We start from the raw sequence: 142565 nt of genomic DNA, 5'->3' as shown, positions 1-142565 counted from the left end.
CCTTCCTCCGGAGGAGAAGCGTTCCTTTGAACTGGATTTCCGAGTCCTTGGTGTGCTTCCCCAGTTCTGGGTGTTTAAGGCTTACTTTAACTCATCCACGCAGTCTGGTGTTCACACCTTCTCTCAGAGGTAGAACATCCACACAGTCATCATCAACCAGCCGGCGCCTAAGAAAAACTGGCAGGATAAGTGGCTATGGGTCAACACCAACCTCCGAGTGACCACCTTTTCTGATCGGGCACCATAACTGTGGGGTGTCAGTCTTACTGTGGCACAGGTGCTGAGAGGTATCTGCATCGTCGGTGAAGATTGAGAGAATTACATCTGGCGACGGTGGGAATGAGCGTCGCCTGGCGAGCCCGGGGGAAGATGCCTCAGTTCTTTGTGGAGCGGGATGTTGGGTACTCTTTTCCTTCCCCCTCCCCCCATTTTTCTTTTTTTGCAATATGAGAAAGCGTTGCAAACCCGTTTGTTGTTTGTATTAGCAGGTATTGAGAAGGTGTTATCATTGATATGGTTCTGCGAGGCAACTACAAAGGCGATCTACAATACCATTAGGTACAACTGGTGGAGATCCTTCCTCCGCCCGATAGTGTCGATCGAGCACCGGCGCTCTCTGCTCCTTCTGCCGTCAGGGGCGAGGGATCCGTCACTCAGTCCGACCCTGGTTTGGTGGATGTACCCGTTGGTGGTATTCCCCATGATAATACTCCGCCTCAAAACTTTGTCGATGAAACAACAAAGCAGGCGTTGATCGGCGGCGGTCGTATAACCACCAAGCGACGGATAACCTGAACGGATACCCGTCTTGCGGAGGATGCTGGTGCCAATATTATTGGCAGACGCCTTCGCAAGAAGCGTAACATTGACTTTTTGCTATGGGGGTCCAACACAGTAATCGATATCTTCAATGATGATACTTCTCACTAGTCAGAGGTAATGGATAAAAAGGAAACTGAATCGCCTCAGAAACCAAAGAAAATAATGGAGGATGCCACCGATATTGGTGGTGGCTAGTTTAGGAAAAATCTGGAGGTTGACCTCCAAACTGCTCCTGGCTCTACTTCGTCTCTGGTGGGAGACAACACTGTTTCTAGCGCTCCCCTACGTCACTGGTGGCTCCCGGAGTTTATCTACCAGACTGGAATCTTACTCATGGGTCCCTACTCACGCAACATGTTGTTGCATATGAGTGGAGTCGTCATGTGTTCCCTCCGGCTACGATAAAAGCATTAGATCTCCTCTCCAACTCCCATATGTCAAACAACCTTCAATATGCGACTGCCCAGGTTGCCCCTACTTGGTGGCTGCAGTTGGGCGCTTACGTCATGTGGGCTCTAACTTGGCGTAATTGACCACCGTCAAAGTTGAGCGCAATGAATTGAGGGATAAGGTGTTGGGCCTTGAGGAGGAGAAGAGAAAATTTGAAGAACGCTACAACATGTTGGACGGGAAGAAGGCTTCGGTGGAGGACCAAGTGACAATCTTGGACGGAGAAGTAGAGCGTCTGTCTCGGCAAGTGGAGACCTTAACGACGGAGAAGGAAGCGTTGGAGGGGAAAGTGAAGCAATTGGGTGAGCAGCTGGTGACCTAGGAGTCAAGGATGAAGATTTTGGAGGAGGGCGTCGCTTGGGTCCTCCAGAAGGGTGTTGTTCGTGTGGTGGATCGGGTCATCGAGAGCCCTGAGTTCTTATTGGGGGTTCGATAGATGAAGGCATCGTGTATGGCTGTCGGTGTGGAGGGTGGCAGGCACGCAGTTTGAGAGCAAGTGGTTGCCGGGAAATTTAACCTAGGGGAGGAAAGTGAAATAGTGGAGCAGACACAAGCAATGCATGCCTCCGTGAAGGCCTTTATGGAGACAGATTTTGCTCCATATCTCCATTTTGGCGAGCTGGATTTGGCAGGACTCCGTCAACTGTGACGTGATTCCGACCCTAAGGAGAACCGATTGGAAAGTAGCTTTCAAAATGTTGGACCCTCCTCTAATCTACCAGGTAACTGATATCTCCATTTTCTCTTGGTTTGAGCTTTTGATGGTTGCATTTTTAGAAACAATATTTTGACAAAGTTTGACTTGGTTGGTGACCATGCATGGTCTTTTTTAAGTTCGGGATATGTCCGACAGACAATATACTTGAACTTGTTGTGTGATGGATTGACATGTTTTAAGGAAAGGTTATGACCCTTTAAAGCCTATGGTTGCATCCTTACATCGATTTCGCTCAACTGACGTGGATTATCAGTCCTTGTTATCACTTGGTAAATGTGCACAACCTCTTATTGAGATGATATCAAGCTTGAATAATAATAAACATCTAATTTTTTTTTTCAAAAATAACCAACCTTCGTCATTCTATTGATAATGTTATTAAAATATCAACATTGCTTGATGATGACAAAAATGACTAAACTTTGACACGAAAAATGGGCCTAGCACTAAAGCTAATTGTTGGAGTGTGATTATCCAATAAGAGTTAGATCACATTGCCCTCGCCCTTGATGTGTCTTTTCTTGTCCTTTCTCCCTGCTCTAGGAGTAAAAGTGCCGCAAATTGTGCATGTTCCAAGTCCGGGGGATGGGCGTCCCGTCTTGTGATTCCAAGACATAAGCTCCGTTCTAGTGGGTATTCACTATCTTTTATGGGTCTTCCTAGGTGAAACATAGCTTTCACTGAGGTTGGGCATGACTACATTTATTTTTTCTCAGTACCCATTCTCCTACTTTGAAGTTCTTCATTCGCACACGCCGATTGTAGTAATTCTCCATGTAACATCCTGTTTAATTAATAAATAAATAGATAAAATTGATGAACTAATAGTCGCCCTAAATCCGTATTATTTAATGGGGAGTGGGTTTTAGGAAGCCAAATGTTATAAATCAGATCATTCGGGGGTTAAAAAGTAATTTTGGAATTTATTTTGAAAATATTTTGGAGGCCAAGGGACTATTTGGTAAGTATTAGACTTAAATTGTAAAGGATTTCAGGAGGCTGGGTTAAAAAGGTAAATTTCGGACTTAAAATGAAAGGAATTGGGGGAGCGGGGTTATAAAGAGTAAATTTTGGGCCTTGGTTGCAAAAGTGTTTATAGGGAGGGACCAATTCTGCCATTATGGCAATTTGTTTGTGTGTTGGGTATATAAACATTACGAAACCCTAAACCTAAGGGTGATTGGCTGCCGTTCTCCCGTTTGCGGCCGCAAGCCTCCCGACCCCCACCACCAGTTGTGTTCCCTCACCTGTTGAAGCCAGAGTGCAAGTCACCAGCCACCGGGAAGCACCGGATCATCCGGCGTTGTTGTTGATTCAACTTACCGACGAAGAAAGACGCCAAGGAAGCGTCCCGACTGTCGCGGCGGTCGTTTGCAGTCGTGTACCCTCACTGCCTCCCCGCCGTAATCAACCTCTCCTTCCTTTTTTGTGCGTCTTCAGCCACACCACCGGTACCGCCAATTGAGATGCCGCCTCCGAGGCGAACCGCCGTCTTGCGCTGCTGCTGTGATTATTATTTTCGGGTGGATTGCCACCGTTCTCCCACCGTAAACGCCCCTCTATTCCCGTTCACGGCTGGACTCGTTCACAGCCAGAAGTGATTGTGGTGGTTATGTCTGATCGTGGTGTAAGTATGAGGCTGCTAGATTGACGCTTGGGCGGAAACCTGAATGAAAGACCCCACTGCCACCACTCGCCACCGCCGACCACCACCAGGTGGTTATATGTGTGTGTGTCATTTTGGGACTAAAGCCTTGTAAAATGTAATAGAAAATGGAATAAAGAAAGAAAGGAACCCTAACCACCACCGTGAGGTGGTGGCTGCCGCCACCGGCCGCCGTGTCGGGTGGCAGTGTGCTTGCATGATTGTGTTTGATTCGTTTGGATGCTGAAACCCTAATGGGCTTAAGGATTTGGCTTTGGGCCTATTGGGTTAAGATGGGTTGGAAACCCTAATTAGGTTTGGAAAACCCTAATGTCATGAAACCCTAATTTGGGACTTATCTGGACCGCATCGAGATTATTTAATGAATTTAAAATATTAATTAATAATCATTGGTAAATGAACTTAAGGCAATAATGGACTTAATGGATTAAGTCCTTAATGGGTTAAGTAGGAACACTTAACCCTAATCGATATTTTATGTGAGAAACCCTAAATTGGATTTGGGTTCTTATTGGGCCAATTGGGAACATGTTATGGACTAAAGAAATCATTGGGCCTTAGGATAGGACGCATTAGAGAGGCTTGGGCCCAATTTGGAAAGTTGGGCCATAAGTGGGCCATAATTGGGCCTTGAGGACTATTAGCTTTTGGACCAGCAGAATGCCAATCATTTGGACTGGAATAAGTGGTTGGGCCTTAAAAAAGCCTATATAGAGGTTTGGGCCCAATTTGGAAAATTGGGCCATGTGTTGGGCTTTGGTCCACGGTTTGGCTTTTGGGCTTTGAATTGGGTCTTGAATTGAATAAAGCTGAGTTAGGGTAAAGTAGTCTTTTAGCCAAAGTATAGAGTTGTGGTTATGTGTTGGAACCCAATTATTAATTGGGTATTGTTTGATGTTGACAGTTCGAGAATCTGTCAACCAGCAAGGGGAGTTTTATCTGCGGGGCTTCAGCAGTGCCAGGTGAGTCTTCTCACCATACCAATGGGTCTAAGGCACCAAGGCCGGCCCATGTTATGTTATGTGGTACACTAGCTGTAGTAGGGATATGTGGTATGATAGATAACTTTATGCTAAATGGTATGATATTGATTATATGCTATGTGATATGCTAATTGTCTTTGTGATACTTGCATGGAAGACCCCGGGGGGAGCCCGTGGCAATTGGATGTAAGACCATGTGGGGTAGCCCATGGAATTACTAGGTAAAGACCATGTGGGGTAGCCCATGGCACTATGGTATAAGACCTTGGGGGGAGCCCACGACATCCTTACATGTTTATGTTTGTATTATGTGTAGATATTTCTGTGATATATGACATGTTATGTGATTATGTGTGTTTTTGCATGGAAGACCCCGGGGGGAGCCCATGGCAATTGGATGTAAGACCATGTGGGGTAGCCCATGGCATTCCTAGGTAAAGACCATGTGGGGCAGCCCATGACACGTTGGATGTAAGACCATGTGGGGTAGCCCATGGCATTCCTAGGTTTACGTATGCATGGCTTATGTGATATAGGTAGCTTTTATAGCTAACATGATATGTGATATGTGGATTGTGTGTGTGGTATGCTCTGGCAAACTCACTAAGCTTCGTGCTTACAGGTTTTGTTTATGGTTTCATGTATCATCGTTTTGGAAAGGAAGGGCTCGGATTGATCGCAGTGCACACACCTATGATTTCCGCAATGATTAATTTTGGGATGAACTCTGATAAATGTTTTACTTAATGATGACTTGAGGTGTTTGAAATAAATGGTATCAATGTTTTAGCTATATCAAAAATAAAATTTTTACCTTGATTTTTGGGTCGTTACAAGTTGGTATCAGAGCCTTGGTTTGAGGGATTCGTACATATTTTCGGGTATGTATGAACTCAAACTGAGGATATGTAAAGTTTTCAAAAAGAAAAATGTTTTCAAGGAAGGAACTTTCTAAAATAAGAGAAAGGTGTGGTGCATGCAATCAGCCGAGCTCGAGTAAGCTTCCCCAGAATACCCACATTTGTTACGTGTTATGATTGGATTATGAATCTGTGAATCGCATGCTAGCTAGGGATAGGAGAGATGCCTTTATATGTTATATGTGATGGGTTTTAGGTAAAACAAATAAACTAGAAAATAATTCCTAAGTTCACATGCAACCTACTTTGGATCTATGTTTTAACTATTGAACATATAACTTTGAATTGCAAACAAGAACCCTAGAGGAGAGAGGCTATTTTCAAAAATAACTAACTAGGGTTTAAGAGTTACATACCTTTCAATTGTTATAGTAAACAATTGATAATCCTCTTGAACTTGATCTTCTTGGAAGCCTAGCACCACAAATGTAATGCCTCTAATGGAATCACACCCAAGAACTAGCAAGAAGGAAACTTGAAGGAGAGAGGATAGGGTATGCAAAAATCGGCCTAGGGTTTCTTCCAAGGTAGGAGTGGCCGAATTTAGGAGCTGGGAGGCTCCTTATATAGCTGAGGGATCTAGGGTTTAGGGAAAACCCTAATACTCCTTTGCTTGGGGCCTAAGCTAATCCAAAGGCCTTATCCAAAGCCCCTTGGACGAAATCCTTAGGGTTTCCCCTATAGATTTCGTCCACCTCCTTCCAAGGAGGTTCTGGTGCCTTCCACTCAACTATTAGATAATTGCAAACTAGTCCCTGTACTTTATAATTAATACTTTTAACCCCAAAATTAATGCTGATTAATTTCTGGCTAACTATTAATTAAACATAATGATTTCTAATTAATATATTAATCTTTTAACATATTAATAAATCATTTATATTAATTTATTAATCTTATAAATTAATATCTCTCCTTTCATAATTTCCTTGTCCAGTTGCTAGGTTTGAGGGCAACCCAAAAGGACTGTGCTGCTATCAATTCAAGTACATACCAATTATAGTTATGGGCTTAGACACCTAATCCAACAGTCTCCCACTTGGATAAGTCTATAACTATAATTGCTAGTATGCCTTCTAAATTTGACCAGCAAATTGTAGCTTCTAAAAGTTGCTGCTGAACTCTGACCCAGTCAGTTACGTGTCCTTAGATAAGTGATCATATAACCCTTCGTTCTGCAAGATATCCCCAAACATAAGACATGGAACGTAACCAATCTCTTTGTCCAGAATCTATGTTTCCCGATTTCTGATTTGTGATGATGTAGGACTTCTAATTGAACACATCAATTTAGTCCTGGCTGGGCCCAGCACATAAGTCAACACCAAATCATCGAGGGGCCCACAGATATCGCTTTTCCGGTTAGGGAAAAAGGAACGAATAAACGTTGACTCATATGCTTGTATCTTTTACTCATCAAATTATACATGACAATACGTTTTATAACACCAAGTTACTGACGCGTTTTCGTATCACCAATGTATAACCGACTTTGTAAATTACAACTCATATATCTTCGTTTCAAGATTATAAGATATTATCGTCTCAGTATTACTCGTGATGAATTCCATGAAGTGATACTCTGAGCGAGGGTTTATCCAATACTCAAATCTCAATTTCTGAGTACTCATGAACATTGCAGCAATTTTATTGCCATGTCTATCCTCAGACAATCTGCAATCCAATTCACGACAGTCTTAATTCACTACTTACTTCCAAAAGTACGAGCGACTGTGGAGTTTGAATAATCTTATTATTCGGGAAGTAAAACATGCAAAAATATGAAACACAATAATAAACAATCGACAAAAGGCAGTAACCAAACTTATAAATAATACTTTATTATTTAATCACCAAAAGTCAATTACATTTACTTTGTTACAAGTTTCAGAACAAAGCTAATCTAACTACTAAAACTAATATCATCTTTCAGTCCTATGCTCCGAGCATGCTGAATATGCTTAGCCCTACTCATACCCTTTGTGAGGGGGTCTGCTGGGTTATCTTCAGATGACACCCTCTTTACTAGAAGATGGCCTTCTTCGACTCTATGTCTGATAAAATGGTACTTTCTGTCGATATGTCTGGTTTAACCATGATCTCTCGGTTCCTTTGTTAAGGCAACCGCTCCCTCATTATCGCAGAACAGTTCCATAGGCTCCTGGATGGTTGGAACAACTCCGAGATCTCTGATGAAGTTCCTTAACCAAGCTGCTTCTTTCGACGCTTCACTCGCTGCTATGTACTCTGATTCACAAGTAGAATCAGCCACCGTATCTTGCTTGGAACTTTTCCAAGTAACCGCTCCTCCATTCAGTAAAAATACACAGCCAGATTGAGAACAGAAGTTATCTCTATCCGTTTGAAAACTGGCATCACTGTAACCATCTACTCTCAAAGTATCATTGCCACCAAGCACAAGGACCCAGTCCTTTTTCCTTCGCAAATACTTGAGTATATTCTTAACCGCTATCCAATGAGCTATACTCGGGTTTCCCTGATAGCGAATGACCATGCTCAAAGCAAATGCCACATCAGGGCGAGTACATGTCATAGCGTACATGATCGATCCGACAGCGGAAGCATTATGTACACGACTCATGTCTGCTATTTCCTCATCTGTACTCGGACATTGAGTCTTACTCAATTTGGTATTGCTTTGGATAGGTAGCTCTCCCTTCTTGGAATTTTCCATACTAAACCTCTTTAGTACCTTATCCAAGTATATGCTCTGACTAAGTCCAATTAGTCTCTTCTTTCTATCTCTTAATATTCTAATCCCAAGAATATAGGCAGCTTCTCCAAGGTCTTTCATGGAAAAACACTTTCCAAGCCAAGACTTAACATCTTTCAAGGTTGGAACGTCGTTACCAATGACTAATATGTCATCGACATATAACACCAGAAAAGTTACTATACTCCCACTAGCCTTGATATACACACAAAAGTCATCTTCACTTCTAGAGAAACCAAACTCTTTGACTTTCTCATGGAAGCAAAGATTCCAGCTGCGAGATGCTTGTTTCAATCCATAAATGGATTTCTCAAGCTTGCACACTCTATTGGGAAACTTTTCATCAACAAAACCCTCTGGCTGATTCATGTAAACATCCTCAGCCAACTTCCCATTAAGGAAAGCAGTCTTGACATCCATCTGCCAGATTTCATAGTCATGAAAGGCAGCTATGGCGAGCAATATCCTAATAGATTAACCTTAGCTACTGGCGAGAAGGTCTCATCATAGTCAACCCCTGGGGTTTGAGTGAAACCTTTTGCAACCAGTCGAGGCTTGAATGTGTGCACATTTCCATCCATGTCTGTCTTCTTCTTGAAGATCCATTTGCACCCAACTGTCTTACGACCTGGTGCACTATCAACCAAATTCCAAACTTGGTTGTCATACATGGACTTAATCTCGCTGTCCATTGCCTCTTTCCACTTGGAAGCCTCTAGGCCTGCCATTGCTTCCTTATAAGTGATTGGTTCATCTAAATTTACCAGTGTCCTATCACTTATGAATGTGTCACCGTCTGAAGTAATATGAAAACCATACAACTCAGGTGGCACACTCACCCTAGTGGATCTTCGAAGAGGTAATGAGTTATCAACTGGTTCAACAGGAACTGTTTCCTCTGGTTGAGTGCTAGGGTCATCTAAGGTTCCTTCATTGGCTAACTCTTGAATTTCTTCAAGGTCAATGGTGCTCCCACTGTCCTCTTTGAATATGAGCTCTCTTTCTAGAAAGACTCCTCTTCGTGCTACAAAGACCACGTTTTCGCTAGGTCTGTAGAACAAATATCCAAAAGACTGCTTTGGTTAACCAATGAAAACACATTTCTCACTTCTAGCTGCTAGCTTGTCGTGAGTCTTTCGTCTTACGAAAGCTTCACAACCCCAGACTTTAATATGTGCTAACGAGGGAACTTTCCCCGTCCACATTTCGTGAGGTGTTTTGGCAACCTTCTTTGTAGGGACAAGATTGAGGATGTGGGCGGCTGTCTCTAAGGCATACCCCCAGAAGTGAATAGGAAGCGAAGCACGACTCATCATAGAACGAACCATGTCTAACAAGGTTTGATTACGCCTCTCAGCTACACCATTTAACTGTGGTGTCCTAGGAGGAGTTAATTGTGAGACTACCCCACATTCTTTCAGATAGTCGTTGAACTCGATACTAAGATACTCCCCGCCTCTATCGGATCTAAGTACCTTTATCTTCCTGCCCAATTGATTTTCGACCTCATGCTTAAACTCTTTGAACTTTTCAAAGGTTTCTGACTTATGTTTGATTAAGTAGATATAGCCATATCTGCTATAATCATCAGTGAAAGTCACATAGAATCGATTAGCATCCCTTGTAGTTGATCTGAAGGGCCCACACACATCTATATGTATGAGATCCAACAGACCTTCACCTCTTTCACAAGACCCTGTGAATGGTGATTTTGTCATCTTTCCCAAAAGACAAGATTCACACGTATCATCTGATTTTAGGTCAAATGATTCCAACACTCCATCCTTTTGGAGTTGGGCTATGCGTTTCTTGGTAATGTGTCCAAGACGACAATGCCACAAGCATTCCTTGTCTACACTATTAGACAAGTCAATATTAAATACATTATTTCCTAAGCTATCAACACAAGTCACTGTTTCATACACACCATCACAAGGCAAAGCTTCAAACACAAAAACACCATTCTTATAAACATAAATTGAACCATTCAAATCATTAAAAGAATATTTAAAACCTTGTCTGAACAATGCATGAAATGAAATAATGTTTCTCGTCATCTCAGACGAATAACAATAATTTAATAAATCTAATCTAACATCATTACTAAGCAAAAGTTGATAAACTTCGATCTTGGTCACTGGTGAAGACTTCTTGTTTCCCATGATCAAGTTTATCCTTCCTCGCTCTATCTCCTCACTTTCTTTTAGCCCCTGTAAATCAGAACAGATGTGAAAACCACATCCTGTATCAAGGACCCATGAACGAGAAGATAATGAGTTATTAGAAGAAATAGTGTAAATACCTGCTGAAGATGGCTTCACTTTGCCATCTTTGATATCCTGCAGATATTTTGGGCAGCTTTTCTTCCAGTGCCCTTTGTCATTGCAATAAAAGCAATCTGCATCTTTTGGATCAGAAACATGGGGAATGGTAGCATTGGGCCATTACTAGATGACCCAGCTTGAGCCATGTTCTTCCAGTTTTGCTTAGGAGGACCTTTCCTCTTTTTCCCTTTTCCCTGTCCAATAGCTAAGACAGGGGCACTTGCAGGAGTGGAGGCTATACTTTTACCCTTCATCCCTGCTTCAGCTGTCTGCAACAAGTTGTGCAATTGGGCCAATGTCTGCTCAGTGTTGTTCAAATGGTAAGTTAGAATAAACTGACCATAACAATCAGGTAATGATTTCAAGACCATGTCAATGGCCAATTCCTCATCAAAGTGAATGTTGAGCTTGATCAAACTCTCTATGTAGAGTTGCATTCTTTGCACATGAGACACAACCGACTCCCCTTCTTTCATCTTGCAAGCCATGAGTGACTTGACTACTTCAAACTTTTCTTGACGAGCTCGCTTATGGTACTTTTCCATAAGGTCCTTGTTCATCTCAAAGGGCCAGTAGTCCTCATAGTACCTCTGTAGTTTTGGGGACATGGTTGCGACCATGATGCATGCCACTTTGGTAGCATCATCATAATGTTTCTTGTAGGCAGCATATTCTTCAGGGGTAACTTTAGACTCATCAAGCTCTTTGAGCTCCTTTTCAAGGACATATTCTTTGTCCTCAAATCGAAGCGCCATCTTGATGTTACGCATCCAATCGTTATAGTTAGAGCCATCCATAACGACTTTGGAGCAAATGTTGAGCAAAGAGAAGTTGTGGTTGGAGGATGATGAAGCAGAAGTGTTTCCAGGAGTAGACATCTGAAAGGAAAGAAAGTTTTAGTTAGATTTCAAGATACCTCAATATAATAACCCAAAGATATAATATTAAGGTTAGGAACCCAAAGATCCAACTATGAAGATTCACAACTTAGAAATGGGATGCCGAGATCCAAGTGTAAATTTCATAAAGGTAGGTGAATAACGATTCACCAATTCCACCATTAGACGAAATAAACGAAGTGAAATTCCTAATTCTTTTGAGATACATTGAAACTATTCAATGACATGTTTTAATCTCAGATTATGCTCTTCTATTTGTGACTGGGATACCGAGGATCACAAACAAGATGTGAATAACCATGCAAATGTGCTTGGTAACCTTATTGTCTTTATCATTAACTATTGATGTGCTGGTAAACCACACACGCTCCATCAAAATGACAATTATGAGATACCCATTACTACTCTTTATTAGTGCCTTTTAGTGTGCTGGTTAACCACACACGCTCCACTAACGACCAATAAAGCATAATGTGCAATTTCATGGATTAGCATACTTTTCACATTTTTCCTAAAGTAACTAGAGTTGGGATTTTGTAAAATAATGTTCTAGTACTTTCTTTAATAACATTATACTTTTAATGAGATGTAGTTGTCCTATCAAACCCGTTCTACTAACGACCCTCCACTAATCAAGGAAGCGGTGGGTGAGAGTGGACACCCATTCAACTACCATTTTATAGGCAGTTTCCTTATACCCCCCCCTAATAGACTAGCTTCGTGAATGAGGCATACTAGCGATTTGACTGACCACATTCTTATACATATATAATATTTAACTTTTAATTATAATATATATATAAGGTGTGTTTTAAACTTTTTAAAACTTTAAGGTTTATATATAAATTTCGAAAATTAAGCCATTAATTTTAAATTTAAAATAAACCAAATAAATAGACTTAATATTTATCTATTAATTAACTTTTAATTAATTTATGAAATCTTGTAAGGATTATCTAATTAAATTAAACAATTAATTTAATCCTAATCCATATCCCTTATAGATTTCGAAAATATGGGGATAAGATAATTTCCTTATTTTTCTCAATTATCCAATAAGGCAGCTATTATCCAAAACAAAGAAACCCTAAAAAGACTAGCATATTTCGAAAATCAAGGGAGGAGGCTAGGGTTTCCAAAACCCTAACCCTAATTTCTATTAGGGTTTATGGAGGCTAGGGTTTTTCGAAAACCCTTTGAACCAAAACCCTAAAAATCGAAAATTTTGGCCTTTAGGGTTTAATGGCTATAAACCCTAATTTGCAATTCAACTATTATAGCAATTCAATTTAAAACAAACAATGGCTCTGATACCACTGATGGGTTTTAGGTAAAACAAATAAACTAGAAAACAATTCCTAAGTTCACATGCAACTTACTTGGATTTATGTTTTACCTATTGAACATATAACTTTGAATTGCAAACAAGAACCCTAGTGGAGAGTGGCTATTTTCGAAAATAACTAACTAGGGTTTAAGAGTTACATACCTTTCAATTGTTATTGTAAACAATTGATAATCCTCTTGAACTTGATCTTCTTGGAAGCCTAGCACCACAAATGTAATGCCTCTAATGGAATCACACCCAAGAACTAGCAAGAAGGAAACTTGAAGGAGAGAGGGTAGGGTATGCAAAAATCAGCCTAGGGTTTCTTCCAAGGTAGGAGTGGCCGAATTTAGGAGCTGGGAGGCTCCTTATATAGCTGAGGGATCTAGGTTTTAGGGAAAACCCTAATACTCCTTTGCTTGGGGCCTAAGCTAATCCAAAGGCCTTATCCAAAGCCCCTTGGACGAAATCCTTAGGGTTTCCCCTATAGATTTCGTCCACCTCCTTCCAAGGAGGTTCTGGAGCCTTCCACTCAACTATTAGATAATTGCAAACTAGTCCTTGCACTTTATAATTAATACTTTTAACCCCAAAATTAATTCTGATTAATTTCTGGCTAACTATTAATTAAACATAATGATTTCTAATTAATATATTACTCTTTTAACATATTAATAAATCATTTATATTAATTTATTAATCTTATAAGTTAATATCTCTCCTTTTATAATTTCCTTGTCCATTTGCTAGGTTTGAGGGCAACCCAAAAGGACTGTGCTGCTATCAATTCAAGTACATACCAATTATAGTTATGGGCTTAGACACCTAATCCAACAATATGAGATGGTAGACTTGCATGCTAGTGCTGAGTAGTCAACAATAGATTTGGCCTGATATGTGATGCTTGTAGCCTTGGAAATATTTGATGCCATGCTAGAATGAGAATGGTTATAGGTATTAGTAACTGCTACGTATATTCTTTCAAAATTGTATATGGTTAGGATCTTATAGCCCTAGAATAATTGATTCGACCTTATTTCTATGTTCCTTGTCTGGTTGTGGTCCTAGGGTAGAGTCTATTATTCGACAGTCTATTATATCCTGTTCAGTGTATAATTTGCATGCATAAGGCAGCCGACAGTGAGGACGGATGGATGTGGATAGCGCGAGTTACGATATGTGGGCTGAATGTTTTATGGCAGTCCTTTGGGTCGGAGTGCATCTGCACGAATACTGCTTGCTTTGTGCTTTGTGGAACTCTTAAGTGATGGGAGTCAGCTACTAAGTGGATGTGACGATATCCAGGAGGTAGATAACTGGCATCGTGGGGAGTTCTTCAGCAGCTGATGGCAGAGGGAGTTTGAGAACCTAGGAAAGCCTATGATATGCTCCAGCGAGTTAGTGGGGCGGTTCAATGAGGTTGGAAGCTTAGGGGACCCTAGTAGGTGCTTCGGTGGATATTGTGTTGCCATTTGGCGGATATTTGGTATATCAGTGAGATAGGTGACTTAGAGGATTCAGGAGGATTGTTGAGGAAAGTATGGATAGGTGTGGAAGGTAGTATGGGCCCGTACTACTGAAAGCACAGGATCCATACTCGAATCAGTGAGAGTCTTGGGAGAATCTAAGAAGCCGATCGGAAGGGGAATTCTTGGTTATGTTTGATAATGGGGATAACTGCTTTGCCAAATGAGGATGAACAAATGAGGGAGGACCAGGGTTTGGTCCCGGCTCAGGTGGTGAGCCAGATAGCGGAAGGACTGTCAGGATTTTGAAATCGTCGTGGATCTCTCGTATCGGACGTCACAGGTTGATTTTGCATTCTATTGCACTTTTGGGATTGGAGACTATGTCGTGGGGGTAGTTGGTAGCCCGGTTTAGGGCAGAGATTGCTTCAACAGCAGTTCGGCCGTAGACGAATGAACTGGTGAGTGGGCCATGGTGTGAGACCCTGAATGATATGATCTCTAGAGCGCAAGAGCAGGGATTGATAGGAGCACGTTGAGAAGAGGGGAACATATCAAGTGCCTATATTGGAGGGTCTCGGGAAGAGACCAAGAGTTCAGGCCAGCTTTTGAGGGGCCAGCAGGGGAGGATTCAGTGCAGTTCTCGTGGGAAACTGCACGAGGGTTTACATTTCAAGGGTTTTAGCAAGTGTATATCGGGGTTTTTTTCCCCGCTTGTGTTTGGGGTATACCTTCAAACATTGTCTTATGTTGTTTGCATACCGTAAGTTATGGGGTGGTTAGTGAACAATCGTTTCCTTTTCTGATGGGTTGGAGCGTCCAACGTTGTTTCGGTTGGTAGTCGGGATCGGTTCAGAGACGTGATGCGGAAGGCCTACGGACAGGATTAGTAACTCGGTCATTATGCTCGGGTCAGCTTTTGGAAGCGCGAGGAAAAGGGGGTTACTGTTGAGGCTTGGTCGGAACATCGGTTAGTTGAACGTCGAGATATAGGTGAGACATCATTTCAAGGCATCTGAGATTATTAGTCTCGTTGGGATTCGGGAAGTGTTTGTCAGATCTTTAGGAGTTGTGTGGCCTTTGGGGTTTGGGTCGGTAATAAAACACTCGCACGGACAGGAAATAGGTTGTTAGCAGTTGGTTATTAAAGAGTAAGTAGGATTGGGAATCCTTCAGACCCCATGTATGGTGAAGACTTAGTCGAATGTAAGCGGGGGAGAATCGTGCAGGTATTCATGATAGGGACAGGTATGAGACCAGGATGAACTTTTCGTCCTCGTCGAGGTAAAATGCCGGCCCAAGTGGCTATTGGGTTTGAGAGTTGTGCGAGTTTGGAGTTCAGTAAAACTCACCAACGTATGAACCACGTCTTCTTGGGGGGTTTGATAAGCAGGATTGGGAAGCAGGTTGGGACTCCAGTCATGAATCAAGTTCAGTTCGGGTGATCAGTCGAGTATGTGATTGACTCCGCATGCGTTTGAATCGATGGATTAGGGGTCAAGTATTGGACTACGGTTGTGTTAGGACAAAAGTGTTGTAAGACTAGCATTCACTGATGGTCATTGGTATGGAAGTGTTGTAAGACTACGGGGGAGCCGTAGCATTCACTGATGGTCAGTTGGTATGGAAGTGTTGTAAGACTACGAGGGAGCCGTAGCATTCACTCATGGTCAGTAGGGTGAAAGTGTTGTAAGACTACGGGGGAGTTGTAGCATTCACTAGTAGTCAGATAGTGTGAAAAGTGTTGTAAGACTACGGGGGTAGCTGTAGCATTCACTAGCGATTAGATAGTGATAGAGTGTCGTGAGACTACGGATATAGTCGTAGCTTTCACTAGGATGGTTGATGGCATGAGCGTGTTGTTGGAATGTGGGAGGAACAGTAGCACCCAACAGTTCGGGTGTAGCAGTGAGGATATGGAAATCCACGGATTAGGTTTTGAAATTACCCAGATGGATTAGATCTGGTTGAGACAGTGATAAGCCTGTGGGATCTCCCATACAGTTATGAGATCAGGGAAGTAATGGACTGTGTAAGGTCATTTGGTACACTAGGCTACCATTGGTCGGGTAGCAATCACTTTTAGCCTTGGATTCGGTAATGTCAGGATTCGATGCATGGACCCGATCGGTTGGATCAGAAAGTTGATAGAGTAGCAGTGGCATGATAACTAGTGGCAACTAGTTCCAGAGAAGGATTTCGTTCAGAAGTCGTGTGAGGCGACTAAGTAGGGAGTCCTTTGGCTCCGCAGCCGGGCCGAAACCCGGTATTTCAGATGATTGGTGAACGAATTTAGACCAGGGAGGTCTTGATAGATTTTGGCAAGCAGCCATGTGGCAGCATAATGCTTTAGGCAGTTCAATGTTCGGACAGTTTCAACGTTTGGACAGTGTTAGTAATTGGGTTTTAGGTTGCACATATGCACGGAATGTCTAGATGATTTGGGGAGTGACAAGTCACTCACAGTGGGAGTATCCGAGCCTTGGCCAAGTAAGAGGGATCTACAAGGATAATTGGGTCTGTGACCCTGTTTTATAGTGAAAACCTCGAGTCATCAGAAGTTGAGTACACAGTTGAGGGGTAAACAGACTGGATTCAATGATAATGATTCGGTATGAGTGGTCTGTCAGGGAATCATATTATCTCAAGACAACAGATTTTAGATGGAGTTGATGTGATCCTGTTGTAGGGAAATTCGTTCATCTTCAGGTTTTAGAACCATGCTAGAGTGGGTTATGGTTGCCTTGAAAAGGCTGGTCACAGTTACCCTGGGAAGGCTAGGGTGTGCCTAGGATTGTAACCATGTCGCCCAAGTTGTCGGGCGCGTAAGGGATGGTAAGGAATGATTTCGAGGATGAAATCTAATTTAAGTAGGGGAGAGTTGTAACATCCTGTTTAATTAATAAATAAATAGATAAAATTGATGAACGAATAGTCGCCCTAAATCCGTATTATTTAATGGGGAGTGGGTTTTAGGAAGCCAAATGTTATAAATCGGATCATTCTGGGGTTAAAAAGTAATTTTGGAATTTATTTTGAAAATATTTTGGAGGCCAAGGGACTATTTGGTAAGTATTAGACTTAAATTGTAAAGGATTTCAGGAGGCTGGGTTAAAAAGGTAAATTTCGGACTTAAAATGAAAGGAATTGGGGGAGCGGGGGTATAAAGAGTAAATTTTGGGCCTTGGTTGCAAAAGTGTTTATGGGGAGGGACCAATTCTGCCATTATGGAAATTTGTTTGTGTGCTGGGTATATAAACATTACGAAACCCTAAACCTAAGGGTGATTGGCTGTCGTTCTCCCGTTTGCGGCCGCAAGCCTCCCGACCCCCACCACCAGTTGTGTTCCCTCGCCTGTTGGAAATTGTCCAACAATATCTATGCCCAATTGGTGGAAAGGCCATGGACTTTTGATGCTCGTTAACGTCATTTCGGGTTGGTTTTGGAAAGGAGCAAAAGCTTGGCACTCCGGGCATTTTTTGGTGAGCTTGTTCGCATCCTTGTAGATGTCTGGCCAATATACTCCTAGGCGGAGTATCTTCCCGGTGAGTGCCTGTGCACCTTCATGCGCTCCTGCTTCTCCTGCGTGACTTTCCTCTAAAAGTGATTTCCCTTCTGATTGGGTAATGCACGTTAGCCATGACGCCAAGTATCCTCTTTTGTATAACTGTGTATCAGTGGGCATACACATACAAATCATATCAGTAATAGTCACATAATCACATACATCCTACACATACAAATCAGTGGGCCGACATTGGTGCCTTCGACCCACTAGTGTGGTGAGAAGACCCACCTCAACTGAAGATATCCGAAACACACACTCGAGCTGCTGCTACTAAGGCTCTTCACACTGATCATAACCCAAAATCAATTCTAATTAATAATCGGGATTTTAACCCCATAAACGAAGGTCCAAATCAAACTTTAACTTACTAAGGGTAGAAGACCATTTTGCCCTTCCCATACATGACCCAACTAGACAAGGCCCAAAACCCATAATGGCCCCAAGACCAAAGATAACCCAAAATGTTTTATGAGAGTACGCCTGGTGTACCCCTAACTACACCCCACATACAACTCAATCTTGAAAGGGTTACGGGGCCACAACCCATTACGCTCAACGTACTCAGGAGTACGCCCCGCGTAATCCCCTGAAGTCCAAACTCTCTTTTAATGGCTTAATGGTTTAAGAATTAATGTCCAAACTTCATATCTAGTCCTGATAAATGTCTAAAATCATAAAGTCACAACCTTTATGCCTTTTCGTGGCTACAAGGAGCCCAAAACCAAAACCCTAACTCATATAACCATTTAAAACTCCATAACTCTTTCATGGATGAACACCAAGGACCAAACTTGCATTTTTATGACACTAAACACTCTAAAATGCTTGAAAAGACAGCTCAAATGGTATGGAGTAGACAATACTCAAGATACCAAGGTTTTTGGGACAAAACGGTCATAACTTGCAACCTAACAAGATCTAGCAAAGAAAGCATCAAGATTTGAACTTTATACCTCCTGAAGACGCACAAGGATGAGAAGAATATGGATCCAAAATCTTGAGAGCAATACCACAAATTCAAAGGTTTTCCTTCACCACCAAGAACACCAAAATATCACTAAAAAGCTTCAAAACTTGCACACAAGAATTAGGGTTTTGAGATGAGAGCTAATAAGGATGGAGGCTGGAGGTAAGGAAAGTTTTAAGGCCATAAAGGTCTTTAAATAGGGTACAAACCCTAAAAATTAGGGGTTAGAATCTTCGTGAGTACACCTTGCGTACTCTTACGTATGCCCACACAAAAGAAATCCCGCCACCCATTAATGAACTACGCTTGGCGTACCAGGAGGTACGTCCCGAGTAAGGGTTGATTTTTCAAAGATTTTATACTTAGAGCTAAAAACTAAAGGTACCTGGAACACGGGTGTTACAACTCTCCCCCACTTAAATCAGACTCCATCCTTGAAATCCGTTGTTGCAAACAAGTCTGGGTAGTGCTCCCTCATCTCATCCTCTGGCTCCCACATCCACTCAGAGCCCTTCCGGTGCTTCCATTGCACCTTCACCAGGTTCACCACTTTGTTGCGTAGAGCCTTGGTCTTCCTGTCAAGAATCGCAATCAGCATCTCTACATAGTTAGGCGCTCATTGACCTGAATGTCATCCAAGGGAATCACCACAGAATCATCAGCCACACACTTATGCAACTAAGAGACATGGAAAGTGTTGTGGATATGAATGAGCTCATTAAGGAAATCTAGTCGGTATGTAATCTTGCCCACCCGGTGATCATGAAGGGATTTATGGGGCCCCATTTGGGTGTCCTTGGGTCTTCTACCGAGAATGTGATGTTGAGTACATTTCTTGATAATACCTCAATGTCGTCCTCTGTTTCATGAGGTTCACTTCTCTTGCGGGGCATGGTGATGGTGAAGATGTCACCCTTTTTGTCTTGGTGCTTGCCAACATCTTTTTGAGCTCAGGCGTTCTTCTGGTTAGCATCGAACTTGGACCTCAAGTATTTTGCAATATCAGAGAGGTTGCCCTTTAGTTGCTTTTCTTCCATTTCCTTCTTCAAAACCGTGCATTCGCCAACATTGTGGGTTTTACTTTTATGATACTCATAGTACTTGCCCTTTTCTTTTTCCACCTTTGGTGGCATTTTCTCGATGACATGTATTTCAGTTCGATGATTTCGGTGTTTGTCTTTGATAAATGGACGATACCTCCGGGACGAATGTCGGTTGTGCTTGTCATGGCCCACGTACTGGCACTCTCGATAGCCAATATTGGGGTAAAAGACTGCTTCTTCTTGTTTTATGTATGCATTAGCGACGACCTTTAGGTTGGCTTCTTTTATCTCTTCACCTTCGATTTACCTGAGGTATTTCTCAACTCTGTACTTGAGTTCGTCCCTTGATTGAGGTATCGACCCTTGCATCTTCTTCGATAGAGGGCCGGGAAGTAAAACTTGGGCAAAGGCACCGGTGACAAGGAATTCCTCGTGGTCCGGGACGTTTAGCATTGCAAGCGTGAACCTATCGTAATACGCTCTTATTGACTCTCCTTACTATTCTTTGCACGCCATGATTGTGTAACATCCCAAAGTATAGTCCCAAAAATTTCATTTTCAAAATAGATAAAATAGTATTTCCAAATATCATCCATACATCTCAAATAACCAATGTATCAAATATCATATAAAATCAGAGTAAAACATCATAAGCGGAATCCCAATGGTGTGTGTGATGCAGTCAACCCGAGCTCTTCCATTTGCAACCAGAAGTACCCGAAACATAAACTGAAAACCGTAAGCACAAAGCTTAGTGAGTTTCCTAACATACCCCATACCACACATAATAAATCACATACTGGGCCCCCACCCGACCTCGGGCCTCGCCCGACATCAGGCCCGCCCGGTATCGAACCTCACTCGGTATATAGATCTGTTATTCTCAGGCCTCGCCTGTCATTGGGACTCTCCCGCTATACACATACAATAAATATCACATAATCATACTAATACACATAATGATCATAAACTCTAGCATATGTTCCATTCTTCAGGCCTCGCCTGACATCAAGCCCCGCCCGGTATACATAGCAACACATAACACATGCAAGGGTCACGCATACTCCTAGCATCCTAACATAACCAATAAGGGTCGGCATTGGTGCCTTAGACCCGCTATAGCCCAGTGAGGAAACTCACCTCGAATGTTGAACGATAGCTGAATAGATTCCGGCTCCGAATATCAGATCCACCCAACCCCCTAAACATAAACAATTCCTTAGATACAACTCAAAATGCCCCAATACCCCTTATAGGTCAAACTTGGTCAAAGACAAAAGTCAAAATTCAAGGTCAACGGTCCGAGTTGACCCAACACGTCGTGTCGTCCTTCAACACGCCGTGTTTCTCCAACAACTACAAGGTCGGGAAAAACCAAGCCAACACGCCGTGTTTACCAATAAACAGGCCGTGTTCGCCATAAATCCAACAACTTAGTACATTAAGTTGCCTTCATCGAATCTAAGAGCTCTAAAGCTCAGATCTCAACTAAAATGATATCTAAAAGGGTAAAGTTTCCAACTTTACCCCTAGGAACCACCAAAATGGGTCTAAAACCCAAACCCTAGGCTTAAAAGAGTGAGGGCTTAAACAATAAGCACTTAATCTTCAAAGTCATTGGTCCAAAATGCAGATCTGACACCTTAGAGTTGAAAGACCACGTAAAGTTGCCAACTTTACGTTCATTCATGCCAAAGAGAAGCTTTAAAGCTCAAGAATGGCTTAATAAAAGACTTAATACATGCATGAGACGTAGAACCTTATAAAGCTTGCACCTTTAAGCCAAAGGAGGCCATAAAATGCTTAGATCTAACAAGACAACCCATGAAATGACTTAACTCTTTAGACCACCCAACAATGAGCCAAAAATCATAGCAAAACCCCATAAGAGAAGATCTAATCAACCACAAAGCAAGGTATGAACTTGATACCTCAAGGAGACTGCAACAAGAGGAGAGATTCTGGATCTATGGCCTTCCTTCCAAGCTAGGCACCTTCAAACTCCAAAGCTCCTTCAAATGAGCACAAAATCCACAAAATCCACTCAAAACTTCAAGATCACCACAAAGGAAAGATCAAGACTCGATTTAGGGTTTTAGATAACAAGGGAGGCAGGTAAGGAGGCCGGTCAAGGGGACTTAAGGCCTTTAAATAAGGTACAACACCCTAAAAATAGGATTTCCTTCCCAGCCGCCAACACGCCGTATTGAGGCACCTCAACACGCCATGTCCCAAAAGAAAACATAAATAACTTGGAATTAAAATCATACTAGGAAATCAAGTGTTACAATTGAGTTTGCATCTCCCGTACCCTTCCTTAACTGCATGAAATTGTTGAGGAAAATATATCTCAGCTGCTCAAAGCTCGAGATGCTACCAGGTCCTAGTGCCTTGAACCATTTTCATGTATTCCTCGATAGTGTAAATGGGAAGTATGTGCAGGTGAACCATTTATCCATTCTCAATGACGTCATCGTCCACTCGTAAGTGTCGATGTGTTCGTCTGGATTGGTGGTGCCATCATAGTTTGGGATATTCGCTATCATCTTTGAGTGTGGGATCTCGTACTGTAAGAGTTCCTGGCAGAAAACAAAACTGGTACTCCTTATCGGTTTTTCCAAGTGTGGGTATGGGAATCCACAGTACATCATGAATTTTCCAGCATGATACGGGTTGTCGTACGTCTGATTGTACATTGCCGCCTGCGATATGTACGGTTGCTATTGTGAGCTCGTTTGTGTGCTTTGCTGTAACTGTGAGCTCGATGCCGACTGCCGGAGCATGTACAGATTCATCCCTTATGACTGTTGTGCATGGGATTGAGTTGTTGTGCTGATGACGAGTGAGAATTAGACTCCTACGTCGATATTATGTGAGGGTTGGACCCCTGCAATGGTGACACTTGGGGAATGGATCCCTGCAGCTGTTAGATGTAGGGATTAAACACTGGTGGTTGTTGTGCGAAGAGTGGAATGTGTGACATGCCAACTATAGGAGGGAATTGGTAATTCAATATTGGGTGTTGCAAAGAGGACAATATGGTTCATAAGGACCAAGCGTTCGTCCCCGCTTGCTGCAACAACGATTGTGATTGAGAAGCCAGTGGTTGTAACTGTTGAGTTGGTGGTTGAGATTGTTGAGTCACTGTTATATGAGGAGTTATGGTCGTGGTTGTGACCATATGCTCTCTTGTGACGGGTGGCGATCGCCATAAGGCGGCTATTGACGCCGCTGCGGTGTCCGTCGTGGAGCATGGTGCTTGTGCAGCTGGCATTTTGGTGGAGGCTTGTCCTTCTGATGCATATATTTGTGTGACGTCGAGCGATGACATGGATCTAAGTGGACTTATCTCTCCTCCTTCGGGTGCCACAGGTCCCTTTCCCGTCATTGACAACGCTTAGTGTCGTATCAAGGTTGTGTAACTCTGAGTACATGCCCGGATGACGCCAAATGTTGTGATATTTGTCCTGGACTTAACGCTGTCTCGTGGTGGTTCCGCCTGGGTCAAGCCTTATAATCACAATAATGAAGAAGGAACGTTAGTCGACGTCAGGGAGGTAGTCCCGGGACGAGGCTCTCACGGTCTAGTTAGTATAAGTGTGTATGGGTTTACGGAGATTAGGGTTTTGGATGGAAGGAGGTGATCCTTTCCTCTGGAGGAGAAGGGTTCCTTTTATACCTGTTATCCTCTGAGCATGATCCCAACAATGTCCTTTGTGCCGTCTGGGCCGACAGGATGTGGAGGAGTCCTATTGGTGGATCGTGCACTACTAGAGGCCGCCTGTTATCGGTGCATAAGAGACAGTGGATAACGCTTTGAGCGGTACACTTGTCGCTCTGGGAGGTGACCAACTGTGTTTTGGCTTATCATAGACCGAAGATTGTTGTCTGGAATTGGACCTGGGCGCGAGAGAGCCAAGTACCAAGATCCTAGTGCGAGACCACGAGGGCAAGGGCCCGGGTCAGGTGCTAGGTCGGGTAGCGACCATTAACTAGGTCGTCCTAAAGATATCAACTCTGTTATCTTTAATGTATACCTAGAGGGATACGTTAATAACACCCATCTAATGAGTTCCTCCTAGATTTTTTTGATACTTATTTTTCATGTTCATAGCACACACAACATAAGGTCTAGTACAATTCATAGCATACATGATGGATTCAACTGTCGAAGCATATGAAACATCTTTCATCTTGTCTAGCTCAGTCTTTGTGCTAGGACATTGAGATGAACTTAGTATTGTGCCATGTTTTATTGGTACATATCCTCTCTTAGAGTTATCCATCTTGAATCGCTTCAAGATTTTGTCAATGTATGTACTTTGGCTTAACCCTAATAATCGTTTATATCTATCTTTATAGGTTTAATACCAAGAATGTATGTTGTCTCACCTAGATCCTTCATTGAAAAGCACTTTACAAGCCAAGACTTCACATCTTGTAAAGCCGGAATGTGATTTCCAATGATAAGTATGTCATCCACATATAGGAACAGGAAGGTCATCGAGCTCCCACTAGTTTTCATGTAAACGCAAGATTCATCTTCGTTTATGATAAAACCATACTTTGTGATTTCATCATCGAAACGTTGATTCCAGTTTCGAGATGATTTTTTTTAACCCATAAATACATATCTTGAGCTTACACACTTTATTAGGATGCTTTATATCAACAAAAACCTTCGGGTTAAACCATATAAACATCTTCTTCCAAGTGTCCATTTAGAAAAGAGGTTTTAACATCCATTTGCAATATCTCATAGTCATAATATGCGACTATGACAAATAGTATCGTAATAGATTTAATCATAGCGACTGCTGAAAAAGTTTCATCATAATCAACTCCTTGAGTTTGAGTGAATCCTTTTGCAACAAGTCTTGCTTTGAATGTGTGTAAATTGTCATTAATGTCAATCTTCTTCTTGAAGACCCACTTACTCCTAACACTCTTACAATGGGGATGAAGCTCAACCAAATCTCAAACTTGGTTTTCTCTCATGGATTGCATCTCTGCGTTCATGGCTTCAATCCATTTTTCAGATTTAGGATCTGCCATTGCATATCGATGGCTGATGGGCTCATCAACATTCATTATCATGAATCACTCATCAATGAGAAATCCATATCTCTTAGGTTCCTGACGAGTCCTATCGGATCTGCGAACGCCTTGTGTTTGTGTAGGTTGAAGAACAATGATTTCTTCATCCATTAGAAACTTGTTTTCTATGAATTCAAATTTTCATGAAATAAAGATCTTATTCTCACTAAGGATGTAGAAGTCATATCCTAAACAATCTTTGGGGTATCCTACAAAGATGCATTTGGTATATCTACGTTCGAGTCTGCTTGAAGTTTCCTGTCTAACATAAGCTTCACAACCCCAAACCTTCAAATAAGATAAGGGTGGAGCTTTTCCATACCAAATCTCATATGGTGTTTTGTCTACCTTCTTAGATGGTGCCATATTCAAGATACGAGTTGTGATGAGTACGACATAACTCCAAAATGATAAAGTAAGAGTACTTATGCTCATCATAGATCGAACCATATCAAGTAAGCCTGATTTCTCCTCTCAGACACACCATTAAGTTGTGGTGTTTTGGGTGGAGTAAGCTGTGAGATTATCCTGCGACTTCTAAGATGATACTGGAACTCTTGGTTCAAGTACTCGCCACTTCTATCCGAACGAAAGATTTTGATTGCCGTATTGAGTTATTTTTTTTATCGTGTTTATATTTTTGTATGATGAGTTAAATAAACTATATGTTTATTTTATATTTTTCGTGTTTATCATGTTGATCGTTTTTATCGTGTTCATGAAGCAAAACACAACGTTGTATCGTGTCATCTTCGTGTTATATAAAAAAATATTGTGCCGTGTCTAATAAAAACACGACAAGACTGCCCGAAATTAGAATATTTAGCTATTAAAAAATATTGAAGAAGTTATATGTTTGACCAAAATTATAAAGTATAAACACGTTAAAAGCAACTACAACAAAAGTTTTTGTGATTTTTCCGAACCAAAAATCTCTTGAAATTTGAAAAAATTATTGTATTTGTTTTTTCAAACCATAAATTTTTCAAAAATATCTATGTTAATTACTAAGTTCTTATCATGAGTTTTAGTTGAGTTCACATATTTTTTCAATAAACTGTATATAATTTTTTTTATAAAACAATCTATAAAAAAATAAATTGCAAAAACTCTCACAAGTTTATTCATTTTAAACAATCTATATAACAAGTTTTTTCATTTTAAGTTTTTCTCATGAAAAACTCCACCAAAAAAGAAGGCCAAAAAAGACTTTACTCAATGTGTGGGGAGTCCATGTGACAATTTTACATACTTGAGGGTCTAAAGTAAATATATTCGTCCGCGTTTGGGAAGTAGGCTATGGGGAAATATACCCAATTACACAAATGAAGAAACACCATAGAGTTCGCTAATGGAGTAAATGCTCTAAAATTCAGCCCAGTCCAGGTCATCTCTCTTCCGCCATTGCTAATCACTGAAGCTCAAACTTTCACTTCTTCATTCTCTTCCTTAACTCTCCTTCCGAGACTTCAAGCGGAGATTTCAATTTTAAAGAGGCTTAAATCTGAAAGCAGCAAAAACAAGAAGGTTATTGGGGATTTAGAAGAAGATCTGCACATAAAACTTACGTTTCGGCGCATGCTATATGCGGATTTAGGTAAAATTCGTGATACTTTACAGTTCATATAACATGAGTTGGTTTTATTATATGTAACAATACAGTAGAAATCGGAAAAAACTCACTGGAAGTTACATCTAACTAGGCTACAATGCGACGTTTGAAATTGAGTATTTTTTTTTTCAAAAATTCTGTTTAGTTACTCCCAAGGTTCCTAAAAAGGAGCCGCGCTTCGTTTTCGATGGCAGACCTAGTAATTTGAAATGCAAATTTGATCGAGATTCGATCCGAACTTTTAATCTATCTGTCATAATCATCAACGCACTGAGTTTTTTTTCTTCGTTTTGAAGTTGAGAAGCAAGTGTGACATTCGAAAACGAAGTGTAGCGTTGATTTTTTTGAAAGGAATTTGTAGTTGAGCCGCGTGTTGACACTTGCTGAAACTTGCATTTGAGTTTGAACAGGTCTTGATGAAGTACACGAATTGCGGAATATTGTTTTGTCAAGTTATGTTCGTTTTCTTTCTTCTCTGATCTTTTTGGCTGTAATATTAGGGTTTTTTTTTTGCTTGTCTATTACAGTTCTGACATGGCAGACTCAAGCTCAGTGAACGTCATACTTGAATTTCTGCGAAGTAATAAGTTTGCTAAAGCTGAGGCTGCATTGCGCTCTGAGATAGGTAACCAGACTGATTTAAATGGGTTTATGCAAGGTCTTAAGCTTGAAGGGAAGGACATAGGAGGGAAGTTAGTAGATGAAGAAAGTATGTCAAAACCTGGTGTGAGTGATGAAGTATCAAAAGAGGAGCTTGTTGTGAAGGAAATAACAAGGAATGGATCAGATAGTAAATGGAAAAATGTTGCCTTTGTTGAAGAGCAAAGTAAAGCGGGAGAGTCAATAGGAACAAGGGATAAAAATTATATGTTATCTAATAATTCAGAAGAAACTGTGATTGATTTATATTCAAGAAAGTTTAATTCCAGTAATGGATCAGTTGATCTTTACCAAACTGATGCTGCTTCCATTAGAGCAAATGATGCAAAAGAGTATCCGGTTTCTTCTCAATCAAAGATTCATCCATCTGAATTAGCTGATAAAGATAGACTTATGGACAACCCTTGGTCAAGAACAGATGAAATTAAATACAGTTCATCAGATGTATGGAAAGATTGTTCTGTTAAAACAGTGTTTCCATTCCCCAAGGGAGCTGCATCAACTAGTTATGATGCTAATTCAGGTATAGGAGATAAAGAAGATAGAAAACGGGGTGTTGACAACAACATTAGGGCAGCAATCAAAGAGCAAGTGGATGAGGTTGGAAAATCTTTGTATTTTTCAACAACTCAAGGGAATAATGAATCAAAAGCTTTTGGTGGGTTGGGTTTTCCAGTTATCTCAGAGAAACACAAGGAAGAATTACCTAGGTTGCCACCTGTCAAACTCAAGTCAGATGAGAAAGCATCAAATATAACTTGGGAGGAGAAGTATCAACGTGATGGGCCTTGTTCAAAGACTATTAATGCTGATACTAGTTTTCTTATAGGCTCATTTCTTGATGTTCCTATTGGCCAAGAAATAAGCTCTTCAGGTCAGTACTCACTAATATATGTATGATTTTTATTTTTGTTAAAAGCTATGTTGTTCATGATGTAACTAGGGATGTTATTTGATCTTACCTTCTACTCCTTTAATGATTTAGGTGGAAAAAGGCCTCCAGGTGGCAATTGGTTTTCTGTAAGCCAGGGAATCACTGAGGACACTTCTGATTTAGTATCTGGTTTTGCAACAATTGGTGATGGAATGAGTGAATCCATTGATTACCCAAATGACTATTGGGATTCAGATGAATATGATGATGATGATGATGTTGGCTACATGAGACAACCAATTGAAGATGAAACCTGGTTTCTAGCTCACGAAATTGACTACCCAAGTGACAATGAAAAGAAAACAGATCATGAAAATAATCGGGACCCACAAGAAATATCTCCAGAAAAAAACGAAGATGACAATCAGTCGTTTGCTGACGAGGATTCATATTTATCAGGTGACCAATTTTTTCATTCAAAAAGTATGGATCCAGTTATTGCTCAGTATGATGGGGAGCTCATGGATGAAGAGGAGTTGAATTTGATGCGTGCAGAGCCTGTGTGGAAAGGGTTCGTGACACAAACAAACGAGCTTATCATGTTAAGCGAAGGGCAAGTCTTGGAAAAGACTAAAATGCCCCTGTTGGATGATCTTTGTGTAGATGAAGAACAACATGGTTCTGTGAGATCAATTGGTGTTGGAATCAACAGCGATGTTGCAGATTTTGGTAGTGATAATGATGTTGGTATTTCATCACATGATTCTGAGAAGAAATATATTGACAAATCCACGAAAGACAAAAGGGTAAAACCGTCATTTCATCATGATAAACCTGTAATTTTAACAAAAAACACGACAAACAGTGGATTTTCTTTTCCACCACCTAGAGACGGGCAGCCAGTGGCTGCTTCTAATAAAGCTTTCTGGATAAACAAAAGTGAGGAAACTGATAATCGATTGCATACTTTAATGGGAAATGACGATTTCGCCCCTCCATGGAGACGAAAAAGTAGTAGTTCATCACCTGTTAAGAGTTCAAGGGAAGAAGAAGAAGAAGATGATCAAGATGCTGTAGGTTCAGCGAATTCGAGCCCTTCCACTTTCTCAAATTACGGTTATGCCGAAAATGCCCATGTTGCTAAGAAAGAAACCAATTCTAAGGAAGACGATCCAGGGGCATTATTGGAAGATGAAGAAGCAGCTGCTGTCCAAGAGCAAGTGAACCAGATAAAAGCTCAAGAGGAAGACTACGAAATCTTCAACCTCAAAATTGTTCACAGAAAAAACAGGTATGTCTTATTGTCTTATTTAATATTTATCGTCTTCTATTGCATCTAAAATTACCATTTTACCCTTGATTTTTGTTTTTTCTCAGAACTGGATTTGAAGAGGACAAGAATTTCCATGTTGTTTTAAATTCTGTGATAGCTGGTAGATATCATGTTACAGAATATCTTGGTTCTGCTGCATTTAGTAAAGCTATTCAAGCACATGATCTTCACACAGGCATGGATGTGTGTGTAAAAATAATAAAAAACAACAAAGACTTTTTTGACCAGAGTCTTGATGAGATAAAGCTTCTAAAATATATCAACAAAAATGATCCCGGTGACAAATACCACCTTCTCAGACTTTATGATTACTTTTACTACCGAGTAAGTCAAATTCATAACTTTTTTTTATATAAATTTGATTTTTCCTTTTTGTATTATTAACTTGTTTATAATAAATTCTTTCAGGAGCATTTATTAATCGTTTGTGAACTTCTCAAGGCAAACTTATACGAATTCCATAAATTCAATAGAGAATCCGGAGGAGAGGTTTACTTCACAATGCCAAGATTGCAGGTTTTGTTTTGTTTCCATTTCACCCCTTTTTCTTTTTATGATAAAAAACTAAAAAAATAACATTTTTTTTATGCAGTCGATAACGATCCAGTGTTTAGAGGCGCTTCAGTTTTTACATGGACTTGGGCTAATACATTGTGATTTAAAGCCCGAGAATATTTTAGTGAAAAGCTACAGTAGATGTGAAGTGAAGGTGATTGATCTTGGAAGCAGCTGTTTTGAAACAGATCATCTTTGTTCTTATGTTCAATCCAGGTCATATCGTGCACCCGAGGTTATTTTGGGGCTTTCATATGATAAAAAGATTGATATTTGGTCCCTTGGATGCATCTTAGCTGAACTTTGTACTGGAAATGTGAGTTTTTAACTTTTTAGTTATTCTTTTTATAATTTATAAAGTATGCAAATTGCCAAAGTGAAATAATATATATATATATATATATATATATATATATATATATATATATATATTTTTTGTAGGTTCTATTCCAGAATGATTCCCCTGCTACTTTGCTTGCTAGAGTGATTGGAATTATTAATCCCATTGACCAAGACATGTTGGTCAAAGGACGTGATACGTATAAATATTTTTCAAAAAATCACATGCTTTATGACCGAAACCAGGTACACCTTGAAATATATAATTCTAATAGTCTATGTATACATGATGCTTTATGCTTTATACTTTATGTTTGTATTCAGGATACAAACAGATTGGAATATCTGATTCCAAAGAAGACATCATTAAGGCATAGGTTACCAATGGGTGATCAAGGGTTTATAGATTTCGTGTCTCATTTGCTTGAAATTAATCCAAAGAAACGGCCTTCAGCAACAGAAGCTTTGAAACACCCGTGGTTATCATACCCATATGAACCAATTTCATCTTGAAACTTGAAACAAAATGAAAAAGAGTTGGATCAAATGGCAAATGGTGTCTCATGTATTTATTTATTTATTTATGTGTTTGGGTTAATAGCGTAATTGTGATATGTTGAAACTTGAAAGGAGTTGGTTTGGTTTGTATGGTTAGGGAAATGTTGAAGGAGGTTGGTGTACATATCATGATGCTACCAAGTACTGATACTATATCATGTGTTTAGGGGTCATTTTGGTAGTGGTTAGTGAAATAGTGTTTTAATCAAATTTTGGGTTGGTTTTGGTGTTTTTCATGTGTTTAAAGCCAAAATGGAATGGTGTTTCAGTGTTTCTTGAAATTGTTTTTGTTTTAGTTTTTGGATTGGAGTGAGTATTTAAGAGCATCTACAATAGAAATAGAAAAGCTTTTCTGCTAAGCTGTTTTATGATATTATTGTCACCTCAACAAACCAAAAACCTTAATATACCTTGATTATGGTAAAATGTTTTCGTTTAGCTTGTTTGTGGGTGTCATTAACAAAGTGTTAATTTTTATGAAACCCTTTGAAAAAAATATATCTATATATGTTGGAATTATTTATGATTTAGCCATACATTTTTAACATATTACAACATGAAAACGGGTAATTTATTCAATTTTGGGTTATTACCTAGTTACCGTGAATTACCCAATCCTATAACTGATGTGCCTATACAAACGCTTACATGGATTATGAGTAATTTTCTAGGGTTTTTTAAGGGGTTAGACCATCCGGTATGGTGGCCACGAACCACAACCGTGCACACCACCCTGGTGATTCGTGGTGGGTCGTGGTCGTGGCCCTTCGTGCTCCAGACAATGATTCCAAACGACCAATGAATTCATTTCTTGCATTAAGTCTCGTTTGACCTTTTCTTCCTCCTTCCTAACGGCTATTTTTCAATTCCTTCAATATTTACCTATAAATACTAACCCTCATCTTCTTATTTTTCTCACATTTCTTCTCTCTGTAGTCATCAAACATTTTTGTTGTTTGATACTTTTAAAAATCATGCCTCCCAAAAATAAGAAATGGTCTGAAGAGGAAGAAAAGAAATTAGCACAAGCATGGGTGATGGTTTCGGCAGAAGACGTTGGTCAAACTTCCGGTTCTTTTTGGAGAAATGTTGAAAGTGTTTTTCATGGTTTAATGGGTTGTGTAATTCGAAATGTTGATGAAATATGCTTGAAGTGGCACGATATGAGGGCCAAATGTTCTGAGTTCAATGAAATTTACAACTTTGTTATAAACAACGTACACGAAGCCGATATCGATCCGGTTAATATGACCATAGAGCAATATGAAAACACAAATCATCAACGTTTTAGACATGTCAAAGCTTGGCAAAAGTTGAAGAATTCCCCAAAATGAAATAACCTTGCTTAAACACACAAATTAGAAGTTTGGTATTTTTAGCTTTTTAATGCTTAATGTTATTTTTATTTTAATTAATGTAATTTTTTATTTTTAACGTTATTTTTATTTTATTTTATTTTAATTAATGTAGTTTTTAATTAATGTAATTTGGTATTTTAAATTAATGAAAATTAGTATTTAAAAAAAAATTATATGATTTTTATGTATTTTTTATTTAAATTTAATTAAAAAAATGAGGTGGAGTTGTGTGTTTAGTGGTAGGTATCACATAGTTAGTGTTAGGAAATGTGATGTTGATGTGGCACCCACCACTATAGTGGTTAGTGGCGGGTATAACGGATGACCTTAGAGCTTCACATTTCTTCATCTTTTTCACCATTAACATTTGTTGATGTTTGATTTTTTTTATTATTATTTTTTTTAATGGTGTCATCATCAAAACCTAGCAGAACGTATTTTCTTCACGTTGAGTACGAGGATGATGTATTATAAGATGTGGTAATAGACTTTGAAGAAGTTGATGATTTCAAAACAAAAGCCAACAATAGGTGCAAATATGATTCTTCAACACAAAATGTGCTGTAGACTTTGATTTTTTTTTTTACTTGAGATGACCAAATCTCAAGTGGAAATTAGTTTTGAAGACGATAAAGATGATAACAAAGAGATAGCCGTGAGACTGACTAGGAAGATATGGTTGGGTAAAATACAATATCTACGATTCAACAATGAAGTAGAATAAGATGAGATCAATTGTTGGAGAAAGGTATAAGTATAACTCATCACATCAACTAACATATTGTTTAACTATGTTATAAGCAGTAGTTACTGGCTTCGGGTTCCAAAAATATAATAATGTTCGTTTAGTTGTTAGATGTGGGGAACACTGACAAACTTCTATATCCCTGTTGACTTCGGGCATAATGAATGAATAAAGAGAGGACTTTCCAAGTTTAAAAAAAAATATATGAACACAAATGTGTTAACGATTCCAACAATGCTTCCCTTTTGAATCCAATGTGGATTGCAAGAAAAGTTATGAAGGATTTGATACGGGAACCCAACATGAAATGTAAAGAGATGCAATCCATAATTCAAATGAAATTTCCATTATGTGATTTCCTCGTCAAAAGTGTTAAGGTTTATGTGTAGCATAATATCTCTAATTGAAGAAAAAATGACATACTGATATGCAAGAGTTTGGGATTATGCACACAAGTTTATGTGTTCCAATCCCGATAATATTGTTAAAGTGGGTATGACTATAGACCCACATGATACCACATGCTTCCTGTAACGTCCCTAAAATATTATGTAAAAATTTTACTTTTAAAACTATCAAAGCCATTATTCATTCATTCCAAAATCCATCCAAAATGTAATAATGTATAAAATAGTCATCAGAGTACAAATCATATCAAAAAATGCGAAATACTGGTGGATGCGGTGCGATCATGTTGGGACTTTCCCTTTCAAACCGGAAGTACCTGAAACCATAAACATAAAATGTAAGCACAAATCTTAGTGAGTTTCCTCAAAATACCCCATGCAAAACATACATAACAGCCAAAAACTAAGTTGATTTTACTTCACCCCTGTAGCGCCCGCAAATTCAGGCTAGTCAATTTAGAGACGATAAGCATCAAAAATGACTTTTTGATAGAAGATTATTTATAATAAATAATCTTAACTAAGTTTTATTATATGTCACAAGGTTTCTGTACATATAAAGAATGCTGAAATCCGAGTTATAACGAAAAAGTTATGACATGTCGAAGTTTCGTGACAAAACCGGCACGACACCGGAAATCGTAAAAAGTGAGTTTATGATAAACTGCTTTTTAGCCTTAGGGGTCTAAATGAAAGTTTTAGAGTACGTCTCCACCTACGCGTGCATATAAAGAACGTAAAAAACGAAGGTCGTATGCAAAAGTTATGACCTTCCGAAGATGCAGCTGTGTCAGAAACCCTAATATGACCGGACTCACGACGTGAGCCTCTTTTCTCACGATGTGAGGAGTCAAAACGCCACTTTTCAAGGCTAGAATGTAGATGGCAAGTCTACGGAACGGGCTCACGATGTGAGCATCAATTCTCACGACGTGAGGAGTCAAGCAGACACCGTGCAAGCCTAGAACGCAGGTGGCGAAGCTACGAGGTGATCAGGCACGGCTCACGACGTGAGAAATGAATTCTCACGACGTTTGCTGAAGCCGTTTCCCTTCCTTAAGCTTTCTTACACCTAACTTTCTTTCTCTCTCTCGTTTGCTGAAGCCGTTTCCCTTCCCGAGCCGGACAACGACGAGCCGCTGACTATTTCTAGTTAGATTCTATCAAAGCACGCTACAAGTGAGTGCATATTACTTTCATCTTACACATAAATATGAAATATTTTATATAAAATTACATGTTATGTGTGCATATTATCTGAGTACTTGTTGTCTATGCTGGATGATCGATTTTATATACGTTTTAAATGATTTAAACTGTATATGTATTTTATATCTACAAATATGTTGGGGTAAAACATGGGTAGATAAAATAGTTGGTGTGTGATAAAAAAAATAAGTTGGAAGATGAGATGAAAGGCGATATAGATCATGAGATGAGGGTGAGAGGTGAAAAGTGAGAAAAGCCTTTACCCAAACGTTGGCCCCGTCATCTAGCAGAGTATGGATGACAACAATGGACTATTCTAGACGGTCCGTGGAACACTAGCAGGCTCGCAACCTGTAGATGTTGTGAACGGCGTGTTCACCCGGTGTAATCTAAAAACCCATTGACATGTATTTCCGGTGGATTGCCGAAAATAATACTGTCGATAAATGAGCTATGGACTTAGCACCCGTTGGATGAACCCTGGAAACTATAGATTTAGTGCCTATTGTATAAACCCTGGCGACGATGTACTTCGTGCGTATTCCTTAGGAAAATTCATTAGGAATGAGTGGTAGATAATTCTTAGGGTAGATCCTTAAGAGTAAAAGAAGATAATGGGGATGAGTAATTAGGTTGATTGTTTGATGATTAAATATAATAATTATATTATTGTGGGTTGAAAACCCTATGTGCTCACCAGGTTTCCCAACCTGACCCACTCAGTTTATTTGTATCACAGGTGTCGATACGAAGCCACTTTACACTGAGAGATTTAAAGGAGATGTAGATCACTAGTGTAAATAAATGTAAGGTCTGTTTATGATTATGTTTCAGTATTGACGATGACATCCCAACGTTTTAATATGAACAAACTACATTTATTCGGAAATGCTTTGATAATATATTTATCATGTTTTTCTGAGAACAAATTTCGCAATATATTTCTTTAAAAATATACTCTGATTTTTAAAATAAAGCATAAACAAATCGGTCTTTTCTGGCCTTAAAAATGGGGATGTCACAACCCCTGAGTCTGTTTCAACTGCTTTGATATCTTTCAAACGGTATTGGGTCTATTTCACCACCTGAGTCTATTTCAATTCTTGGTATCTTTCAACTGGTATTGGGTCTATTTCATCCCTTGAGTCTATTTCAACTCCTTCAGTATCTTTCAACCAGTACTGGGTCTATTTCACCCCTACAACTAAGCATACAATAACATCAACAAAAGTCACAAAGACAACAAACACATACATGCATATCAGCAAGTGTCACAAAGACAACTATCATCCTATAAACATAATCCAATGGGCCAACATTCCTGCCTTTGAACCATGACTACAGTGAAGAGACTCACATCTCAGTTGATACTCAACTGCTACCCTCTCTCTCTCTCTTCCAGAATGTAGGTGCTATACTCCACCTAGACAATCATACAAGACTCCCCCTCAATCCATTTCCTAAAAACTACGAACTGGCCAAAAGTCAACTCAGGTCAAAAGTCAAAGGTCAAAGATAGAGTCCATGTCATCAACACTCCTCCATACCGTGGCTCTCCTTGACCATGCCGTGGGCACAAAACGACAAGACAGTCGACTGGCCTCTGGTCGCCACACTTAGATCTGACAATGGGTCGACCTGGGTTGGGTTCGGGTTCAACCCATTTATTAATTGGGTTGAAGTTTTCAACCCAAACCAACATGTTTATTTAAATGGGTTGATATTTTTCAACCCAACCCAACCTTTTACATAAATGAGTTGTCACCGGGTTGACCTGTTTATGTAGTTCCCGACTCAACCTACCACATAAATTGGTTAAACCTAGGTTAACCCATTTAAATAAATAAATTAAAAAAAGATTACACCACTTAAATTAGTTCCAAACGTAAATAAAGTTTCAAAGTATGACAAAAGCACAATCCTAATGCACAAATACATATAAATTGTTCAAATAGCATTAAAAATGTTTAATTTCAAAGTGATTTTGGAGAGTAGTTAGTATTGTTGGTGTTAAGAAAAAAAGATGAGAATTAGGTTTGCATTTTTTTAAACATAAATAATAATACAACATTATAATTTATCCCATTTGTTTGATTATATTGTTGGATCCAAGGTTATAAATAACATTAGACGTGACTTGGTGGCAATGTCAAGCCTCAAGTTTTTACTAGTCGTGATGAACCACATCATTTGTAAAGCGTGACTTAAGGTGACAACTTTGTATATAAATAATATATATATATATATATATATATATATATATATATATATATATACTATTATTTATTTTTTATACATATATGACTTAAAACGACATTTTGTTAAAGCGTGACGTCAAGTACAAACCTTGGAGCTATGACGCGCCATGATAAGCTTTTTAAAACATTATTGGATCTTTCTTGATATTATTTAGCTACCACTCTTAGCCTCTTTTGAATTAGAGCTTAACTTTGAATATATGGGTTATAAACAATTTGACTTTAACTTGAGGGTTGATAAACACTTTGAATTTAGATTACATGTTACTAAACCCTTTTGACTTTGCCTTTGGGTCTATAACACCCTTTATTTGAAATTACTAAATCAATGAGAACTTTGTTGATTTTAAATTGATTTTGAAAGTTTGATTTAAGTATAATGACATCCATCATTATTATTTTGAACAAGTCAACCTTAAGTATACTTATCAGGCAATCCGTGATTTGTGTGGTTGAACTTAAACTTTGTTATGATATTATATTGATACAACCTCGCTATCTTTTTAACTAAAACTTTTGTTTGGTATTTGAGACCAGTATTTTTGCAATTTTACCTCTGAAACTCTTTTGAACTAAAATAAGAGGATTTTATAAATGTTTATAACTACCCTACCGAAGGGTATTTCAAGTGATGACAATGACGAAGAACAATGAAATCTCATCAATCTCCCTCTCTCTCTCATGCTTTTCTTCATGTTTTCCTTAACATCTCCACGCCATGACGATAATGAAGAGAGAGTGTTGGAGGTGAGATGACGATGGTGAATAAAGGTGATGCTAGTGGTGGTTTGAAGGGGATGATTAAGATGATGATCTTGTGTAGAGATTTGTCAAATATATAAGCTTCTAGGTTTCATTTTGGAAGTTGGGATGAATATGACAATTTTTTTAGGTTTTAAATTAGTTTTTAAATTGATGAGAGAGAGAGAGAGATTTCACAAAAAATTTCGACGACCTTCAAACTTAAGGCCATCCATACAACAAATTTCTCATAAGGACCATCTATGGTACTTTTTGTAAACCATTGGGACATTTTTGAAAAATTGTCTAATTATTGGAAAGGGAATCGAGCTTTTGTCCAAACTCCAATCTTTTATCGTAAATCCAGAGATCCATCCCTGAGAGCAAAAATCGTTCTGCGGCTTCTTCCTCATACTCTTCTGTACTCGAGGTAGCTTCTTCATTTCCATCTCTGCCTTTTTCTTCTTTATGCTAACCCTAATTCCTCCATCTTCGATGCCGACCGCCATTGTTAAACGGATTTGGTGATTGAGTACGGTTGTTGATTTCGGAAATTGGTTGATTGGAGTAACCAAGTTCCGCCATTGTTACTCTAGTTGAGAGACTAGATTGGTAGAATCCGAATGTTTTATCGATCAGTTTCTCATCTTCAGTCTAGTTACTGCTTTTCTTATTACTGGTTTTCTCTTTTAGATCAACTTCTGCTATTAGTATTTTTGAAAATTACACAAACTTTTTGCTGTTACAATGTGTTGCGATGATTAACTTATGCACGTGATTTCAAATATTTTTCCTTCATTTTGCTTCGAATTTGTTATCTGTAATTTGCAACATGTAGTTCGTTTCATGTCGGCATTTGCAATTGGATATTTTAGTTCTAGGTCGGTTGTATTTGAGAAAAAAACTTGAAAGTATAAAATTACAACGAGAAATGCAAGAGGATTGGGGCCATGATGGAGAACTGATTAAGAAGTGCTAAATAACTGGACGCCTTTAATCCTATGCTCCGGTCCATCTTCTTCACTTTTTTAAATTCCTTACTTGCAGATCAACATCATCCACCACGTTTTTCTCATCATTCAGCCAGGTTGGTGTTTGTTTTGTAAGTAAACTCATTGTGTGTAAAACAGATATACCACCTTTATCCTTGTATGACTGTGCTTTATGCTATCAATGTGTAACATATGAATGATGCTCTAACTCTAAAAACTCAGTTTCCTCTCTTCTAATGGGAGACTTGCTTAAGCTACACATCAATAATTGATTTTTGGTGCATATGCACATTGATTTCAGGTGATTGTGAAGTTGAGGATGAATTACTTACTTTGGCAGTTGCTAATTGTTAATATGGCTTAGCTGAATCATATCAGCTTTTAGATTTGGGTACAAAGTCATTTGCATGTTTCATGTGCCAAATAAGACATTAAGAAACCTGATGTCAATTGTCAAGTTAATTGAGTTCTGATTAAACTTTCTACTGCATATAAGCACCATCATGAACTTAATGGTGTTATTTGATTGCCTGAGTCTTACATATGCATTTTGTATGATGCAAAATGCAGTTAATATGACTAAAAATAAGAGGCAAGGTTGTAATTTGAAGTTTATACATTGTATGTGTGTTTTCCATAATTGGCAGGTTGTAAAAGCTAAGTTGCAGTATATCCAATGGGATATATAGGTGTTCATGGCATAAATGCACTTCACAAATACAAGTACAGTGGAATTGATCACTCTTATCTTGCAAAATATGTCCTACAACCATTTTGGAGTCGATTTGTTACTTTCTTCCCTCTTTGGATGCCGTAAGTGATGTTCACCTTTTTCTCTTCATACAACATACATACTCATTGGTGATTCTTCTTTATGTATGTAACTAATTATTTTGTCTTCTTGCTGCATGTCATGGATGCTTTAGACCCAATATGGTAAAATGCCTTTTCAACTATCTTATCTTGCATTGCTATATAACTTAAACTTTTTTTTCCCTTGTTTTGTTTTCTTACAGAGGTTTCTTCTCTTTTCAGATAACACTAACAGGATTCATGTTCTTGCTCATCTCTGCATCACTTGGCTATGTGAGTTTGCTTTCATCTTTGTACATAAACAAACATTTAAACTATTACTTTTTGCTTTTTTTCTAACTTGTATTTATGTTTGGGCTTGTTTTAGATATATTCACCTCAATTAGATTCTCCACCACCAAGATGGGTTCACTTTGCTCATGGATTACTCCTCTTCTTGTACCAGGTTTTGTTCACCTTTATGAAATTATGTCTTTATTCCTCTGATATACTTAAGTATCTATATTTCATTAGTTAAAGTGGAATAGAATTGTCTAGGTGTTCATTTGGGTGTTATTTCTTCATTACCAATGTTCAAAATTCCTGTATGTTGATTCTAGACTTTTGATGCTGTTGATGGAAAGCAAGCTAGAAGGACAAACTCATCTAGTCCATTGGGAGAGCTTTTTGATCATGGTGATTATTACTTATAAATAATGTTTCATATTGTTTGCTAATAATGAAAACTTATGCCTTTTTTTTTTTTTTTTTTTTTTTTCTTTTTTTTTTGTAATTTCTGCAGGATGTGATGCACTTGCATGTGCAGTATGCCTTCTTTGTTTCTCAAGTCTATATTCAACAGCTGTCATTGTTGTCCAATTGTATTTTATTAATATATAAATTATGATTCAGTTGGAGGCATTGGCGTTTGGAAGCACTGCTATGTGTGGAAGATACACATTTTGGTTTTGGGTGATTTCAGCTGTTCCCTTTTATGGAGCAACATGGGAACAGTAAGTAACAAAAGTTTTTTTATTTTTTTATTTTTTTAGAATTAATAATTATAAGTATGCTGAAGTTAGTTTTCATGTTGCAGTTACTTTACAAACACATTAATCCTTCCAGCAGTAAATGGACCTACAGAGGGTCTCATGCTGATCTACGTGGCACATTTCTTCACTGCTATAGTTGGTATGCAACTCTTAGGCTTCTAGAATCTTCTATTCACTCCTTTTGTAACATTATTTAATTGTTTATTTATTCACATGATCATTTTAATTACAGGTGCTGAGTGGTGGGCACAAGATGTTGGGAAGTCTATTCCCCTTTTGGGTTGGGTTCCTTTTATAGATGGTCTCTCTCTCTCTCTCTCTCTCTCTCTCTCTCTCACACACACACACACACACACAAACACACACAAACACATACACACATTTTTTGCTTAATCTTTTTATATTATTGAATTCAGGAATCCCTACATATGGAGCAGTTTTGTTTTGTATGATAGTTTTTGCAGTTATACCAACACTCACCTTCAAGTAAGTATATATCTTTTTCTAAATTAATTTTACTCTTCTTTTATATCATTTTGCTTTGATTTTTATTTATTTATTTATTTATGGTTTTAGTGTGCAGAATGTTTATAAGGTTGTATGCATGAGACATGGAAGCATGCTAAAGGCCTTGGCCATGGTAATAAGTAATGGCGATTTTTTTCTTAATCATATGGCTCATGTCTTGATTGTTAAAAGACTTATTTGCCCCTCTTTATCTTTCCATGACAGCTTGTCCCATTTGGTGTACTCTTGGCAGTAGTTCTTCTGTGGTATGTGCCTTTTTCTATTTTTCTTACTCCATATGTCCCAAAAATTTAAACACTTATTTTTAGAAAGATTTGAGGATTTGTCATTCTGAGGCATTATATATGTATAGGGATTTTATGTCTCCATATGATTTGATCGGGAGTTACCCACATATGGTTGTTATGGGAGTTGGACTAGCATTTGGGTTCCTTGTGGTAAGATTTCATTCTATGTGGAATATAAAACTCAAATTACAAATTATAAACTGAAAATTAAATTTATAGTTTTTTGGCTTCTTTTAGAAATGTGGGAGACTGACTAATCACTAATGACTATTCATGTATTTGCAGGGAAGGATGATATTGGCTCACTTGTGTGATGAGCCTAAGGGATTAAAAACTAGTATGTCCATGGTAAGTTTTAATTAAAATATTTACTAATCACATCTTTTAAATAGTCAATGATATGATTTACTAATCCATTTTATTTTCCTTTTTAGTCCTTGTTCTATCTCCCGCTTGCCATTGCAAATGCACTCACTGCCTGGTTGAATGAGGGGTATGTGGTCTTCTAACCTATAAATATAATCCCACTTTTTTCATCTTCTAATGCTAGAAATAGCAACATATTTCTCACTCATTTGTTTATTATAGCAATCTACTTTTAGTTCTTTCAATCACACAATCTGATGCTATAATAATAATAATTAGGAAACAAAAAATAAAATAAAAAGTACATTGCTGTTTGTTGCATTTGATTGGCTAAAAATGGTTATTGAAATATGTGGCAGAATTCCCCTAATTGATGAGAAATGGGTTCTGCTAGGTTTCTGTCTATACACAGGTATCTAAAAATCAACATTATTACTTAAAATTTTTGATGAAATTGTAATTGAATATATTCTTTTGTCATGAATATCTCTCAGGTGCACTGTATCTACACTTTGCTACATCAGTGATTCACGAAATCACAACAGCACTTGGAATCTATTGTTTCAGGTATAAACCATTTTTTTTTCTTTTTTCTTGATTATATATGGTTGCTAACTAAGTGGTAAAAATAACAGGATCACAAGAAAAGAGGCTTGAGAAATGTGATTGCAGAAAATTCATGTGTATCCTTACTGTGTTTTTGGTGCGACTTTTGCTACACACTTGATGTTTTTTTTTGGTAGGAAAAATTTACAGTTTATTCGTTTAGTCTGCTTTTGCATTTTTTTTTTTACTATAAGCTGTAAGGTTACTTTTTATGATGTGGTGCTTTTGGGTCGGCTTTAGTGATGGTAAATGGTAATGTCTGTGGGAATAGAATCACACTTTCCCCCAATTGGATTCTTCTCCAAAATGATTGTGCAATTTCAAATAGGTAAATATGAAGGATATGGAATTTAAGCGCGTGATGATTGGTATTGGATGTATTATTGGCAGGTGTCTAGTCAAATCAGGTGTCTTTTTGTAGAAAAAAAGATCCCTTACTAATAGTGGCTAGTGCCTAGGGATAATCGAAACATTTTTGTTGGGATCCACTCAGAAGGTAAATTACAAAAGGGTGGATCAATAAGTTGGTCCATTAAAAGTTACAATTTTTGATTTGTTTGCTTGTGGATGCGTTGATTTTAAATAAGTTTTTTCAGTGCTTGTCTTAATTTGTCCGACCTATTTAATATTTATTTTGCTGTTATAGAAAAAAGTTAATAGGAAATAACAAAGCATTTTTTTACCAATCCAGATGATATATTTTAGAGAAAACTACAAATTTGGTCTTTGTGTTTAGCAAAATTTTGGGTTCAAGTCCCTAAAGTATACCATTTGCATAGAATGCTCTCACTTAAAGGTTATAGCCATTTGGTTTAGGGGTGGGAATCAGTTTGGTTTCCTCTGTTTGATTTTTTTTGGGTCCAAACTGAAAAGCAAACCAAATTTAAGACAACCAAAACCAAATTACAGTTTGGTTTGGTTCAGTTGAAATCCTGAGTGAAACCAAAATTTTAAGGTTACAAATAAAATCCAAAGTTTCAAATATAAATATCTAAAGTTTCAAACATCAAACATAAAGTTCCAAATGAAATATAAATACAAGTTCCAGACATCAAACATCAAGTTCCAAACAAAACAAAAATAAATGGTTTAAAATAGATAGAGCAATTTACAGTAGAAATTAATTAGAGAGAAATATAATCAGACTTCCAATAGTTTTAACGACGACAGAGTGAGGAGATAGTAGGCAAATGTGTGTCAGTGTTCTAGATGCTTAAACAAAACGAAAGCATGAAGAATGGACTAAACGAGGGGACTTATGAGATATTGAAATTGAGAAATCGATGTCCGCAAAATATGGAACATCACATTTTTATTTTTTATTTTTTTTATAAAGTATAAAGAGTTATAATATGTAAATTAATACATGAAATTCAGTAGTCTGCGAAATATGGAATATCACAATATTTTTTGCATTTGCTTATTTAATTTATACAGTATAAAGAAATATAATATGTAAATTAATACATGAAATTCGGTAGTTCGGTTTGGTTCAGTTCGAATTCCACTGGACCATAACTCAAATCCATAATTCAGTTTTCAAAACCAAACTAAATACCGTATTTGAAATCTAGTTTGGTTAGAATTCGGTTTTGGTTTTCGATTCCAAATCAAATAATACCCCCTCGTAATTGCTGTCTCTCTAAATTGAAATGACTATTGTATCTTTCTAAAATACTTTTTACATTTTTTTTTATTTCAAACAATTGGACACATCCTCTCTCTCTCTCTCTCTCTCTCTCTCTCTCTCTCTCTCTCTCTCTCCACAATTTGCATTTTTTTTTCTAAAATTGATCTGTTACCTCTAAGAGGAGTGGGACGACAAGGAGCTAGTCACCTCCGACATAGATCTTGGCATGTCATGGGCTCAGTGCATGTCTTCTTTTCTCGGTAAGAGGCAAGTGTTTGGTTGATATGGGCATGAGGTTGTGCTGCCCATATAGCCATATTTTTATGGGCAAATTTTTATAAAATCATGTAGTTTGTCAATTTTTTGGCTTAAGTTTAACCATTCCTAGATGTTTGTTATGATTTAACTTCTATCAAATCAAAACTAATAATATAATACTTCGAATTATATATAAACCTGACTTGAATTATTCTTATGATTTTACAACACCATTTTTTTTATTATTATTTTTTTAATTTTTATTTTCTCTATATAAATCCACTTTAACCGAGTATAAAGGGTCCGATTATATTAATGACGTGTCAAATTTTTTTTCTATAAGACATTACTTGTATGGACTTTAATAAAATGATGTGAAACATAAACCTCCCCCCTTCACGGGGAACATCCTTATCATCAACAACCACAACTATTGGTCAAATGATTAGGGTGACGACTTTCCTCTTCATGATGTGGGACATAAAATCAACTTTTTCTCCTAAGTAATGGTGTTTTTTTTACCCATTGTCCCATATGCCATATGAAGATAACTAGATTCATTTCATCTATGTCAGTGGTAGAGCTAATAGGGGGAATATGGATGTTGAGCCCTCTGCAATCTATCTCTTTTATCTTGACTAGAAGTCAACAGCAAACTAAAACTAACTAAATCTTGTTCATTTAAGCCTCGTTAATTCTAAAATTAATACCTCCGTCTCAAAATAATTGTCTACAGACAAAAAACACACAAATTAAGAAAACATTAATTACCATTAACTTTATTAAATGAAATGACAGTCTTATCCTTTTTGTTGCATTTAATTCCATGATAGTTGCATTTAATTTTATAGTAAATTAACTAATAATGAGGGGTATTATCGTAAAAGATATATTTATTTTTAAAAGTAGACTATTATTTTGGGACAAACCAAAAAGTATACATGAACTATTAATATGTAACGGAGGGAGTATCTTTTAAGCCCTCATTATTCAAAACTTTTATATTCAAATTAAAAAAAACCCTCAGATGGTTAAATTAGATAAAATACAGAGCTACAATAAGTCTTATATAAAGTTTCCTTTTCTTAAGCTAATATATTTACATTATTTTACTTAACTTCTAAAGTATAATAAAGTATAAACCAAGAGTCAAAAATTGTTTTTGGACTTATTTTTGGATAACAAGACGAATATTTTAGTACAGAGAGGTGCAGTTTGACGTGGCCTGGGTCCCACGTGGGGTCCATAAACGCCTTTAATATTCGAACTCTGAATTATGTATCACTCCTCCCTCACGTCACTCCGTCTCCATTACAAACAACTCCCATTGCCGGAAAACTCAAAACACTTGATAATCCATGGCCACTGCCGCCGCCGGTCCCGCCTTTGCCTTCTCCGCCGTCACTATCCGTGGTAATTCTTCTGCCAGACTTTCCGGTTTCGATTTTTCATATTCAACGATTCCTCAGCTTTCTCCGTTCAAGTCGTCTTCACCTCACCTCGCTTTCTCTCCCCGTGGATCATCTCATTTTGTTAGAAAGTAAGTTTAATATCTGGAAAAAATTGGTAAATAAGGTCTGTTGCTGTTTGATAGTCAGAGATTTTGATGGAAATGATGTTTTGATCTCTACGAATGAATGAAAAATCGTGTTTAATCATGTAGTATATGTGGGTTAACTGACTGATAATTAGCTTCGATTGTTTACCTGTCAATCTGTTTTTTCGTTTGTTCTATAAAGTACGAGGGTTTTGCGAGAAATTCCGTATGGTTTTTGTACTTCAGACAAAGTCAAAGTGGAAGAGGTGAAAATGATATAAACGAATTGACCTAATCAGGATCACTATTCCTGACAATACGTTTTCTGTCAATACTTTTGTTGCTAAGCAGACATTTTCTTCATAGAAGGTCAAAAACGTTGTTAATAGTAGCGGATCGATAGATATGTTCTGATTTGTGCTAATTTGGGTTGATAATCCGGTCAGATTGAACTGGTTACTGTTTGTTCACCTTTCACACAGTTTGAACAAAAATGCAGCAAGTTTTGTAAGTTAGATGTCTTAATCAAACTGTGTTCAGTACTAATTGAACTGTTATGCAGGAACATTTTTCAAGCTTCCATTGATGGTGTCGACTCACTGGGTGTAAGCTCTTTGGTCAGTTTCTTATACTTTATCTGCTATATAATCCAAGTTCTTTTTCTTCTTCTTGACATTAACATTGTATCTCTGTTACATATTCTTAAACAGGATGCTGATAATATTCCTACTCCAATTGTTTTAATTGATCAAGGTTCAGATCCATCTGCAACTATTGTACATGTTAGCTTTGGTGATCGTCTTGGTGCCCTCATTGATACGGTAAATGACAAGTATTACTTACTTTTTTGACCATAATACCCTTGTTGTTCTGAACAAACAACAAAATTTCTGTAAATTATAGCTAATAAGCTTGCATATGTGATGCAGATGAAGGCGTTGAAGGATCTAGGCTTAGATGTAGCAAAAGGAACTGTTACAACTGAAGGATCAGTCATTGAAACAAAATTCTTTATTACTCGATTGTGAGTGTGCTTCATAGTAATTAGGTGTCACTTTCTTTTTTATATAATGGTTTTTATTTTTATAGATCAACCGGACGAAAAGTTGAAGATCCTGATCTCTTGGAGAGAATCAGATTGACCATCATAAACAATCTGTTGAAGTATCATCCGGTATTTATACCTACCTGATGACCTAATTTATGAATAATCACTTCATATTTATCTGTTAATTCAGTTATTATGATCTATGAACATATATTTGGTTTGATGCTTTCTTGTTATTTATAAATTTAAGGAGTCTAGTGCACGACTTGCAATGGGGGAGGCTTTTGGCATACAAGCTCCAGTCAAGAAGGTAATTTTCTTTAACAAATATATTGTAGAGATCACTTCAAGGGGCATTTTGGACTTTTGATTACTTATCTTTGTCATATATAAATTTTATAGAGATTAATAAACTCCTTCCCTATAAATTTTATATCATTCAAATAAAAGTTTGTATCTTGATGGCAGTTTGATAGAGATATAGAGACTCATATACACGTCAAGGATGCTGGGCCTAAAAGAAGGTTAGCAACTATGCAATTTACAGTAATTTTTCAAATACCAAAATAAAAAAATAATAAACTTTTTCACATTTTCAGCATTTGAAATTTACCACCTGTAATGTGTATTTTGTTTTTAGCTTGCTGTGTGTAGAGACAGAAGATAGACCTGGATTGCTTCTAGAAATTGTCAAGATAATGGCTGATGTCAATGTTACTATGGAATCAGCAGAAATTGATACTGAAGTATGTTATTTTTTTAAAAAATATGTAGAAAATACAAGGGCATTTCAGTCATTTTCTCCCTCTTTTTTATGGTACAGGGGTTGATTGCAAAAGATAAATTTCACGTTAGCTACAGAGGGGCATCTTTAAACGATTCTTTGTCTCAGGTAACCAAAATGGTCTCGTTCTTTTTCAGAGAAAAAAAGTGAAATTACTATTATACCCTTTTGTAAACTGTTTAAATGGGCAGGTGTTGACGAATTGCCTACGCTATTACCTTCGAAAGTCAGAAACCGATGAAGACAGCTACTAACTAGGGGAGCACACGTGTGTCTTCCATGCATTATGCATGCTATCTGTAAAATTACACAAAACTCCCTGTGCTTGTTTTTGTACACATATTTCAGAATCATGAATGTGTTCAAGAAGATATCCATTCCATTAAAAATCATCATATTGTGACACTAGTTTATAACTATATCTGGATTATAAAAGTAAAATATCAAATAATATGGTTCAGGAAGACAGTTTGCATATAAAAATAAACTATCATATTATGATTCATTCTTGATTCTTATACCCTTAACATGTATGTTCAATCCATCAGCCCCTTTTATACTTTCAATTCATAAAATTGCATAGTATGTAATTGGGAAAATTAAGTTTGATACTATAGTTTATTTATGCCAATGAAGATCAATGTTATTGAGATTGTGAATCAGTGTCTTTGAATATAAAATAAATTAATCGGATGGTGTTTATATTCAAAACTTATAAAAATGATGTAATTAGTAGAAAAAATGTCACAAAAACAGGGTATGAGATAATAAAAATCATGGGTATTTGACGGATTGTGTTACACTTTCTTTAAGGAATGTTCATATTTGAGAAAACCAAAGCCCCAAAACGAACGGATATTTCTTTAAGGGATAATCACAAAAGGAACCTGGAATGGGGGGCTTTAAGTTTCTAACCCACATTTTTAACATTTTCAAAAATGACCACAACAAAATTCTTTATTACTCGATTGTGAGTGTCCATATTTCTATTCTTTTTTCTCTAAGATGTCGGTACTGAGATGTTTTCTTTATAAATAATATTTCCTTAATCCTTTCCTCTAAATCTTATATCTCTCCTCTCATCTGAACCTAGCCTCAGACCACATTATTCTCTTCTTCCGATCACCTTCTCTCTCGGCTTCTTCCTCATGGCTTCTCCTAGCAATACAGAAAAACACTATCTGATTACAAACATCAAACTTTACATCATGCTAATTCGGGATCCTGAGCGTTTTAACTAGGACACTTGGAGCCATCTCCCTTTCTCTACTTCAGGTGATCCTAAAATTAAAGAATGCAACTGCTCGACAGGTTGGGCAAAACCTAGAGACCTTGTTTCGCGATAACAAAGATTCGAAGGCTATATATTCAACTCTACAACCAGCTTCACAACATCACAAATGGTGGTTGCTTTATATCCGAATAATACTTCCTCTTGTAAATTGCTTAAACGGGCAGGTCTTCAAGAACTTCCTTCGCTATTACCTTCTAAAGTCAGAAACGATGAGGACAGTTACTAGAGAAGCACTTCCAATTCGACGTATATCTTCCACACATGGTATCTGTAAAATTACACGTAACTCGCTGTGCTTGTTTTTGTACACATTTCAGAATCATGAATGTATTCAAGAAGATAACCATTCCATTAAAAATAATCATATTGTGACTAGTTTATAAACTATGTCCTGTTTATAAAAGTAAAATATCAAATAATATGGTTTAGGAAGGCAATTCACATATAAAAATAAACTATCATATTATGACTCATTCTTGATTCTTATACCCTTAACATGTATGTTAGATCTATGTTCAATCCATCAGCCCCTTTTATAGTTTCAATTCATAAAATTGCATAGTATATAATTGGGAAAATTAAGTTGATAATCGGTTGTCATCCGCATATAGTTCATTTATGCCAATGAAGGATCAATGTTATCGACATGTTGAATCCTATGTCTATGACCGGAAAATAAGCTAACGGGGTATGAAATAATAAAAAACTTGGGTTATCGGATGGATTGTGTCAACCTTTCTTTATGGTATTATGGACTGCGAGTTAAGGTGTATACATATTAGAGAAAACCAAAGCCTCGAAACGAAGGAATTTGATGTGTATATATAGCCGTATTTACTCCAAAATGAATAAATATCACAAATGTTATGAGATTTTTTTTAGGTTGTTGTCGACAGTTGCGAATGTTCAAGATAAACAGCAATATCGGTCGTTCTTGAAACAATCACCGGATCCCATTGTTGAACTACCAACTCAAAGAACCCTAATATACTAATAAATTACAACTTTTTGTAAACCGACACGTGAATCTTCAACCTACTGGCAACTTTCCTTATCGTACTTGTAAAACCATTTCGTTGACTAATGCATGACTCGAGCACTTGGAATATAAATTACATACGAAAAGCATAAACACGTTAACAAGATAAATAAACAAAACCGATATACATAACTAAAGTATTGAATAATATTTTTGAGATGTAAATTATAACACAAAGTAATAAACGTTTGCAACAAATAAATAAGAAAATGAGGTACCCATAAACATTGAAATTCACAAGCAAGGTGTATAAGATTGTTTAAACAACTTAGTTAGTTAATTGAAAATATGCTTGATATCTTTCTTATACGTAGTATGGTGGAGACTTGTAGATGTAAGGAGGAGGTGGTGAAGGTGAAGGTGGCGGCGGGGATTTGTAAATGTACGGAGGAGGAGGCGATGGTGATGGTGGGGGAGGAGATTTGTATACATAAGGCGGGGGAGGCGAGGGTGAAGGTTGTGGCGGCGACTTGTAGATGTAAGGAGGAGGCGGTGATGGCGACGGTGGCGGAGGTGAGTTGTAAACATAAGGTGGGGGAGGTGAGGGTGAAGGTGGCGGTGGCGATTTGTAAATGTATGGAGGAGGAGGTGATGGTGATGGTGGAGGAGGAGATTTGTATACATAAGGCGGGGGAGGTGAGGGTGAAGGTGGTGGTGGGGATTTATAGATGTATGGAGGAGGGGGCGATGGTGATGGTGGAGGAGGAGATTTGTATACATAAAGTGGGGGAGGTGAAGGTGAAGGTGGTGGTGGAGACTTGTAGATGTAAGGAGGAGGCGGTGAAGGTGATGGTGGTGGAGGTGACTTGTAAACATAAGGCGGGGGAGGTGAGGGTAAAGGTGGCGGTGGCGACTTGTAAAAGTAAGGTGGAGGCGGTGATGGTGACGGTGGGGGAGGTGACTAGTAAACATAAGGAGGAGGTGGTGAAGGTGAAGGTGGCGGTGGGGATTTGTGAATGTATGGAGGAGGAGGCGATGGTGATGGTGGGGGAGGAGATTTGTATACATAAGGCGGGGGAGGCGAGGGTGAAGGTGGTGGCGGCGACTTGTAGATGTAAGGAGGAGGCGGTGATGGCAACAGTGGCGGAGGTGAGTTGTAAACATAAGGTGGGGGAGGTGAGGGTGAAGGTGGCGGTGACGATTTGTAAATGTATGGAGAAGGAGGCGATGGTGATGGTGGAGGAGGAGATTTATATACATAAGGTGGGGGAGGTGAGGGTGAAGGTGGTGGTGGGGATTTATAGATGTACGGAGGAGGAGGTGATGGTGATGGTGGAGGAGGAGATTTGTATACATAAGGCGGGGGAGGTGAGGGTGAAGGTGGTGGTGGGGATTTACAGATGTACGGAGGAGGAGGTGTCACACCCCGAAACCGATGGCGGAAACGTTCCGGGGTGGAGGACGTCATGCGTAGTATCACAACAATTGTATCATAGCAAACATAGTAAACACAACCAGACATTTAATACATATATGAAAGAGGTTTACATTGTTTTAATACATAGTTTTGTTCATATCAAAAGCAAAATAGAAAGACGCGACTCTAACACTTCGACTTCTCCGAGCTCCTGAAAGTACATGTTTACTAATTCCCTGAGAATACAAGCAGTTTTGATAGAGTATCCGCATAAGGTTGGTGAGTTCATAAGCATTTTGGTTTTGGTGGAAAATGTTCTTTGAATCCTTTTGAAAAGTGTTCCTCAAGAAAATCCTATATTTTCTTATGAAAAACGGTTTTGAAAGAGTGTCCATTAGTAGAAAATAAACCATCAGTTTTAGAAATGCCGGTGTTATCTTGGGAAAATCCTATATTTTCCCTAAAAACAGGTTATCCGTACTAGAGGTAGAGATGTAAGTTTTGAAAACCCATGATTACTATCGGTATATACATGAAAGTAGTTTTATTAATCAAAATAAAACAAGTGAAGAGTAGAGTCCGTAAACAAGGTAAGTTTATACTTATTTGCGAGTCGTATAACCATACTTGATATGACCGAGAGACCTTTATAACGTTCTTCAGGCGTTAAGCTAAATGACATTTGTTCACCACAGGCGTGCCCGCCTAACTGTAGCTAGCAGTTCTGGTGTGGGATTGTCAGTCCCGAATAGATCTATTCACAAATCTCACGCTCTCCCTCCAGGAGACTATGGTTATACTAAAAGGATTTATCACTATACACCTAAGGGTACAATATTGAAGTAGCGCCTCACAATTTTGTATAATCTAGTTTACTAGCGAGAAATCAGTATAAAACAGTAAGTATCCTTGAATAAATGTACTTTATACTCCTGAGAAAGCATATAACATAAACTAAATCTGCCATAGTTTATATATATTCATTTATGAAATCTGATTAAGTAGAGACTGCCTAGAGGGTTATCCCAAACTATACCCATTATAGTTTATTAGAGTTGATATGGAAAATGCTTTGTAAAAACCTTTCTGAAGACTATGAAGTTGGATTTCCAAAATAGAAGTTTTCCCTTATGCTCAACATATTACAAAAAGAGATAAAATATCCGAATATGTTTTAAACGTGGAAATCGTTGGACTACATTAATAAGTTTATAACTTAACAAAATACTTTGAGTTTGGCTTGTATTCCCCCTGAAAACATTAAAAACACGGAAAATGTAGGGGTATGAACTCACCGTTTGACGTAGGATCTGGGTGTATGATCGGTTACGAATGCTGAGTGTCAACCGATGTTTCGTACGCAAGTGGATCCTATTAACATGTGATAACACATATGTGTGTTAGAATTAGGGTGTTTCATGGCCAAACATGACGGGAAACCACCGTAAAGACTTGGAAATGCTTGTCGGGACCCTATATGATCAAACAAAGGAGGTGTACGGCCAAAAGGGTGTGTGTGCGGCCAGGGTGTGCGGTCAGCATGTGTCTGCTGTCGCACACAGGAGTGTGCGGCCGTACACAGGAGTGTGCGGCCGTACACTCCTCATTTGTGCCCGAAATGTTGATTTTGAGGTGTTCTTATGCTAATACCAAGTCCTACTAGTGAATGAAGGCCAAACTCTTCACTTTGGAGAGCTTTAAGGTGTGTACGGCCACCTTATGAAGGTGTGCGGCCGCACACCTTCATGTGATGAAGAACATGATGAACTTTGATGGTTAAGGGCTTTGATCAATGGGTCCTTCATGTATGATAAGCTAGGTGATGGAAAACTCACGTTTTTGAGGCCTTGAGAGCGTTCTTGGATGAAGTTTTTAGAGAGAGAAAGTAGAGAGAGAAAGTAGAGTGCAGCCAAATGAAAGGAATGAGTGAAGGGGTCGCCCTATATAAATAGGGATGAGTGTGCGGCTGGAGGATGGGTGTGCGGCCACACACTCGTGTGTGCGGCCATACACTCGGGTGTGCGGCCACACACTCATGTGTGCGGCCATACACTCGGGTGTGCGGCCACACACTCATGTGTGCGGCCATACACTCGGGTGTGCGGCCACACACTCATGTGTGCGGCCATACACTCGGGTGTACGGCCACACACTCATGTGTGCGGCCATACACTCGGGTGTGCGGCCACACACTCATGTGTGCGGCCACACACTCATGTGTGCGGCCACACACTCTTTTTGATGGAGTGTTTGGCCTATTTGCAACCCTAAATCTTAAACCAACCCATCCCTAATTCAAACTTTGGTTGTACTCAAGGCTTTAAATGCTTAAATGAGCCCTTAATCAGTGCTAGGAGTTAACAGAAATGAGTTTAACTTAGATTAACTGACTAGATGTACCGGGTAGAAGTTTTCAGGTTGTCACATCATCCCCCCGTTAGAGGGAATTTCGTCCCGAAATTCAAGAACAGAGGTATAACTCATAGACTTGGAAAAGATGGAGGTACTTAAGGTTCATGGGACTCTCGTGCTCCCAAGTGAATCCAAGTTCCTGTTTGACATTCCAGCGGACCTTCATTATCGGGATGTGACGTTATTTCGTTCACTTGAATCCTCGATCCGTGAGCTCGGATGATTCTCTCATAAAGTGTAGACTCTCGTCTAACTCGAGGCTGTCGAGGGGAAATCGTAGGCATCTCATCGGACGGACACTCATTTTTGGTTCGACACGAGGAAGAAGGAATGGACTTTGTTGAGTTCTCGGGGTAACTAGAGTTTGTATGCTTATGGGACCAATCCCAGCAAGGATCTTGGACCGTCCCACGTATCCTGATTTTAGCTTTCAACGCCTTCTGAAGAGTATCAAGCCTTTTCCAGGGCGAGACCTGCAAAAGACACGTCCACCAATCTGGAACTCCAATGGTTTTTATCTCTCATCGGCGTAGCCCTTTCGTACGATCCTTTCAGTCGTCCTACATATGGTTTTAGGACTCGTGCGAGTGTTGTCGGGGACTTGACTCTTCACTACTTGCGTGTCGCCCACCTTAGCCCAGCACAAAAGGGGATCTGTACTTACGACCATAGAGGGCTTCGAACGGTGCAACCTCGATACTGGGAAGGTCACCGTCGTTTGCAAGAAGTTCAGTTAAAGGTAGATGAGTGTCCCACGACGCATCTTCAATCGTATGAATCGCCTTCTTACTCTGTCCATCTCTCTGTGGATGATACTCTTCACATGAATACTTTCGGGTTTCGAAGAGACATGAATTTTTCGAAGTTCGCATCTAGTTGTCGTCATGAGCGACGGAAGTTTCGCGATCGAACGATTTAAGACAAAAGGGTTTGGTATAACATAGACTTAGTCGAGCTAGACAGGATGGTGTCGTAGAGTCGCGCGTCAAGTTAGTCTGGGAGGATCGTTTTGCTAGCACATTGGCATCCCAAAATGAACGTCTCTGGTATTTCTGCGTTTTGATTTGGACTTGGTGGGTACTACTAATGCGAGGGTCCAGATGTTTTGAAACTATGGGCTCTCGATGGAATGGTTCTTACTAGATTTTCCTATGATAGCTTGGCGTATTCAAGTCATGTATAATCACAACTGACTCTAATGTATACACTAGGCTACCATAATTCACCCCTTAGGGCATCAACTTTTAAGAGTAAGTCGTGATTAAATTTGGATGAGAAAGAATTATGAATAATTCTTTGAGGTTTTTGAAAACGTACCAAAACATGGTAGGGTTCTTTGATGCTTCCCATTTTCTGAGGTCAGACTCCCCCTGTCTCCTCATCGTTCTTCTCTGTTGGGCAGTCTGTTGTGAAGTGTCCCATTTCTCCACATGTACCGCACACTTGAACTATGCTCGCGTCGGTAGTGGAAGTGGTGTGCTCAGTCGGGGTCTTTGCGAAGCGAGCTTCCTGGCCATCCTCAGCCCCTGGACAATTTCTTTTGAAATGTCCGGGTTCGCCACACTTGTAGCAAATCTGACCCATCTTTTCACCAGAAATCGAGGCGTTTGACGGTGCTAGTGCTCTGCAGTAACGAGCGGTGTGTCCTTGCCTGTTGCAGTTCTTACATCGAAGTTCGTGGCATTCTCCTACGTGGTGGAAGTTGCATTCCTCGCAATTTGGAAGTTTTCCAGCATATCGCCGCACTGGCGTTGGCACTGGTTTGGCGGATGTTGTGGCTGTAGGAGCTATCACAGGTTGTTGTCTCTTGGCAAGTTTCTGACACAACTTGCGCTCCCTCTTGTTCCAGAATTTTAGTTTGGCGCTCTTAGGTTTGGGAGTCGGAATGTCCTCCTGGAAAAGCCCTTGTTGGTTTCCTGAGGTGTTGCTACAGTTCGAGATGTGGAAACTGTTCCCATTCCCACTTGGGTTGTTAGCATTAAGAACAGCTAGGGCGGCTGCTACGGCTGCGGTGACAGTAGCTTGGAACGTAGCTGAGTCCACCTGAAGGACTGGTGTCTTATTGGTGGGTTGGGTACGTTCCTTCGGAGGCATGATCTGCTACATGTCAAGAAAAGAAATTTGTGAGCAATAATGGTTGCCCCTGGATGTATCCTAAATGTTTATCTATGCATTGAGATTTCCCGTTTTGCTATCTGACTCTCATTGACTCGGCCCACATCCCCATGATATGGTCTTAGCAAGGATAGAACAGATTTGAGCACACAAAGTTCACATAAAATAAGTTTACGAACTCCTGGTTGCTCAGCTCATCGGGCTGGCTGAGTAACTCTCACATTTTTCTGTCGGCTCTTGACGATATGGAGATTTGGCTATAAGGGTAGTTCCGAGGATCAAGTCGATACAGGATTCCACTTGGCACTCGGAAGAAATCCCTGGAATGTCTTTGGGAAAGACATCGGGAAAGTTGCAGACTTCGAAGATGCTCTCGAGGTCTTTAACTTCTTGCGTTTCATTGCCAGCATGAGCCAGGAATGCATAGCATTCCTTTCGCAGATGTTCCTAGGCTTGACGCAGGAAATGCTACGAAGGTTCGACAAATCTTATCACTGAGACCAGTGAGGATTTCGTTGAAGGGAAGATTGAGACGAATCACTTCCTCGAAGCAAAGGACATCAGCATGATTCGAGGGTTAATCATTTCGTGCCGATTAGGATATCGAGCTTTTTATGGAAACTGATATGAAATTGATGGGGAAAAAGAATAATCATCTAAGTACATCATATGATTCATGTTTTGAGGACAAAACAGTGATAGGACCTTGATAAAGTTGCTTACTTTTCCTGCTATCGATCTAAGGTACACTTTTGACAATGAAAATCTTTAACTGAAATATGATAGTTGCCACCATTGTCGATATCAAGATTACACAGAGTTTGAAAAATTTGACCTAGGAGTAGGTCTACCACATACCAACAGAGGAACAATTTGCCAACATAAAGAACTAGCGAATCGGTACTTGCAAGGCAAGAATGTCTACAGAGAAAGGAGCTACTTAGAACATAAATAGGAAAGCTATTCTTTAAACCAAAAGGAAGGACAAGTAGAATATTTCCTACTGGCGACGGGCACTTCTCGGGCGGAACCTTAGGTTAGTCAACTGACACTCCATGTCAAGCAGGCGACTCTCGTATATTGATTGGCGTGCTCGGAGCTCTACGACCTCAGCGCGAGTTGCAGCTAGCTCTCGCTGCTGGGCTTCGTGGTCTCTCAACATCCTCCCATGAGCAACCTCGAGACTGCAAATACGGTTTGTGTTGGCATCCAAGTCTGCCTCGAGTTCCACAGTTCGGTGAATGGCCGCCACGTTCATTTCGACATTGCGGGCCACTCGGCGGACTATGGTTGGAAGGGCTCTATCTGCGGAGCCTCCTTCGTCCACATTGTAGAAGCGGCGATCCCCATTATACGGGCGGGGTTGGCCTTGTTCGTGACTCCACCTATCCAGGCTTTCGACCCACATAGGCGTTGGGCCTTCGTGCACAAGTTGGGGGTTGGGATTTGGTATTGGGGCCACTGGGGGTAAGTTCTCGACTTCTGGTTCCGAGTCAGTCTCTTCCAGAAATGGTTCGGCAATGCCATCGTCAAAAGGGATTTCATGGTTCCCTTCTGGCTTCGGTTCGATCCATCCATCATCTCCTTGGTTAGGAAAGTAAGGGTCGCCAGGAAGATGGAATCCAACCATGCTATCTACGCGAGGCGAGGATAAAGGAATAGTTAATAGGCATCGATTCTATAATACTTCTAATGTATTATAGTTACATGATTGATTCTTGAAAGATGGATCCTTGGGTAAGTTTTCGGCTTAGTCGTTATAGCATCTTAAAATACTCCTATAGTATTTTAATCCTTATGTTTGGCTCTAGAACCCCTCTAGTATCTAGGTAAGTTTTAGACTTGCTGTAACACCATAGTCACTCCAAAGCACATGTTGGTCATGTCTCGACTGAATATAGTTGATCAGACTATATTCACCCTAGACATGATTACATAACTGCCCAGGTTTAACCGCGATGTCCAACATCCAAATACTTTTGTTTTGTTCTACTTACGACACAGATTCTGATACTCGGGTATACTTATATACTTTTATAAAAATACTTGTATTTTGAAAGTATACTTTTTAGTTTAGAGCACTTAGGCCCCTTAGTATTTATAGTTGTATACCATGTAAGGTTCGGTATACTTAGTTCGCTATAAACAAGGGCTCTGACACCAATCTGTCACACCCCGAAACCGATGGCGGAAACGTTCCGGGTTGGAGGACGTCATGCGTAGTATCACAACAATTGTATTATAGCAAGCATAGTAAACACAACCAGACATTTAATACATATATGAAAGAGGTTTACATTGTTTTAATACATAGTTTTGTTCATATCAAAAGCAAAATAGAAAGACGCAACTCTAACACTTCGACTTCTCCGAGCTCCTGGAAGTACCTGTTTACTAATTCCCTGAGAATACAAGCAGTTTTGAAAGAGTATCAGCATAAAGCTGGTGAGTTCATAAGCATTTTGGTTTTGGTGGAAAATGTTCTTTGAATCCTTTTGAAAAGTGTTCCTCAACCTTTCTTTATGGTATTATGGACTGCGAGTTAAGGTGTATACATATTAGAGAAAACCAAAGCCTCGAAACGAAGGAATTTGATGTGTATATATAGCCGTATTTACTCCAAAATGAATAAATATCACAAATGTTATGAGATTTTTTTTAGGTTGTTGTCGACAGTTGCGAATGTTCAAGATAAACAGCAATATCGGTCGTTCTTGAAACAATCACCGGATCCCATTGTTGAACTACCAACTCAAAGAACCCTAATATACTAATAAATTACAACTTTTTGTAAACCGACACGTGAATCTTCAACCTACTGGCAACTTTCCTTATCGTACTTGTAAAACCATTTCGTTGACTAATGCATGACTCGAGCACTTGGAATATAAATTACATACGAAAAGCATAAACATGTTAACAAGATAAATAAACAAAACCGATATACATAACTAAAGTATTGAATAATATTTTTGAGATGTAAATTATAACACAAAGTAATAAACGTTTGCAACAAATAAATAAGAAAATGAGGTACCCATAAACATTGAAATTCACAAGCAAGGTGTATAAGAATGTTTAAACAACTTAGTTAGTTAATTGAAAATATGCTTGATATCTTTCTTATACGTAGTATGGTGGAGAGTTGTAGATGTAAGGAGGAGGTGGTGAAGGTGAAGGTGGCGGCGGGGATTTGTAAATGTACGGAGGAGGAGGCGATGGTGATGGTGGGGGAGGAGATTTGTATACATAAGGCGGGGGAGGCGAGGGTGAAGGTTGTGGCGGCGACTTGTAGATGTAAGGAGGAGGCGGTGATGGCGACGGTGGCGGAGGTGAGTTGTAAACATAAGGTGGGGGAGGTGAGGGTGAAGGTGGCGGTGACGATTTGTAAATGTATGGAGGAGGAGGTGATGGTGATGGTGGAGGAGGAGATTTGTATACATAAGGCGGGGGAGGTGAGGGTGAAGGTGGTGGTGGGGATTTATAGATGTATGGAGGAGGAGGCGATGGTGATGGTGGAGGAGGAGATTTGTATACATAAGGTGGGGGAGGTGAAGGTGAAGGTGGTGGTGGAGACTTGTAGATGTAAGGAGGAGGCGGTGAAGGTGATGGTGGTGGAGGTGACTTGTAAACATAAGGCGGGGGAGGTGAGGGTAAAGGTGGCGGTGACGACTTGTAAAAGTAAGGTGGAGGCGGTGATGGTGACGGTGGGGGAGGTGACTTGTAAACATAAGGAGGAGGTGGTGAAGGTGAAGGTGGCGGTGGGGATTTGTGAATGTATGGAGGAGGAGGCGATGGTGATGGTGGGGGAGGAGATTTGTATACATAAGGCGGGGGAGGCGAGGGTGAAGGTGGTGGCGGCGACTTGTAGATGTAAGGAGGAGGCGGTGATGGCAACAGTGGCGGAGGTGAGTTGTAAACATAAGGTGGGGGAGGTGAGGGTGAAGGTGGCGGTGACGATTTGTAAATGTATGGAGAAGGAGGCGATGGTGATGGTGGAGGAGGAGATTTATATACATAAGGTGGGGGAGGTGAGGGTGAAGGTGGTGGTGGGGATTTATAGATGTACGGAGGAGGAGGTGATGGTGATGGTGGAGGAGGAGATTTGTATACATAAGGCGGGGGAGGTGAGGGTGAAGGTGGTGGTGGGGATTTACAGATGTACGGAGGAGGAGGTGTCACACCCCGAAACCAATGGCGGAAACGTTCCGGGGTGGAGGACGTCATGCGTAGTATCACAACAATTGTATCATAGCAAACATAGTAAACACAACCAGACATTTAATACATATATGAAAGAGGTTTACATTGTTTTAATACATAGTTTTGTTCATATCAAAAGCAAAATAGAAAGACGCGACTCTAACACTTCGACTTCTCCGAGCTCCTGAAAGTACCTGTTTACTAATTCCCTGAGAATACAAGCAGTTTTGATAGAGTATCCGCATAAGGTTGGTGAGTTCATAAGCATTTTGGTTTTGGTGGAAAATGTTCTTTGAATCCTTTTGAAAAGTGTTCCTCAAGAAAATCCTATATTTTCTTATGAAAAACGGTTTTGAAAGAGTGTCCATTAGTAGAAAATAAACCATCAGTTTTAGAAATGCCGGTGTTATCTTGGGAAAATCCTATATTTTCCCTAAAAACAGGTTATCCGTACTAGAGGTAGAGATGTAAGTTTTGAAAACCCATGATTACTATCGGTATATACATGAAAGTAGTTTTATTAATCAAAATAAAACAAGTGAGGAGTAGAGTCCGTAAACAAGGTAAGTTTATACTTATTTGCGAGTCGTATAACCATACTTGATATGACCGAGAGACCTTTATAACGTTCTTCAGGCGTTAAGCTAAATGACATTTGTTCACCACAGGCGTGCCCGCCTAACTGTAGCTAGCAGTTCTGGTGTGGGATTGTCAGTCCCGAATAGATCTATTCACAAATCTCACGCTCTCCCTCCAGGAGACTATGGTTATACTAAAAGGATTTATCACTATACACCTAAGGGTACAGTATTGAAGTAGCGCCTCACAATTTTGTATAATCTAGTTTACTAGCGAGAAATCAGTATAAAACAGTAAGTATCCTTGAATAAATGTACTTTATACTCCTGAGAAAGCATATAACATAAACTAAATCTGCCATAGTTTATATATATTCATTTATGAAATCTGATTAAGTAGAGACTGCCTAGAGGGTTATCCCAAACTATACCCATTATAGTTTATTAGAGTTGATATGGAAAATGCTTTGTAAAAACCTTTCTGAAGACTATGAAGTTGGATTTCCAAAATAGAAGTTTTCCCTTATGCTCAACATATTACAAAAAGAGATAAAATATCCGAATATGTTTTAAACGTGGAAATCGTTGGACTGCATTAATAAGTTTATAACTTAACAAAATACTTTGAGTTTGGCTTGTATTCCCCCTGAAAACATTAAAAACACGGAAAATGTAGGGGTATGAACTCACCGTTTGACGTAGGATCTGGGTGTATGATCGGTTACGAATGCTGAGTGTCAACCGATGTTTCGTACGCAAGTGGATCCTATTAACATGTGATAACACATATGTGTGTTAGAATTAGGGTGTTTCATGGCCAAACATGACGGGAAACCACCGTAAAGACTTGGAAATGCTTGTCGGGACCCTATATGATCAAACAAGGGAGGTGTACGGCCAAAAGGGTGTGTGTGCGGCCAGGGTGTGCGGTTAGCATGTGTATGCGGTCGCACACAGGAGTGTGCGGCCGTACAGAGGGTGTGTGCGGCCGTACACTCCTCATTTGTGCCCGAAATGTTGATTTTGAGGTGTTCTTATGCTAATACCAAGTCCTACTAGTGAATGAAGGCCAAACTCTTCACTTTGGAGAGCTTTAAGGTGTGTACGGCCACCTTATGAAGGTGTGCGGACGTACACCTTCATGTGATGAAGAACATGATGAACTTTGATGGTTAAGGGCTTTGATCAATGGGTCCTTCATGTATGATAAGCTAGGTGATGGAAAACTCACGTTTTTGAGGCCTTGAGAGCGTTCTTGGATGAAGTTTTTAGAGAGAGAAAGTAGAGAGAGAAAGTAGAGTGCAGCCAAATGAAAGGAATGAGTGAAGGGGTCGCCCTATATAAATAGGGATGAGTGTGCGGCTGGAGGATGGGTGTGCGGCCACACACTCGTGTGTGCGGCCATACACTCGGGTGTGCGGCCACACACTCATGTGTGCGGCCATACACTCGGGTGTGCGGCCACACACTCATGTGTGCGGCCACACACTCCTTTTGATGGACTGTTTGGCCTATTTGCAACCCTAAATCTTAAACCAACCCATCCCTAATTCAAACTTTGGTTGTACTCAAGGCTTTAAATGCTTAAATGAGCCCTTAATCAGTGCTAGGAGTTAACAGAAATGAGTTTAACTTAGATTAACTGACTAGATGTACCAGGTAGAAGTTTTCGGGTTGTCACAGGAGGTGATGGTGATGGTGGAGGAGGATATTTGTATACATAAGGCGGGGTAAGTGAAGGTGAAGGTGGTGGGCGGGATTTGTATATGTATGGAGGAGGAGGCGATGGTGATGGTGGAGGAGGAGATTTGTATACATAAGGTGGGGGAGGTGAACGTGAAGGTGGTGGTGGAGACTTGTAGATGTAAGGAGGAGGCGGTGAAGGTGATGGTGGTGGAGGTGACTTGTAAACATAAGGTGAGGGAGGTGAGGGTGAAGGTGGCGGTGGCGACTTGTAAAAGTAAGGTGGAGGCGGTGATGGTGACGGTGGGGGAGGGGGAGGTGACTTGTAAACATAAGGAGGATGTGGTGAAGGTGAAGGTGGCGATGGGGATTTGTAAATGTATGGAGGAGGAGGGGATGGTGATGGTGGGGGAGGAGATTTGTATACATAAGGTGGTGGAGTGGAAGGTAAAGGTGGTGGTGGTGACTTGTACATGTAAGGAGGAGGAGGTGATGGTGATGGTGGAGGAAGAGATTTGTATACATAAGGTGGGGGAGGTGAGGGTGAAGGTGGTGGTGGCGACTTGTAAATGTATGGTGGAGGCGGTGATGGTAACAGTGGTGGAGGTGACTTGTAAACATAAGGAGGATGCGGTGAAGGTGAAGGTGGCGGTGGTGATTTGTAAATGTAGAGTGGAGGTGGCGATATTGATGGTGGGGGAGGAGATTTGTATACATAAGGTGGGGGAGGTGAGGGTGAAGGTGGTGGTGGCGACTTGTAGATGTAAGGAGGCGGCGGTGATGGAGATGGTGGTGGAGTTGACTTGGAAACATAAGGAGGAGGCGGTGAAAGTGAAGGTGGCGGTGGGGATTTATAGATGTACTGTAACGACCCGATTCTCGAATACCAATTTATGGTTATAAATTCTCATGAATTCAAGATCTACTCGACAAGTTGGTTGCCTGACTCGTCGAGTAGCAGCGGGTTTGGGCCACGTGTTTAAGTGACCAACTCGCCGAGTCGGTAGAGTGACTCGACGAGTTGGAGCTGGAGGGTGAAACCCTAATTTCCGGGGTTTGGCACCCTATTTAAGGGATCATTAGCCTCCCTTAGTCTCTTTGCAGCCTCTTGAGAGTCCAGAAAACCCTATTTCGTGAGAGAGCTTCATTTGAGTGTGTTTTTGAGCTTTGGAAGGTGGAACTTGTGAAGGGAGCTTGAAGGTCAAGTAACTAGCAGCAAGGGACTCGTGTGGATCTGCAAAATCTATCTCAGTTAGTTTCATTTGAGGTATCAATTCATGATCTTGGCCTCATTCCTTTCTAGATCTACTTGGATGAAATTAGGGCTTCTTGGTTTGGTTATGAAGCTATTTTTGGGTATGAGCTTAGATCTGAAGTTATAACTTAAGATCTGAACTCTCTTTGATTTGTAAGTCCATAAAGCTATCAGCTTTGGCAAGTATGAACCCCTCCTTAAGTGTAAAACCCCATTTCAAGCTTGGATTTGGCATTTTGAGTCATTAGAGCCTTGCATGCACGTAAAGTTTGCAACTTTACGTGATAAGCATGCCTTGGGAACTTGGATCTGCAGTATGGAGCCTTGGCATGGCTTAAAAAGCATCTGTATGGATGAAGGACTGAAAGGACTCGGCGAGTCGCATGGTACACTCGGCGAGTCATATGAAGATGGTCTTGAACTCGACGAGTTGGATGAACAACTCGGCGAGTCCGATGAAGATTGCCTTGGGCTCGACGGTCGACGTGGCATAAGTATTTGTGAGGTCCGGTTTGCCTTGGGCCTCTTGTATCGGACGGAAAGGATTGATTGTGCGATCTATTGCACTTTTGGGATTGTAGACTATGTCTTGGGAGTAGTTTGTAGCCCGGTTTAGGGCAAAGGTTGTTTCAGCTGCTGCAGTTCAGCTGTGGGCATTTGAGCTGGTAAGTGAGTCAGGGTGCGAACCCTGAAGAGAATTATTTCTAGAGCCCGAGAGCGGAAAGCTTGTTTGGAACACCTTTGGAAAAGGGGTATTATGTGGGAGGCCTGCGGATAGGGTCCCACAGAAGGGCTATTCAGCATTGTCAGGATTCAGTGGTTAGAAACCGTTAGTGATTGACGAACTAAAGCGCCAAGAGAAGTAACTCGTTGTCGTGGTATTAGTTGGAGCATCTATCTTGTGGTCTTCAGGACGTGAGTGTGGGGTCATTCAAGCATTAGTGGCTATCGGTTTCACTGGGATTCAGGAAGTGGTCATCTGGTTCTTAGAAGTGTGTGATCAATTGGGACTAACTAGTAATGGAGCACTAGTGGGCAAGAGTTGGTTGTCATCGGATCGATCATTGAGAAGTGAAAAGGATTGGGAATCCTCAAATCTTCATGTATTATGAAGGCTTAGTCGAATCTAAGTGGGGGAGAGTTACCCCGGGATGCAGAGCAGGAGAGGTTTTGAAACGGGGATAAGTTTCACAACCCGACAGGAAGAATGGAGGCCCTAGTGGCTGCTTGGTTTGAGGGTTGTGTTGATTGGGGGTTCGGCAAAACTCCCCAACATAAGAACACGTCTTCTGGGTGCTTGATAGCAGAAGTTGGGGAACCAGGTTGGAATTCTAGTCAAGAATCGAGTTCAGTTCGAGTATTCGGTCGAGGGGGTGCTCGACTCTGAGGATTTTTGGATTGATAGATTGAGGGTTTTGTTAGCTGCCAGGGCTCGGCAGTACATTCAACACGGGTGTGCGGGTTATTTAGCGTATGTGGTAGAACACGCGGATCAGGGATCAGACCACAGAATTCCGAGAGGGTGGACGATCGACATGAGGCCTAGGGTTAGGCTGGGGATATAGTCCACAGAGTAGATCAGGAGTTTGAAGCCCCAAGTGGGTGAGAATAGGATGCATGGGAGAGAGCATCAAGATGGGTGGTCCAGGGAGATGCTCAACAGTTTAGAGCGGTCCGGATAGACTAAAGGCCAGTGGGGCGTACCAGTCAGACCGAAGGCTTGGAGAACGGTCCAGACAGGCTGAAGGCCCAGAGAGGCGGTCCAGACATGCTGAAGGTTCTGAGAGTGGTCTAGATAGACTGAAGGCCTGGTAGGGCGGTCCAGTCATGCTGAAGACTCTGTATATGTTTGTAGATCTATGTCCGATGTATTTTGGTTAATCGGAAGTTATTATCAGTGGTCGGACGGAGTTCAAAGGATCTTGGTGATCTCATCAGTTCGGAGTGTCTCCGAGGTTTCATCTTCTTGGATCGGGTAATACTCCAGTTGGGGACTGAGAGTGGATCTGAATGGGTATTTGTAAGTTTTGGGAAGGTTTGGGATTAGAATATCCTGTCATTCAGGTTTTGGGAACCGGGTTAGATCTTTCTTATGATCGTCTATGATATTTGGATAGGGTTGAGGCGGTCCTGCTCTATGCAGTAGGCCAAGATACCCGGTGCGGGCCGACTGTAAGTCGTAGGCACGGAGGCTTGAAGGGAGCGGTAGGGTTGAGGCGGTAGGCCAACGAACCCTGATAATTTCAACTCAATAGTTGAATTGATTAGACATGTTGGTATTCTAACCCGAGGGGGGGGGGTGATATGAGTGTCGTACTGGTTGGCTGGTAGTGGTAGGTATGTTGATGATGATTTGAGTTATTGTGATGTGTCTTGGGATTCATGTGTGGTAGTAGTTTTTGTATCGTTATGTTGTTCGTTGATGAGAGGAGAGTCGATTAGGCCCTTCGAGTGGCGGAGGAAAGTGGATATCTGCAGGATCAGAGTGTTGGGCAACTGAAGTGACGACAGTAGTGTCGATCGGTCATCGGGAGCATTCCAGTCATGAGCTGAGGGCCGGGGATGGCATACCAGACTCATGCTGTGGGCTCAGAGGCAATCCAGACCTATGCTGAGGACCGCGTAAGGGTATTCCAGTCATAGGCTGTGGGCATAGAGATTGTGTTGGTTATGTCTGTTGTAGGAGCGCGTTCGGATTGGATGTATTGTTGAAGATTAGGGGGAGTTGCACTCGGTTGTGACGAATCTGAAGATGGTGGATGAGACGCAAGGATAGATCCTTGGATCTCAAGTTATGAGTAGACCCGAGTTATGTTCATGGAGGTATTCCGATCTAGGGTATTCCATCATGAGGATGACCGGACCCTATGATTGACCTGATTTGATATGTTTGGTATCCCAACCCGAGGGTTGATTGGGCCAAACATGTAAGAGATACGAGGGTATTCCATCCTGGGGATGATTGGAGCCGTCGTAGGCTCGCCTGGTATTCCAGCCCGAGGCTGATTGGGGCCAGGCATGAGTGTTCATATTCGTTAGTGGATTGATTATGTATGATATTCGGAGAGCTGAAGGATGCACGAAGGAGGAGGCGGTGACAGTGAAGGTGGCGGTGGGGATTTATAGATGTACGAGAAGGAGGAGCCAATGGTGATGGTGGTGGAGGAGATTTGTAGATATAGGGAGTACGAGGAGATGGTGGTGGTGATTTATAAATATATGGAGGTGGTGGTGACCTAGACGGTGGTGGCGGCGACTTGTAGTAGTATGGATGGGGAGGAGGCGATTTTTTTGGTGGTGGTGGTGACTTGTAGTAGTAGGAAGGTGGTGGCGATTTAGTTGGTGGTGGGGGAGATTTGTAATAATATGGTGGCGGTGGTGATTTTACCGGTGGTGGAGGTGACTTGTAATAATATGGTGGAGGTGATTTGACTGGCGGCGGTGGTGACTTGTAATCATAGCTCGGTGGTGGTGGTGATGCATAAACATAATGATCATCATGATCTGCGAGGACTAGAGTTGCCAACACACATATTGCAAAAGCAAAGAGTAATCGAGGCCAAGCCATGGCCATCTCTATCATCTATTGTGTAGTTGAGATATAAGATAAATGATTTGGATATGTTGTGCAATGTATAGACTCCCTTTTATAGTTTCAATTCCATCAGATTGCATAGTATTAAATTCGGAAAATGAAGTTGGATACTTGGGACTTGGGAGTCACTAACATATTGTTCATGTAGGCCAAGAATTGGTCAAATATTATTTGACATTTTCAACAACAACCTTTATAAACAATCTTATAAAAGTCAAATGCATTATTTACATCTCATATTGTTAATTGTTTGTCGATGTCAGACAGAATACCGAATTAATCAAAGTTATAAACCATATATGGGTGTGTAACCAGCAAAAGAAATTGTTAGAATTCATATATCTTATCATAAAACTAGGACAACTAGAATTCAGACATATGACGTAAAAATAATGAATTTAAATAATTTATTCAGCAGGTTCAATGCATGATCAATACTTGAGCAACCGAATATTGTTATGTTAAAAACCCAATTGGTTTGTTAAAAACACAAGTGTGCAGATTTAAGAGAACTTTGCATCTTTGCTTTTGCAATCACATATATATTTAATTGGGATAATCCCAAAAGGAACCTGGAATGGGGGGCTTTAAGTTTCTAACCCACATTTTTAACATTTTCAAAAATGACCACAACAAAATTCTTTATTACTCGATTGTGAGTGTCCATATTTCTATTCTTTTTTCTCTAAGCTGTCGGTACTGAGATGTTATCTTTATAAAATATATTTCCTTAATCCTTTCCTCTAAATCTTATATCTCTCCTCTCATCTGAACCTAGCCGCAGACCACATTATTCTCTTGTTCCGATCACCTTCTCTCTCGGCTTCTTCCTCATGGCTTCTCCTAGCAATACAGAAAAACACTATCTGATGACAAACATCAAACTGTACATCATGCTAATTCGGGATCCAGAGCGTTTTAACTAGGACACCTGTAGGGAGGTATTTGAATCTCGCTGCACTGGCTATGGAGCCATCTCCCTTTCTCTACTTCAGGTGATCCTAAAAATAAAAGAATGCAACAGCTCGACATGTCGGGCAAAACCTAGAGACCTTGTTTCGCGATAACAATGATGCGAAGGCTATATATTCAACTCTACAACCAGCTTCACAACATCACAAATGGTGGTTGCTCTATATCCGTACTATTACTTCCTCTTGTAAATTGCTTAAACGGGCAGGTCTTCACGAACTGCCTTCGCTATTACCTTCTAAAGTCAGAAACGATGAAGACAATTACTAGGGAAGCACTTCCAATTCGACGTATATCTTCCACACATGCTATCTGTAAAATTACACGTAACTTGCTGTGCTTGTTTTTGTACACATTTCAGAATCATGAATGTATTCAAGAAGATAACCATTCCATTAAAAATAATCATATTGTGACTAGTTTATAAACTATGTCCGGTTTATAAAAGTAAAATATCAAATAATATGGTTTAGGAAGGCAATTTGCATATAAAAATAAACTATCATATTGTGATTCATTCTTATACGCACCCTTAACATATGCGTTAGGACCAGATCTATCATTAATCCGTAAAACCGCTTTTATAGTTTCAATTCGTAAAATTGCATAGTATATAATTGGGAAAATTAAGTTGATAATCGGTTGTCATCCGCATATAGTTCATTTATGCCAATGAAGGATCAATGTTATTGACATGTTGAATCCTGTGTCTATGACCGGGAAATAAGTTAATCTGGTGGTGTTTATTTTCAAAACTTATAAATATGACATAAATATTAGAAAATCGTCACGAAAACGGGGTATGAAATAATAAAAAATTTGGGTCATCGGATGGATTGTGTCAACCTTTCTTTATGGTATTATGGACTGCGAGTTAAGGTGTATACATATTAGAGAAAACCAAAGCCTCGAAACGAAGGAATTTGATGTGTATATATAGCCGTATTTACTCCAAAATGAATAAATATCACAAATGTTATGAGATTTTTTTAGCTTGTTCTCGACAGTTGCGAATGTTCAACATAAACAACAATATCGGTCATTCTTGAAACAATCACCAGATCCCATTGTTGAACTACCAACTCAAAGAACCCTAATAAACTAATAAATTACAACTTTTTGTAAACCGACACGTGAATCTTCAACCTACTGGCAACTTTCCTTATTGTACTTGTAATACCATTTCGTTGACTAATGCATGACTCGAGCACTTGGAATATAAATTATATACGAAAAGCATAAACACGACAACATGATAAATAAACAAAACCGATATACATAACTAAAGTATTGAATAATATTTTTGAGATGTAAATTATAACACAAAGTAATAAACGTTTGCAACAAATAAATAAGAAAATGAGGTACCCATAAAAATTGAAATTCACAAGCAGGGTATATAAGAATGTTTAAACAACTTAGTTAGTTAATTGAAAATATGCTTGATATCTTTCTTATACGTAGTATGGTGGAGACTTGTAGATGTAAGGAGGAGGTGGTGAAGGTGAAGGTGGCGGCGGGGATTTGTAAATGTACGGAGGAGGAGGCGATGGTGATGGTGGGGGAGGAGATTTGTATACATAAGGCGGGGGAGGCGAGGGTGAAGGTGGTGGCGGCGACTTGTAGATGTAAGGAGGAGGCGGTGATGGCGACGGTGGCGGAGGTGAGTTGTAAACATAAGGTGGGGGAGGTGAGGGTGAAGGTGGCGGTGGCGATTTGTAAATGTATGGAGGAGGAGGCGATGGTGATGGTGGAGGAGGAGATTTGTATACATAAGGTGGGGGAGGTGAGGGTGAAGGTGGTGGTGGGGATTTATAGATGTACGGAGGAGGAGGTGATGGTGATGGTGGAGGAGGAGATTTGTATACATAAGGCGGGGGAGGTGAGGGTGAAAGTGGTGGTGGGGATTTATAGATGTATGGAGGAGGAGGCGATGGTGATGGTGGAGGAGGAGATTTGTATACATAAGGTGGGGGAGGTGAAGGTGAAGGTGGTGGTGGAGACTTGTAGATGTAAGGAGGAGGCGGTGAAGGTGATGGTGGTGGAGGTGACTTGTAAACATAAGGCGGAGGAGGTGAGGGTAAAGGTGGTGGTGGCGACTTGTAAAAGTAAGGTGGAGGCGGTGATGGTGACGGTGGGGGAGGTGACTTGTAAACATAAGGAGGAGGTGGTGAAGGTGAAGGTGGCGGTGGGGATTTGTAAATGTATGGAGGAGGAGACGATGGTGATGGTGGGGGAGGAGATTTGTATACATAATGTGGTGGAGGGGAAGGTGAAGGTGGTGGTGGCGACTTGTACATGTATGGAGGAGGAGGTGATGGTGATGGCGGAGGAGGAGATTTGTATACATAAGGTGGGGGAGGTGAGGGTGAAGGTGGTGGTGGCGACTTGTAAATGTATGGTGGAGGCGATGACGGTGACGGTGGTGGAGGTGACTTGTAAACATAAGGAGGAGGTGGTGAAAGTGAAGGTGGCGGTGGTGATTTGTAAATGTACGGTGGAGGAGGCGATGGTGACGGTAGGGGAGGAGATTTGTATACATAAGGTGGGGGAGGTGAGGGTGAAGGTGGTGGTGGCGACTTGTAGATGTAAGGAGGCGGCGGTGATGGAGATGGTGGTGGAGGTGACTTGGAAACATAAGGAGGAGGCGGTGAAAGTGAAGGTGGCGGTGGGGATTTATAGTTGTACGGAGGAGGGGGAGCCAATGGTGATGGTGGTGGAGGAGATTTGTAGATATAGGGAGTACGAGGAGATGGTGGTGGTGGTGGTGGTGATTTATAAATATGTGGAGGTGGTGGTGACCTAGACGGTGGTGGCGGCGACTTGTAGTAGTATGGATGGGGAGGAGGCGATTTTGTTGGTGGTGGTGGTGACTTGTAGTAGTAGGAAGGTGGTGGCGATTTAGTTGGTGGTGGGGGAGATTTGTAATAATATGGTGGCGGTGGTGATTTTACCGGTGGTGAAGGTGACTTGTAATAATATGGTGGATGTGATTTGACTGGCGGCGGTGGTGACTTGTAATCATAGCTCGGTGGTGGTGGTGATGCATAAACATAATGATCATCATGATCTGCGAGGATTAGAGTTGCCAACGCACATATTGCAAAAGCAAAGAGTAATCGAGGCCAAGCCATGGCCATCTCTATCATCTATTGTGTAGTTGAGATATAAGATAAATGATTTGGATATGTTGTGCAATGTATAGACCCCCTTTTATAGTTTCAATTCCATCAGATTGCATAGTATTAAATTCGGAAAAAGAAGTTGGATACTTGGGACTTGGGAGTCACTAACATATTGTTCATGTAGGCCAAGAATTGGTCAAATATTATTTGACATTTTCAACAACAACCTTTATAAACAATCTTATAAAAGTCAAATGCATTATTTACATCTCATATTGTTAATTGTTTGTCGATGTCAGACAGAATACCGAATTAATCAAAGTTATAAATCATATATGGGTGTGTAACCAGCAAAAGAAATTGTTAGAATTCATATACCTTATCATAAAACTAGGACAACTAGAATCCAGACATATGACGTAAAAATAATGAATTTAAATAATTTATTCAGCAGGTTCAATGCATGATCAATACTTGAGCAACCGAATATTGTTATGTTAAAAACCCAATTGGTTTGTTAAAAACACAAGTGTGCAGATTTAAGAGAACTTTGCATCTTTGCGTTTGCAATCACATATTTTATTGGGATAATCACAAAAGGAACCTGGAATGGGGGGCTTTAAGTTTCTAACCCACATTTTTAACATTTTCCAAAATGACCACAACAAAATTCTTTATTACTCGATTGTGAGTGTCCATATTTCTATTCTTTTTTCTCTAAGCTGTCGGTACTGAGATGTTATCTTTATAAAATATATTTCCTTAATCCTCTGCTCTAAATCTTATATCTCTCCTCTCATTGAACCTAGCCGCAGACCACATTATTCTCTTCTTCCGATCACCTTCTATCTCGGCTTCTTCCTCATGGCTTCTCCTAGCAATACAGAAAAACACTATCTGATGACAAACATCAAACTGTACATCATGCTAATTCGGGATCCAGAGCGTTTTAACTAGGACACCTGTAGGGAGGTATTTGAATCTCGCTGCACTGGCTATGGAGCCATCTCCCTTTCTCTACTTCAGGTGATCCTAAAAATAAAAGAATGCAACAGCTCGACATCTCGGGCAAAACCTAGAGACCTTGTTTCGCGATAACAATGATGCGAAGGCTATATATTCAACTCTACAACCAGCTTCACAACATCACAAATGGTGGTTGCTCTATATCCGTACTATTACTTCCTCTTGTAAATTGCTTAAACGGGCAGGTCTTCACGAACTGCCTTCGCTATTACCTTCTAAAGTCAGAAACGATGAAGACAGTTACTAGGGAAGCACTTCCAATTCGACGTATATCTTCCACACATGCTATCTGTAAAATTACACGTAACTCGCTGTGCTTGTTTTTGTACACATTTCAGAATCATGAATGTATTCAAGAAGATAACCATTCCATTAAAAATAATCATATTGTGACTAGTTTATAAACTATGTCCGGTTTATAAAAGTAAAATATCAAATAATATGGTTTAGGAAGGCAATTTGCATATAAAAATAAACTATCATATTGTGATTCATTCTTATACGCACCCTTAACATATGCGTTAGGACCAGATCTATCATTAATCCGTAAAACCGCTTTTATAGTTTCAATTCGTAAAATTGCATAGTATATAATTGGGAAAATTAAGTTGATAATCGGTTGTCATCCGCATATAGTTCATTTATGCCAATGAAGGATCAATGTTATTGACATGTTGAATCCTGTGTCTATGACCGGGAAATAAGTTAATCTGGTGGTGTTTATTTTCAAAACTTATAAATATGACATAAATATTAGAAAATCGTCACGAAAACGGGGTATGAAATAATAAAAAGTTTGGGTTATCAGATGGATTGTGTCAACCTTTCTTTATGGTATTATGGACTGCGAGTTAAGGTGTATACATATTAGAGAAAACCAAAGCCTCGAAACGAAGGAATTTGATGTGTATATATAGCCGTATTTACTCCAAAATGAATAAATATCACAAATTTTATGAGATTTTTTTTAGGTTGCTCTCGACAGTTGCGAATGTTCAACATAAACAACAATGTCGGTCTTTCTTGAAACAATCACCGGATCGTATTGTTGAACTACCAACTCAAAGAACCCTAATGAACTAATAAATTACAACTTTTTGTAAACCGACACGTGAATCTTCAACCTACTCGCAACTTTCCTTATTGTACTTGTAATACCATTTCGTTGACTAATGCATGACTCGAGCACTTGGAATATAAATTATATACGAAAAGCATAAACACGTCAACATGATAAATAAACAAAACCGATATACATAACAAAAGTATTGAATAATATTTTTGAGATGTAAATTATAACACAAAGTAATAAACGTTTGCAACAAATAAATAAGAAAATGAGGTACCCATAAACATTGAAATTCACAAGCAGGGTATATAAGAATGTTTAAACAACTTAGTTAGTTAATTGAAAATATGCTTGATATGTTTCTTATACGTAGTATGGTGGAGACTTGTAGATGTAAGGAGGAGGTGGTGAAGGTGAAGGTGGCGGCGGGGATTTGTAAATGTACGGAGGAGGAGGCGATGGTGATGGTGGGGGAGGAGATTTGTATACATAAGGCGGGGGAGGCGAGGGTGAAGGTTGTGGCGGCGACTTGTAGATGTAAGGAGGAGGCGGTGATGGCGACGGTGGCGGAGGTGAGTTGTAAACATAAGGTGGGGGAGGTGAGGGTGAAGGTGGCGGTGGCGATTTGTAAATGTATGGAGGAGGAGGGGATGGTGATGGTGGAGGAGGAGATTTGTATACATAAGGCGGGGGAGGTGAGGGTGAAGGTGGTGGTGGGGATTTATAGATGTATGGAGGAGGAGGCGATGGTGATGGTGGAGGAGGAGATTTGTATACATAAGGTGGGGGAGGTGAAGGTGAAGGTGGTGGTGGAGACTTGTAGATGTAAGGAGGAGGCGGTGAAGGTGATGGTGGTGGAGGTGACTTGTAAACATAAGGCGGGGGAGGTGAGGGTAAAGGTGGCGGTGGCGACTTGTAAAAGTAAGGTGGAGGCGGTGATGGTGACGGTGGGGGAGGTGACTTGTAAATATAAGGAGGAGGTGGTGAAGGTGAAGGTGGCGGTGGGGATTTGTAAATGTATGGAGGAAGAGGCGATGGTGATGGTGGGGGAGGAGATTTGTATACATAAGGTGGTGGAGGGGAAGGTGAAGGTGGTGGTGGCGACTTGTACATGTATGGAGGAGGAGGTGTTGGTGATGGCGGAGGAGGAGATTTGTATACATAAGGTGGGGGAGGTGAGGGTGAAGGTGGTGGTGGCGACTTGTAAATGTATGGTGGAGGCGGTGATGGTGACAGTGGTCGAGGTGACTTGTAAACATAAGGAGGAGGTGGTGAAGGTGAAGGTGGCGGTGGTGATTTGTAAATGTACGGTGGAGGAGGTGATGGTGACGGTGGGGGAGGAGATTTTTATACATAAGGTGAGGGAGGTGAGGGTGAAGGTGGTGGTGGAGACTTGTAGATGTAAGGAGGCGGGGGTGATGCAGATGGTGGTGGAGGTGACTTGGAAACATAAGAAGGAGGCGGTGAAATTGAAGGTGGCGGTGGGGATTTATAGATGTACGGAGGAGGAGGAGCCAATGGTGATGGTGGTGGAGGAGATTTGTAGATATAGGGAGTACGAGGAGATGGTGGTGGTGGTGGTGATTTATAAATATATGGAGGTGGTGGTGACCTAGACGGTGGTGGCGGCGACTTGTAGTAGTATGGATGGGGAGGAGGCGATTTTGTTGGTGGTGGTGGTGACTTGTAGTAGTAGGAAGGTGGTGGCGATTTAGTTGGTGGTGAGGAAGATTTGTAATAATATGGTGGCGGTAGTGATTTTACCGGTGATGGAGGTGACTTGTAATAATATGCTGGAGGTGATTTGACTGGCAGCGGTGGTGACTTGTAATCATAGCTCGGTGGTGGTGGTGATGCATAAACATAATGATCATCATGATCTGCGAGGACTAGAGTTGCCAACACACATATTGCAAAAGCAAAGATTAATCGAGGCCAAGCCATGGCCATCTCTATCATTTATTGTGTAGTTGAGATATAAGATAAATGTGGAAAAGTTGCCTCCAAAATTAGCAAGTGGCAAATAGTTCAGGGGTTATTTCAGTAACTTATCATTTAGTATTCATAGTTTGACTATGAATAGTAATATATATGTGAATTTGAATAATTGGACGGCACATTTTGGACGCCTACAATTTGACTATGAATAGTAATGTAATGTTTGAACGGCGAACTTTTTGGTAAAATGTTAGGCGCCTAACATTACCTAACATTGCCTACAATTGGACGCACGAAGTTGGACGGCATTTTTTTGTTTCATATGATATTCTTTTTGGCTATAAATAGCCTGAGCCAGAGAGATTTAACATAATCATCCAAGTATATATAAAAAAGCATTACATATATTTACTGATACACCACCGTGTATTTTAGCCCTCCCACTCTATTTTGTAATCTCTTTCATAATCCCTGTAAACACTGCAAATTATAGTGAATTGTTTCTCGGCTTCCTCCGCCCGTGGTTTTTTCCCGATTTGGGTTTCCACGTAAATTCCTGTGTCTCTATTCTATTTATTTTATTCGTATTACGTTGTGATTATTACGCTTTGATAATTTTTGATCCCATTCCGCATTGAGCTAATATTATTTAAGTCAATTTGGATCCGTCGTATTATACAACAATTGGTATCAGAGCAGGTTGTGATATTAGCTCGTTGGGATCATTTTATCAAGTAATTAATCATGTCTTCGGTAAAATACGATATTCCACTACTGGATCGTAACACCCGATTTCCGTTGTGGCAAGTAAAGATGAGAGACATTCTCATTCAGATGGATTTACACAAGGCGCTCTTGGGTTTCAATATGATGCCCGATACATGGACCGAAGAAGAAAATGAGATGAAAGATCTGAAGGCTTTATCCCAGATTCGTTTGCACTTGTCAAACGATGTTTTGCAAGATGTTCTAAAAGAAACGTCAGCGGCTTCTTTATGGCTAAAGTTGGAGCAACTGTTGATGACCAAGAGCTTACCAAACAAGTTGCATTTGAAGCAACGGTTGTTCAATCTCAAGATGATTGAAGGAGGCTCTTTAGCTGAACATATATCCACATTTAAAGAGTTAGTAAATAACTTAGAGAATATGGATGTTCAGTATGAAGATGAAGTCTATACAACTTTGGATTCCAAAGAGAAGATGAAGCATATTACTGGTGGTGGTTCAAGTGATGCTAAAGCCGAAGGTTTGAATGCCAGAGGAAGAACAACAGAGAGAAGTAGAACTTCTCAATCTTCCAACAGAACCAGATCCAAGTCAAAAGGCAAACGAAAGTTTTGCAACTATTGTCACAAGAAGGGACATGTGCTTGAAGAATGCTTCAAGTTGAAGAATAAAGAAAAAGAGAAGACGGCAGCAAATGGCAAACAAGCTAGCACTTCGGGTGAAGCCGATGTAGCTGAGGTTGAAGGTATTGGAGAACTTTTGACAGTTTATTCAGATAAACTGGATTCCACTGGTGATTGGATACTCGACTCTGGTTGTACTTTTCATTTGTGTCACAACAAAAGTTGGTTTTACACATTTGAAAAGGTTAACCAGGGCTATGTGTTGATGGGTAACAATACTACATGTCCAGTTCTTGGACATGGTTCAGTCAGGATCCGTATGTTTGACGGAGTTATTCGAACCATGGGGGATGTTAGATATGTTCCTGACCTCAGAAGAAACTTGTTATCTCTCAGTTCCTTTGACAAAAAGGGATACGAGTTTGCTGGTAAAGGTGGAGTTCTCAGGGTATTCAAAGACGGTTCCGACAAACTGAGAGCCAAACGAAAAACCTCAGATCTTTACTTTCTTGACGGACAAACAATTTCGAGTGATGCTGCTGTTGTTTCAAAGTCTCTTTCTGATCCAGATCAGTCCCGTCTTTGGCACCTTCGACTCGGCCATATAAGTTTTCAAGGCATGTTAGAATTGAGTCGAAGAGGTTTACTTGGTCAACAAAAGATTGTTGATTTGGATTTCTGTGAAGACTGTGTATATGGCAAGGCAAAACGAGTAAGGTTTGCAAGTGGTATCCATACAACGAAATGACCACTTGATTATGTTCACTCGGATTTGTGGGGACCGGCTCGAGTTGCTTCAAAAGGTGGAGCTATTTATATGCTCACTATTATTGATGATTTCTCCAGGAAGGTGTGGTCTTTCTTCTTAAAACATAAAGGAGACGTTTTCTCTACCTTCAGAAATTGGAAAGTTCAGGTTGAAAAGCAATCAGGTCTGGTGTTAAAGTATCTTCGTACGGATAATGGACTTGAGTTTTGCTCAGAAGAGTTTAATGTCTATTGTCAAAAGGAAGGCATTACTCGACATCGCACAGTAGTCCATTCACCTCAACAAAATGGTGTAGCTAAAAGGATGAATCGCACCATTATGGAGAAGGTCCGGTGTATGCTTTCTAATTCCAAATTGCCAAAGTCTTTTTGGGCGGAGGCTGCTTCGACTGCTTGCTATGTTATCAACCGATCACTGTCACGAGCAATCGAGAAGAAAACTCCGTTTGAGTTATGGTCCGGTAAACCTGCCAATTATTCAGATTTAAAACCATTCGGATGTCCAGCGTATGCACGAGTTGACAATGGGAAGCTAGAACCAAGAGCAACCAAATGCGTTTTTCTTGGGTACAATCAAGGTGTAAAGGGTTACAAATTATGGAGCTTTGATTTGAAGAAAATTATCATCTCAAGAGATGTTACTTTTGATGAGTCTGCTATAATTCAACCAGTTGCTGACTCTTCTAAAAGAACAGATGCATCAGATGTATCATCCGAAGCAAATAAAGAGAATGCTCAAATGGAGGTGGAGCTTCCTACTTCACCTACCACTAATCAGAGTACAAATCAGCATCAAGATTCTTCTTCGTCGGATGAGCATGTTGTTGGTGAAGATTCAACACCTTCACAACCACAAGCTACTACTCCAAGCATTGCAAGAGATAGACCGAGAAGACAGATTATTCCTCCGAAGAGGTATGCTGAATCTGATTTGGTTGCCTATGCTTTTATTGTTGCTGATAATATTGAGTCCGCAACGGAGCCTGCGAATTATGACGAGGCTATCAAATCTGAAGACTCAAATGATTGGATGCTCGCTATGCAAAATGAGATGGAATCCTTGCAGCGAAACAGTACTTGGAATTTAGTTCCTATTCCGAAAGGGAAGAGACCAGTTAAATGCAAGTGGGTCTACAAGCTCAAGGAACCTGTCAACCCAAATGATAAACCAAGATACAAAGCTCGGTTAGTAGCTAAATGCTACAGTCAGATTCCTGGTATTGATTACACTGACATTTATTCCCCAGTTGTCAAACATACTTCCATTCGTGTATTGTTGGGGTTGGTTGCTTCTAATGATTTTGAGTTAGAACAACTTGATGTCACTACAGCTTTCCTAAATGGTGAGCTTGAGGAAGAGATTTTTATGCAACAACCTGAAGGTTTTGTATTTCCTGGAAAGGAGAACTACGTATGCAAGTTGAACAAATCTCTTTATGGCCTCAAGCAGTCTCCTAGACAATGGTACAAGAGGTTCGATTCTTTCATGACCAGTCACAAATTCAGCAGGTGCACCTATGATAACTGCGTTTATTTCAAGAAAGGTGACAATGGTTCAAAGATCTACTTACTCTTGTACGTGGATGACATGTTGATTGCATCGAAAGATATGAAGGAGATTCAGAAGTTAAAAGACCAGTTGAAAGCTGAATTTGAAATGAAGGACTTAGGAGCTGCCAAAAAGATTTTAGGTATGGAAATTATTCGTGACAGGAAGTCTAGGATCTTGCATCTTTCTCAGAAAAGTTATATTGAGAAAGTCCTAAGACGCTTCAGTATGCACGAAGCAAAGTCTGTCAACACACCTTTTGCAGCTCATTTCAAGCTATCATCCGCTTTGAGTCCTACTAATGAGACTGATATGGCTTACATGGCACGTGTTCCATACTCTAGTGCTGTTGGATCTTTGATGTATGCTATGATCTGCACGCGCCCTGATTTGGCTTATGCTGTTAGCATGGTTAGTAGATACATGGCGAACCCTGGAAAAGAACACTGGAAAGCAATTATGGCAAAGATTTGGATAAACGAAGATCAATTACAGGGTATGTGTTTACTCTAAATGGTTGTGCTGTTAGTTGGAAAGCCCAGTTACAGTCTACAGTTGCCCTGTCTTCTACCGAGGCAGAGTACATGGCGATTACAGAAGCAGTTAAGGAAGATATCTGGTTGAAGGGGTTATTTGGAGAACTCGATGATAGAATAAAGGTGACCACAGTTTTCTGTGACAACCAAAGTGCTATCTTCTTGAGTAAAGATCAAATGTTTCATGACCGAACAAAGCATATTGATATTCGTTATCATTTTGTGCGGGATATCATTGAAAAAGGTGATTGTGTTGTGGACAAGATTCATACAGATTATAATCCCGCTGATATGTTCACTAAAAGTCTTCCTATAGCCAAGTTCAAATTATGTTTGGACATGGTGGGTGTTTCTGATCGCAGTTGAGCCTGAAGGCTCGTGGTGGAGGAAATATTATTTATTTTTCGGAAACAATTTTTTCTCTATATAAAATTTGCAGGTTCTTATGGAAGTTTTAGAGTTTGGTGAGCTATAGGTTTTGACTAATCGTAAAGCATGACTTGCTTAATTTTGATGTCAAGGTGGAGATTGTGGAAAAGTTGCCTCCAAAATTAGCAAGTGGCAAATAGTTTAGGGGTTATTTCAGTAACTTATCATTTACTATTCATAGTTTGACTATGAATAGTAATATATATATGTGAATTTGAATAATTGGACGGCACATTTTGGACGCCTACAATTTGACTATGAATAGTAATGTAATGTTTGAACGGCGAACTTTTTGGTCAAATGTTAGGCGCCTAACATTACCTAACATTGCCTACAATTGGACGCACAAAGTTGGACGGCATTTTTTCCTTTCATATGATATTCTTTTTGGCTATAAATAGCCTGAGCCAGAGAGATTTAACATAATCATCCAAGTATATATAAAAAAGCATTACATATATATACTGATACACCACCGTGTATTTTAGCCCTCCCACTCTATTTTGTAATCTCTTTCATAATCCCTGTAAACACTGCAAATTATAGTGAATTGTTTCTCGGCTTCCTCCGCCCATGGTTTTTTCCCGATTTGGGTTTCCACGTAAATTCCTGTGTCTCTATTCTATTTATTTTATTCGTATTACGTTGTGATTATTACGCTTTGATAATTTTTGATCCCATTCCGCATTGAGCTAATATTATTTAAGACAATTTGGATCCGTCGTATTATACAACAATAAATGATTTGGATATGTTGTGCAATGTATAGACCCCCTTTTATAGTTTCAATTCCATCAGATTGCATAGTATTAAATTCGGAAAATGAAGTTGGATACTTGGGACTTGGGAGTCACTTACATATTGTTCATGTAGGCCAAGAATTGGTCAAATATTATTTGACATTTTCAACAACAACCTTTATAAACAATCTTATAAAAGTCAAATACATTATTTACATATCATAATGTTAATTGTTTGTCGATGTCAGACAAAATACCGAATTAATCAAAGTTATAAATCATATATGGGTGTGTAACCAGCAAAATAATTGTCAGAAATCATATATCTTATCATAAAACTAGGACAACTAGAATTCAGACATATGACGTAAAAATATTGAATTTAAATAATTTATTCAGCAGGTTCAATGCATGATCAATACTTGAGCAACCGAATATTGTTATGTTAAAAACCCAATTGGTTTGTTAAAAACCCAAGTGTGCAGATTTAAGAGAACTTTGCATCTTTGCGTTTGCAATCACATATTTTATTGGGATAATCACAAAAGGAACCTGGAATGGGGGGCTTAAAGTTTCTAACCCACATTTTTAACATTTTCCAAAATGACCACAACAAAATTCTTTATTACTCGATTGTGAGTGTCCATTTTTCTATTCTTTTTTCTCTAAGCTGTCGGTACTGAGACGTTATCTTTATAAAATATATTTCCTTAATCCTCTCCTCTAAATCTTATATCTCTCCTCTCATCTGAACCTAGCCGCAGACCACATTATTCTCTTCTTCCGATCACATTCTCTCTCGGCTTCTTCCGCATGGCTTCTCCTAGCAATACGGAAAAGCACTATCTGATTACAAACATCAAACTTTACATCATGCTAATTCGGGATCCTGAGCGTTTTAACTAGGACACTTGGAGGGAGGTATTTGAATCTCGCTGCACTGGCTATGGAGCCATCTCCCTTTCTCTACTTCAGGTGATCCTAAAAATTAAAGAATGCAACTGCTCGACAGGTTGGGCAAAACCTAGGGACCTTGTTTCGCGATAACAAAGATGCGAAGGCTATATATTCAACTCCACAACCAGCTTCACAACATCACAAATGGTGGTTGCTCTTTATCCGACTATTACTTCCTCTTGTAAATTGCTTAAACGGGCAGGTCTTCACGAACTGCCTTCGCTATTACCTTCTAAAGTCAGAAACGATGAAGACAGTTACTAGGGAAGCACTTCCAGTTCGACGCATATCTTCCACACATGCTATCTGTAAAATTACACGTAACTCGCTGTGCTTGTTTTTGTACACATTTCAGAATCATGAATGTATTCAAGAAGATAACCTTTCCATTAAAAATAATCATATTGCGACAAGTTTATAAACTATGTCCGGTTTATAAAAGCAAAATATCAAATAATATGGTTTAGGAAGGCAATTCGCATATAAAAATAAACTATCATATTGTGATTCATTCTTATACGTACCCTTAACATATGCGTTACGACCAGATCTATCTTTAATCCGTAAAACCACTTTTACAGTTTCAATTCGTAAAATTGCATAGTATATAATTGGGAAAATTAAGTTGATAATCGGTTGTCATCCGCATATAGTTCATTTATGCCAATGAAGGATCAATGTTATTGACATGTTGAATCCTGTGTTTATGACCGGGAAATAAGTTAATCTGGTGGTGTTTATTTTCAAAACTTATAAATATGACATAAATATTAGAAAATCGTCACGAAAACGGGGTATGAAATAAGAAAAAACTTGGGTTATCGGATGGATTGTGTCAACCTTTCTTTATGGTATTATGGACTGCGAGTTAAGGTGTATACATATTAGAGAAAACCAAAGCCTCGAAACGAAGGAATTTGATGTGTATATATATCCGTATTTACTCCAAAATGAATAAATATCACAAATTTTATGAGATTTTTTTTAGGTTGTTCTCGACAGTTGCGAATGCTCAACATAAACAACAATATCGGTCGTTCTTGAAACAATCACCGGATCCCATTGTTGAACTACCAACTCAAAAAACCCTAATATACTCATAAATTACAACTTTTTGTAAACTGACACTTGAATCTTCAACCTACTGGCAACTTTCCTTATTGTACTTGTAATACCATTTCGTTGACTAATGCATGATTCGAGCACTTGGAATATAAATTACAAACGGAAAGCATAAACACGTCAACATGATAAATAAACAAAACCAATATACATAACTAAAGTATTGAATAATATTTTTGAGATGTAAATTATAACACAAAGTAATAAACGTTTGCAACAAATAAATAAGAAAATGAGGTACCCATAAACATTGAAATTCACAAGCAGGGTGTATAAGAATGTTTAAACAACTTAGTTAGTTAATTGAAAATATGCTTGATATCTTTCTTATACGTAGTATGGTGGAGAGTTGTAGATGTAAGGAGGAGGTGGTGAAGGTGAAGGTGGCGGCGGGGATTTGTAAATGTACGGAGGAGGAGGCGATGGTGATGGTGGGGGAGGAGATTTGTATACATAAGGCGGGGGAGGCGAGGGTGAAGGTGGTGGCGGCGACTTGTAGATGTAAGGAGGAGGCGGTGATGGCGACGGTGGCGGAGGTGAGTTGTAAACATAAGGTGGGGGAGGTGAGGGTGAAGGTGGCGGTGGCGATTTGTAAATGTATGGAGGAGGAGGCGATGGTGATGGTGGAGGAGGAGATTTGTATACATAAGGTGGGGGAGGTGAGGGTGAAGGTGGTGGTGGGGATTTATAGATGTACGGAGGAGGAGGTGATGGTGATGGTGGAGGAGGAGATTTGTATACATAAGGCGGGGGAGGTGAGGGTGAAGGTGGTGGTGGGGATTTATAGATGTATGGAGGAGGAGGCGATGGTGATGGTGGAGGAGGAGATTTGTATACATAAGGTGGGGGAGGTGAAGGTGAAGGTGGTGGTGGAGACTTGTAGATGTAAGGAGGAGGCGGTGAAGGTGATGGTGGTGGAGGTGACTTGTAAACATAAGGCGGGGGAGGTGAGGGTAAAGGTGGCGGTGGCGACTTGTAAAAGTAAGGTGGAGGCGGTGATGGTGACGGTGGGGGAGGTGACTTGTAAACATAAGGAGGAGGTGGTGAAGGTGAAGGTGGCGGTGGGGATTTGTAAATGTATGGAGGAGGAGGCGATGGTGATGGTGGGGGAGGATATTTGTATACATAAGGTGGTGGAGGGGAAGGTGAAGGTGGTTGTGGCGACTTGTACATGTATGGAGGAGGAGGTGATGGTGATGGCGGAGGAGGAGATTTGTATACATAAGGTGGGGGAAGTGAGGGTGAAGGTGGTGGTGGCGACTTGTAAATGAATGGTGGAGGCGGTGATGGTGACGGTGGTGGAGGTGACTTGTAAACATAAGGAGGAGGTGGTGAAGGTGAAGGTGGCGGTGGTGATTTGTAAATGTACGGTGGAGGAGGCGATGGTGACGGTGGGGGAGGAGATTTGTATACATAAGGTGGGGGAGGTGAGGGTGAAGGTGGTGGTGGAGACTTGTAGATGTAAGGAGGCGGCGGTGATGGAGATGGTGGTGGAGGTGACTTGGAAACATAAGGAGGAGGCGGTGAAATTGAAGGTGGCGGTGGGGATTTATAGATGTACGGAGGAGGAGGAGCCAATGGTGATGGTGGTGGAGGAGATTTGTAGATATAGGGAGTACGAGGAGATGGTGGTGGTGGTGGTGGTGATTTATAAATATATGGAGGTGGTGGTGACCTAGACGGTGGTGGCGGCGACTTGTAGTAGTATGGATGGGGAGGAGGCGATTTTGTTGGTGGTGGTGGTGACTTGTAGTAGTAGGAAGGTGGTGGGGATTTAGTTGGTGGTGGGGGAGATTTGTAATAATATGGTGGCGGTGGTGATTTTACCGGTGGTGGAGGTGACTTGTAATAATATGGTGGAGGTGATTTGACTGGCGGCGGTGGTGACTTGTAATCATAGCTCAGTGGCGGTGGTGATGCATAAACATAATGATCATCATGATCTGCGAGGACTAGAGTTGCCAACACACATATTGCAAAAGCAAAGAGTAATCGAGGCCAAGCCATGGCCATCTCTATCATCTATTGTGTAGTTGAGATATAAGATAAATGATTTGGATATGTTGTGCAATGTATAGACCCCCTTTTATAGTTTCAATTCCATCAGATTGCATAGTATTAAATTCGGAAAATGAAGTTGGATACTTGGGACTTGGGAGTCACTTACATATTGTTCATGTAGGCCAAGAATTGGTCAAATATTATTTGACATTTTCAACAACAACCTTTATAAACAATCTTATAAAAGTCAAATACATTATTTACATATCATAATGTTAATTGTTTGTCGATGTCAGACAAAATACCGAATTAATCAAAGTTATAAATCATATATGGGTGTGTAACCAGCAAAATAATTGTCAGAAATCATATATCTTATCATAAAACTAGGACAACTAGAATTCAGACATATGACGTAAAAATATTGAATTTAAATAATTTATTCAGCAGGTTCAATGCATGATCAATACTTGAGCAACCGAATATTGTTATGTTAAAAACCCAATTGATTTGTTAAAAACCCAAGTGTGCAGATTTAAGAGAACTTTGCATCTTTGCGTTTGCAATCACATATTTTATTGGGATAATCACAAAAGGAACCTGGAATGGGGGGCTTAAAGTTTCTAACCCACATTTTTAACATTTTCCAAAATGACCACAACAAAATTCTTTATTACTCGATTGTGAGTGTCCATTTTTCTATTCTTTTTTCTCTAAGCTGTCGGTACTGAGACGTTATCTTTATAAAATATATTTCCTTAATCCTCTCCTCTAAATCTTATATCTCTCCTCTCATCTGAACCTAGCCGCAGACCACATTATTCTCTTCTTCCGATCACATTCTCTCTCGGCTTCTTCCGCATGGCTTCTCCTAGCAATACGGAAAAGCACTATCTGATTACAAACATCAAACTTTACATCATGCTAATTCGGGATCCTGAGCGTTTTAACTAGGACACTTGGAGGGAGGTATTTGAATCTCGCTGCACTGGCTATGGAGCCATCTCCCTTTCTCTACTTCAGGTGATCCTAAAAATTAAAGAATGCAACTGCCCGACAGGTTGGGCAAAACCTAGAGACCTTGTTTCGCGATAACAAAGATGCGAAGGCTATATATTCAACTCCACAACCAGCTTCACAACATCACAAATGGTGGTTGCTCTTTATCCGACTATTACTTCCTCTTGTAAATTGCTTAAACGGGCAGGTCTTCACGAACTGCCTTCGCTATTACCTTCTAAAGTCAGAAACGATGAACACAGTTACTAGGGAAGCACTTCCAGTTCGACGCATATCTTCCACACATGCTATCTGTAAAATTACACGTAACTCGCTGTGCTTGTTTTTGTACACATTTCAGAATCATGAATGTATTCAAGAAGATAACCTTTCCATTAAAAATAATCATATTGCGACAAGTTTATAAACTATGTCCGGTTTATAAAAGCAAAATATCAAATAATATGGTTTAGGAAGGCAATTCGCATATAAAAATAAACTATCATATTGTGATTCATTCTTATACGTACCCTTAACATATGCGTTACGACCAGATCTATCTTTAATCCGTAAAACCGCTTTTACAGTTTCAATTCGTAAAATTGCATAGTATATAATTGGGAAAATTAAGTTGATAATCGGTTGTCATCCGCATATAGTTCATTTATGCCAATGAAGGATCAATGTTATTGACATGTTGAATCCTGTGTTTATGACCGGGAAATAAGTTAATCTGGTGGTGTTTATTTTCAAAACTTATAAATATGACATAAATATTAGAAAATCGTCACGAAAACGGGGTATGAAATAAGAAAAAACTTGGGTTATCGGATGGATTGTGTCAGCCTTTCTTTATGGTATTATGGACTGCGAGTTAAGGTGTATACATATTAGAGAAAACCAAAGCCTCGAAACGAAGGAATTTGATGTGTATATATATCCGTATTTACTCCAAAATGAATAAATATCACAAATTTTATGAGATTTTTTTTAGGTTGTTCTCGACAGTTGCGAATGCTCAACATAAACAACAATATCGGTCGTTCTTGAAACAATCACCGGATCCCATTGTTGAACTACCAACTCAAAAAACCCTAATCTACTCATAAATTACAACTTTTTGTAAACTGACACTTGAATCTTCAACCTACTGGCAACTTTCCTTATTGTACTTGTAATACCATTTCGTTGACTAATGCATGATTCGAGCACTTGGAATATAAATTACAAACGGAAAGCATAAACACGTCAACATGATAAATAAACAAAACCAATATACATAACTAAAGTATTGAATAATATTTTTGAGATGTAAATTATAACACAAAGTAATAAACGTTTGCAACAAATAAATAAGAAAATGAGGTACCCATAAACATTGAAATTCACAAGCAGGGTGTATAAGAATGTTTAAACAACTTAGTTAGTTAATTGAAAATATGCTTGATATCTTTCTTATACATAGTATGGTGGAGAGTTGTAGATGTAAGGAGGAGGTGGTGAAGGTGAAGGTGGCGGCGGGGATTTGTAAATGTACGGAGGAGGAGGCGATGGTGATGGTGGGGGAGGAGATTTGTATACATAAGGCGGGGGAGGCGAGGGTGAAGGTGGTGGCGGCGACTTGTAGATGTAAGGAGGAGGCGGTGATGGCGACGGTGGCGGAGGTGAGTTGTAAACATAAGGTGGGGGAGGTGAGGGTGAAGGTGGCGGTGGCGATTTGTAAATGTATGGAGGAGGAGGCGATGGTGATGGTGGAGGAGGAGATTTGTATACATAAGGTGGGGGAGGTGAGGGTGAAGGTGGTGGTGGGGATTTATAGATGTACGGAGGAGGAGGTGATGGTGATGGTGGAGGAGGAGATTTGTATACATAAGGCGGGGGAGGTGAGGGTGAAGGTGGTGGTGGGGATTTATAGATGTATGGAGGAGGAGGCGATGGTGATGGTGGAGGAGGAGATTTGTATACATAAGGCGGGGGAGGTGAAGGTGAAGGTGGTGGTGGAGACTTGTAGATGTAAGGAGGAGGCGGTGAAGGTGATGGTGGTGGAGGTGACTTGTAAACATAAGGCGGGGGAGGTGAGGGTAAAGGTGGCGGTGGCGACTTGTAAAAGTAAGGTGGAGGCGGTGATGGTGACGGTGGGGGAGGTGACTTGTAAACATAAGGAGGAGGTGGTGAAGGTGAAGGTGGCGGTGGGGATTTGTAAATGTATGGAGGAGGAGGCGATGGTGATGGTGGGGGAGGAGATTTGTATACATAAGGTGGTGGAGGGGAAGGTGAAGGTGGTGGTGGCGACTTGTACATGTATGGAGGAGGAGGTGATGGTGATGGCGGAGGAGGAGATTTGTATACATAAGGTGGGGGAAGTGAGGGTGAAGGTGGTGGTGGCGACTTGTAAATGAATGGTGGAGGCGGTGATGGTGACGGTGGTGGAGGTGACTTGTAAACATAAGGAGGAGGTGGTGAAGGTGAAGGTGGCGGTGGTGATTTGTAAATGTACGGTGGAGGAGGCGATGGTGACGGTGGGGGAGGAGATTTGTATACATAAGGTGGGGGAGGTGAGGGTGAAGGTGGTGGTGGAGACTTGTAGATGTAAGGAGGCGGCGGTGATGGAGATGGTGGTGGAGGTGACTTGGAAACATAAGGAGGAGGCGGTGAAATTGAAGGTGGCGGTGGGGATTTATAGATGTACGGAGGAGGAGGAGCCAATGGTGATGGTGGTGGAGGAGATTTGTAGATATAGGGAGTACGAGGAGATGGTGGTGGTGGTGGTGGTGATTTATAAATATATGGAGGTGGTGGTGACCTAGACGGTGGTGGCGGCGACTTGTAGTAGTATGGATGGGGAGGAGGCGATTTTGTTGGTGGTGGTGGTGACTTGTAGTAGTAGGAAGGTGGTGGTGATTTAGTTGGTGGTGGGGGAGATTTGTAATAATATGGTGGCGGTGGTGATTTTACCGGTGGTGGAGGTGACTTGTAATAATATGGTGGAGGTGATTTGACTGGCGGCGGTGGTGACTTGTAATCATAGCTCAGTGGCGGTGGTGATGCATAAACATAATGATCATCATGATCTGCGAGGACTAGAGTTGCCAACACACATATTGCAAAAGCAAAGAGTAATCGAGGCCAAGCCATGGCCATCTCTATCATCTATTGTGTAGTTGAGATATAAGATAAATGATTTGGATATGTTGTGCAATGTATAGACCCCCTTTTATAGTTTCAATTCCATCAGATTGCATAGTATTAAATTCGGAAAATGAAGTTGGATACTTGGGACTTGGGAGTCACTTACATATTGTTCATGTAGGCCAAGAATTGGTCAAATATTATTTGACATTTTCAACAACAACCTTTATAAACAATCTTATAAAAGTCAAATACATTATTTACATATCATAATGTTAATTGTTTGTCGATGTCAGACAAAATACCGAATTAATCAAAGTTATAAATCATATATGGGTGTGTAACCAGCAAAATAATTGTCAGAAATCATATATCTTATCATAAAACTAGGACAACTAGAATTCAGACATATGACGTAAAAATATTGAATTTAAATAATTTATTCAGCAGGTTCAATGCATGATCAATACTTGAGCAACCGAATATTGTTATGTTAAAAACCCAATTGATTTGTTAAAAACCCAAGTGTGCAGATTTAAGAGAACTTTGCATCTTTGCGTTTGCAATCACATATTTTATTGGGATAATCACAAAAGGAACCTGGAATGGGGGGCTTAAAGTTTCTAACCCACATTTTTAACATTTTCCAAAATGACCACAACAAAATTCTTTATTACTCGATTGTGAGTGTCCATTTTTCTATTCTTTTTTCTCTAAGCTGTCGGTACTGAGACGTTATCTTTATAAAATATATTTCCTTAATCCTCTCCTCTAAATCTTATATCTCTCCTCTCATCTGAACCTAGCCGCAGACCACATTATTCTCTTCTTCCGATCACATTCTCTCTCGGCTTCTTCCGCATGGCTTCTCCTAGCAATACGGAAAAGCACTATCTGATTACAAACATCAAACTTTACATCATGCTAATTCGGGATCCTGAGCGTTTTAACTAGGACACTTGGAGGGAGGTATTTGAATCTCGCTGCACTGGCTATGGAGCCATCTCCCTTTCTCTACTTCAGGTGATCCTAAAAATTAAAGAATGCAACTGCCCGACAGGTTGGGCAAAACCTAGAGACCTTGTTTCGCGATAACAAAGATGCGAAGGCTATATATTCAACTCCACAACCAGCTTCACAACATCACAAATGGTGGTTGCTCTTTATCCGACTATTACTTCCTCTTGTAAATTGCTTAAACGGGCAGGTCTTCACGAACTGCCTTCGCTATTACCTTCTAAAGTCAGAAACGATGAACACAGTTACTAGGGAAGCACTTCCAGTTCGACGCATATCTTCCACACATGCTATCTGTAAAATTACACGTAACTCGCTGTGCTTGTTTTTGTACACATTTCAGAATCATGAATGTATTCAAGAAGATAACCTTTCCATTAAAAATAATCATATTGCGACAAGTTTATAAACTATGTCCGGTTTATAAAAGCAAAATATCAAATAATATGGTTTAGGAAGGCAATTCGCATATAAAAATAAACTATCATATTGTGATTCATTCTTATACGTACCCTTAACATATGCGTTACGACCAGATCTATCTTTAATCCGTAAAACCGCTTTTACAGTTTCAATTCGTAAAATTGCATAGTATATAATTGGGAAAATTAAGTTGATAATCGGTTGTCATCCGCATATAGTTCATTTATGCCAATGAAGGATCAATGTTATTGACATGTTGAATCCTGTGTTTATGACCGGGAAATAAGTTAATCTGGTGGTGTTTATTTTCAAAACTTATAAATATGACATAAATATTAGAAAATCGTCACGAAAACGGGGTATGAAATAAGAAAAAACTTGGGTTATCGGATGGATTGTGTCAGCCTTTCTTTATGGTATTATGGACTGCGAGTTAAGGTGTATACATATTAGAGAAAACCAAAGCCTCGAAACGAAGGAATTTGATGTGTATATATATCCGTATTTACTCCAAAATGAATAAATATCACAAATTTTATGAGATTTTTTTTAGGTTGTTCTCGACAGTTGCGAATGCTCAACATAAACAACAATATCGGTCGTTCTTGAAACAATCACCGGATCCCATTGTTGAACTACCAACTCAAAAAACCCTAATCTACTCATAAATTACAACTTTTTGTAAACTGACACTTGAATCTTCAACCTACTGGCAACTTTCCTTATTGTACTTGTAATACCATTTCGTTGACTAATGCATGATTCGAGCACTTGGAATATAAATTACAAACGGAAAGCATAAACACGTCAACATGATAAATAAACAAAACCAATATACATAACTAAAGTATTGAATAATATTTTTGAGATGTAAATTATAACACAAAGTAATAAACGTTTGCAACAAATAAATAAGAAAATGAGGTACCCATAAACATTGAAATTCACAAGCAGGGTGTATAAGAATGTTTAAACAACTTAGTTAGTTAATTGAAAATATGCTTGATATCTTTCTTATACATAGTATGGTGGAGAGTTGTAGATGTAAGGAGGAGGTGGTGAAGGTGAAGGTGGCGGCGGGGATTTGTAAATGTACGGAGGAGGAGGCGATGGTGATGGTGGGGGAGGAGATTTGTATACATAAGGCGGGGGAGGCGAGGGTGAAGGTGGTGGCGGCGACTTGTAGATGTAAGGAGGAGGCGGTGATGGCGACGGTGGCGGAGGTGAGTTGTAAACATAAGGTGGGGGAGGTGAGGGTGAAGGTGGCGGTGGCGATTTGTAAATGTATGGAGGAGGAGGCGATGGTGATGGTGGAGGAGGAGATTTGTATACATAAGGTGGGGGAGGTGAGGGTGAAGGTGGTGGTGGGGATTTATAGATGTACGGAGGAGGAGGTGATGGTGATGGTGGAGGAGGAGATTTGTATACATAAGGCGGGGGAGGTGAGGGTGAAGGTGGTGGTGGGGATTTATAGATGTATGGAGGAGGAGGCGATGGTGATGGTGGAGGAGGAGATTTGTATACATAAGGCGGGGGAGGTGAAGGTGAAGGTGGTGGTGGAGACTTGTAGATGTAAGGAGGAGGCGGTGAAGGTGATGGTGGTGGAGGTGACTTGTAAACATAAGGCGGGGGAGGTGAGGGTAAAGGTGGCGGTGGCGACTTGTAAAAGTAAGGTGGAGGCGGTGATGGTGACGGTGGGGGAGGTGACTTGTAAACATAAGGAGGAGGTGGTGAAGGTGAAGGTGGCGGTGGGGATTTGTAAATGTATGGAGGAGGAGGCGATGGTGATGGTGGGGGAGGAGATTTGTATACATAAGGTGGTGGAGGGGAAGGTGAAGGTGGTGGTGGCGACTTGTACATGTATGGAGGAGGAGGTGATGGTGATGGCGGAGGAGGAGATTTGTATACATAAGGTGGGGGAAGTGAGGGTGAAGGTGGTGGTGGCGACTTGTAAATGAATGGTGGAGGCGGTGATGGTGACGGTGGTGGAGGTGACTTGTAAACATAAGGAGGAGGTGGTGAAGGTGAAGGTGGCGGTGGTGATTTGTAAATGTACGGTGGAGGAGGCGATGGTGACGGTGGGGGAGGAGATTTGTATACATAAGGTGGGGGAGGTGAGGGTGAAGGTGGTGGTGGAGACTTGTAGATGTAAGGAGGCGGCGGTGATGGAGATGGTGGTGGAGGTGACTTGGAAACATAAGGAGGAGGCGGTGAAATTGAAGGTGGCGGTGGGGATTTATAGATGTACGGAGGAGGAGGAGCCAATGGTGATGGTGGTGGAGGAGATTTGTAGATATAGGGAGTACGAGGAGATGGTGGTGGTGGTGGTGGTGATTTATAAATATATGGAGGTGGTGGTGACCTAGACGGTGGTGGCGGCGACTTGTAGTAGTATGGATGGGGAGGAGGCGATTTTGTTGGTGGTGGTGGTGACTTGTAGTAGTAGGAAGGTGGTGGTGATTTAGTTGGTGGTGGGGGAGATTTGTAATAATATGGTGGCGGTGGTGATTTTACCGGTGGTGGAGGTGACTTGTAATAATATGGTGGAGGTGATTTGACTGGCGGCGGTGGTGACTTGTAATCATAGCTCAGTGGCGGTGGTGATGCATAAACATAATGATCATCATGATCTGCGAGGACTAGAGTTGCCAACACACATATTGCAAAAGCAAAGAGTAATCGAGGCCAAGCCATGGCCATCTCTATCATCTATTGTGTAGTTGAGATATAAGATAAATGATTTGGATATGTTGTGCAATGTATAGACCCCCTTTTATAGTTTCAATTCCATCAGATTGCATAGTATTAAATTCGGAAAATGAAGTTGGATACTTGGGACTTGGGAGTCACTTACATATTGTTCATGTAGGCCAAGAATTGGTCAAATATTATTTGACATTTTCAACAACAACCTTTATAAACAATCTTATAAAAGTCAAATACATTATTTACATATCATAATGTTAATTGTTTGTCGATGTCAGACAAAATACCGAATTAATCAAAGTTATAAATCATATATGGGTGTGTAACCAGCAAAATAATTGTCAGAAATCATATATCTTATCATAAAACTAGGACAACTAGAATTCAGACATATGACGTAAAAATATTGAATTTAAATAATTTATTCAGCAGGTTCAATGCATGATCAATACTTGAGCAACCGAATATTGTTATGTTAAAAACCCAATTGATTTGTTAAAAACCCAAGTGTGCAGATTTAAGAGAACTTTGCATCTTTGCGTTTGCAATCACATATTTTATTGGGATAATCACAAAAGGAACCTGGAATGGGGGGCTTAAAGTTTCTAACCCACATTTTTAACATTTTCCAAAATGACCACAACAAAATTCTTTATTACTCGATTGTGAGTGTCCATTTTTCTATTCTTTTTTCTCTAAGCTGTCGGTACTGAGACGTTATCTTTATAAAATATATTTCCTTAATCCTCTCCTCTAAATCTTATATCTCTCCTCTCATCTGAACCTAGCCGCAGACCACATTATTCTCTTCTTCCGATCACATTCTCTCTCGGCTTCTTCCGCATGGCTTCTCCTAGCAATACGGAAAAGCACTATCTGATTACAAACATCAAACTTTACATCATGCTAATTCGGGATCCTGAGCGTTTTAACTAGGACACTTGGAGGGAGGTATTTGAATCTCGCTGCACTGGCTATGGAGCCATCTCCCTTTCTCTACTTCAGGTGATCCTAAAAATTAAAGAATGCAACTGCCCGACAGGTTGGGCAAAACCTAGAGACCTTGTTTCGCGATAACAAAGATGCGAAGGCTATATATTCAACTCCACAACCAGCTTCACAACATCACAAATGGTGGTTGCTCTTTATCCGACTATTACTTCCTCTTGTAAATTGCTTAAACGGGCAGGTCTTCACGAACTGCCTTCGCTATTACCTTCTAAAGTCAGAAACGATGAACACAGTTACTAGGGAAGCACTTCCAGTTCGACGCATATCTTCCACACATGCTATCTGTAAAATTACACGTAACTCGCTGTGCTTGTTTTTGTACACATTTCAGAATCATGAATGTATTCAAGAAGATAACCTTTCCATTAAAAATAATCATATTGCGACAAGTTTATAAACTATGTCCGGTTTATAAAAGCAAAATATCAAATAATATGGTTTAGGAAGGCAATTCGCATATAAAAATAAACTATCATATTGTGATTCATTCTTATACGTACCCTTAACATATGCGTTACGACCAGATCTATCTTTAATCCGTAAAACCGCTTTTACAGTTTCAATTCGTAAAATTGCATAGTATATAATTGGGAAAATTAAGTTGATAATCGGTTGTCATCCGCATATAGTTCATTTATGCCAATGAAGGATCAATGTTATTGACATGTTGAATCCTGTGTTTATGACCGGGAAATAAGTTAATCTGGTGGTGTTTATTTTCAAAACTTATAAATATGACATAAATATTAGAAAATCGTCACGAAAACGGGGTATGAAATAAGAAAAAACTTGGGTTATCGGATGGATTGTGTCAGCCTTTCTTTATGGTATTATGGACTGCGAGTTAAGGTGTATACATATTAGAGAAAACCAAAGCCTCGAAACGAAGGAATTTGATGTGTATATATATCCGTATTTACTCCAAAATGAATAAATATCACAAATTTTATGAGATTTTTTTTAGGTTGTTCTCGACAGTTGCGAATGCTCAACATAAACAACAATATCGGTCGTTCTTGAAACAATCACCGGATCCCATTGTTGAACTACCAACTCAAAAAACCCTAATCTACTCATAAATTACAACTTTTTGTAAACTGACACTTGAATCTTCAACCTACTGGCAACTTTCCTTATTGTACTTGTAATACCATTTCGTTGACTAATGCATGATTCGAGCACTTGGAATATAAATTACAAACGGAAAGCATAAACACGTCAACATGATAAATAAACAAAACCAATATACATAACTAAAGTATTGAATAATATTTTTGAGATGTAAATTATAACACAAAGTAATAAACGTTTGCAACAAATAAATAAGAAAATGAGGTACCCATAAACATTGAAATTCACAAGCAGGGTGTATAAGAATGTTTAAACAACTTAGTTAGTTAATTGAAAATATGCTTGATATCTTTCTTATACATAGTATGGTGGAGAGTTGTAGATGTAAGGAGGAGGTGGTGAAGGTGAAGGTGGCGGCGGGGATTTGTAAATGTACGGAGGAGGAGGCGATGGTGATGGTGGGGGAGGAGATTTGTATACATAAGGCGGGGGAGGCGAGGGTGAAGGTGGTGGCGGCGACTTGTAGATGTAAGGAGGAGGCGGTGATGGCGACGGTGGCGGAGGTGAGTTGTAAACATAAGGTGGGGGAGGTGAGGGTGAAGGTGGCGGTGGCGATTTGTAAATGTATGGAGGAGGAGGCGATGGTGATGGTGGAGGAGGAGATTTGTATACATAAGGTGGGGGAGGTGAGGGTGAAGGTGGTGGTGGGGATTTATAGATGTACGGAGGAGGAGGTGATGGTGATGGTGGAGGAGGAGATTTGTATACATAAGGCGGGGGAGGTGAGGGTGAAGGTGGTGGTGGGGATTTATAGATGTATGGAGGAGGAGGCGATGGTGATGGTGGAGGAGGAGATTTGTATACATAAGGCGGGGGAGGTGAAGGTGAAGGTGGTGGTGGAGACTTGTAGATGTAAGGAGGAGGCGGTGAAGGTGATGGTGGTGGAGGTGACTTGTAAACATAAGGCGGGGGAGGTGAGGGTAAAGGTGGCGGTGGCGACTTGTAAAAGTAAGGTGGAGGCGGTGATGGTGACGGTGGGGGAGGTGACTTGTAAACATAAGGAGGAGGTGGTGAAGGTGAAGGTGGCGGTGGGGATTTGTAAATGTATGGAGGAGGAGGCGATGGTGATGGTGGGGGAGGAGATTTGTATACATAAGGTGGTGGAGGGGAAGGTGAAGGTGGTGGTGGCGACTTGTACATGTATGGAGGAGGAGGTGATGGTGATGGCGGAGGAGGAGATTTGTATACATAAGGTGGGGGAAGTGAGGGTGAAGGTGGTGGTGGCGACTTGTAAATGAATGGTGGAGGCGGTGATGGTGACGGTGGTGGAGGTGACTTGTAAACATAAGGAGGAGGTGGTGAAGGTGAAGGTGGCGGTGGTGATTTGTAAATGTACGGTGGAGGAGGCGATGGTGACGGTGGGGGAGGAGATTTGTATACATAAGGTGGGGGAGGTGAGGGTGAAGGTGGTGGTGGAGACTTGTAGATGTAAGGAGGCGGCGGTGATGGAGATGGTGGTGGAGGTGACTTGGAAACATAAGGAGGAGGCGGTGAAATTGAAGGTGGCGGTGGGGATTTATAGATGTACGGAGGAGGAGGAGCCAATGGTGATGGTGGTGGAGGAGATTTGTAGATATAGGGAGTACGAGGAGATGGTGGTGGTGGTGGTGGTGATTTATAAATATATGGAGGTGGTGGTGACCTAGACGGTGGTGGCGGCGACTTGTAGTAGTATGGATGGGGAGGAGGCGATTTTGTTGGTGGTGGTGGTGACTTGTAGTAGTAGGAAGGTGGTGGTGATTTAGTTGGTGGTGGGGGAGATTTGTAATAATATGGTGGCGGTGGTGATTTTACCGGTGGTGGAGGTGACTTGTAATAATATGGTGGAGGTGATTTGACTGGCGGCGGTGGTGACTTGTAATCATAGCTCAGTGGCGGTGGTGATGCATAAACATAATGATCATCATGATCTGCGAGGACTAGAGTTGCCAACACACATATTGCAAAAGCAAAGAGTAATCGAGGCCAAGCCATGGCCATCTCTATCATCTATTGTGTAGTTGAGATATAAGATAAATGATTTGGATATGTTGTGCAATGTATAGACCCCCTTTTATAGTTTCAATTCCATCAGATTGCATAGTATTAAATTCGGAAAATGAAGTTGGATACTTGGGACTTGGGAGTCACTTACATATTGTTCATGTAGGCCAAGAATTGGTCAAATATTATTTGACATTTTCAACAACAACCTTTATAAACAATCTTATAAAAGTCAAATACATTATTTACATATCATAATGTTAATTGTTTGTCGATGTCAGACAAAATACCGAATTAATCAAAGTTATAAATCATATATGGGTGTGTAACCAGCAAAATAATTGTCAGAAATCATATATCTTATCATAAAACTAGGACAACTAGAATTCAGACATATGACGTAAAAATATTGAATTTAAATAATTTATTCAGCAGGTTCAATGCATGATCAATACTTGAGCAACCGAATATTGTTATGTTAAAAACCCAATTGATTTGTTAAAAACCCAAGTGTGCAGATTTAAGAGAACTTTGCATCTTTGCGTTTGCAATCACATATTTTATTGGGATAATCACAAAAGGAACCTGGAATGGGGGGCTTAAAGTTTCTAACCCACATTTTTAACATTTTCCAAAATGACCACAACAAAATTCTTTATTACTCGATTGTGAGTGTCCATTTTTCTATTCTTTTTTCTCTAAGCTGTCGGTACTGAGACGTTATCTTTATAAAATATATTTCCTTAATCCTCTCCTCTAAATCTTATATCTCTCCTCTCATCTGAACCTAGCCGCAGACCACATTATTCTCTTCTTCCGATCACATTCTCTCTCGGCTTCTTCCGCATGGCTTCTCCTAGCAATACGGAAAAGCACTATCTGATTACAAACATCAAACTTTACATCATGCTAATTCGGGATCCTGAGCGTTTTAACTAGGACACTTGGAGGGAGGTATTTGAATCTCGCTGCACTGGCTATGGAGCCATCTCCCTTTCTCTACTTCAGGTGATCCTAAAAATTAAAGAATGCAACTGCTCGACAGGTTGGGCAAAACCTAGGGACCTTGTTTCGCGATAACAAAGATGCGAAGGCTATATATTCAACTCCACAACCAGCTTCACAACATCACAAATGGTGGTTGCTCTTTATCCGACTATTACTTCCTCTTGTAAATTGCTTAAACGGGCAGGTCTTCACGAACTGCCTTCGCTATTACCTTCTAAAGTCAGAAACGATGAAGACAGTTACTAGGGAAGCACTTCCAGTTCGACGCATATCTTCCACACATGCTATCTGTAAAATTACACGTAACTCGCTGTGCTTGTTTTTGTACACATTTCAGAATCATGAATGTATTCAAGAAGATAACCTTTCCATTAAAAATAATCATATTGCGACAAGTTTATAAACTATGTCCGGTTTATAAAAGCAAAATATCAAATAATATGGTTTAGGAAGGCAATTCGCATATAAAAATAAACTATCATATTGTGATTCATTCTTATACGTACCCTTAACATATGCGTTACGACCAGATCTATCTTTAATCCGTAAAACCACTTTTACAGTTTCAATTCGTAAAATTGCATAGTATATAATTGGGAAAATTAAGTTGATAATCGGTTGTCATCCGCATATAGTTCATTTATGCCAATGAAGGATCAATGTTATTGACATGTTGAATCCTGTGTTTATGACCGGGAAATAAGTTAATCTGGTGGTGTTTATTTTCAAAACTTATAAATATGACATAAATATTAGAAAATCGTCACGAAAACGGGGTATGAAATAAGAAAAAACTTGGGTTATCGGATGGATTGTGTCAACCTTTCTTTATGGTATTATGGACTGCGAGTTAAGGTGTATACATATTAGAGAAAACCAAAGCCTCGAAACGAAGGAATTTGATGTGTATATATATCCGTATTTACTCCAAAATGAATAAATATCACAAATTTTATGAGATTTTTTTTAGGTTGTTCTCGACAGTTGCGAATGCTCAACATAAACAACAATATCGGTCGTTCTTGAAACAATCACCGGATCCCATTGTTGAACTACCAACTCAAAAAACCCTAATCTACTCATAAATTACAACTTTTTGTAAACTGACACTTGAATCTTCAACCTACTGGCAACTTTCCTTATTGTACTTGTAATACCATTTCGTTGACTAATGCATGATTCGAGCACTTGGAATATAAATTACAAACGGAAAGCATAAACACGTCAACATGATAAATAAACAAAACCAATATACATAACTAAAGTATTGAATAATATTTTTGAGATGTAAATTATAACACAAAGTAATAAACGTTTGCAACAAATAAATAAGAAAATGAGGTACCCATAAACATTGAAATTCACAAGCAGGGTGTATAAGAATGTTTAAACAACTTAGTTAGTTAATTGAAAATATGCTTGATATCTTTCTTATACGTAGTATGGTGGAGAGTTGTAGATGTAAGGAGGAGGTGGTGAAGGTGAAGGTGGCGGCGGGGATTTGTAAATGTACGGAGGAGGAGGCGATGGTGATGGTGGGGGAGGAGATTTGTATACATAAGGCGGGGGAGGCGAGGGTGAAGGTGGTGGCGGCGACTTGTAGATGTAAGGAGGAGGCGGTGATGGCGACGGTGGCGGAGGTGAGTTGTAAACATAAGGTGGGGGAGGTGAGGGTGAAGGTGGCGGTGGCGATTTGTAAATGTATGGAGGAGGAGGCGATGGTGATGGTGGAGGAGGAGATTTGTATACATAAGGTGGGGGAGGTGAGGGTGAAGGTGGTGGTGGGGATTTATAGATGTACGGAGGAGGAGGTGATGGTGATGGTGGAGGAGGAGATTTGTATACATAAGGCGGGGGAGGTGAGGGTGAAGGTGGTGGTGGGGATTTATAGATGTATGGAGGAGGAGGCGATGGTGATGGTGGAGGAGGAGATTTGTATACATAAGGCGGGGGAGGTGAAGGTGAAGGTGGTGGTGGAGACTTGTAGATGTAAGGAGGAGGCGGTGAAGGTGATGGTGGTGGAGGTGACTTGTAAACATAAGGCGGGGGAGGTGAGGGTAAAGGTGGCGGTGGCGACTTGTAAAAGTAAGGTGGAGGCGGTGATGGTGACGGTGGGGGAGGTGACTTGTAAACATAAGGAGGAGGTGGTGAAGGTGAAGGTGGCGGTGGGGATTTGTAAATGTATGGAGGAGGAGGCGATGGTGATGGTGGGGGAGGAGATTTGTATACATAAGGTGGTGGAGGGGAAGGTGAAGGTGGTGGTGGCGACTTGTACATGTATGGAGGAGGAGGTGATGGTGATGGCGGAGGAGGAGATTTGTATACATAAGGTGGGGGAAGTGAGGGTGAAGGTGGTGGTGGCGACTTGTAAATGAATGGTGGAGGCGGTGATGGTGACGGTGGTGGAGGTGACTTGTAAACATAAGGAGGAGGTGGTGAAGGTGAAGGTGGCGGTGGTGATTTGTAAATGTACGGTGGAGGAGGCGATGGTGACGGTGGGGGAGGAGATTTGTATACATAAGGTGGGGGAGGTGAGGGTGAAGGTGGTGGTGGAGACTTGTAGATGTAAGGAGGCGGCGGTGATGGAGATGGTGGTGGAGGTGACTTGGAAACATAAGGAGGAGGCGGTGAAATTGAAGGTGGCGGTGGGGATTTATAGATGTACGGAGGAGGAGGAGCCAATGGTGATGGTGGTGGAGGAGATTTGTAGATATAGGGAGTACGAGGAGATGGTGGTGGTGGTGGTGGTGATTTATAAATATATGGAGGTGGTGGTGACCTAGACGGTGGTGGCGGCGACTTGTAGTAGTATGGATGGGGAGGAGGCGATTTTGTTGGTGGTGGTGGTGACTTGTAGTAGTAGGAAGGTGGTGGTGATTTAGTTGGTGGTGGGGGAGATTTGTAATAATATGGTGGCGGTGGTGATTTTACCGGTGGTGGAGGTGACTTGTAATAATATGGTGGAGGTGATTTGACTGGCGGCGGTGGTGACTTGTAATCATAGCTCAGTGGCGGTGGTGATGCATAAACATAATGATCATCATGATCTGCGAGGACTAGAGTTGCCAACACACATATTGCAAAAGCAAAGAGTAATCGAGGCCAAGCCATGGCCATCTCTATCATCTATTGTGTAGTTGAGATATAAGATAAATGATTTGGATATGTTGTGCAATGTATAGACCCCCTTTTATAGTTTCAATTCCATCAGATTGCATAGTATTAAATTCGGAAAATGAAGTTGGATACTTGGGACTTGGGAGTCACTTACATATTGTTCATGTAGGCCAAGAATTGGTCAAATATTATTTGACATTTTCAACAACAACCTTTATAAACAATCTTATAAAAGTCAAATACATTATTTACATATCATAATGTTAATTGTTTGTCGATGTCAGACAAAATACCGAATTAATCAAAGTTATAAATCATATATGGGTGTGTAACCAGCAAAATAATTGTCAGAAATCATATATCTTATCATAAAACTAGGACAACTAGAATTCAGACATATGACGTAAAAATATTGAATTTAAATAATTTATTCAGCAGGTTCAATGCATGATCAATACTTGAGCAACCGAATATTGTTATGTTAAAAACCCAATTGATTTGTTAAAAACCCAAGTGTGCAGATTTAAGAGAACTTTGCATCTTTGCGTTTGCAATCACATATTTTATTGGGATAATCACAAAAGGAACCTGGAATGGGGGGCTTAAAGTTTCTAACCCACATTTTTAACATTTTCCAAAATGACCACAACAAAATTCTTTATTACTCGATTGTGAGTGTCCATTTTTCTATTCTTTTTTCTCTAAGCTGTCGGTACTGAGACGTTATCTTTATAAAATATATTTCCTTAATCCTCTCCTCTAAATCTTATATCTCTCCTCTCATCTGAACCTAGCCGCAGACCACATTATTCTCTTCTTCCGATCACATTCTCTCTCGGCTTCTTCCGCATGGCTTCTCCTAGCAATACGGAAAAGCACTATCTGATTACAAACATCAAACTTTACATCATGCTAATTCGGGATCCTGAGCGTTTTAACTAGGACACTTGGAGGGAGGTATTTGAATCTCGCTGCACTGGCTATGGAGCCATCTCCCTTTCTCTACTTCAGGTGATCCTAAAAATTAAAGAATGCAACTGCCCGACAGGTTGGGCAAAACCTAGAGACCTTGTTTCGCGATAACAAAGATGCGAAGGCTATATATTCAACTCCACAACCAGCTTCACAACATCACAAATGGTGGTTGCTCTTTATCCGACTATTACTTCCTCTTGTAAATTGCTTAAACGGGCAGGTCTTCACGAACTGCCTTCGCTATTACCTTCTAAAGTCAGAAACGATGAACACAGTTACTAGGGAAGCACTTCCAGTTCGACGCATATCTTCCACACATGCTATCTGTAAAATTACACGTAACTCGCTGTGCTTGTTTTTGTACACATTTCAGAATCATGAATGTATTCAAGAAGATAACCTTTCCATTAAAAATAATCATATTGCGACAAGTTTATAAACTATGTCCGGTTTATAAAAGCAAAATATCAAATAATATGGTTTAGGAAGGCAATTCGCATATAAAAATAAACTATCATATTGTGATTCATTCTTATACGTACCCTTAACATATGCGTTACGACCAGATCTATCTTTAATCCGTAAAACCGCTTTTACAGTTTCAATTCGTAAAATTGCATAGTATATAATTGGGAAAATTAAGTTGATAATCGGTTGTCATCCGCATATAGTTCATTTATGCCAATGAAGGATCAATGTTATTGACATGTTGAATCCTGTGTTTATGACCGGGAAATAAGTTAATCTGGTGGTGTTTATTTTCAAAACTTATAAATATGACATAAATATTAGAAAATCGTCACGAAAACGGGGTATGAAATAAGAAAAAACTTGGGTTATCGGATGGATTGTGTCAGCCTTTCTTTATGGTATTATGGACTGCGAGTTAAGGTGTATACATATTAGAGAAAACCAAAGCCTCGAAACGAAGGAATTTGATGTGTATATATATCCGTATTTACTCCAAAATGAATAAATATCACAAATTTTATGAGATTTTTTTTAGGTTGTTCTCGACAGTTGCGAATGCTCAACATAAACAACAATATCGGTCGTTCTTGAAACAATCACCGGATCCCATTGTTGAACTACCAACTCAAAAAACCCTAATCTACTCATAAATTACAACTTTTTGTAAACTGACACTTGAATCTTCAACCTACTGGCAACTTTCCTTATTGTACTTGTAATACCATTTCGTTGACTAATGCATGATTCGAGCACTTGGAATATAAATTACAAACGGAAAGCATAAACACGTCAACATGATAAATAAACAAAACCAATATACATAACTAAAGTATTGAATAATATTTTTGAGATGTAAATTATAACACAAAGTAATAAACGTTTGCAACAAATAAATAAGAAAATGAGGTACCCATAAACATTGAAATTCACAAGCAGGGTGTATAAGAATGTTTAAACAACTTAGTTAGTTAATTGAAAATATGCTTGATATCTTTCTTATACATAGTATGGTGGAGAGTTGTAGATGTAAGGAGGAGGTGGTGAAGGTGAAGGTGGCGGCGGGGATTTGTAAATGTACGGAGGAGGAGGCGATGGTGATGGTGGGGGAGGAGATTTGTATACATAAGGCGGGGGAGGCGAGGGTGAAGGTGGTGGCGGCGACTTGTAGATGTAAGGAGGAGGCGGTGATGGCGACGGTGGCGGAGGTGAGTTGTAAACATAAGGTGGGGGAGGTGAGGGTGAAGGTGGCGGTGGCGATTTGTAAATGTATGGAGGAGGAGGCGATGGTGATGGTGGAGGAGGAGATTTGTATACATAAGGTGGGGGAGGTGAGGGTGAAGGTGGTGGTGGGGATTTATAGATGTACGGAGGAGGAGGTGATGGTGATGGTGGAGGAGGAGATTTGTATACATAAGGCGGGGGAGGTGAGGGTGAAGGTGGTGGTGGGGATTTATAGATGTATGGAGGAGGAGGCGATGGTGATGGTGGAGGAGGAGATTTGTATACATAAGGCGGGGGAGGTGAAGGTGAAGGTGGTGGTGGAGACTTGTAGATGTAAGGAGGAGGCGGTGAAGGTGATGGTGGTGGAGGTGACTTGTAAACATAAGGCGGGGGAGGTGAGGGTAAAGGTGGCGGTGGCGACTTGTAAAAGTAAGGTGGAGGCGGTGATGGTGACGGTGGGGGAGGTGACTTGTAAACATAAGGAGGAGGTGGTGAAGGTGAAGGTGGCGGTGGGGATTTGTAAATGTATGGAGGAGGAGGCGATGGTGATGGTGGGGGAGGAGATTTGTATACATAAGGTGGTGGAGGGGAAGGTGAAGGTGGTGGTGGCGACTTGTACATGTATGGAGGAGGAGGTGATGGTGATGGCGGAGGAGGAGATTTGTATACATAAGGTGGGGGAAGTGAGGGTGAAGGTGGTGGTGGCGACTTGTAAATGAATGGTGGAGGCGGTGATGGTGACGGTGGTGGAGGTGACTTGTAAACATAAGGAGGAGGTGGTGAAGGTGAAGGTGGCGGTGGTGATTTGTAAATGTACGGTGGAGGAGGCGATGGTGACGGTGGGGGAGGAGATTTGTATACATAAGGTGGGGGAGGTGAGGGTGAAGGTGGTGGTGGAGACTTGTAGATGTAAGGAGGCGGCGGTGATGGAGATGGTGGTGGAGGTGACTTGGAAACATAAGGAGGAGGCGGTGAAATTGAAGGTGGCGGTGGGGATTTATAGATGTACGGAGGAGGAGGAGCCAATGGTGATGGTGGTGGAGGAGATTTGTAGATATAGGGAGTACGAGGAGATGGTGGTGGTGGTGGTGGTGATTTATAAATATATGGAGGTGGTGGTGACCTAGACGGTGGTGGCGGCGACTTGTAGTAGTATGGATGGGGAGGAGGCGATTTTGTTGGTGGTGGTGGTGACTTGTAGTAGTAGGAAGGTGGTGGTGATTTAGTTGGTGGTGGGGGAGATTTGTAATAATATGGTGGCGGTGGTGATTTTACCGGTGGTGGAGGTGACTTGTAATAATATGGTGGAGGTGATTTGACTGGCGGCGGTGGTGACTTGTAATCATAGCTCAGTGGCGGTGGTGATGCATAAACATAATGATCATCATGATCTGCGAGGACTAGAGTTGCCAACACACATATTGCAAAAGCAAAGAGTAATCGAGGCCAAGCCATGGCCATCTCTATCATCTATTGTGTAGTTGAGATATAAGATAAATGATTTGGATATGTTGTGCAATGTATAGACCCCCTTTTATAGTTTCAATTCCATCAGATTGCATAGTATTAAATTCGGAAAATGAAGTTGGATACTTGGGACTTGGGAGTCACTTACATATTGTTCATGTAGGCCAAGAATTGGTCAAATATTATTTGACATTTTCAACAACAACCTTTATAAACAATCTTATAAAAGTCAAATACATTATTTACATATCATAATGTTAATTGTTTGTCGATGTCAGACAAAATACCGAATTAATCAAAGTTATAAATCATATATGGGTGTGTAACCAGCAAAATAATTGTCAGAAATCATATATCTTATCATAAAACTAGGACAACTAGAATTCAGACATATGACGTAAAAATATTGAATTTAAATAATTTATTCAGCAGGTTCAATGCATGATCAATACTTGAGCAACCGAATATTGTTATGTTAAAAACCCAATTGATTTGTTAAAAACCCAAGTGTGCAGATTTAAGAGAACTTTGCATCTTTGCGTTTGCAATCACATATTTTATTGGGATAATCACAAAAGGAACCTGGAATGGGGGGCTTAAAGTTTCTAACCCACATTTTTAACATTTTCCAAAATGACCACAACAAAATTCTTTATTACTCGATTGTGAGTGTCCATTTTTCTATTCTTTTTTCTCTAAGCTGTCGGTACTGAGACGTTATCTTTATAAAATATATTTCCTTAATCCTCTCCTCTAAATCTTATATCTCTCCTCTCATCTGAACCTAGCCGCAGACCACATTATTCTCTTCTTCCGATCACATTCTCTCTCGGCTTCTTCCGCATGGCTTCTCCTAGCAATACGGAAAAGCACTATCTGATTACAAACATCAAACTTTACATCATGCTAATTCGGGATCCTGAGCGTTTTAACTAGGACACTTGGAGGGAGGTATTTGAATCTCGCTGCACTGGCTATGGAGCCATCTCCCTTTCTCTACTTCAGGTGATCCTAAAAATTAAAGAATGCAACTGCCCGACAGGTTGGGCAAAACCTAGAGACCTTGTTTCGCGATAACAAAGATGCGAAGGCTATATATTCAACTCCACAACCAGCTTCACAACATCACAAATGGTGGTTGCTCTTTATCCGACTATTACTTCCTCTTGTAAATTGCTTAAACGGGCAGGTCTTCACGAACTGCCTTCGCTATTACCTTCTAAAGTCAGAAACGATGAACACAGTTACTAGGGAAGCACTTCCAGTTCGACGCATATCTTCCACACATGCTATCTGTAAAATTACACGTAACTCGCTGTGCTTGTTTTTGTACACATTTCAGAATCATGAATGTATTCAAGAAGATAACCTTTCCATTAAAAATAATCATATTGCGACAAGTTTATAAACTATGTCCGGTTTATAAAAGCAAAATATCAAATAATATGGTTTAGGAAGGCAATTCGCATATAAAAATAAACTATCATATTGTGATTCATTCTTATACGTACCCTTAACATATGCGTTACGACCAGATCTATCTTTAATCCGTAAAACCGCTTTTACAGTTTCAATTCGTAAAATTGCATAGTATATAATTGGGAAAATTAAGTTGATAATCGGTTGTCATCCGCATATAGTTCATTTATGCCAATGAAGGATCAATGTTATTGACATGTTGAATCCTGTGTTTATGACCGGGAAATAAGTTAATCTGGTGGTGTTTATTTTCAAAACTTATAAATATGACATAAATATTAGAAAATCGTCACGAAAACGGGGTATGAAATAAGAAAAAACTTGGGTTATCGGATGGATTGTGTCAGCCTTTCTTTATGGTATTATGGACTGCGAGTTAAGGTGTATACATATTAGAGAAAACCAAAGCCTCGAAACGAAGGAATTTGATGTGTATATATATCCGTATTTACTCCAAAATGAATAAATATCACAAATTTTATGAGATTTTTTTTAGGTTGTTCTCGACAGTTGCGAATGCTCAACATAAACAACAATATCGGTCGTTCTTGAAACAATCACCGGATCCCATTGTTGAACTACCAACTCAAAAAACCCTAATCTACTCATAAATTACAACTTTTTGTAAACTGACACTTGAATCTTCAACCTACTGGCAACTTTCCTTATTGTACTTGTAATACCATTTCGTTGACTAATGCATGATTCGAGCACTTGGAATATAAATTACAAACGGAAAGCATAAACACGTCAACATGATAAATAAACAAAACCAATATACATAACTAAAGTATTGAATAATATTTTTGAGATGTAAATTATAACACAAAGTAATAAACGTTTGCAACAAATAAATAAGAAAATGAGGTACCCATAAACATTGAAATTCACAAGCAGGGTGTATAAGAATGTTTAAACAACTTAGTTAGTTAATTGAAAATATGCTTGATATCTTTCTTATACATAGTATGGTGGAGAGTTGTAGATGTAAGGAGGAGGTGGTGAAGGTGAAGGTGGCGGCGGGGATTTGTAAATGTACGGAGGAGGAGGCGATGGTGATGGTGGGGGAGGAGATTTGTATACATAAGGCGGGGGAGGCGAGGGTGAAGGTGGTGGCGGCGACTTGTAGATGTAAGGAGGAGGCGGTGATGGCGACGGTGGCGGAGGTGAGTTGTAAACATAAGGTGGGGGAGGTGAGGGTGAAGGTGGCGGTGGCGATTTGTAAATGTATGGAGGAGGAGGCGATGGTGATGGTGGAGGAGGAGATTTGTATACATAAGGTGGGGGAGGTGAGGGTGAAGGTGGTGGTGGGGATTTATAGATGTACGGAGGAGGAGGTGATGGTGATGGTGGAGGAGGAGATTTGTATACATAAGGCGGGGGAGGTGAGGGTGAAGGTGGTGGTGGGGATTTATAGATGTATGGAGGAGGAGGCGATGGTGATGGTGGAGGAGGAGATTTGTATACATAAGGCGGGGGAGGTGAAGGTGAAGGTGGTGGTGGAGACTTGTAGATGTAAGGAGGAGGCGGTGAAGGTGATGGTGGTGGAGGTGACTTGTAAACATAAGGCGGGGGAGGTGAGGGTAAAGGTGGCGGTGGCGACTTGTAAAAGTAAGGTGGAGGCGGTGATGGTGACGGTGGGGGAGGTGACTTGTAAACATAAGGAGGAGGTGGTGAAGGTGAAGGTGGCGGTGGGGATTTGTAAATGTATGGAGGAGGAGGCGATGGTGATGGTGGGGGAGGAGATTTGTATACATAAGGTGGTGGAGGGGAAGGTGAAGGTGGTGGTGGCGACTTGTACATGTATGGAGGAGGAGGTGATGGTGATGGCGGAGGAGGAGATTTGTATACATAAGGTGGGGGAAGTGAGGGTGAAGGTGGTGGTGGCGACTTGTAAATGAATGGTGGAGGCGGTGATGGTGACGGTGGTGGAGGTGACTTGTAAACATAAGGAGGAGGTGGTGAAGGTGAAGGTGGCGGTGGTGATTTGTAAATGTACGGTGGAGGAGGCGATGGTGACGGTGGGGGAGGAGATTTGTATACATAAGGTGGGGGAGGTGAGGGTGAAGGTGGTGGTGGAGACTTGTAGATGTAAGGAGGCGGCGGTGATGGAGATGGTGGTGGAGGTGACTTGGAAACATAAGGAGGAGGCGGTGAAATTGAAGGTGGCGGTGGGGATTTATAGATGTACGGAGGAGGAGGAGCCAATGGTGATGGTGGTGGAGGAGATTTGTAGATATAGGGAGTACGAGGAGATGGTGGTGGTGGTGGTGGTGATTTATAAATATATGGAGGTGGTGGTGACCTAGACGGTGGTGGCGGCGACTTGTAGTAGTATGGATGGGGAGGAGGCGATTTTGTTGGTGGTGGTGGTGACTTGTAGTAGTAGGAAGGTGGTGGTGATTTAGTTGGTGGTGGGGGAGATTTGTAATAATATGGTGGCGGTGGTGATTTTACCGGTGGTGGAGGTGACTTGTAATAATATGGTGGAGGTGATTTGACTGGCGGCGGTGGTGACTTGTAATCATAGCTCAGTGGCGGTGGTGATGCATAAACATAATGATCATCATGATCTGCGAGGACTAGAGTTGCCAACACACATATTGCAAAAGCAAAGAGTAATCGAGGCCAAGCCATGGCCATCTCTATCATCTATTGTGTAGTTGAGATATAAGATAAATGATTTGGATATGTTGTGCAATGTATAGACCCCCTTTTATAGTTTCAATTCCATCAGATTGCATAGTATTAAATTCGGAAAATGAAGTTGGATACTTGGGACTTGGGAGTCACTTACATATTGTTCATGTAGGCCAAGAATTGGTCAAATATTATTTGACATTTTCAACAACAACCTTTATAAACAATCTTATAAAAGTCAAATACATTATTTACATATCATAATGTTAATTGTTTGTCGATGTCAGACAAAATACCGAATTAATCAAAGTTATAAATCATATATGGGTGTGTAACCAGCAAAATAATTGTCAGAAATCATATATCTTATCATAAAACTAGGACAACTAGAATTCAGACATATGACGTAAAAATATTGAATTTAAATAATTTATTCAGCAGGTTCAATGCATGATCAATACTTGAGCAACCGAATATTGTTATGTTAAAAACCCAATTGATTTGTTAAAAACCCAAGTGTGCAGATTTAAGAGAACTTTGCATCTTTGCGTTTGCAATCACATATTTTATTGGGATAATCACAAAAGGAACCTGGAATGGGGGGCTTAAAGTTTCTAACCCACATTTTTAACATTTTCCAAAATGACCACAACAAAATTCTTTATTACTCGATTGTGAGTGTCCATTTTTCTATTCTTTTTTCTCTAAGCTGTCGGTACTGAGACGTTATCTTTATAAAATATATTTCCTTAATCCTCTCCTCTAAATCTTATATCTCTCCTCTCATCTGAACCTAGCCGCAGACCACATTATTCTCTTCTTCCGATCACATTCTCTCTCGGCTTCTTCCGCATGGCTTCTCCTAGCAATACGGAAAAGCACTATCTGATTACAAACATCAAACTTTACATCATGCTAATTCGGGATCCTGAGCGTTTTAACTAGGACACTTGGAGGGAGGTATTTGAATCTCGCTGCACTGGCTATGGAGCCATCTCCCTTTCTCTACTTCAGGTGATCCTAAAAATTAAAGAATGCAACTGCCCGACAGGTTGGGCAAAACCTAGAGACCTTGTTTCGCGATAACAAAGATGCGAAGGCTATATATTCAACTCCACAACCAGCTTCACAACATCACAAATGGTGGTTGCTCTTTATCCGACTATTACTTCCTCTTGTAAATTGCTTAAACGGGCAGGTCTTCACGAACTGCCTTCGCTATTACCTTCTAAAGTCAGAAACGATGAACACAGTTACTAGGGAAGCACTTCCAGTTCGACGCATATCTTCCACACATGCTATCTGTAAAATTACACGTAACTCGCTGTGCTTGTTTTTGTACACATTTCAGAATCATGAATGTATTCAAGAAGATAACCTTTCCATTAAAAATAATCATATTGCGACAAGTTTATAAACTATGTCCGGTTTATAAAAGCAAAATATCAAATAATATGGTTTAGGAAGGCAATTCGCATATAAAAATAAACTATCATATTGTGATTCATTCTTATACGTACCCTTAACATATGCGTTACGACCAGATCTATCTTTAATCCGTAAAACCGCTTTTACAGTTTCAATTCGTAAAATTGCATAGTATATAATTGGGAAAATTAAGTTGATAATCGGTTGTCATCCGCATATAGTTCATTTATGCCAATGAAGGATCAATGTTATTGACATGTTGAATCCTGTGTTTATGACCGGGAAATAAGTTAATCTGGTGGTGTTTATTTTCAAAACTTATAAATATGACATAAATATTAGAAAATCGTCACGAAAACGGGGTATGAAATAAGAAAAAACTTGGGTTATCGGATGGATTGTGTCAGCCTTTCTTTATGGTATTATGGACTGCGAGTTAAGGTGTATACATATTAGAGAAAACCAAAGCCTCGAAACGAAGGAATTTGATGTGTATATATATCCGTATTTACTCCAAAATGAATAAATATCACAAATTTTATGAGATTTTTTTTAGGTTGTTCTCGACAGTTGCGAATGCTCAACATAAACAACAATATCGGTCGTTCTTGAAACAATCACCGGATCCCATTGTTGAACTACCAACTCAAAAAACCCTAATCTACTCATAAATTACAACTTTTTGTAAACTGACACTTGAATCTTCAACCTACTGGCAACTTTCCTTATTGTACTTGTAATACCATTTCGTTGACTAATGCATGATTCGAGCACTTGGAATATAAATTACAAACGGAAAGCATAAACACGTCAACATGATAAATAAACAAAACCAATATACATAACTAAAGTATTGAATAATATTTTTGAGATGTAAATTATAACACAAAGTAATAAACGTTTGCAACAAATAAATAAGAAAATGAGGTACCCATAAACATTGAAATTCACAAGCAGGGTGTATAAGAATGTTTAAACAACTTAGTTAGTTAATTGAAAATATGCTTGATATCTTTCTTATACATAGTATGGTGGAGAGTTGTAGATGTAAGGAGGAGGTGGTGAAGGTGAAGGTGGCGGCGGGGATTTGTAAATGTACGGAGGAGGAGGCGATGGTGATGGTGGGGGAGGAGATTTGTATACATAAGGCGGGGGAGGCGAGGGTGAAGGTGGTGGCGGCGACTTGTAGATGTAAGGAGGAGGCGGTGATGGCGACGGTGGCGGAGGTGAGTTGTAAACATAAGGTGGGGGAGGTGAGGGTGAAGGTGGCGGTGGCGATTTGTAAATGTATGGAGGAGGAGGCGATGGTGATGGTGGAGGAGGAGATTTGTATACATAAGGTGGGGGAGGTGAGGGTGAAGGTGGTGGTGGGGATTTATAGATGTACGGAGGAGGAGGTGATGGTGATGGTGGAGGAGGAGATTTGTATACATAAGGCGGGGGAGGTGAGGGTGAAGGTGGTGGTGGGGATTTATAGATGTATGGAGGAGGAGGCGATGGTGATGGTGGAGGAGGAGATTTGTATACATAAGGCGGGGGAGGTGAAGGTGAAGGTGGTGGTGGAGACTTGTAGATGTAAGGAGGAGGCGGTGAAGGTGATGGTGGTGGAGGTGACTTGTAAACATAAGGCGGGGGAGGTGAGGGTAAAGGTGGCGGTGGCGACTTGTAAAAGTAAGGTGGAGGCGGTGATGGTGACGGTGGGGGAGGTGACTTGTAAACATAAGGAGGAGGTGGTGAAGGTGAAGGTGGCGGTGGGGATTTGTAAATGTATGGAGGAGGAGGCGATGGTGATGGTGGGGGAGGAGATTTGTATACATAAGGTGGTGGAGGGGAAGGTGAAGGTGGTGGTGGCGACTTGTACATGTATGGAGGAGGAGGTGATGGTGATGGCGGAGGAGGAGATTTGTATACATAAGGTGGGGGAAGTGAGGGTGAAGGTGGTGGTGGCGACTTGTAAATGAATGGTGGAGGCGGTGATGGTGACGGTGGTGGAGGTGACTTGTAAACATAAGGAGGAGGTGGTGAAGGTGAAGGTGGCGGTGGTGATTTGTAAATGTACGGTGGAGGAGGCGATGGTGACGGTGGGGGAGGAGATTTGTATACATAAGGTGGGGGAGGTGAGGGTGAAGGTGGTGGTGGAGACTTGTAGATGTAAGGAGGCGGCGGTGATGGAGATGGTGGTGGAGGTGACTTGGAAACATAAGGAGGAGGCGGTGAAATTGAAGGTGGCGGTGGGGATTTATAGATGTACGGAGGAGGAGGAGCCAATGGTGATGGTGGTGGAGGAGATTTGTAGATATAGGGAGTACGAGGAGATGGTGGTGGTGGTGGTGGTGATTTATAAATATATGGAGGTGGTGGTGACCTAGACGGTGGTGGCGGCGACTTGTAGTAGTATGGATGGGGAGGAGGCGATTTTGTTGGTGGTGGTGGTGACTTGTAGTAGTAGGAAGGTGGTGGTGATTTAGTTGGTGGTGGGGGAGATTTGTAATAATATGGTGGCGGTGGTGATTTTACCGGTGGTGGAGGTGACTTGTAATAATATGGTGGAGGTGATTTGACTGGCGGCGGTGGTGACTTGTAATCATAGCTCAGTGGCGGTGGTGATGCATAAACATAATGATCATCATGATCTGCGAGGACTAGAGTTGCCAACACACATATTGCAAAAGCAAAGAGTAATCGAGGCCAAGCCATGGCCATCTCTATCATCTATTGTGTAGTTGAGATATAAGATAAATGATTTGGATATGTTGTGCAATGTATAGACCCCCTTTTATAGTTTCAATTCCATCAGATTGCATAGTATTAAATTCGGAAAATGAAGTTGGATACTTGGGACTTGGGAGTCACTTACATATTGTTCATGTAGGCCAAGAATTGGTCAAATATTATTTGACATTTTCAACAACAACCTTTATAAACAATCTTATAAAAGTCAAATATATTATTTACATATCATAATGTTAATTGTTTGTCGATGTCAGACAAAATACCGAATTAATCAAAGTTATAAATCATATATGGGTGTGTAACCAGCAAAATAATTGTCAGAAATCATATATCTTATCATAAAACTAGGACAACTAGAATTCAGACATATGACGTAAAAATATTGAATTTAAATAATTTATTCAGCAGGTTCAATGCATGATCAATACTTGAGCAACCGAATATTGTTATGTTAAAAACCCAATTGATTTGTTAAAAACCCAAGTGTGCAGATTTAAGAGAACTTTGCATCTTTGCGTTTGCAATCACATATTTTATTGGGATAATCACAAAAGGAACCTGGAATGGGGGGCTTAAAGTTTCTAACCCACATTTTTAACATTTTCCAAAATGACCACAACAAAATTCTTTATTACTCGATTGTGAGTGTCCATTTTTCTATTCTTTTTTCTCTAAGCTGTCGGTACTGAGACGTTATCTTTATAAAATATATTTCCTTAATCCTCTCCTCTAAATCTTATATCTCTCCTCTCATCTGAACCTAGCCGCAGACCACATTATTCTCTTCTTCCGATCACATTCTCTCTCGGCTTCTTCCGCATGGCTTCTCCTAGCAATACGGAAAAGCACTATCTGATTACAAACATCAAACTTTACATCATGCTAATTCGGGATCCTGAGCGTTTTAACTAGGACACTTGGAGGGAGGTATTTGAATCTCGCTGCACTGGCTATGGAGCCATCTCCCTTTCTCTACTTCAGGTGATCCTAAAAATTAAAGAATGCAACTGCCCGACAGGTTGGGCAAAACCTAGAGACCTTGTTTCGCGATAACAAAGATGCGAAGGCTATATATTCAACTCCACAACCAGCTTCACAACATCACAAATGGTGGTTGCTCTTTATCCGACTATTACTTCCTCTTGTAAATTGCTTAAACGGGCAGGTCTTCACGAACTGCCTTCGCTATTACCTTCTAAAGTCAGAAACGATGAAGACAGTTACTAGGGAAGCACTTCCAGTTCGACGCATATCTTCCACACATGCTATCTGTAAAATTACACGTAACTCGCTGTGCTTGTTTTTGTACACATTTCAGAATCATGAATGTATTCAAGAAGATAACCTTTCCATTAAAAATAATCATATTGCGACAAGTTTATAAACTATGTCCGGTTTATAAAAGCAAAATATCAAATAATATGGTTTAGGAAGGCAATTCGCATATAAAAATAAACTATCATATTGTGATTCATTCTTATACGTACCCTTAACATATGTGTTACGACCAGATCTATCTTTAATCCGTAAAACCGCTTTTACAGTTTCAATTCGTAAAATTGCATAGTATATAATTGGGAAAATTAAGTTGATAATCGGTTGTCATCCGCATATAGTTCATTTATGCCAATGAAGGATCAATGTTATTGACATGTTGAATCCTGTGTTTATGACCGGAGTTAATCTGGTGGTGTTTATTTTCAAAACTTATAAATATGACATAAATATTAGAAAATCGTCACGAAAACGGGGTATGAAATAAGAAAAAACTTGGGTTATCGGATGGATTGTGTCAGCCTTTCTTTATGGTATTATGGACTGCGAGTTAAGGTGTATACATATTAGAGAAAACCAAAGCCTCGAAACGAAGGAATTTGATGTGTATATATATCCGTATTTACTCCAAAATGAATAAATATCACAAATTTTATGAGATTTTTTTTAGGTTGTTCTCGACAGTTGCGAATGCTCAACATAAACAACAATATCGGTCGTTCTTGAAACAATCACCGGATCCCATTGTTGAACTACCAACTCAAAAAACCCTAATATACTAATAAATTACAACTTTTTGTAAACCGACACGTGAATCTTCAACCTACTGGCAACTTTCCTTATTGTACTTGTAATACCATTTCGTTGACTAATGCATGATTCGAGCACTTGGAATATAAATTACATAAGGAAAGCATAAACACGTCAACACGATAAATAAACAAAACCGATATACATAACTAAAGTATTGAATAATATTTTTGAGATGTAAATTATAACACAAAGTAATAAACGTTTGCAACAAATAAATAAGAAAATGAGGTACCCATAAACATTGAAATTCACAAGCAGGGTGTATAAGAATGTTTAAACAACTTAGTTAGTTAATTGAAAATATGCTTGATATCTTTCTTATACGTAGTATGGTGGAGAGTTGTAGATGTAAGGAGGAGGTGGTGAAGGTGAAGGTGGCGGCGGGGATTTGTAAATGTACGGAGGAGGAGGCGATGGTGATGGTGGGGGAGGAGATTTGTATACATAAGGCGGGGGAGGCGAGGGTGAAGGTTGTGGCGGCGACTTGTAGATGTAAGGAGGAGGCGGTGATGGCGACGGTGGCGGAGGTGAGTTGTAAACATAAGGTGGGGGAGGTGAGGGTGAAGGTGGTGGTGGCGATTTGTAAATGTATGGAGGAGGAGGCGATGGTGATGGTGGAGGAGGAGATTTGTATACATAAGGTGGGGGAGGTGAGGGTGAAGGTGGTGGTGGGGATTTATAGATGTACGGAGGAGGAGGTGATGGTGATGGTGGAGGAGGAGATTTGTATACATAAGGCGGGGGAGGTGAGGGTGAAGGTGGTGGTGGGGATTTATAGATGTATGGAGGAGGAGGCGATGGTGATGGTGGAGGAGGAGATTTGTATACATAAGGTGGGGGAGGTGAAGGTGAAGGTGGTGGTGGAGACTTGTAGATGTAAGGAGGAGGCGGTGAAGGTGATGGTGGTGGAGGTGACTTGTAAACATAAGGCGGGGGAGGTGAGGGTAAAGGTGGCGGTGGCGACTTGTAAAAGTAAGGTGGAGGCGGTGATGGTGACGGTGGGGGAGGTGACTTGTAAACATAAGGAGGAGGTGGTGAAGGTGAAGGTGGCGGTGGGGATTTGTAAATGTATGGAGGAGGAGGCGATGGTGATGGTGGGGGAGGAGATTTGTATACATAAGGTGGTGGAGGGGAAGGTGAAGGTGGTGGTGGCGACTTGTACATGTATGGAGGAGGAGGTGATGGTGATGGCGGAGGAGGAGATTTGTATACATAAGGTGGGGGAAGTGAGGGTGAAGGTGGTGGTGGCGACTTGTAAATGAATGGTGGAGGCGGTGATGGTGACGGTGGTGGAGGTGACTTGTAAACATAAGGAGGAGGTGGTGAAGGTGAAGGTGGCGGTGGTGATTTGTAAATGTACGGTGGAGGAGGCGATGGTGACGGTGGGGGAGGAGATTTGTATACATAAGGTGGGGGAGGTGAGGGTGAAGGTGGTGGTGGAGACTTGTAGATGTAAGGAGGCGGCGGTGATGGAGATGGTGGTGGAGGTGACTTGGAAACATAAGGAGGAGGCGGTGAAATTGAAGGTGGCGGTGGGGATTTATAGATGTACGGAGGAGGAGGAGCCAATGGTGATGGTGGTGGAGGAGATTTGTAGATATAGGGAGTACGAGGAGATGGTGGTGGTGGTGGTGGTGATTTATAAATATATGGAGGTGGTGGTGACCTAGACGGTGGTGGCGGCGACTTGTAGTAGTATGGATGGGGAGGAAGCAATTTTGTTGGTGGTGGTGGTGACTTGTAGTAGTAGGAAGGTGGTGGTGATTTAGTTCGTGGTGGGGGAGATTTGTAATAATATGGTGGCGGTGGTGATTTTACCGGTGGTGGAGGTGACTTGTAATAATATGGTGGAGGTGATTTGACTGGCGGCGGTGGTGACTTGTAATCATAGCTCGGTGGTGGTGGTGATGCATAAACATAATGATCATCATGATCTGCGAGGACTAGAGTTGCCAACACACATATTGCAAAAGCAAAGAGTAATCGAGGCCAAGCCATGGCCATCTCTATCATCTATTGTGTAGTTGAGATATAAGATAAATGATTTGGATATGTTGTGCAATGTATAGACCCCCTTTTATAGTTTCAATTCCATCAGATTGCATAGTATTAAATTCGGAAAATGAAGTTGGATACTTGGGACTTGGGAGTCACTTACATATTGTTCATGTAGGCCAAGAATTGGTCAAATATTATTTGACATTTTCAACAACAACCTTTATAAACAATCTTATAAAAGTCAAATACATTATTTACATATCATAATGTTAATTGTTTGTCGATGTCAGACAAAATACCGAATTAATCAAAGTTATAAATCATATATGGGTGTGTAACCAGCAAAATAATTGTCAGAAATCATATATCTTATCATAAAACTAGGACAACTAGAATTCAGACATATGACGTAAAAATATTGAATTTAAATAATTTATTCAGCAGGTTCAATGCATGATCAATACTTGAGCAACCGAATATTGTTATGTTAAAAACCCAATTGATTTGTTAAAAACCCAAGTGTGCAGATTTAAGAGAACTTTGCATCTTTGCGTTTGCAATCACATATTTTATTGGGATAATCACAAAAGGAACCTGGAATGGGGGGCTTAAAGTTTCTAACCCACATTTTTAACATTTTCCAAAATGACCACAACAAAATTCTTTATTACTCGATTGTGAGTGTCCATTTTTCTATTCTTTTTTCTCTAAGCTGTCGGTACTGAGACGTTATCTTTATAAAATATATTTCCTTAATCCTCTCCTCTAAATCTTATATCTCTCCTCTCATCTGAACCTAGCCGCAGACCACATTATTCTCTTCTTCCGATCACATTCTCTCTCGGCTTCTTCCGCATGGCTTCTCCTAGCAATACGGAAAAGCACTATCTGATTACAAACATCAAACTTTACATCATGCTAATTCGGGATCCTGAGCGTTTTAACTAGGACACTTGGAGGGAGGTATTTGAATCTCGCTGCACTGGCTATGGAGCCATCTCCCTTTCTCTACTTCAGGTGATCCTAAAAATTAAAGAATGCAACTGCCCGACAGGTTGGGCAAAACCTAGAGACCTTGTTTCGCGATAACAAAGATGCGAAGGCTATATATTCAACTCCACAACCAGCTTCACAACATCACAAATGGTGGTTGCTCTTTATCCGACTATTACTTCCTCTTGTAAATTGCTTAAACGGGCAGGTCTTCAGGAACTGCCTTCGCTATTACCTTCTAAAGTCAGAAACGATGAAGACAGTTACTAGGGAAGCACTTCCAGTTCGACGTATATCTTCCACACATGCTATCTGTAAAATTACACGTAACTCGCTGTGCTTGTTTTTGTACACATTTCAGAATCATGAATGTATTCAAGAAGATAACCTTTCCATTAAAAATAATCATATTGTGACTAGTTTATAAACTATGTCCGGTTTATAAAAGCAAAATATCAAATAATATGGTTTAGGAAGGCAATTCGCATATAAAAATAAACTATCATATTGTGATTCATTCTTATACGTACCCTTAACATATGCGTTACGACCAGATCTATCTTTAATCCGTAAAACCGCTTTTACAGTTTCAATTCGTAAAATTGCATAGTATATAATTGGGAAAATTAAGTTGATAATCGGTTGTCATCCGCATATAGTTCATTTATGCCAATGAAGGATCAATGTTATTGACATGTTGAATCCTGTGTTTATGACCGGGAAATAAGTTAATCTGGTGGTGTTTATTTTCAAAACTTATAAATATGACATAAATATTAGAAAATCGTCACGAAAACGGGGTATGAAATAAGAAAAAACTTGGGTTATCGGATGGATTGTGTCAACCTTTCTTTATGGTATTATGGACTGCGAGTTAAGGTGTATACATATTAGAGAAAACCAAAGCCTCGAAACAAAGGAATTTGATGTGTATATATATCCGTATTTACTCCAAAATGAATAAATATCACAAATTTTATGAGATTTTTTTTAGGTTGTTCTCGACAGTTGCGAATGCTCAACATAAACAACAATATCGGTCGTTCTTGAAACAATCACCGGATCCCATTGTTGAACTACCAACTCAAAGAACCCTAATATACTAATAAATTACAACTTTTTGTAAACCGACACGTGAATCTTCAACCTACTGGCAACTTTCCTTATTGTACTTGTAATACCATTTCGTTGACTAATGCATGATTCGAGCACTTGGAATATAAATTACATAAGGAAAGCATAAACACGTCAACACGATAAATAAACAAAACCGATATACATAACTAAAGTATTGAATAATATTTTTGAGATGTAAATTATAACACAAAGTAATAAACGTTTGCAACAAATAAATAAGAAAATGAGGTACCCATAAACATTGAAATTCACAAGCAGGGTGTATAAGAATGTTTAAACAACTTAGTTAGTTAATTGAAAATATGCTTGATATCTTTCTTATACGTAGTATGGTGGAGAGTTGTAGATGTAAGGAGGAGGTGGTGAAGGTGAAGGTGGCGGCGGGGATTTGTAAATGTACGGAGGAGGAGGCGATGGTGATGGTGGGGGAGGAGATTTGTATACATAAGGCGGGGGAGGCGAGGGTGAAGGTGGTGGCGGCGACTTGTAGATGTAAGGAGGAGGCGGTGATGGCGACGGTGGCGGAGGTGAGTTGTAAACATAAGGTGGGGGAGGTGAGGGTGAAGGTGGCGGTGGCGATTTGTAAATGTATGGAGGAGGAGGCGATGGTGATGGTGGAGGAGGAGATTTGTATACATAAGGTGCGGGAGGTGAGGGTGAAGGTGGTGGTGGGGATTTATAGATGTACGGAGGAGGAGGTGATGGTGATGGTGGAGGAGGAGATTTGTATACATAAGGCGGGGGAGGTGAGGGTGAAGGTGGTGGTGGGGATTTATAGATGTATGGAGGAGGAGGCGATGGTGATGGTGGAGGAGGAGATTTGTATACATAAGGTGGGGGAGGTGAAGGTGAAGGTGGTGGTGGAGACTTGTAGATGTAAGGAGGAGGCGGTGAAGGTGATGGTGGTGGAGGTGACTTGTAAACATAAGGCGGGGGAGGTGAGGGTAAAGGTGGCGGTGGCGACTTGTAAAAGTAAGGTGGAGGCGGTGATGGTGACGGTGGGGGAGGTGACTTGTAAACATAAGGAGGAGGTGGTGAAGGTGAAGGTGGCGGTGGGGATTTGTAAATGTATGGAGGAGGAGGCGATGGTGATGGTGGGGGAGGAGATTTGTATACATAAGGTGGTGGAGGGGAAGGTGAAGGTGGTGGTGGCGACTTGTACATGTATGGAGGAGGAGGTGATGGTGATGGCGGAGGAGGAGATTTGTATACATAAGGTGGGGGAAGTGAGGGTGAAGGTGGTGGTGGCGACTTGTAAATGAATGGTGGAGGCGGTGATGGTGACGGTGGTGGAGGTGACTTGTAAACATAAGGAGGAGGTGGTGAAGGTGAAGGTGGCGGTGGTGATTTGTAAATATACGGTGGAGGAGGCGATGGTGACGGTGGGGGAGGAGATTTGTATACATAAGGTGGGGGAGGTGAGGGTGAAGGTGGTGGTGGAGACTTGTAGATGTAAGGAGGCGGCGGTGATGGAGATGGTGGTGGAGGTGACTTGGAAACATAAGGAGGAGGCGGTGAAATTGAAGGTGGCGGTGGGGATTTATAGATGTACGGAGGAGGAGGAGCCAATGGTGATGGTGGTGGAGGAGATTTGTAGATATAGGGAGTACGAGGAGATGGTGGTGGTGGTGGTGGTGATTTATAAATATATGGAGGTGGTGGTGACCTAGACGGTGGTGGCGGCGACTTGTAGTAGTATGGATGGGGAGGAGGCGATTTTGTTGGTGGTGGTGGTGACTTGTAGTAGTAGGAAGGTGGTGGTGATTTAGTTGGTGGTGGGGGAGATTTGTAATAATATGGTGGCGGTGGTGATTTTACCGGTGGTGGAGGTGACTTGTAATAATATGGTGGAGGTGATTTGACTGGCGGCGGTGGTGACTTGTAATCATAGCTCAGTGGCGGTGGTGATGCATAAACATAATGATCATCATGATCTGCGAGGACTAGAGTTGCCAACACACATATTGCAAAAGCAAAGAGTAATCGAGGCCAAGCCATGGCCATCTCTATCATCTATTGTGTAGTTGAGATATAAGATAAATGATTTGGATATGTTGTGCAATGTATAGACCCCCTTTTATAGTTTCAATTCCATCAGATTGCATAGTATTAAATTCGGAAAATGAAGTTGGATACTTGGGACTTGGGAGTCACTTACATATTGTTCATGTAGGCCAAGAATTGGTCAAATATTATTTGACATTTTCAACAACAACCTTTATAAACAATCTTATAAAAGTCAAATACATTATTTACATATCATAATGTTAATTGTTTGTCGATGTCAGACAAAATACCGAATTAATCAAAGTTATAAATCATATATGGGTGTGTAACCAGCAAAATAATTGTCAGAAATCATATATCTTATCATAAAACTAGGACAACTAGAATTCAGACATATGACGTAAAAATATTGAATTTAAATAATTTATTCAGCAGGTTCAATGCATGATCAATACTTGAGCAACCGAATATTGTTATGTTAAAAACCCAATTGATTTGTTAAAAACCCAAGTGTGCAGATTTAAGAGAACTTTGCATCTTTGCGTTTGCAATCACATATTTTATTGGGATAATCACAAAAGGAACCTGGAATGGGGGGCTTAAAGTTTCTAACCCACATTTTTAACATTTTCCAAAATGACCACAACAAAATTCTTTATTACTCGATTGTGAGTGTCCATTTTTCTATTCTTTTTTCTCTAAGCTGTCGGTACTGAGACGTTATCTTTATAAAATATATTTCCTTAATCCTCTCCTCTAAATCTTATATCTCTCCTCTCATCTGAACCTAGCCGCAGACCACATTATTCTCTTCTTCCGATCACATTCTCTCTCGGCTTCTTCCGCATGGCTTCTCCTAGCAATACGGAAAAGCACTATCTGATTACAAACATCAAACTTTACATCATGCTAATTCGGGATCCTGAGCGTTTTAACTAGGACACTTGGAGGGAGGTATTTGAATCTCGCTGCACTGGCTATGGAGCCATCTCCCTTTCTCTACTTCAGGTGATCCTAAAAATTAAAGAATGCAACTGCCCGACAGGTTGGGCAAAACCTAGAGACCTTGTTTCGTGATAACAAAGATGCGAAGGCTATATATTCAACTCCACAACCAGCTTCACAACATCACAAATGGTGGTTGCTCTTTATCCGACTATTACTTCCTCTTGTAAATTGCTTAAACGGGCAGGTCTTCAGGAACTGCCTTCGCTATTACCTTCTAAAGTCAGAAACGATGAACACAGTTACTAGGGAAGCACTTCCAGTTCGACGTATATCTTCCACACATGCTATCTGTAAAATTACACGTAACTCGCTGTGCTTGTTTTTGTACACATTTCAGAATCATGAATGTATTCAAGAAGATAACCTTTCCATTAAAAATAATCATATTGTGACTAGTTTATAAACTATGTCCGGTTTATAAAAGCAAAATATCAAATAATATGGTTTAGGAAGGCAATTCGCATATAAAAATAAACTATCATATTGTGATTCATTCTTATACGTACCCTTAACATATGCGTTACGACCAGATCTATCTTTAATCCGTAAAACCGCTTTTACAGTTTCAATTCGTAAAATTGCATAGTATATAATTGGGAAAATTAAGTTGATAATCGGTTGTCATCCGCATATAGTTCATTTATGCCAATGAAGGATCAATGTTATTGACATGTTGAATCCTGTGTTTATGACCGGGAAATAAGTTAATCTGGTGGTGTTTATTTTCAAAACTTATAAATATGACATAAATATTAGAAAATCGTCACGAAAACGGGGTATGAAATAAGAAAAAACTTGGGTTATCGGATGGATTGTGTCAACCTTTCTTTATGGTATTATGGACTGCGAGTTAAGGTGTATACATATTAGAGAAAACCAAAGCCTCGAAACAAAGGAATTTGATGTGTATATATATCCGTATTTACTCCAAAATGAATAAATATCACAAATTTTATGAGATTTTTTTTAGGTTGTTCTCGACAGTTGCGAATGCTCAACATAAACAACAATATCGGTCGTTCTTGAAACAATCACCGGATCCCATTGTTGAACTACCAACTCAAAGAACCCTAATATACTAATAAATTACAACTTTTTGTAAACCGACACGTGAATCTTCAACCTACTGGCAACTTTCCTTATTGTACTTGTAATACCATTTCGTTGACTAATGCATGATTCGAGCACTTGGAATATAAATTACATAAGGAAAGCATAAACACGTCAACACGATAAATAAACAAAACCGATATACATAACTAAAGTATTGAATAATATTTTTGAGATGTAAATTATAACACAAAGTAATAAACGTTTGCAACAAATAAATAAGAAAATGAGGTACCCATAAACATTGAAATTCACAAGCAGGGTGTATAAGAATGTTTAAACAACTTAGTTAGTTAATTGAAAATATGCTTGATATCTTTCTTATACGTAGTATGGTGGAGAGTTGTAGATGTAAGGAGGAGGTGGTGAAGGTGAAGGTGGCGGCGGGGATTTGTAAATGTACGGAGGAGGAGGCGATGGTGATGGTGGGGGAGGAGATTTGTATACATAAGGCGGGGGAGGCGAGGGTGAAGGTGGTGGCGGCGACTTGTAGATGTAAGGAGGAGGCGGTGATGGCGACGGTGGCGGAGGTGAGTTGTAAACATAAGGTGGGGGAGGTGAGGGTGAAGGTGGCGGTGGCGATTTGTAAATGTATGGAGGAGGAGGCGATGGTGATGGTGGAGGAGGAGATTTGTATACATAAGGTGGGGGAGGTGAGGGTGAAGGTGGTGGTGGGGATTTATAGATGTACGGAGGAGGAGGTGATGGTGATGGTGGAGGAGGAGATTTGTATACATAAGGCGGGGGAGGTGAGGGTGAAGGTGGTGGTGGGGATTTATAGATGTATGGAGGAGGAGGCGATGGTGATGGTGGAGGAGGAGATTTGTATACATAAGGTGGGGGTGGGGGAGGTGAAGGTGAAGGTGGTGGTGGAGACTTGTAGATGTAAGGAGGAGGCGGTGAAGGTGATGGTGGTGGAGGTGACTTGTAAACATAAGGCGGGGGAGGTGAGGGTAAAGGTGGCGGTGGCGACTTGTAAAAGTAAGGTGGAGGCGGTGATGGTGACGGTGGGGGAGGTGACTTGTAAACATAAGGAGGAGGTGGTGAAGGTGAAGGTGGCGGTGGGGATTTGTAAATGTATGGAGGAGGAGGCGATGGTGATGGTGGGGGAGGAGATTTGTATACATAAGGTGGTGGAGGGGAAGGTGAAGGTGGTGGTGGCGACTTGTACATGTATGGAGGAGGAGGTGATGGTGATGGCGGAGGAGGAGATTTGTATACATAAGGTGGGGGAAGTGAGGGTGAAGGTGGTGGTGGCGACTTGTAAATGAATGGTGGAGGCGGTGATGGTGACGGTGGTGGAGGTGACTTGTAAACATAAGGAGGAGGTGGTGAAGGTGAAGGTGGCGGTGGTGATTTGTAAATGTACGGTGGAGGAGGCGATGGTGACGGTGGGGGAGGAGATTTGTATACATAAGGTGGGGGAGGTGAGGGTGAAGGTGGTGGTGGAGACTTGTAGATGTAAGGAGGCGGCGGTGATGGAGATGGTGGTGGAGGTGACTTGGAAACATAAGGAGGAGGCGGTGAAATTGAAGGTGGCGGTGGGGATTTATAGATGTACGGAGGAGGAGGAGCCAATGGTGATGGTGGTGGAGGAGATTTGTAGATATAGGGAGTACGAGGAGATGGTGGTGGTGGTGGTGGTGATTTATAAATATATGGAGGTGGTGGTGACCTAGACGGTGGTGGCGGCGACTTGTAGTAGTATGGATGGGGAGGAGGCGATTTTGTTGGTGGTGGTGGTGACTTGTAGTAGTAGGAAGGTGGTGGTGATTTAGTTGGTGGTGGGGGAGATTTGTAATAATATGGTGGCGGTGGTGATTTTACCGGTGGTGGAGGTGACTTGTAATAATATGGTGGAGGTGATTTGACTGGCGGCGGTGGTGACTTGTAATCATAGCTCAGTGGCGGTGGTGATGCATAAACATAATGATCATCATGATCTGCGAGGACTAGAGTTGCCAACACACATATTGCAAAAGCAAAGAGTAATCGAGGCCAAGCCATGGCCATCTCTATCATCTATTGTGTAGTTGAGATATAAGATAAATGATTTGGATATGTTGTGCAATGTATAGACCCCCTTTTATAGTTTCAATTCCATCAGATTGCATAGTATTAAATTCGGAAAATGAAGTTGGATACTTGGGACTTGGGAGTCACTTACATATTGTTCATGTAGGCCAAGAATTGGTCAAATATTATTTGACATTTTCAACAACAACCTTTATAAACAATCTTATAAAAGTCAAATACATTATTTACATATCATAATGTTAATTGTTTGTCGATGTCAGACAAAATACCGAATTAATCAAAGTTATAAATCATATATGGGTGTGTAACCAGCAAAATAATTGTCAGAAATCATATATCTTATCATAAAACTAGGACAACTAGAATTCAGACATATGACGTAAAAATATTGAATTTAAATAATTTATTCAGCAGGTTCAATGCATGATCAATACTTGAGCAACCGAATATTGTTATGTTAAAAACCCAATTGGTTTGTTAAAAACCCAAGTGTGCAGATTTAAGAGAACTTTGCATCTTTGCGTTTGCAATCACATATTTTATTGGGATAATCACAAAAGGAACCTGGAATGGGGGGCTTAAAGTTTCTAACCCACATTTTTAACATTTTCCAAAATGACCACAACAAAATTCTTTATTACTCGATTGTGAGTGTCCATTTTTCTATTCTTTTTTCTCTAAGCTGTCGGTACTGAGACGTTATCTTTATAAAATATATTTCCTTAATCCTCTCCTCTAAATCTTATATCTCTCCTCTCATCTGAACCTAGCCGCAGACCACATTATTCTCTTCTTCCGATCACATTCTCTCTCGGCTTCTTCCGCATGGCTTCTCCTAGCAATACGGAAAAGCACTATCTGATTACAAACATCAAACTTTACATCATGCTAATTCGGGATCCTGAGCGTTTTAACTAGGACACTTGGAGGGAGGTATTTGAATCTCGCTGCACTGGCTATGGAGCCATCTCCCTTTCTCTACTTCAGGTGATCCTAAAAATTAAAGAATGCAACTGCTCGACAGGTTGGGCAAAACTTAGAGACCTTGTTTCGCGATAACAAAGATGCGCAGGCTATATATTCAACTCCACAACCAGTTTCACAACATCACAAATGGTGGTTGCTCTTTATCCGACTATTACTTCCTCTTGTAAATTGCTTAAACGGGCAGGTCTTCAGGAACTGCCTTCGCTATTACCTTCTAAAGTCAGAAACGATGAAGACAGTTACTAGGGAAACACTTCCAGTTCGACGTATATCTTCCACACATGCTATCTGTAAAATTACACGTAACTCGCTGTGCTTGTTTTTGTACACATTTCAGAATCATGAATGTATTCAAGAAGATAACCTTTCCATTAAAAATAATCATATTGTGACTAGTTTATAAACTATGTCCGGTTTATAAAAGCAAAATATCAAATAATATGGTTTAGGAAGGCAATTCGCATATAAAAATAAACTATCATATTGTGATTCATTCTTATACGTACCCTTAACATATGCGTTACGACCAGATCTATCTTTAATCCGTAAAACCGCTTTTACAGTTTCAATTCGTAAAATTGCATAGTATATAATTGGGAAAATTAAGTTGATAATCGGTTGTCATCCGCATATAGTTCATTTATGCCAATGAAGGATCAATGTTATTGACATGTTGAATCCTGTGTTTATGACCGGGAAATAAGTTAATCTGGTGGTGTTTATTTTCAAAACTTATAAATATGACATAAATATTAGAAAATCGTCACGAAAACGGGGTATGAAATAAGAAAAAACTTGGGTTATCGGATGGATTGTGTCAACCTTTCTTTATGGTATTATGGACTGCGAGTTAAGGTGTATACATATTAGAGAAAACCAAAGCCTCGAAACGAAGGAATTTGATGTGTATATATATCCGTATTTACTCCAAAATGAATAAATATCACAAATTTTATGAGATTTTTTTTAGGTTGTTCTCGACAGTTGCGAATGCTCAACATAAACAACAATATCGGTCGTTCTTGAAACAATCACCGGATCCCATTGTTGAACTACCAACTCAAAAAACCCTAATATACTCATAAATTACAACTTTTTGTAAACTGACACTTGAATCTTCAACCTACTGGCAACTTTCCTTATTGTACTTGTAATACCATTTCGTTGACTAATGCATGATTCGAGCACTTGGAATATAAATTACAAACGGAAAGCATAAACACGTCAACATGATAAATAAACAAAACCAATATACATAACTAAAGTATTGAATAATATTTTTGAGATGTAAATTATAACACAAAGTAATAAACGTTTGCAACAAATAAATAAGAAAATGAGGTACCCATAAACATTGAAATTCACAAGCAGGGTGTATAAGAATGTTTAAACAACTTAGTTAGTTAATTGAAAATATGCTTGATATCTTTCTTATACGTAGTATGGTGGAGAGTTGTAGATGTAAGGAGGAGGTGGTGAAGGTGAAGGTGGCGGCGGGGATTTGTAAATGTACGGAGGAGGAGGCGATGGTGATGGTGGGGGAGGAGATTTGTATACATAAGGCGGGGGAGGCGAGGGTGAAGGTGGTGGCGGCGACTTGTAGATGTAAGGAGGAGGCGGTGATGGCGACGGTGGCGGAGGTGAGTTGTAAACATAAGGTGGGGGAGGTGAGGGTGAAGGTGGCGGTGGCGATTTGTAAATGTATGGAGGAGGAGGCGATGGTGATGGTGGAGGAGGAGATTTGTATACATAAGGTGGGGGAGGTGAGGGTGAAGGTGGTGGTGGGGATTTATAGATGTACGGAGGAGGAGGTGATGGTGATGGTGGAGGAGGAGATTTCTATACATAAGGCGGGGGAGGTGAGGGTGAAGGTGGTGGTGGGGATTTATAGATGTATGGAGGAGGAGGCGATGGTGATGGTGGAGGAGGAGATTTGTATACATAAGGTGGGGGTGGGGGAGGTGAAGGTGAAGGTGGTGGTGGAGACTTGTAGATGTAAGGAGGAGGCGGTGAAGGTGATGGTGGTGGAGGTGACTTGTAAACATAAGGCGGGGGAGGTGAGGGTAAAGGTGGCGGTGGCGACTTGTAAAAGTAAGGTGGAGGCGGTGATGGTGACGGTGGGGGAGGTGACTTGTAAACATAAGGAGGAGGTGGTGAAGGTGAAGGTGGCGGTGGGGATTTGTAAATGTATGGAGGAGGATGCGATGGTGATGGTGGAGGAGGAGATTTGTATACATAAGGTGGTGGAGGGGAATGTGAAGGTGGTGGTGGCGACTTGTACATGTATGGAGGAGGAGGTGATGGTGATGGCGGAGGAGGAGATTTGTATACATAAGGTGGGGGAAGTGAGGGTGAAGGTGGTGGTGGCGACTTGTAAATGAATGGTGGAGGCGGTGATGGTGACGGTGGTGGAGGTGACTTGTAAACATAAGGAGGAGGTGGTGAAGGTGAAGGTGGCAGTGGTGATTTGTAAATGTACGGTGGAGGAGGCGATGGTGACGGTGGGGGAGGAGATTTGTATACATAAGGTGGGGGAGGTGAGGGTGAAGGTGGTGGTGGAGACTTGTAGATGTAAGGAGGCGGCGGTGATGGAGATGGTGGTGGAGGTGACTTGGAAACATAAGGAGGAGGCGGTGAAATTGAAGGTGGCGGTGGGGATTTATAGATGTACGGAGGAGGAGGAGCCAATGGTGATGGTGGTGGAGGAGATTTGATGATATAGGGAGTACGAGGAGATGGTGGTGGTGATTTATAAATATATGGAGGTGGTGGTGACCTAGACGGTGGTGGCGGCGACTTGTAGTAGTATGGATGGGGAGGAGGCGATTTTGTTGGTGGTGGTGGTGACTTGTAGTAGTAGGAAGGTGGTGGTGATTTAGTTGGTGGTGGGGGAGATTTGTAATAATATGGTGGCGGTGGTGATTTTACCGGTGGTGGAGGTGACTTGTAATAATATGGTGGAGGTGATTTGACTGGCGGCGGTGGTGACTTGTAATCATAGCTCGGTGGTGGTGGTGATGCATAAACATAATGATCATCATGATCTGCGAGGACTAGAGTTGCCAACACACATATTGCAAAAGCAAAGAGTAATCGAGGCCAAGCCATGGCCATCTCTATCATCTATTGTGTAGTTGAGATATAAGATAAATGATTTGGATATGTTGTGCAATGTATAGACCCCCTTTTATAGTTTCAATTCCATCAGATTGCATAGTATTAAATTCGGAAAATGAAGTTGGATACTTGGGACTTGGGAGTCACTAACATATTGTTCATGTAGGCCAAGAATTGGTCAAATATTATTTGACATTTTCAACAACAACCTTTATAAACAATCTTATAAAAGTCAAATACATTATTTACATCTCATATTGTTAATTGTTTGTCGATGTCAGACAAAATACCGAAGTAATCAAAGTTATAAATCATATATGGGTGTGTAACCAGCAAAAGAATTGTCAGAAATCATATATCTTATCATAAAACTAGGACAACTAGAATTCAGACATATGACGTAAAAATATTGAATTTAAATAATTTATTCAGTAGGTTCAATGCATGATCAATACTTGAGCAACCGAATATTGTTATGTTAAAATCCCAGTTGGTTTGTTAAAAACCCAAGTGTGCAGATTTAAGAGAACTTTGCATCTTTGCTTTTGCAATCACATATTTTATTGGGATAATCACAAAAGGAACCTGGAATGGGGGGCTTTAAATTTCTAACCCACATTTTTAACATTTTCCAAAATGACCACAACAAAATTCTTTATTACTCGATTGTGAGTGTCCATTTTTCTATTCTTTTTTCTCTAAGCTGTCGGTACTGAGATGTTATCTTTATATAATATATTACCTTAATCCTCTCCTCTAAATCTTATATCTCTCCTCTCATCTGAACCTAGCCGCAGACCACATTATTCTCTTCTTCCGATCACATTCTCTCTCGGCTTCTTCCGCATGGCTTCTCCTAGCAATACGGAAAAGCACTATCTGATTACAAACATCAAACTTTACATCATGCTAATTCGGGATCCTGAGCGTTTTAACTAGGACACTTGGAGGGAGGTATTTGAATCTTGCTGCACTGGCTATGGAGCCATCTCCCTTTCTCTACTTCAGGTGATCCTAAAAATTAAAGAATGCAACTGCTCGACAGGTTGGGCAAAACCTAGAGACCTTGTTTCGCGATAACAAAGATGCGAAGGCTATGTATTCAACTCTACAACCTGCTTCACAACATCACAAATGGTTGTTGCTCTATATCCGACTATTACTTCCTCTTGTAAATTGCTTAAACGGGCAGGTCTTCACAAACTGCCTTCGCTATTACCTTCTAAAGTCAGAAACGATGAAGACAGTTACTAGGGAAGCACTTCCAATTCGACGTATATCTTCCACACATGCTATCTGTATAATTACACGTAACTCGCTGTGCTTGTTTTTGTACACATTTCAGAATCATGAATGTATTCAAGAGGATAACCATTCCATTAAAAATAATCATATTGCGACAAGTTTATAAACTATGTCCGGTTTATAAAAGTAAAATATCAAATAATATGGTTTAGGAAGGCAATTCGCATATAAAAATATCATATTGTGATTCATTCTTATACGTACCCTTAACATATGCGTTACGACCAGATCTATCTTTAATCCGTAAAACCACTTTTATAGTTTCAATTCGTAAAATTTCATAGAATATAATTGGGAAAATTAAGTTGATAATCGGTTGTCATCCGCATATAGTTCATTTATGCCAATGAAGGATCTATGTTATTGACATGTTGAATCCTGTGTCTATGACCGGAAAATAAGTTAATCGGGTGGTGTTTATTTTCAAAATTTATAAGTATGACATAAATATTATAAAATCGTCACGAAAACGGGGTATGAAATAATAAAAAACATGGGTTATCGGATGGATTGTGTCAACCTTTCTTTATGGTATTATGGACTACGAGTTAAGGTGTATACATATTAGAGAAAACCAAAGCCTCGAGACGAAGGAATTTGATGTGTATATATAGCCGTATTTACTCCAAAATGAATAAATATCACAAATGTTATGAGATTTTTTTTAGGTTGTTCTTGACAGTTGCGAATGTTCAACATAAACAACAATATCGGTTGTTCTTGAAACAATCACCGGATCCCATTGTTGAACTACCAACTCAAAGAACCCTAATATACTCATAAATTACAACTTTTTGTAAACCGACACTTGAATCTTCAACCTTGACTGACGGGCACCTTTCCTTATCGTACTTGTAATACCGTTTCGTTGACTAATGCATGACTCGAGCACTTGAAATATAAATTAAGGAATGCAATTGCTCGACAGGTTGGGCAAAACCCAGAGACCTTGTTTCGTGATAACAAAGATGCGAAAGCTATGTATTCAACTATACAACCAGCTTCACAACACCACAAATGGTGAGTACTCTATATCTGACTATTACATCCTCTTGTAAATTGTTTAAACTGGTAGGTCTTCACGAACTGCCTTCGCTATTACCTTCTAAATTCCGAAACGATGAAGACAGTTACTAGGGAAGCACTTCTAATTCGATGCAAATCTTCCATACATGCTATCTGAAAAATTACACGTAACTTGTTGTGCTTGTCTTTGTACACATTTCAGAATCATGAATGTATTCAAGAAGATAACCATTCCATTAAAAATCATCATATTCTGACTAGTTTATAATCTATGTGCGGTTTATAAAAGTAAAATATCAAATAATATGGTTTAGGAAGGCAATTCGCATATACAAGTAAGCTATCATATTGCGCTTCATTCTTATACCCTTAACATATGCGTTAGGACCGGATCTATCTTTAATCCATAAAACCGCTTTTATAGTTTCAATTCATAAAATCGCATAGTATATAATTGGGAAAATTAAGTTGATAATCGGTTGTCATCCGCATAAAGTTCATTTATGCCAATGAAGGAACAATGTTATTGACATGTTGAATCCGTGTCTATGAACATAGAATAAATTAATCGGGCGGTGTTTATATTTAAAACTTATAAATATGACATAAAGATTAGCAAATCGTCATGAAAACGGCTCAACAGGTTGGGCAAAACCCAGAGATCTTGTTTCGTGATAACAAAGATGCGAAAGCTATGTATTCAACTATACAACCAGCTTCACAACACCACAAATGGTGAGTACTCTATATCTGACTATTACATCCTCTTGTAAATTGCTTAAACGGGCAGGTCTTCGCGAACTACCTTTGCTATTACCTTCTAAAGTCTGAAACGATGAAGACAATTACTAGGGAAACACTTCCAATTCGATGCAAATCTTCCACACATGCTATCTGTAAAATTACACGTAACTCGCTGTGCTTGTCTTTGTACACATTTCAGAATCATGAATGTATTCAAGATGATAACTATTCCATTAAAAATCATCATATTGTGACTAGTTTATAATCTATGTCCGGTTTATAAAAGTAAAATATCAAATAATATGGTTTAGGAAGGCAATTCGCATATACAAGTAAACTATCATATTGCGCTTCATTCTTATACCCTTAACATATGCGTTAGGACCGGATCTATCTTTAATCCGTAAAAACGCTTTTATTGTTTCAATTCATAAAATTGCATAGTATATAATTGGGAAAATTAAGTTGATAATCGGTTGTCATCCTCATAAAGTTCATTTATGCCAATGAAGGAACAATGTTATTGACATGTTGAATCTGTGTGTATGAACATAGAATAAATTAATCGGATGGTGTTTATATTTAAAACTTATAAATATGACATAAAGATTAGCAAATCGTCATGAAAACGGAGTATGAAATAATAAAAAACTTGGATACGGATGGATCGTGTTAAGCTTTCTTTAAGATATTATGGACTGCGAGTTAAGGTATATTCATATTAGAGAAAAGCAAGGCCCCGAAATGAAGGAATTTGATGTGTATATATAGCCGTATTTACTCCAAAATGAATAAATATCACAAATGCTATGAGACATTTTATGTAGTTCCGGACAGTTGCGATTGTTCAACATAAGCATCAATATCAGTCGTTCTTGATAAAATCACCGGATCCCATTTTTGAGCGACCAACTCAAACAACCCTAATATACCCATAAATCACAAATTTTTTAAACTAACATTTGAATCTTCAACCTACTGACTGACGGGCACCATTCCATATTGTACTTGTAATACCATTTCATTGACTAATTCATGAATCGAACACTTGAAATATAAATTACATACGAAAAGCATAAACACATCAACAAGATAAATAAACAAAAATGATACACATTACGAAAGTATTGAATATTTTTTTTGAGAAGTAAATTATAACAAAAAGTAATACATGTTTGCAACAAATAAATAAGAAAATTAGGTACGCATAAACATTTTCACAAGCAAGGTGTATAAAAATGTTAAAACAACTTAGTTAGTTAATTGGCAATATGCTTGATATCTTTCTTAGACGTAGTATGGTGGAGACTTGTAGATGTAAGGAGGAGGTGGTGAAGGTGAAGGTGAAGGTGGCGGTGGGGATTTGTAAATGTATGGAGGAGGAGGCGATGGTGATGGTGAGGGAGGAGATTTGTATACATAAGGTGGGGGAGGCGAGGGTGAAGATGGTGGTGGCGACTTGTAGATGTAAGGAGAAGGCGGTGATAGCGACGCTGGCGGAGGTGAGTTATAAACATAAGGCGGAGGAGGTGAGGGAGAAGGTGGCGGTGGGGATTTGTAAATGTATGGAGGAGGAGGGGGTGGTGATGGGGGAGGAGGAGATTTGTATAGGTAAGGTGGGGGAGGTGAGGGTGAAGGTGGTGGTGGGGATTTATAGATGTACGGAGGAGGAGGATATGGTGATGGTGGAGGAGGAGATTTGTATACATAAGGTGGGGGAGGTGAGTGTGAAGGTGGTGGTGGAGACTTGTAGATGTAAGGAGGAGGTGGTGAAGGTGATGGTGGTGGAGGTGACTTGTAAAGATATGGTGGGGGAGGTGAGGGTGAAGGTGGTGGTGGCGACTTGTAAATGTAAGGTGGAGGCGGTGATGGTGATGGTGGGGGAGGTGACTTGTAAACATAAGGAGGAGGTGGTGAAGGTGAAAGTGGCGGTGAGGATTTGTAAATATATGGAGGAGGAGGCGATGGTGATGGTGGGGGAGGAGATTTGTATACATAAGGTGGTGGAGGGGAGGGTGAAGGTGGTGGTGGCGACTTGTATATGTAAGGGGGAGGAGGCGATGGTGATGGCGGAGGAGGAGATTTATATACATAAGGTGGGGGAGGTGAGGGTGAAAGTGGTGGTGGCGACTTATAAATGTATGGTGGAGGCAGTGATGGTGACGGTGGGGGAGGTGACTTGTAAACATAAGGAGGATGTGGTGAAGGTGAAGGTGGCGGTGGTGATTTATAAATGTACGGTGGAGGAGGCGATGGTGATGGTGGGGGAGGAGATTTGTATACATAAGGTGGGGGAGGTGAGGGTGAAGGTGGTGGTGGCGACTTGTAGATGTAAGGAGGCGGCGGTGATGGAGATGGTGGTGGAGGTGACTTGTAAACATAAGGAGGAGGTGGTGAAAGTGAAGGTGGTGGTGGGGATTTATAGATGTACGGAGGAGGAGGAGGCGATGGTGATGGTGGTGGAGGAGATTTGTAGATATAGGGGGTACGAGGAGATGGTGGTGGTGGTGGTGGTGGTGATTTATAAATATATGGAGGTGGTGGTGACCTAGAGGGTGGTGGCGGAGACTTGTAGTAGTATGGATGGGAAGGGGGCGATTTTGTTGGTGGTGGTGGTGACTTGTAGTAGTAGGAAGGTGGTGGTGATTTAGTTGGTGGTGGAGGGGATTTGTAATAATACGGTGGCGGTGGTGATTTTACCGGTGGTGGAGGTGACTTGTAATAATACGGTGGAGGTGATTTGACTGGCGGCGGTGGTGACTTGTAATCATAGCTCGGCGGTGGTGGTGATGCATAAACATAATGATCATCATGATCTGCCAGGACTTGAGTTGCCAACACACATATTGCAAAAGCAAAGAGTAATCGAGGCCAAGCCATGGCCATCTCTATCATTCGTATACAATTGAGTAGAGAACCGGTTAGAAGTATCTCGAGTAAAAGATTTGGATATGTTGTACATTGCATAGACCCCTTTTTATAGTACCAATTCCATCAAATAGCATGGTATTTAATTATGAGAAGGAAGTTGGATATGTACTTGGGAGTCACTAACATATTGCTCATTTATTCCCAAGAATCGGTCAATACTATTTGACATTTCCAAAACTGCTATACATCTTAAATTAGTTTTATAAATAACAAACAAAAAAATATCTATTTTAATAGTGTTTATCTATTTGTCAATGTTAGAAAACACCGACTTGACCAAGTCATCGTTACTAATTTAAAAAAGAGCGTCATAAACATCATAAAATATCTGTTCAAAAAAACCTACGTAATGAATTTAAATCACTTCAACATCTCCAATAAACTCTCACTCGTTGTGCAACCGATGAAAAAAAAAAAAACAATATCTAACTAAGATAGAAATATGGACGGAATCATTCGATAAGTTAAACATGATTTTCTTTTTTCTTTTCTGAACGTCTGTTTCCTTATAATGACTCTAGGAAAACGAATACGAACTTTTTATTGTTTGTTAATTCATTTTTCATATAGACGATGTTCTTGTTTATTACATGAACTATATGGTATGTGTAGTTTGAACCTTACGTTGTACAGGTTAATATTATAAAAAAGTCTTTACCTATTATCTGGAAGTTTTCAAAACTGCAGGCCTTTTTTTACTTTTTAATTAAGTAATTATTTGAATTTTTATCTTATTATTTCTATGGACGAACAAGGCAACAAGCCGCACCCAGTACTCATTCCTTTCAGCCGACTATGGCATCTACAGCTGTGTCAAAATGGATTCAGTCTACCTTAGTAATGAAACAACATTTTTGCATATATCATCAAACGTTCATGTATGTTTATGACATAGTGAGTCAACAAGGTTTTATGGCCGCGCGTTGCAGCAGAATTTTAAGCAATGACTTTTTTTAATATAATATATTATTTTAAAGTTTAAGTTTGACCTTGTTTAATAAAATTTATTTTAAATTTTTGATGAAAATTGTATGAATTATGTATTTTGGTATGTTAAATTTGTTAAATGGTTAAGCAAAATAAATATATTTACATAAACAAATTTACATAGTTGTAGACATATAGATGGGACATTGATATTCAAAATATTTTTAACCAATAGAAAAAATAGCAGTTTTTCAAAAGGTTCCAACAAAATACAATAGTGACAACCCATAATGTAACAAAATTTGGTAGTGACAACTGTCCCAAACTTTTCTATATAGTACGGCAGCTCTCCAAATGAATTGTATCTCCAAAGGTATTGTACAAAATATGGCAAGAGCCTCAAAAGTTAATCATATTTCCTGTGACATTGTTCAAAAAACATAAATAAATATTGAATATAGTATATACTAAATAACTGATAGAGACAATTCATGATATTACAACTATACCTTAGTGAAATGCATGACATGGAGTACAACTACTTGTCTTTTCCTCATGAACCAACATGGGTTTTGTTGTTCAAGTTTGGTGCATCAACACATTTTTTTTCTTCCTAATCAACTTACCATCTGTTTGGTCAGGAGAATCTGCAAAAACCATAAATATTATTTTCCAAATAATAAAAATCTATATATATATATATATATATATATATATATATATATATATAACTATTTGTTTTTTCCTCGCGAACCAACATGGGTTTTGTTGTTTAAGTTTGCTGCATAAACACATATTTTTGCTTCTTAACCGACTTACCCTATGTTTGGTCCGGAGAATATGCAAAAACCATCAATATTCTTTTCCAAATAATAAAAATATGTTTATATATATATATATATATATATATATATATATATATATATATATATATATATATATGAAATAGATTGTAGAAGAAACAATTAGAAAGATTTATGTACCGTGAGATGATGTTTGGAAAAGTTGTTTCTGGACAAATGTCAGGTGATGTTTAGTTCCAGCGGAAGCCGGTGTGATGGTTGATGTTGTGAGGTGCTCTTGAAAGGGTTTTGCTAGAGTAGCAGGTGTAGTAGATGGAGGATCAATTGAGTGGGTGTTTTTTTTCTATGATGTTGAGGCAGTTTGTTGGTTGATAATGTCTGTTTGTGTGTGGCTCTCTTTATCCGGAAAAACTATATCTTCAAAAATAGCATCTGCTACAAAGTCTTTACCGCCCGGCCTACAGAATCTTGCGAATCGGAATTGAATTATTTTTGGCTGCCCTATGACAAAGTTGAGTGGTGCAGGCAATGTGTATGGATCAGTGTATCCATGATGATCAATGAGTGTGTTGCAATCTGTTTGAAACAAAATTTTGGCTACGACATTAAAAAAAGTCTATCTTTACTTGAGCGGTATCATCTGCAATGCGTGTTGTGATGCAAAACTTATTGATACGGTTATTAGACATATGTATGTTAAAATGATTATACTCTAAGTAGTTGACATAAAAAAAGACAATACTTATAGATTGTTTGGTTTAGTGACCTGATCGTTATCTTCACATGCAAGTATGTTTCCTCATTTTTGAAGTTTTTTACGACATTCATGACATGCTTTATAAAACCAACCCTTACTTGCATCTATGCTAACCAGAGATGCTTTGCAAGTGAACTGAGCTCCTTATAATATTATCTATATTAAATTTCAAACTAAAAAATTTGTATATGTATTTTAAGATAAGAGAAGGTTTGATGGCTTACTGCATAACGGTTTGGGTTTTGAGATAACAAGTCTACCAATGCAAACCGTTTCTTTTCTTTTCGACTTGTACACATTTACTTTTTTGGTAATGTATCTTGCGTACAGGTTTTTGATTATGTCGTTCGACAAACCTAAAAAACAAATGAATTGTAAGATATGTCACAAAGTTATATAAATATGAATAAAGAACTTACTTAGCAGCCATTGAAGCAGCCTTAGGAATTGTGGGGGTTGATGTAAACGGGAATTGTAGGGGTTGATGTAAATATGTGAGGCTGGAGTTGCTGTCAGTTGCAAGTTTCCTATTAAAGGAACCAACATAACAATGTTGTTAATTACAAAATAAATGAAAAATAAGGCAGGGGTTATTTCAATTTTGTTGATATTATGATATCAATATAAAAAGTAGATGATATTCATTCTTGTTTAGTCCTTATTTTTTTATCTATTGTTCTCATTTGTTGATTATACTTATTACTAAGTAATTGAAAACTCAAAGTTAGAATTCTGTAATTATGCAAAAATCATAAGGCTGGGATAGTTTCTATTAATGTTGCTAAATGCATGAAATAAGAATGTATTTCTACCTAATTTTCTTATATAGCATAATACTTTAAACTTTATTTCTTTATTTCTTTTTAATTAAGTGTTTCTCATTTTTAATAATTGTACTTTGAATGAAAAATGCTTCAATACAATAAAATGAGAAAACTATACCTAGATACTATATGACTTTCATTCAAGTAATCGAAATAATAACCGGAGAAGGTAATGCTTCGATAACTTATTTATCAAATGAGTTAGCTGCCTCATCCCATAAAGTTGTCTCGATCATTGTTCCATTAAACATACATATTTTAGATATTAAATATGATATGTCTTGCTCTTTTTTAGATATATGAGATAGAAAAATACCTTAAATTTTCTAGTTTGAGTTTCATAAATGTGTTTCCTTGAGTTGTGACCACTTCATACACATTTTCCACTATAACCTTAACACAAATATAACAATTTTGTGAATTTAATACAAATAGAATATATATATATATATATATATATATATATATATATATATATATATATATAGAGAGAGAGAGAGAGAGAGAGAGCTATGATCATTTGTTACCTACAAATATGTATATTCTGCATGAAATGTGTATTTTTTTTAAATATCTAAAATTAAAATTACATTCTTCCAAGAATGGATCTTGTCAAAAATATTCTTCCAAGAATGCATCCTATCAAAAATATGTAATTTTGTTCTTTTAATTTTTCTTCCTAGAATAAAACTAAAGTTAATATGCCATTCTTGAACTAACCTGGAGGAATAGACGTGCAAATAGGAAATTTTAGTAAGAATTGCAATAGTAACACAGTAACACAATAATTGTAGGTAACATATGATCATACCTCTCTCTCTCTCTCTCTCTCTATATATATATATATATATATATATATATATATACACATACATACATACATACATATATATATATATATATATATATATATATATATATATATATATATAGAGAGAGAGAGAGAGAGAGAGAGAGAGGTAGGAAGATAGGAATTTTTTTATACATATATTTTTAGCAAATAAACAAAATGAATAATTAGATGATTCAAAAATCCCAAAACAACACTTTCATGATTCATTTTTAAGTAAATCAATAAAAAATTCACTTTTATAACAATTCTAGTGAATATCAACAAAATAATCGTAAAAATGAATCGAGATATTTTTTGGGATATTTTTTGAATCATGTTATATTTGATTCATCTAGTGATTCATTTGTTTTGTTTGCCAAAAAATTATGCCGAATAAAGACTTCTTATCGGATGTATATATATGTATTATATATATATATATATATATATATATATATATATATATATATATATAAGGATTACATACCTATGAGTGTCTTATGGTTATCAAGCCTTGCACCTAATTGACCATAAGCAAGAAAATTAAAGTAGTACACAGGAAATATGTCATCATATATTTCTTCAAATTTTGCTTCCCTGCCTAGCTTGTTTTTGTTTTGTGTGGGACAGTAACAAAGAAAGTATTTTCATTGTCATGCACGTAGTTGCCTACAGAGTAACAATCGTCCATCCTGATTATCAAATCAAAGTAGCCTTTATCTCCCAGGCAACCACATGCTTCTATTGCATTTCCCTGCCAAAAATGAAAGGTTTTATATTTATATGTGTAAGTTGTTGGATTAGATGTCTAAGCCCATAACTATTATTGATATGTATTTGACCCGAGAGTAGCATGGTCCATTTGGGTTGCATGGCATCGGAACAATTGGATAGACAAAATGAGAAAAATGATACTTATGATTTATATTAATATATTATAAGTTCTAATATATTAATATGAAATCATATTATTTAACTAGTATTGATCAAGAATTAATTTAGAATTAATTTAGTGATCAAAAGGAACTAATTAAATATGGACTCTTATATAGGATGGGCCAAGTTCATTTAGGTTGGGCTAAGCTTTCATGGCTAGTCCATGGAGTTTTAACCCATGGATCTTATGGAAATGAAAGGTCATGGGTATTAGGGTTTACAAGAATGTAACCCTAATCCTACACACTATATAAAGAGGTCTCTAGTTCATGAAATTGGCACTAGTGCATAAGGAAAAGAGGGCTAGCCAATTTTGGTGCAAGTACTCTTCTTCTCAAGTTATTCCAAGGAGTTTTGGTGTTGTGTGAACCATTTGAGGTGCAAAACTTGGGGCACTAAGCTCTTAAAGGTTCAAGACTTCAAGCTCCATCAAAAGGTATGTCATCCAACTAGACTTTTGTAGTATAGTTGCTCCATTGTATGTTAGTTAGGATGAGAACCTTGGAAAAATCATAATTGCATGTATAATAGAGAAAACATAGATCCAAGGTTTCTAGGGTTGCATGTACATCATAGGAGTGTTAGAATGCTCAAAACCCATCAGTGGTATCAGAGCCTAGGCTTGGTTTTCAGTTATACTTGATGCAATGCTGTAAAAATCGAATTTCTGGGCTTCTGGGCTGTGGACTCGCCGAGTCCACTGGGGGACTCGCCGAGTCCAAGACTAAAATCATCCTAATCGTCGAGTAGGTTCATACACTCGGCGAGTAGGAGGCCCTGAGTGCAGATTTTCGACTTTTAAGGCTGGAATTGGACTAGAATCATTATCCTAAGCTTTTTTTTGAACTTATAAACCTATTTTTGATGTGTTAATGATCATTCTAATCAAATTCAAAAGATAATTGTCAATAGATTCTTGTTTTGTATTAGTTTAATGGTTAGACTAATTACATGAATGTAACATCCGGATTTTCAGGGATATTATCGTGTAGTTTGATCTTATGATTAAAGAAGAGACTCGACGAGTTGAGTGTCCAACTCGCCGAGTCGAACCAGATTTTTCCCGTGGACTTAATGAATGGACTCGACGAGTCAGAGGAGGGACTCGCCGAGTAGGCGCTGATTAGAGAAACCCTAATTTCTGGGGTTTGGGACCTATTTAAAGGCACTTATAGCCTCATTTGCGGCCACCCTTTCCCTAGAAGCAAACCCTAAAGGTCATTTGAGCTAGAAAGTAAGAGAGAAGCTATCTTGGGATTTTTAGTGCATCATTTGAGAAGGAGAGAAGGAGATCAAGCAAGGATCAAGAGGGGGAAAGTTGGATCCAGTGATAGATCGTCCAGAGCTTCTGAGGAAGGTAAAAGTTTGCACCTTTCTCATTATTTTGGTTAGATCTCATATGTTTGGAGTTCTAGGGCTTTTACCACCTTTGGTT

The 142565-nt window shown here is 39.8% G+C and overlaps 18 protein-coding genes and 3 pseudogenes across 19 annotated transcripts; 3 read left to right on the top strand and 18 right to left on the bottom strand.

Moving 5' to 3' along the window:
• The first annotated feature begins 26297 nt into the window (after positions 1-26297).
• Positions 26298-31196, top strand: LOC145136376 (uncharacterized). Its single transcript, XM_079070497.1, has 8 exons — positions 26298-26581; positions 27124-28130; positions 28242-29421; positions 29508-29787; positions 29872-29979; positions 30056-30334; positions 30460-30603; positions 30682-31196. The coding sequence occupies exons 2-8, from the start codon at positions 27131-27133 to the stop codon at positions 30868-30870; spliced, it is 3180 nt and encodes a 1059-aa protein (XP_078926623.1). The 5' UTR covers positions 26298-26581; positions 27124-27130; the 3' UTR covers positions 30871-31196.
• Positions 31197-37944: 6748 nt separating this feature from the next.
• LOC145137462 (choline/ethanolaminephosphotransferase 1-like) lies at positions 37945-42563 on the top strand. 2 transcript variants are annotated; one of them, XM_079071592.1, is made up of 20 exons: positions 37945-38063; positions 38681-38720; positions 39273-39438; positions 39552-39561; positions 39661-39711; positions 39806-39883; positions 40038-40113; positions 40220-40242; positions 40330-40430; positions 40514-40608; positions 40702-40770; positions 40886-40955; positions 41046-41109; positions 41202-41242; positions 41350-41434; positions 41570-41632; positions 41719-41777; positions 42010-42062; positions 42145-42217; positions 42286-42563. In XM_079071592.1, exons 3-20 carry the CDS (start codon positions 39302-39304, stop codon positions 42305-42307), a joined length of 1170 nt encoding a protein of 389 aa, XP_078927718.1. In that variant the 5' UTR covers positions 37945-38063; positions 38681-38720; positions 39273-39301; the 3' UTR covers positions 42308-42563. The 2 variants fall into 2 exon arrangements, with proteins under 2 accessions (XP_078927718.1, XP_078927717.1); XM_079071591.1 differs by lacking the exons at positions 37945-38063; positions 38681-38720; positions 39273-39438 and having other exon boundaries at positions 39539-39561.
• Positions 42564-45417: 2854 nt separating this feature from the next.
• Positions 45418-47905, top strand: LOC145140349 (ACT domain-containing protein ACR12-like). Its single transcript, XM_079073867.1, has 10 exons — positions 45418-45684; positions 46244-46298; positions 46392-46502; positions 46611-46705; positions 46771-46855; positions 46980-47039; positions 47198-47253; positions 47370-47475; positions 47553-47621; positions 47705-47905. Exons 1-10 carry the CDS (start codon positions 45503-45505, stop codon positions 47765-47767), a joined length of 882 nt encoding a protein of 293 aa, XP_078929993.1. The 5' UTR covers positions 45418-45502; the 3' UTR covers positions 47768-47905.
• A 2222-nt stretch (positions 47906-50127) lies between these two features.
• On the bottom strand, positions 50128-51209 carry LOC145139293 (uncharacterized; annotated as a pseudogene).
• Positions 51210-58799: 7590 nt separating this feature from the next.
• LOC145139292 (uncharacterized) lies at positions 58800-59912 on the bottom strand (the record flags this gene model as incomplete). The annotated part of the gene is made up of 1 exon (XM_079073168.1): positions 58800-59912. A coding segment is annotated over one exon (1059 nt), but the record flags the coding sequence as incomplete, so codon positions are not given.
• Positions 59913-60059: 147 nt separating this feature from the next.
• LOC145136421 (uncharacterized) lies at positions 60060-63095 on the bottom strand (the record flags this gene model as incomplete). The annotated part of the gene is made up of 1 exon (XM_079070542.1): positions 60060-63095. A coding segment is annotated over one exon (951 nt), but the record flags the coding sequence as incomplete, so codon positions are not given.
• On the bottom strand, positions 63048-67081 carry LOC145136420 (uncharacterized). Its single transcript, XM_079070541.1, has one exon. The coding sequence runs from the start codon at positions 67030-67032 to the stop codon at positions 66283-66285; it is 750 nt and encodes a 249-aa protein (XP_078926667.1). The 5' UTR covers positions 67033-67081; the 3' UTR covers positions 63048-66282.
• A 2195-nt stretch (positions 67082-69276) lies between these two features.
• On the bottom strand, positions 69277-71197 carry LOC145136419 (uncharacterized). Its single transcript, XM_079070540.1, has one exon. It carries the CDS (start codon positions 71163-71165, stop codon positions 69471-69473), a length of 1695 nt encoding a protein of 564 aa, XP_078926666.1. The 5' UTR covers positions 71166-71197; the 3' UTR covers positions 69277-69470.
• Positions 71198-73435: 2238 nt separating this feature from the next.
• LOC145139291 (uncharacterized) lies at positions 73436-75186 on the bottom strand (annotated as a pseudogene).
• A 7586-nt stretch (positions 75187-82772) lies between these two features.
• LOC145140309 (uncharacterized) lies at positions 82773-84703 on the bottom strand. Its single transcript, XM_079073839.1, has one exon. The coding sequence runs from the start codon at positions 84644-84646 to the stop codon at positions 82952-82954; it is 1695 nt and encodes a 564-aa protein (XP_078929965.1). The 5' UTR covers positions 84647-84703; the 3' UTR covers positions 82773-82951.
• A 2197-nt stretch (positions 84704-86900) lies between these two features.
• LOC145138614 (uncharacterized) lies at positions 86901-88831 on the bottom strand. Its single transcript, XM_079072670.1, has one exon. It carries the CDS (start codon positions 88772-88774, stop codon positions 87080-87082), a length of 1695 nt encoding a protein of 564 aa, XP_078928796.1. The 5' UTR covers positions 88775-88831; the 3' UTR covers positions 86901-87079.
• Positions 88832-91028: 2197 nt separating this feature from the next.
• LOC145138627 (uncharacterized) lies at positions 91029-92959 on the bottom strand. Its single transcript, XM_079072677.1, has one exon. The coding sequence runs from the start codon at positions 92900-92902 to the stop codon at positions 91208-91210; it is 1695 nt and encodes a 564-aa protein (XP_078928803.1). The 5' UTR covers positions 92903-92959; the 3' UTR covers positions 91029-91207.
• A 2197-nt stretch (positions 92960-95156) lies between these two features.
• Positions 95157-97087, bottom strand: LOC145138629 (uncharacterized). The gene has a single exon (XM_079072679.1). It carries the CDS (start codon positions 97028-97030, stop codon positions 95336-95338), a length of 1695 nt encoding a protein of 564 aa, XP_078928805.1. The 5' UTR covers positions 97031-97087; the 3' UTR covers positions 95157-95335.
• Positions 97088-99284: 2197 nt separating this feature from the next.
• LOC145138599 (uncharacterized) lies at positions 99285-101215 on the bottom strand. Its single transcript, XM_079072655.1, has one exon. The coding sequence runs from the start codon at positions 101156-101158 to the stop codon at positions 99464-99466; it is 1695 nt and encodes a 564-aa protein (XP_078928781.1). The 5' UTR covers positions 101159-101215; the 3' UTR covers positions 99285-99463.
• Positions 101216-103412: 2197 nt separating this feature from the next.
• Positions 103413-105343, bottom strand: LOC145138628 (uncharacterized). The gene has a single exon (XM_079072678.1). It carries the CDS (start codon positions 105284-105286, stop codon positions 103592-103594), a length of 1695 nt encoding a protein of 564 aa, XP_078928804.1. The 5' UTR covers positions 105287-105343; the 3' UTR covers positions 103413-103591.
• A 2197-nt stretch (positions 105344-107540) lies between these two features.
• Positions 107541-109471, bottom strand: LOC145138630 (uncharacterized). Its single transcript, XM_079072680.1, has one exon. The coding sequence runs from the start codon at positions 109412-109414 to the stop codon at positions 107720-107722; it is 1695 nt and encodes a 564-aa protein (XP_078928806.1). The 5' UTR covers positions 109415-109471; the 3' UTR covers positions 107541-107719.
• A 2197-nt stretch (positions 109472-111668) lies between these two features.
• LOC145138625 (uncharacterized) lies at positions 111669-113599 on the bottom strand. The gene has a single exon (XM_079072675.1). The coding sequence runs from the start codon at positions 113540-113542 to the stop codon at positions 111848-111850; it is 1695 nt and encodes a 564-aa protein (XP_078928801.1). The 5' UTR covers positions 113543-113599; the 3' UTR covers positions 111669-111847.
• Positions 113600-115794: 2195 nt separating this feature from the next.
• Positions 115795-117721, bottom strand: LOC145140928 (uncharacterized). Its single transcript, XM_079074310.1, has one exon. The coding sequence runs from the start codon at positions 117662-117664 to the stop codon at positions 115970-115972; it is 1695 nt and encodes a 564-aa protein (XP_078930436.1). The 5' UTR covers positions 117665-117721; the 3' UTR covers positions 115795-115969.
• Positions 117722-119918: 2197 nt separating this feature from the next.
• LOC145139243 (uncharacterized) lies at positions 119919-121849 on the bottom strand. Its single transcript, XM_079073139.1, has one exon. The coding sequence runs from the start codon at positions 121790-121792 to the stop codon at positions 120098-120100; it is 1695 nt and encodes a 564-aa protein (XP_078929265.1). The 5' UTR covers positions 121793-121849; the 3' UTR covers positions 119919-120097.
• A 2197-nt stretch (positions 121850-124046) lies between these two features.
• Positions 124047-130104, bottom strand: LOC145139290 (uncharacterized; annotated as a pseudogene).
• A 4141-nt stretch (positions 130105-134245) lies between these two features.
• LOC145141419 (uncharacterized) lies at positions 134246-136057 on the bottom strand. The gene has a single exon (XM_079074715.1). The coding sequence runs from the start codon at positions 136013-136015 to the stop codon at positions 134408-134410; it is 1608 nt and encodes a 535-aa protein (XP_078930841.1). The 5' UTR covers positions 136016-136057; the 3' UTR covers positions 134246-134407.
• Between the last annotated feature and the right edge of the window lie 6508 nt (positions 136058-142565).

This window comes from Lactuca virosa, chromosome 9 (genome assembly GCF_052849685.1).
Source record: "Lactuca virosa cultivar CGN04683 chromosome 9, Lactuca_virosa_CGN04683_v6, whole genome shotgun sequence".
Classification (NCBI taxonomy): domain Eukaryota; kingdom Viridiplantae; phylum Streptophyta; class Magnoliopsida; order Asterales; family Asteraceae; genus Lactuca; species Lactuca virosa.
The sequence above is the reverse complement of the archived record's forward strand: the minus strand, read 5'-3'. Positions and strand labels throughout refer to the sequence as shown.

Excerpts from the sequence above, each read along its gene's own strand:
- LOC145136376 (XM_079070497.1), top strand. The coding sequence starts at position 27,131 with ATGGCAGACTCAAGCTCAGTGAACGTCATACTTGAATTTCTGCGAAGT. Across the intron at positions 29,422-29,507 it reads ATTGTTCACAGAAAAAACAG|AACTGGATTTGAAGAGGACA; the intron begins GTATGTCTTATT and ends GTTTTTTCTCAG. Across the intron at positions 30,335-30,459 it reads CTGAACTTTGTACTGGAAAT|GTTCTATTCCAGAATGATTC; the intron begins GTGAGTTTTTAA and ends TATTTTTTGTAG.
- LOC145137462 (XM_079071592.1), top strand. The coding sequence starts at position 39,302 with ATGGGATATATAGGTGTTCATGGCATAAATGCACTTCACAAATACAAG. Across the intron at positions 40,956-41,045 it reads ATACCAACACTCACCTTCAA|TGTGCAGAATGTTTATAAGG; the intron begins GTAAGTATATAT and ends TTATGGTTTTAG. Across the intron at positions 41,243-41,349 it reads TTGGCAGTAGTTCTTCTGTG|GGATTTTATGTCTCCATATG; the intron begins GTATGTGCCTTT and ends ATATATGTATAG.
- LOC145140349 (XM_079073867.1), top strand. The coding sequence starts at position 45,503 with ATGGCCACTGCCGCCGCCGGTCCCGCCTTTGCCTTCTCCGCCGTCACT. Across the intron at positions 47,040-47,197 it reads TACAAGCTCCAGTCAAGAAG|TTTGATAGAGATATAGAGAC; the intron begins GTAATTTTCTTT and ends TCTTGATGGCAG. Across the intron at positions 47,476-47,552 it reads CAGCAGAAATTGATACTGAA|GGGTTGATTGCAAAAGATAA; the intron begins GTATGTTATTTT and ends TTTATGGTACAG.
- LOC145136420 (XM_079070541.1), bottom strand. The coding sequence starts at position 67,032 with ATGATAGAGATGGCCATGGCTTGGCCTCGATTACTCTTTGCTTTTGCA.
- LOC145136419 (XM_079070540.1), bottom strand. The coding sequence starts at position 71,165 with ATGATAGAGATGGCCATGGCTTGGCCTCGATTACTCTTTGCTTTTGCA.
- LOC145140309 (XM_079073839.1), bottom strand. The coding sequence starts at position 84,646 with ATGATAGAGATGGCCATGGCTTGGCCTCGATTACTCTTTGCTTTTGCA.
- LOC145138614 (XM_079072670.1), bottom strand. The coding sequence starts at position 88,774 with ATGATAGAGATGGCCATGGCTTGGCCTCGATTACTCTTTGCTTTTGCA.
- LOC145138627 (XM_079072677.1), bottom strand. The coding sequence starts at position 92,902 with ATGATAGAGATGGCCATGGCTTGGCCTCGATTACTCTTTGCTTTTGCA.
- LOC145138629 (XM_079072679.1), bottom strand. The coding sequence starts at position 97,030 with ATGATAGAGATGGCCATGGCTTGGCCTCGATTACTCTTTGCTTTTGCA.
- LOC145138599 (XM_079072655.1), bottom strand. The coding sequence starts at position 101,158 with ATGATAGAGATGGCCATGGCTTGGCCTCGATTACTCTTTGCTTTTGCA.
- LOC145138628 (XM_079072678.1), bottom strand. The coding sequence starts at position 105,286 with ATGATAGAGATGGCCATGGCTTGGCCTCGATTACTCTTTGCTTTTGCA.
- LOC145138630 (XM_079072680.1), bottom strand. The coding sequence starts at position 109,414 with ATGATAGAGATGGCCATGGCTTGGCCTCGATTACTCTTTGCTTTTGCA.
- LOC145138625 (XM_079072675.1), bottom strand. The coding sequence starts at position 113,542 with ATGATAGAGATGGCCATGGCTTGGCCTCGATTACTCTTTGCTTTTGCA.
- LOC145140928 (XM_079074310.1), bottom strand. The coding sequence starts at position 117,664 with ATGATAGAGATGGCCATGGCTTGGCCTCGATTACTCTTTGCTTTTGCA.
- LOC145139243 (XM_079073139.1), bottom strand. The coding sequence starts at position 121,792 with ATGATAGAGATGGCCATGGCTTGGCCTCGATTACTCTTTGCTTTTGCA.
- LOC145141419 (XM_079074715.1), bottom strand. The coding sequence starts at position 136,015 with ATGATAGAGATGGCCATGGCTTGGCCTCGATTACTCTTTGCTTTTGCA.